The 121,896-nt window shown below is 36.6% G+C and overlaps 2 long non-coding RNA genes across 4 annotated transcripts; one reads left to right on the forward strand and one right to left on the reverse strand.

Moving 5' to 3' along the window:
• Nucleotides 1-24,593: 24,593 nt before the first annotated feature.
• On the reverse strand, nt 24,594-121,479 carry LOC110741605. 3 transcript variants are annotated; one of them, XR_002518082.2, is made up of 6 exons: nt 120,830-121,479; nt 101,723-101,922; nt 41,972-42,065; nt 41,804-41,864; nt 35,620-35,690; nt 24,594-25,421 (listed from the first exon to the last, which is right to left on the reverse strand). It is a non-coding gene; the product is annotated as an uncharacterized LOC110741605 (long non-coding RNA). The 3 variants fall into 3 exon arrangements; XR_004179355.1 differs by lacking the exon at nt 35,620-35,690; XR_004179354.1 differs by lacking the exon at nt 35,620-35,690 and having other exon boundaries at nt 41,804-42,065.
• LOC108582711 lies at nt 94,841-97,185 on the forward strand. The gene is made up of 3 exons (XR_001896532.3): nt 94,841-94,904; nt 95,621-95,699; nt 97,148-97,185. It is a non-coding gene; the product is annotated as an uncharacterized LOC108582711 (long non-coding RNA).
• Nucleotides 121,480-121,896: the final 417 nt, after the last annotated feature.

A 121,896-nucleotide genomic window follows, 5' to 3' on the forward strand; every position in this document is an offset into this window, starting at 1 on the left:
TTTGGTATCCTTAATAAAACTATTTCCTACATTTTCTTTCTGATCTTCTTTCATCTTTTTATCACCACTATAAGCATATTTTCAATCTGTGTCTCATACTGAGCTGCAGAGTTTCGTTGAAAGAACCTGGAGTAGGAATCTGAAGTTCCAGGTCCTAGTCTGACTCCACATTTTCAACAATATTTATAAAGCAACAACAATAGTATAATCCTACACTTTAGTAAGTACTTTATATACATGTTTTTCAATCTTCATAGCAATCATATAGAAAAGTACCATTCTTCCCATTTTTGAGGTGACAAATCTAAAGTACAGAGAGATTAGATAATTTGTTCAATGTCACAGAGCTAGCAACTTTAAAACAGGGACTCAAACACAAGTGTGCATAATTCCAAAGAATATCACCTAAATTGCCTCATTTGTTATGTGACCTTGTGATTTCCTTTTTCTTGTTTGGAAAACTGGCAACCACCAGAGGAGCCTCCTGCCTACTTCCTGCAGTTGGTAAGATTTAGTGTTTGACATATGCTAGAAGTTAGAATACCCACTCTGTTATCCCTTAAATGCCTTACATATGCACAATTTGAAAATCTTTATTCTGATGATAATCTTGTCCAGAAGGCATCTTTTATTTTTGGCCACTTATAAATCCTAAATCCAGGACCTGAGTCTAAAATAAACTTTATTCCTTATATTCAGCCTTTTGGTTCATATTAAATGAAGACCGTGTTTTTCTGCTTTCCAAGTTTCATATGCTGCATCTCTAGTGGCTATATGGTAAAGTATCAAAATGTATTTCTACTTTAAGTTGTACTGGCTCCAATTTTGTGAAATTTTATGTTGAATTCTTCGAGGGCTCATTTCCTTTCTTACTTCTTAGGTATGAAGCTTTAGCCTTGGCTCTGGCTAGACGGCCCTCCCTCTCTCTGTCCTGGGCCTAGGTCCCATCTACAGAAGGCTTATTGTTCTCATTTTCCTTTGCTCTTCCCTCCATTCAGTTCTATGATGCTTTTCCTCCTCTTGGCTTTTCATCCTGGGACTCAGACAAAGCTCCCTCTCATGAAGTGCTCTCTATCTTCATGAGCCATCTTCTTCCTGCTGCTCTCTTGGTACAACCTCTTATTTACCCTCAGCTATTGTATCTGTTTTCCTTTGTTTTCCCACTGCAACCAGAATTCTATATTCTTTATTTTTCTCCCGCACTTCAAAAAGCCTCCTCTTTCTGCGTTCTCTCCCCTCCCGGCCTCAGCCCCAGGAGCCTCCCTGCATTCAGGTGGGCTGATCAGGCTTGCTCCAGTGCTTTCTAGCAGACCCTTTCATTCCAGGGCCTAGGAGGGCACAGCTGCTTCTGAATCCCTTTTATTATAACAAGCTATGGGGAAATTTGTCCTTTTTCACCATAGAGGTTACAAACAGTATCACTCTGAATGAGGGCCTCTACTATGTCCTTACTCTCCAAACCCAAATCACGTCTCCACAGCACAGCAAGTAAAATGATAATAGCCTCACTCACATCTACAGGAGATTTTTGGCTCTTCTATTTTCTTCCCAGAAAAGTTACTTGTGATTAGTTATTCAGTGTTTGCCTTAATTCCTCTCCCTTCGCTAGTGCTTCTTTTTCCTTCTTTCTTAAGACCTCTCCCCACTTGATGTTTTTCTCTCCCTGGTCCCCAACAAACCCAGTACCTTAGTTCATGAAAATTTCTCTACATTCTCAGACTTGTACTCTTACTGCAGAATTTCCCTCTACATTCCTGGGTTACAGATGATAATAGCTGTGTATAAGTTGGATTTAATCAATCTTGGGGGCTTTTGAAATCTAAAAGAGGAACCAGTTGGCCAAATTGTCTCTACAATCCAGAATAAGAACTGAACAGTTATCTTGCCATGCTTTTGGGGCTGGTGTATACTCATGGGGACTCCTGTCTGCCAAGCAGTGGAGCTGCACTGTCTACAACCTCTTCTTTTCATCTGGCATCTTCCCACATCTCTCAGGACTTGGCTAGTACAAAAAATAAGGAAGATTTGAACCAAGAATTGTGACTCATCAAGTAAGAGGTTCTAGTGTAGTTCTAGTGCAGGACAAGGGCAGGGGAGGAGAAGAGGAGGACAGATAGCAGCACAGAAGTTGAAAGACAGAGTTTTGTTTTTTTCAGTTAAAAGGGCTCTTTTTTGTTCCTGAGAAACAACATTTCTGATGAGCTCAGTTTAGAGTAAAAATTCATAGGTTTTATATTTCACCCCAAAATGTTTCTTGACAGTATGGTGGCTTGCAAAGATGCAAATGTGACCCCAAAATACAACATTATTCTGTAATAATATAGACTAATATTTTAAAGAGACTGTATTAGAAGACAGAAATTCAACAAGAAGAGTATTCTTATTTATAATTTAATAATACTTTCTTTTGTTTTTGTTGGTGCTGTTATTATTGTTTTTGATGGAGTCTTGCTCTGTCACCCAGGCTGGAGTGCAGTGGTGTAATCTCGGCTCACTGCAACCCCTGCTTCCTGGGTTCAAGCGATTCTCCTGCCTCAGCCTCCCGAGTATCTGGGATTACAGGCACCCACCACCATGCCCAGCTAATTTTTGTTATTTTTAGTAGAGCTGAGGTTTCGTCACATTAGCCAGGCTGGTCTCGAACTCCTGATCTCGGGTGATCCACCCACTTTGGCCTCTCAAAATGTTGAGATTATAGGCATGAGCCACTGCACTATGCCCGGCCTAATAATACTTTCTTTGAGCATGGCAACAACTATTAAAACTTATAGAAAATACCAGCACAGGAATTTGAAAATACTAAAATTGGTAAAATTAAAACATTAAAATGTAAACTATTTTTTCTAACTTGTACTATAATTTTGATAACTATTTTTGCTTGTATTTCTGTGATATTTTTTAAAATAAAAACTATTAAATCTTTAAGATACAATTCTGGCAGATTATCATTTTGGAACAGTTTTGAGCACAAGACTGCTTCTCAATACATGTCAAGTTAAAGTTAATAAAAGCTTACAAATAATCATAATTTAATATGCAATGTGTCATTGGAGTTATCTGAAAGCAGTTAATTGGTTTAACAAATGGATGCTACGTATAGTCAGTCTCATTCTGAAACTCCTGTTGAAAGAAATGTTCTGAAAATATATTGATTAGATACTTTATTTGATATACCAAACGTTTCAGTTCTTTAAGCTTTCCTTTAGTAAAGTAACTGAAATATTTTGGTTGTATTTCATGGCTGGAAGTAGGGATTAACTGATGGCAGTAACCAATTGTGCAGGAATCATGTCATTCAAACAGCTGGTATCAAAGAATTTCTATAAGCATGGGCACCTCATGTCTCCCTAACATCCCCTCTCCCTCTCTGCAAACCCCTTCTTTTTATAAGAAATTTATGTGGTTGAGGGAAGTCCTTACAGATCCACCTTCAGGTATGAAGAAATGTAACCAAGACAGCCAACCAGTGCCTTCAATCCTTGGCCACAGATACTGGTATAAGATAGTCATGTGGCCTAATCCTCTCCCATCAGAGTGAATCTTGAGATTTTTTGAACAGTGTATGTTGAGTGGACATAATTCCTAAAATCACTGCAAGCACTTTGCTACTGTGAGGCAAGAGCTCCTGAGAATAAAGCACAGAAAAGAGAGTAAAATCTAGAGATCCTCAGAGAAACAGGCCAAAGCCACTTTGAGCCTTGCCCTACCGCTAGATTTCCATTTATTTGAACTGCAATGCCCCTTTTTAAAAAACATTGGCTTGAGTTTGGTTTGTCTTATTTACAGCTTAAATGTTTCTTTGAGACATCTCTGATGTCCTTAGAATTCATCTAGGGAGACCATAAGGACTACATGGTGCCCACTCTCAGGAAGTATGCATCATCATCATTATTATTATTATTATTATTAGTTGAGACAGCCTTGCTCTGTTGCCCAGGCTGGAGTGCAGTGGCGTGATCTTAGGTTCCTGTAACCTCCACCTCCAGGGTTCAAGCAATTCTCCTGCCTCAGCCTCCCAAGTAACTGGAATTACAGGTGTATGCCATCACGCCTGGCTAATTTTTGTTTTTCAGTAGAGACAGGGTTTCACCATGTTGGACAGGCTGGTCTCAAACTCTTGGCCTCAAGTGATCTGCCCACCTTGGCCTCCCAAAGTGCTGGGATTACAGGTGTGAGCCACCACACTGAGACGCATTATTCTTAAAGTGTTATGATTTGCAAAATGGTAGTTTATAGCATTGAGGCAGGATAGAATTGAGAGCTGAATTATTTAATACTGAAGAAGACACAAAGATGTTTAATGGAAAAGAGAGAACAAATAGAGCTGTCTCACTATGAACAGACATGGTATCTTGGACAGAGTATCTCTGGGCCTTAAGAGACGGGTGGAATCTGGATGCAAGGTAGACCACATTGAATGGAACAGGATGAATGCACAAGGCCAGGGATGGCCATGGAGTACCTATGGGTCAGTGCAGCTATGGCTAAAGCACAGAGATTTGTGCTTGGATAGAGTGGGAAATAAAGTCAGCTGGGCTAGATTGCAGAAGGTCTTGAAGGATAGCCAAGGAGACACAAATTTTATTACAGAGCATGAGGAGCCACTACATACCTATTTTAAACATAGAACATTTACTATATCTAATTTTAAAAGATTTACACACCCACTGAAGAAACCTCAGAATAAAATAACATATAAAAGGAAAATAAAATTACTTCCAATATCACCACTTAAATATGATTGCTGTTTTCATATGAACACAATTCATCAGCTTTTTTTATGAGTACTTGTATTTAACAAAATTGATATCATATTTTCTACAGTTTTATATCCTGTTTTCTTATTTAGCACATCAACACATTGTTAATCACTATGAGTATTTCACTATATGACTACTGGATCAATTATTTTGTAATTTCCTATTGTTAGATAAGTAGAACTGTAACTTTTAGTAGGAAAATATTATACATTTTAAACAACATTTAATAAAGTTTATCTTCAGAAGCCTGAATTCTAAATAAAGGGTGTTCAAAAAATCTTGCATCCAGCTAAATATTTATCTCTATAATCTCAGTTTGAAACATTATAAATCAAAACAAGGCTGAGTATTGAGCAATAAAAAGACATTAAGAAATTTTGAACAATAGTACATTGCATTAATAGGTTATTAGTTATGACAGACAAAAATAAGTTAAAGATGACTAAAACTTGGAGTCTGATTAAAAAAGAAAAAAATTATCATAGAAAGGGGGGTCTAAAAATAGAGCTTTTGAGGAATAGAAACATTTTCTTTTAATCATGCTGAAATGAAATCACCTGAAAATGATAAAGTAGAAATAATACAATAAGCAATGAAGAAATGTAGCCTGAAAATTAGCTGGTGATTAAGACTGAAAATAATATGAGTAGTTATTATTATATAGCTCCTAGTATGTGACAATGAATAATTAAGTATTTGGTATAACTTAAGAGGAAAAAAGGCTATAGTACACCCCACCACACGGAACAAAGGCCAAGAAATGGGACACCTCCAAGTCTGATGGCAGGAGAAAATGGACAGTCACTTTAGGACTTCTAGATGGATTGGTACTAATCATTTTGTATGTATGTGTCATTTAAGTTTCAAAAACTAAGCAGTTTGTCCAAAGGTAAAGCAATGTGATATTATAGAAGTTGGAGGAAACAATGCCAGGCATGAAAGCAACAGACATCACTACAAAAGACAATCATTCCAGTACCAACAACAGCTAAACTTTATTGAGTGCTTACTCAACGCCAGGCAGCATACCAGTCGATTTACATCCTCACAACAGATTTCTAATGTGAATACTCATAATCGGTTTCCTATGGCTGCCGTAACAAATTGCCATCGACTGGGTTTATTTTCTCACAGTTCTGGAGACCAGTAGTCAGAAATCAGGATTCCAGCAGGGCTGGAGGCTCTACGGCAGAACCCTCCTTGGCTTTTCCAGCTTCTGGCAACTGTTGGGATTCCATGGTTTCCTGGGTTTGTGGCCACGTGACTCCTACCTCTGCCTTTTGTCCTCACATCAACTCCCCCTCTCCTGTCTGCATCTTTTTCTCTTCTGCTTCTTATAAAGATATTTATCATTGAATTTAGTATCCACCTAGAGAATCTGGGAGGATTTTATCTCAAGATCCTCAATTTAATTACATTACAAACACCCTGTAGCCAAATAAGATCACATTCATAGGTTCCAGAAATGAGGACAAGTGAATACTCTCGGAGGTTACCATTTGGCTCACTATAGTACTATAGTCATCTACATCATACAGAAAATAAATGGAAGCCTGGAGAGTCTTAGCAACTTACCTATGGTCACACAACTATAAAGTGAGGGTAGAGCCATAGTGAAGGCTAGGATGTCTAACTCTACTGTCCATGGTCTAAAACACTACATTGTGGTATGATACACAGAGCACAGAAAGTGCAATATTGAAGAATAATAATCAGAATCACAGATCTAAAAGAAAGTGATTTAATAATGTGGAGAAAATGTCCCTTGACCAGAGCTAGCTAAGAGTTTCACCAGTTTTTAAGTGAGGGGATATTATTTGTCAACATAAGGATCACATTGCATGCATTTATTATTTTTTGTATATGTTAGTTGTTTGGTAAACTGCATAAATTTAATTTCACAATGTGGGATTCTAATCTTTTTTTGATGGTTATAAAAAAGATTTTTCACTTGTTATATAATTATATCCTCATTTTTTCTTTTATTTTCAGTTGACATCTAATAATTGTGCATATTTATGGGATACAGAGTGGTATTTCAATATGTGTATGCAATGTGCAAACATCAGAGTAATTAGCATATCAATCACTTCAAACATGTATCATTTCTTTGTGTTGTAAACATTCAAAATCCTCTCTTCTAGCCTTTTGAAAATATACATTAAATCATCACTGATCATATTCATTCACCCGACAATGCTGTAGAATACTGGAACTCATTCCTCCTATCTAACTATAATTTTGTATCTGTTAATCAACTTTTCCTTATCCTCCCCTTTTTCTCTCCTTCACATCCACTAATACCCACAATTCTACTATCTGTTTCCATGAGCTCAATTTGTTTTTAGTCCCTACATGTGAGTGAGAATATATAGTGTTTATCTGTCTGTGTCTGACATATTTTGCTTAACATAATGTCCTCCAGATGTATTCACGTTGCCGTGAATGACAAGATTTCATTCTTTTATGGTTGAATAATATTCCATTGTGTATATGTATCACATTTTATTTATTCATTCATCTGTTGATGGACTTTTGGGTTGATTTCATATCTTAGCTATTATGAATAGTGCTGTAATAAACACAGGGATACAGGTATACCTTTAATATACCGACTTCCTTTCCTTTGGAAACATATCCAGTGGTGGAATTGCTGGATTACATGGTAGTTCTATTTCTAGTTTGAGAAACCCACACACCACTTTCTGTAAATGCTCTACTAGTCTACATTCTCACCAACAGTGCATAAATGTTCTCTTTTCTCTGCATCCTTGCCGGCATTTGTTATTTTGTTATTTTTATAATAGCCATCCTAACTGGGTGAGATAGTATCTCACTGTGGTTTTGATTTGCATTCTCTGATGATTAGTGATGCTGAGCATTTTTCCATATATTTGTTGGCCATTTGTATGGCTTCTTTTGAGAAATGTCTATTCAGATGCTCTGTCCACATTTTAATCATTTGGTTATTTGGTTTTCTGCTGTTGAGTTGTTTGAGTTCCTTGTATATTCTAGATATTAGTACCTTGATGGATGGATAGTTTGCAAATATTTTTCCCATTAAACAGGTTGTCTCTTCACTCTGTTGATTGTTTCCTTTGCTGTGCAGAAGATTTTTAGTTTAGTATAGTCTCTTTTGTCTATTTTTGTTGCATATGTTTTGGAAGTCTTAGCTGTAGAATCTTTGTCTAGACTAATATCATGGAGTGTTTTTCAGTATTTTTTCCAGTAGTTTTATCATTTCAGGACTTACATTTATGTCATTAATCGATTTTGAGTCGATTTTTGTAGCCGATGAAAGATAGGGATCTAGTTTCATTGTTGTGAATACCGATATCCAATCTTCCCAGCCCCATTTGATTGTCTTTACATTCATCACTCCATTAAAAGATCAGTCTCTCAAATACATGGGCCTCATCATGTATTTTACAACTCATGTATAATTTTAGTCAAGAATCTAGTCCACAGAATAGGAAAATCTGCAAAGGAATACTTTTTAAAGAATGGTGCCTTGACAACATGAATCCATGTCTAAATAAATCAAGTGTGATATCTGTACATTTGCTGGAGTTTTGCTGGTGCCTTGTTACATTACGCAGTATTACATCACAAGGTGTGTGTGTGTGTGTGTGTGTGTGTTCTGTCCGCCAATTAGGTAGTAAGTTGAAAGCCAACTTTGATATCCAGCATGTATCACAGTGCCTTGTCTATAAAATGGGGCAAATAAACATTTTCTGGGAGACTGATTTCTTGGCCTATTAGACATGTGCTTAATATGGGGCACGTGGGTTGTAAATGAAATAAGAGGTAGGATCTCTGTCTACCCACAGCTTGTAGTGTAATTGACCTCTCCTTTTATTTTTACTTTTTTTGTCCTTTTCAAAATCCATATTCTTTCAAGTGCGATGTTCCAGGAGCTGAACTGCCCACAGACAAACTGCAATAAACTTTTCCATGTCCTAATTTAATTTTTAAAGAAATTTTGTAGTGTGTCTTATAATTAAATTTCATACCATTACTAGAAAGGATGGTGTCATGAATCCCATTCAATTTTACAGTTATAATGATCTAATTTATAGTTGATTAATCTTGTAAGATTAACCTGTATTAATATCTTTTCACTTTGTAGGTAAAATTCACCTTACATTTCCTAAATCATGAGTTTTCTCTTATCTTCTTGGTCAAACTATTAGGTAGTAGACTTTAGCTTTTTATGTTTCAGTACCAGTTCAGTAAATCCTAGTTACACAAAGTCAAGCAACTTCCTTTTACACAAGATGGCAGTCACATTATTTAGTTAGTATTACAGTTGCTTTTGCTTTATGAGTTTTACTGTCCTTCATTTTACAATAGTAAAGATAATTTATGTCATATGGATTTCCTTAGGAAATGCTAACATTGGCCGTGATTACATGACCCAAACATCATTACTGCAAAATTCTAGTAAATATGATATTGAAATATTAATGATCATTAGTATAACACTTAAAGGACATTGTCACATGCAGAATTCTATGTCAACTTGTTAGTTTATATTTGGGGAAATTCTATTCTTCCTTGCAAATGGTGTCCAAGATTCACTTATAAAAATCTATCCTGACTTTTTCTCATGGTAAATGTACTACCATCTGTGGCTCTATTTTTATATCACTACATGTTGATTTATCTCCTATTTTCCTCCATTATTAAATCATACAGGCTATTCCTTTTCAGAATCAACATGCCAGGGAGATCTTTTTTGATCACACCATCTAATGTATCTCCTATCCCTAACCACCATCTTTTTAAACATTATTTCATTATTTAAAATTATCTCAGTCACATCTCTGCTTACTTACGCTGTCTGATTTCATCTCCACTATTACTGCTATTCTCAAAGTATAAAACAGTGCCAGGCACATAGTAGCTTCTCAACAAACACTTATTGGATAAATTAATGGATGATTGAATCTAAGCTTTCATGTGAAATGAAAGACTTATGTTGAATTCAGGTTAATATGGAAAAGATATATAAGGGTCAGGGAGGGCTTTAAGGAAATCTCAAATTACACTATAGGTTTGATTTTTGTTTCTGGAAGAATTTTTTCTATTATGTCAAATCTTTCACTAGAAATATTTAGATCCCTTTAATATTTCAAAAGCTAGTAATGTCAATTTTAATATTCAAAGAAAATAATTTTCCAATAAGAATACATAGAAGTGACATAGTTAGTTGTAAGAGGCATCACATTATGACTTCAAATCCTAGTGAGAATTTTGATGCTTATGGATAGTCAAAATCAAGTTAGAAATAAATGTATCATCTAACCTGACACAAACTGCTGGAATCAAATAAAGGCCCTTCTCATCCACTTACAGCTCCTTAGCCAATCTATTTGTTGTTATCTGACAGTTGGAAATGAACAATAGCTCTACCCATATTGTTGTTATTGCTGTAACTACTAAAAAGATTTAGCCTGTGTTTACCCATGTGCTTTATTCACTCTATAAGTACTGGAACCATGCCCATCTTCTTTACAGTTTTATTCTCTGCAGCTGCCACAATCTCTAATACATAAAAGTTTCTCTTTCTATTGCACAAAGGAATGGCCAAGAAACAATTACCCATTATCTGCTTTGTACAGGGCCCATGTTTTACTCTAGGAAAGCAAGGTATATACAAAACAGAGCTCAGTGTCTAGGGTGGATCCAGCAGTAAAAGCAATCACTGAGTAGTACATAGAGAAAGTATAGCCATGGAGATACTCCCAGTGTGACAGAACAGATGAGGAGCATTTAAACTAGCCTGGTCAGGAGGTAGGTGGGAGACAAATGTCTATGTCCACTATTTAAAAATACATGCTAGTAGACTTTAGATGTCACTTACACTTACCGAAAATGCGGCTAAGATGTAGCTACACTAACTGGCAGGAAAAAATAAATGCAGCTTTCTTATCCTTTAAAATCCCATGAATACATCTTTCTTACCCATTAAAATCCCCTGAGTAAGACAGTATATTTATTTATCTGTAATATAAGTAATGTTTTGTGGAAGGATGATGGACACAGAATGTCTATCATTTTTCATCTTCCCTTTTCATTTATCCTTTTAATAAATATTTTTGAGCTGATATTCCAGGTAAGTATGTGAAGAACTGAGCCAGGTGCTGCTCAGGGCACTGGTGATAACTTCATCCCTGATCTCCTGAAGCTTATGTTCTAGTTGAGGGAGGCTGAACAAATATATGCAATTTCAGCTAGTGATAAGAACTATGAAGTCTAGGAAATAGAAAAAGTGTAGGTAAGAGGTTAGGAGGAGCTACTTTAGCTAGAGCAATCAGGAAAGAAGCCTCCAAAGAGGAGAGTCTGGATCTACAGCCTGAGTGGTGGAATGATTCGGCAGGTGAAAACCTGGGTAACAGGAAGTGCAAAGATCCTGAGTCAGGAACAAGAGTGCTATGATTAAGTGATAGAAATAGAATGGGTATGGCTGTAACAGAGAGAGACAGGGACAAGGGTGGGCAGGTAGGAGGTGGGAGAGAGAATAGTGAAAAAGTGGGCAAAGACTAGATCTATTTTTTAATCCCAAATTCAGCAATGTGTTACAACCATCTTATATGTCAGCATCCTGATCCTGAGCATCTGGTCTAGTATTTAATAAATATTTGATGAATGATGTCTAGATAAATAAATAAATGAATAGATGAGTGAGTAAGCAGGTGAATGGGTGAATAAATGAAAGATATATACTGAGTAGCCATGCACTTGCTTCATTCCACAGCTGAAACTTAAGTTATCTGGCCATATGCTCAGCCAGCTTCCTTAGGGTACGCACTTACTACCTATCCAAAAATTGTTTCTGTCACTAAGGAGGACGGAAACCAGGTGAAACATGGCAAGGCACTTAGACAAACAAGCATCTCTTTACCTTGCCCCTACCAAAGTGCTCACTGTGTTTGCTTTTCAACACCACGGTTTTATGTCACAAAAGGAAGGAATGTGAACATTATGTAAAAATATAAATTTGCAATAATTTAATCCCTTCTATTTGTATAATTATTTATAATTTACTAAGTATTTTACATGTATGTCTTTAGATGACACAGATAACCCCGATATATCGTAATTTTTATGCTATCTTACAGGTGGAGAAATATTTCCTTCCAGAGATCCCATGCAAAGCAGCTTAACTACATCCCAGTTCTCTGGAATCCACTTTTGGTATTCTTCCTAGTACAAGGCATTCCCTGGGACAAGTGCCACTTTGCTTAGGGAGGTACTTACGAGCACCTTCCATCAGAGGGAATAATTGCTTCACTACAAGAGCTACTCTTTCTACAAGAGTCCAGGTTAATCAAACTAGTGGCAATAAAACTCAACATTCCTACCTTGGAATAGTTTTTCTTGCTTTTAACCTCCCTCCTTCAGAGAAGAGATGATTATTGGCTAATATACTTTGTATGCAACCATTTCAGCAGGTTACTTTTCTTAAATGCAATGAATGCAGTGAAAGGAAAAGAAAATTGTGGCTGCTGGGAACACACTGAGACTATTGTCTTAATTTGTATGTATGTTTACAAAAAGTATTGAACTGTACTACGAAAAAACCTACACATGATGGTGAGTTAAGATGTTGGAAAAGCTTCAGAGACCAAAAAAGAAAAGCTAAAGATATTTAATTTGGTCATATAAACATGACTGTGTCATTCATACCAGGCACTTGCCCATAGGCTTTATAGAAGCAAGCATGAGTATTATTGAAAGCATTCATAGATCTCCAGTAAACTTTATTTGGTTTTAACTCTAAACCCTAAGTATGTTTTTTTCATAGTTGATTCTTCTTCTAATTACATTCATTAACCACAATTTATGGATTTATTTTGGCTAATATTTACTTAGCTCTTGTCATATGACAGGCACTGTGTAACCACTTTACTTGATATCTAATTTAATCTTCACCACAATCTTTGAAGCAGAAATCATTGATATTTTTATTTTGTACATTAGGGAATCAAGGCACAAAAGGATAATCAACTCACCTAGGTTACACTACATGAAACAGGGATAGCGAGGACCAGAACTCAAGCAATTGCCATATCACAACTTTAAATCTTTCATGATCACTCTAACTTCAGCCCTAAATGTCCAGAGATAAGAACAGTTAGCAAGTGAACTTACAGATGATACTTACAAAATGATTATTTTTGGGGTCATGGTCCTTCCATACAGGTTAGCTGTGCAGGATTGCAGGATTCAATTTCATCCATCATGTGCAAAACAACGTCATTTTTCTATAATCCAATTTAAATCTTTTTTGAGCCACCTGTCTTCCTAGCAGGATCTCAATCTCAGTCAATATAGGTGCTCCCTTTTTTCTGAGGTTTTGGCTAAATCCCAGAGGTTGTCAAGGCAATGTGGGTGGGAGGCTGGGAGGGAATGTTCTTCAAAAAATGACCATATTTCCATCTGTTCCTCAGCAGCCCACAGGGCTTCTGTTGAGTCATCCTTTGTTTATGACCCCCAAGATGGCTTCAGATCTTATCTCTCAGCTGCTCACTTCTACATGAAAGCATAGGTACTGTCTGCTCCCCTACAACCTGATGAGCCATGGTAAATAACACAGTACTATCCCAGTCCATTTTTCACATCCCTGTCAGTTTGCTGATCCTTACCGCTCTGGATATAGGGAAATTGATGAGGTGAGTCCCCCCATGAGGGAACTCTAAGAAGTGACACATGTCCCTCCAAGTCACTTGTAGGGTAGAGTCTTACTGTACAACCAGAGTTCCACCTAGGAATTGAGGCACCTAACTCTTCTGCAATTAGACTCCTCCAGATGCATTCAGGGATTATTTTGCGTTAATCCAGGAAATCAGTCAGGTTCTGGGTGAAGCAAAGGTATGCTTCCTTTCTCAGGAACCCACAAATATCAGTGTTTCTCCTCTTGTTTGTTTCTCCTTTTTCTTCCCCTAAGGCACCTTGTCTAATCTTAGTGAGTGCATTCTATTTATATAATGTATTCTCCAAAGCATGTTGTATGGTCTGGGGCCACAAGTCCTATCTGTTTCTATCTGTGGTCTTGTCTTTTTAAACTCAAAAGCCAGGTAAAATTTACAGTGTTAAGTTCTTTTGGTTGCATTATTTTTTCCTTGAGATGATGAATGCCTAGCTATTGTTTCAGCAAAGGCCAAAAGGTAAATGAAAATATTGGAGAAAAAATATTCAAAATATTATACTACCACCTAGAGAGAAGCAGTTGGCCACCGCTCAAAGGGGACTGTTAATGAGTACATCTATCTGAAAGGATATATTAATATTTTCCAATACTTGTTCTTTGAAGAGACAGTAAAATTTGTATTATTCTAGATATAAATATAAATGAATAAGGGAAATGGTAATATCAATCTCTAAAGCAATTTATTAAAATGTGACCTCATAATGGAACCATTTATATTCCTCTGGGTATATACCGAGTAACAGGATTTCTAGGTTGAATGGTATTCCTGTCTTCAGGTCTTTGAAGAATTGCCAAACTGTCTTCCACAATGGTGGAAGTGTCCAAATGTTCCTTTTTTTTTGAGACAGAATTTTCCTCTTGTTGCCCAGGCTAGAGTGCAATGGCGCGATCTCGGCTCATTGCAACCTCCACCTCCTGGGTTCAAGCAATTCTCCTGCCTCAGCCTCCTCAGGAGCTGGGATTACAGGCATGTGCCACCACACCCAGCTAATTCTGTATCTTTAGTAGAGATGGGGTTTCTCCATGTTTGTCAAACTGGTCTTGAACTCCCAGCCTCAGGTGATCCACCCGCTTCAGCCTCGCAAAGTGCTGGGATTACAGGCGTAAGCCCCTGCACCCAGCTGTAAATGTTCCTTTTTATCCACAGCCTCCCCAGTGTCTGTTATGAGTTGACTTTTTAATAATAGTCATTCCAATTGGTGTGAGATGGTATCTCATTGTGGTTTTCATTTGCATTTCTCTAATGATCAATGATGTTAAACTTTTTTACATATGATTGTTGGCCACATGTATGTCTTCTTTCAATAAAGACATATGCACACATGTGTTCACTGCAGCACTGTTCACAATAGAAACGGACATGAAGTCAACCTAAATGCCCATCAATGATAAATTAAATAAAATGTGGTACATATACACCATGGAATACTATGCAGTCATAAAAAAAGAATAAGATCATATCTTTTGCAGGGACATGAATGGAGCTGGAGGCCATTATTCTTAGCAAACCAATGCAGCAACAGAAAACCGAATACTGCATGTTCTCACTTATAAGTGGGAGCTAAATAATGAGAACACATAGGCACATAGAGGGGAACAACACACACTGGAGCCTATCAGAGAGTAGAGGGTGGGAGAAGGAAAAGAATCAAGAAAAATAACTAATGGGAACTGGGCTTAACACCTGAGTGATTAAATAATCTGTACAGCAACCCCACATGACACAAGTTTACCTATGTAACAAACCTGTACATGTACCCCCGAACTTAAAATAAAAGTTATCAAAAAAATGACCTAATGATGTCTTATTTTCAAAATGCCCACTCTCTGTTCTACATTCAACCCACAAGGTATTTTAGAGACTAGACTATTGTCCTCTTACATAGAGTTAATAATTCACTAAAATTACCTTGAATCTATTTACTTGGCTTGAGTTCTTTTTTAAAATGTAATTTTGTAAAAAATTTCTGTGCACACATAATAGGCATATATATTTATGGGATAACTGACATATTTTGATACAGGCATACAATGCATAATAATCACATCAGGGTAAATGGAGTATCCATTACCTCAAGCATTTGTCCTTTCTCTGTGTTACAAATGCTCCAATTATGCTCTTTATTTTAAAATGTACATTAATTTACTGTTGACTGTAGTCACCCTGTTGTGTTATCAAATACTAGACCTTATTCATCCTATTGAACTATATTTTTGTACCTGTTAATCACCCCCACTTCCCACCACCAACCACTACCCTTCCCAGCCTCTCATCACCTTCTTTCTACTCTCTATATGCATAAGTTCAATTATTTTAAAATTTTACTCCCACAAATGACTGAGAACATGCAATATTTGTCTTTCTGTGCCAGGCTTATTTCACTTAACATAATGTCCTCCAGTTCCAACCATGTTGTTGCAAATGACAGGATCTCATTCTTTTCATGGCTGAATAGTACTCCATTGTGTATATGTACCACATTTTCTTTATCCACTCATCTGTTGATGCTTCCAAATCTTGGCTAGTGCGAATGGTGCTGCAATAAACATGGGAGTGCAGCTATCTCTTCCACATACTGATTTATTTCTTTTGCATAAATATCCAGTAGTGGAATTGCTAGAATATATAATAGTTCTATCTTTAGATTTTTGAAGAAACTCCATCCAGTTCTCCATAGTGGTTGTACTAATTTACATTCCACCAACAGCGTATGAGGGTTCCCTTTTCTCCACGTCAGCACCATTATTCATTATTGCTTATCATTTTGATAAAAGCCATTTTTACTGGGATAAGATAATATCTCATTCTAGTTTTGATTTGCATTTCTCTGATGATCAGTAATGTTGAGCTCTTTTCCATATGCCTGTTTTCCATTTGAATGTTTTCTTTTGAGATGTGTTTATTATGATCTTTTGCCCATTATTTAATATGATTATTTGATTTTTTTTTACTATAGAGTTGTTTGAGCTCCTTGTATATTCCAGGTAAGGATCCCTTGTCAGGATGGAGGAATATTTGCCAAGCAAATGGAAAGCAAAAAGAAAAAAGAATAAAAAGCAGGAATTGCAATCCTAATCTCTGATAAAACAAACTTTAAACCAACAAAGATCAAAAGAGACAAAGAAGGGCATTACATAATGGTAAAGGGATCAATTCAACAAGAAGAGCTAACTATCCTAAATATATATGCGCCCAACACAGGAGCACCCAGATTTATAAAGCAAGTTCTTAGAGACCTACAAAGAGACTGCGACTTCCACACAATAATAGTGGGAGACTTTTACACCCCACTGTCAATATTAGACAGATCAATGAGACAGAAAATTAACAAGGATATTCAGGATGTGAACTCAGTTCTGGACCAAGTGGACCTAACAGACATCTACAGAACTCTCCACCCCAAATCAACAGAATATACATTCTTCTCAGCACCACGTCGCACTTATTCTAAAATTGACCACATAATTGGAAGTAAAACACTCCTCAGAAAATGCAAAAAAAAAAAAAAAAGAACACGGAAATCATAACAGTCTCTCAGACCACAGTGGAAACAAACTATAACTCAGGATTAAGAAACTCACTCAAAACTGCACAACTACACGGAAACTGAACAACCTACTCCTGAATGACTACTGGGTAAATAATGAAATGAAGGAAGAAATAAAGATGTTCTTTGAAACCAATGAGAACAAAGACAACATACCAGAATCTCTGGGACACATTTAAAGCAGTGTGTGGAGGGACATTTATAGCACTAAATGCCCACAAGAGAAAGCAGAAAAGATCTAAAATTGACACCGCAACATCACAATTAAAAACTGACAATTAAAACTGACAACATCACAATTAAAAACATCACAATTAAAAAACTGAGAAGCAACAGCAAACAAATTCAAAAGCTAACAGAAGACAAGAAATAAGATCAGAGCAGAACTAGAGGAGACAGAGACATGAAAAACCCTTCAAAAATCAATGAATTCAGGAGCTGTTTTTTTGAAAAGATCAACAAAATAGACCTCTAGCCAGACTAATAAAGAAGAAAAGAGAGAAGAATCAAATAGATGCAACGAAAAATGAAATGGGGATATCACCACCTATCCCTCAGAAATACAAACTACCATCAGAGAATACTATAAACACGTTTACGCATATAAACTAGAAAATCTAGAATAAATTGATAAATTCCTGTACATATACACCCTTCCAAGACTAACTCAGAAAGAAGTCAAATCCCTGAATAAAACAATAACAAGTTCTGAAATTGAGGCAGCAATTAACAGCTTACCAACCAAAAAAATCCAGGTCCAGATGGATTCACAGCCGAATTCTACCAGAGGTATAAAGAGAAGCTGGTACCATTCCTTCTGAAACTATTCCAATCAATAGAAAAAGAAGGAATCCTCCCTAACTCATTTTGTGAGGCCAGCATCATCCTAATACCAAACCCTGTCAGAGACACAACAAAAAAGAAAATTTCAGGCCAATATCCCTGATGAACATCGATGTGAAAATCCTTAATAAAATACTGGCAAACCGAATTCCAGCAGCACATCAAAAAGCTTATTCACCATGATCAAGTCGGCTTCATCCCTGGGATGCAAGGCTGGTTCAACATCTGCAAAACAATAAACGTAATCCATCACATAAACAGAACCAATGACAAAAACCACATTATTATCTCAATAGAGGCAGAAAAAGTCTTTGACAAAATCCAGCACCCCATCATGCTAAAAACTCTCAATAAACTAGGTATCGGTGGAATGTATCTCAAAATAATAAGAGCTATTTATGACAAACCCACAGCCAATATCATACTGAATTGGCAAAAACTGGAAGCATTCCCTTTAGAAACCGGCACAAGACAAGGATGGCCTCTATCACCACTACTATTCAATATTGTATTGGAAGTTCTGTCCAGGGCAATCAGGCAAGAGGAAGAAATAAAGGGTATTCAAATAGGAAGAGAGGAAGTCAAATTGTCTCTGTTTGTGATGACATGATTTTATCTTTAGAAAACCCCACCATCTCAGCCCAAAATCTCCTTAAGCTGATAACCAACTTCAGCAAAGTCTCAGGATACAGAATCAATGTGCAAAAATCACAAGCATTCCTATACACTAATAACAAACAGAGAGACAAATCATGAGTGAACTCCCATTCACAATCGCTACTAAGAGAATAAAATATCTAGGAATACAACTTACAAGGGATGTGAAGGAGCTCTTCAAGGAGAACTACAACCACTGTTCAAGGAAATAAGAGAGGACACAAACAAATGGAAAAACAGTCCATGTTCATGGATACAAAGAACCAATATTGTGAAAATGGACATACTGCTGAAAGTAATTTATAGATTCAATGCTATCCCCATCAAGCTACCATTGACTTTCTTCACAGAATTGGAAAAAACTACTTTAAACTTCATGTGGAACCAAAAAAGAGCCCAAATAGCCAAGACAATCCTAAGCAAAAAGAACAGAGCTAGAGGCATCACACTACCTGGCTTCAAACTATACTACACGGCTACAGTAACCAAAACAGCATGGTACTGGTACCAAAACAGAGATATAGACCAATGGAACAGAACAGAGGCCTCAGAAATAACATCACACACCTACAACCATCTGATCTTTGACAAACCTGACAAAAACAAGCAATGGGGAAAATATTCCCTATTTAATAAATAGTGTTAGGAAAACTGGCTAGCCATATGCAGAAAACTGAAACTGGACCCCTTCCTTACACCTTATACAAAAATTCAACTCAAGATGGATTAAAGACTTAAACGTAAGACCTAAAATCATAAAAATCCTAGAAGACAAACCTAGGCAGTACCATTCAGAACATAGGCATGAGCGAAGACTTCATGTCTAAAACAACAAAAGCAACAGCAACAAAAGCCAAAATTAACAAAATGGAATCTAATTACACTAAAGAGCTTCTGCACAGCAAAAGAAACTATTATCAGAGTGAACAGACAACCGATAGAATGGGAGAAAATCTTTGCAATCTATCCATTTGACAAAGGGCTAATATCCAGAATCTACAAAGAACCTAAGCAAATTTACAAGAGAAAAACAAACAACCCCATCAAAAAGTGGGCAAAGAATATGAACAGACACTTCTCAAAAGAAGACATTTATGGAGCCAACAGACACATGAAAAAATGCTCATCATCACTTGTCATTAGAGAAATGCAAATCAAAACCACAATGATATACCATTTCAAGCCAGTTAGAATGGTGACCATTAAAAAGTCAGGAAACAACAGATGCTGGAGAGCATGTGGAGAAATAGAAACACTTTTACACTGTTGGTGGGAGTGTAAATTAGTTCAACCATTGTGGAAGGCAGTGTGGCAATTCCTCAAGGATCTAGAGCTAGAAATACCATTAGATCCAGCAATCCCATTACTGGGTATAATACCCAAAGGATTATAAATCATTCTACTATAAAGACACATGCACACTGCACACATATGTTTATTGAGGCACTATTCACAATAGCAGAGACTTGAAACCAACCCAAATGTCCATCAATGATGGACTGGATTAAGAAAATGTGGCACATGTACACCATGGAATACTATGCAGTCATAAAAAAGGATGAGTTCATGTCCTTTACAGGGACATGGATGAGGCTGGAAACCATCATTCTCAGGAAACTATCACAACAACAGAAAACCAAACACCGCACTACCTCACTCATAAATGAGAGTTGAACAACGAGAACACATAGACACAGGGAGGGGAATATCACACACCAGGGCTTATCAGGGGGTGGGGGGCTAGGGGAGGAATAGCATTAGGAGAAATACCTAATGTAGGTGATGGGTTGATGGGTGCAGCAAACCACCATGGCACGTGTATTCCTATGTAACAAAACTGCACGTTCTGCACATGTACCCCAGAACTTAAAGAATAATAATAATAATAATAAAATAATCCCTTGTCAGATGGATAGATTGTAAATATTTTCTCCTGGTCAGATGCAGTGGCTCACGCCTGTAATCCCAGCACTTTGGGAGGCCGAGGCGGGTGCATCATGAAGTCAGGAGATGGAGACCATCCTGGCTAACACGGTGAAACTCCGTCTCTACTAAAAATACAAAAAATTAGCCAGGCGTGGTGGCAGGGACCTGTAGTCCCAGCTACTCAGGAGGCTGAGGCAGGAGAATGGCATGAACCCAGGAGGCAGAGCTTGCAGTGAGCCAAGATCGCGTCACTGCACTCCAGCCTGGGCTATACAGCGAGACTGCCTCAAAAAAAAAAAAAAAAAAAAAAAAAAAAAATTCTCCCATTCTGTGGGTTGTCTCTTCACTTAGTTGATTGCTTCCTTCACAGTGTAAAAGCTTTTTTACTTGATGTGATCCCATTTGTGAATTCTGGCTTTGATAACCTATGCTTGTGGAGTATTACTCAAGAAACCTTTGCTCAGACCAGTATCCTGGAGAGATTCCTCAATGTTTTCTAAAATTGAAATATTGTGGAGGTCTTAGATTTAGTCTTAAAGTCTTTATTTCATTTTGATTTTTTTTTTTTGACACTCCATTGTATATTATTTGTTTCTTTTATCTTGCTACTGTTGGGATACTTTCTTTATCCTTGACCTGTGGGAGTTTGATTATTAACTGTCTTGAGGTACAGTCTTATTTAGGTTAAATCTGTTTGATGTTCTATAAACCTTGTACTTGAATATTGATATCTTTCTGTAGGTTTGGGAAGTTCTCTGTTGTTATCCTTTTGAATAAACTTTCTACCCCGATCCCTCTCTCCACTTCCTCTTCATGGCCAATAACTCTTAGATTTGTCCTTTTGAGGCTATTTTCTACATCTTGTAGGCAGCCTTCATTCTTTTTTGTTCCTTTTTCTTTTTGTCACTTCTGACTGTGCATTTTCATATAGCCTGTCTTCAAGCTAATTCTTTCTTTTTCTTGGCCAATTCTGCTGTTAAGCAATTTTGATGCATTATTCAGTACGTCAGTTGCATTTTTCGACTCCAGAATTTCTGCCTGATTCTTTTTAATTAGTTCAATTTCTTTGTTAAATTTCTCTAGTAAGATTCCGAATTCTTTGTCTGTTATCTTAAGTTTCATTGAATTTCCTCAACACAACTATTTTGAATTCTTTGTCTGAAAGCTCACATATTCTTGTCTCTCCAGGATTGGTCAATGGTGCCTTATTTAGTTCATTTGGTGAGGTCATGTTTTCCTGGATAGTCTGGATATTTGTGGATGTTTGTCAATGTCTGGGCATTGAAGGGTTAGGTATTTATTTTTGTCTTTGCAATCTGGGCTAGTTTGTACCCATCCTTTTTGGGAAGGCTGTCTAGGTATTAGAAGGGACTCAGGTGTTGTGATCTAAGTTTTTGGTCTCTGCAGCCATATCTGCATTGGGGGGCATCCCAAACCCAGTAACACTGTGGCTCTTGAAGACTTGTTGAAGTACCGTCTTGGCTGTCTTCACTAAGATCTGGGAGGATTACTTGGAGTACCAGGCAGAGACTCTTGTTCTGTTCCCTTACTTTCTCCCAGCAAATATCAGTTCCCTCTGTGTGCTGAGCTGTCTGGAGCTGGGGGATGGATCACCAAGCACCCCTGTGGCCATTGCCACTGAAACTGCACTGGTCAGATCAGAAGTCAGCAAAATACTGGGTCTCATCCAAGGCCCACAGCAACTACTGACTGGCTACTGCGCTCACATTTGCTTAAAGCCCTAGGGCTCTACAATCAGCAGGCAGTGAAGCCAGACAGGCTTGTCTTCTTCCCTTCAGGGTGACAAGTTCCTCCTGGCTCCAGACAGGTCCATAGATGCTGTACAGCAGCCAGGGTCTGGAGTCAGAAACTTTAGAAATCTACCTATTCTATTCTACTGAGGATGAGTTGGTACCGAAACCACAGGAAAAAGTCGGTTGCAATCTTCTTCCCTTTTCACAAGCAGAGCTGTCTCTCTCTGTGGCCACCCCTGCCCCAAGCCCATGGTGAGTACTGCCTGGAAACTATCGATGTTCATTCAAAGTCCAAGGGTTCTTCAATCAGCTTGTGGTGAATGCTGCCAGACACGGGACTCGCTCTTCCGGGCAGTAGTTCTCCTCTGGCCCAGGACAGGTCCAGAAATGCCATCCAAGAGCCAAGGCCTAGAATCCGGGACCCAAAGAGCCTGCCGTGTACTCTACCCCACAGTAGCCAAGCTAGTACCTAAGTTGATTTTTGGATCTTATGAAGGTGCTTTTTTGTGTGGATAGTTGTTCTGATTGGTAGTCCTGTGGGGAAGACAATTGGTGTAGGCTTCTAGTCAGCCATCTTGAACTGCCTCCTCCTGTTTATGTCATTTAATTCAGCTGTTTTAAAAACAGAGTGAGTGGCTCTTTCTGTAGCTGCTTCCAGGTGGGCTAAAAATGATCTAATTTTATTTTTTTAATTGACAAGTAATAATTGTAGATAGTCCTCAGATATTTTGTGATGTTTTGAACTACATGATGCATAATAATCAGATTAAGGTAATTAACACATTTCAGCTCTTATTTTACCCATGATAAATTCTTCATTTACAAGGATGAATATTCCACTCATTCTCTTATCAGAGAGTTAGCCTACAACATAAGGTTATTTTTGTTTTTGGAAGAAATAATGACCACCATCATAATTGACAAACCATATTCTTATTTTCTCCTCTCACCAATAATTGAGTTTCAGTAATAAATAATAGATGCGATTTATATAACTAATTTGTCCAGAGCATCAACAAAATATCTTAGAGATCAGGCACATTTATAAAAAGGAACTAGCACTTACTTAGAACTTTTTCTCTATCTGTCACCAGTCTAAGAACTTTACATAATGCACTTTCCAATTTCATTTTGAAACTAGCCTGTCAGGTAGATATTATTATTCCCATTTTACAAAAAATAAAACTGGAATGTTCTCACAGTAAGAAAAAAAAATATCATTCAAACTCATGTCTTTCTAACACCAAAGCTTATATTCATTCCTCTTCACTGGAAGGCTAAACATGTGTAGAAGAAACAATGAGAAGATGACTCTGAATGATATTTGTACGATGAAGAAAAGAAGTGCTTCCACAATAAGTAAAAATACTGGATATTATGACAGAATGTGAGAAAATAAAGTATAAAATTGATGTCAGAGAGTACCGGAGATCGTCAAAATGATAGCAATTTTCATTATAGTGTAACACATGGAAGATGAAGAGAACCTGAGGCAAGGCAGTGCGAATGTAGGGAACAGAGAGAAGGAGAAAGAGTCGTGAGATGTGCATGGCATAGATCGATGTAGAGACAACTGCATTAAAAAATGCCACATGTGGAGCAACCAATAAGCATTGGTTAACTGGCTTTCCAACTCAGAGTGCAATAGTTTTTAACTGAAATTATCAGTTGGATCCTGATATTGAGATCAGGGCACTTTCTACAAGGTGTACTAGGCATTAGTTTTTGTTGTTCGCTAAATTTGGAAATTTTAAAGCAGTTTTGTATAGAGCAACTTAATTCCACAACAGAATGCTTATTAACAGTAATTCACACAACAGAATGTTTATTAACAGTAAGCCTAAATATATGTCCATGTGCTATCAGTTCATATGCAGCAGTCAGTTTGGGCTTCTATGACAAATTATCATAGACTGGGTGGCTTAAACAGCAAACATTTATTTCTCACAGTTTTAGAGGCTAGAAAGTCTAAGATCAAGGTACCTGCAAGCCAAGTGTATGGTGAGGGCTCTCTTCCTGGCTCACAAATGGCCACCTTCTTGTTGTATTCTCACATGGCAGAGAGAGACAGAGAGATCTATGTCTCTTCCTTTTTTTTTCCTTTTTTTTTTTTTTGTTGTTGCATCTAATTTTCTTTTTATCATTTTTTAATTGACAAATGATAATTGTATATGGGAGACAATGTTATCTTTTGATCCATGCATACACTGTAGAAAGATTAAATCAAGCCAGTTTATCCCTTACATTGTGGTGAGAATGTTTAAAATCTATTTTTAATCAATTTTAAAATATATAATACCTTATTAATTATAATCACTATGTTGTACAGTAGATCACAAAAATGTATTCCTTCATTCTAACTGAAGTGAAACTTTGTAGTTTGCAACCAATATGTCTTTTTTTTCCATCCCACTCTTCTCTGCCCTCCCCACTTTATTAGCCTATAGCAACCAACTTTCTACTCTGTTTCTGAGATTGATTTTTTTAGATTCCACATATAAGTGAGATCATGCAGTATTTGTCTTTTTGTGCCTGGACTATTTCATTTAGCATAATGTCCTTGAGAGCATTAACCTCATCATGACAGTCCCACCCTAATGGCCTAATCCAACTCTAAGCCCTCACCTCCAAACACCATCACATCGGTAGATAGGATTTCAACATGCGAACTCTGGGGAGATACAAACATTAAGTCCAACACATTAAGATAACACATGCCAATCAAATAATAGTTGTATTTTAACTGTCTAGGCATAAACTGTATTGTAGTACTATTCTTAGATGTCAGTTCTTACTCAATGACATAAAAACCTTAGCCAGATATATTTTGGTCTTGGTTGTCTAGCTCCTCTTTTGTTGCTTATGTGTTTGTGTGTGTGCACATATGTGTGTATCCACACATGAGTTCTGCTATGTATTTTATGCTAGACGACTTCCTGTGGTGGTTGATCTCACCTGGGTATCTATGCCTACCTGAACTGAATGTGTTAACTACAGAGTGCTGTCAATTCTTCAGTCTGCAATTATCAACATTCTTCAAGTATGGTATTTCCATAGCTTTAGTAACATAGATCTGTGCAAATATGGTACCTGAGAAAATGGAACATCCTTCCAAACATGTGCTGGGAATCACTTCATCACACATGACTATTTTGAGCAGGATTTTATATGCTGTCATGAATTTTGATAGGAGAAAAACCTCTGTTCTCTTAAATCTCTATTAAAAAAAGAGGGAGGCAAGAAGAAAAAGAAGCAAACCTGCGATTAACTACTTTTTTATACAATCAAATGTTTCCTACACTTACAGCAGCTATAGTTAAAGAAGTCCATGTACCAATTAATTTGAATTTCCTGTTTAATCATTGCATGCCAATTTATTTATAGACAATACAAGCACACACAAAATTAAGTTCCTTGAACATGGTTAGACCTAAACCAATGTTAATTTTTATTTCCTTTCAAAGATATTATCTGTTTTTAGATTGGATTTTCATTTGATAACAAAGAGAATAATTTTTTAAAATAGAGAAAGTTGGCTGTTTTTGATGGCCTACAGAAAAACGAAAATATAATTAAGGGAGAACAGATACATAGGCATGAAACTTGCTTGGGTACTTTTGCTGATACTTGCACAAATTACATATTTACCTATGTTATGCCACTTCTAGAAGATACTTGTTTAATATATAACATTATCTTTTACTGTCTTCACCTTAATTTAATTTCAAAAAAATCTTTTTATAAATGGCTAGTATGTTTTGTCAATTCATGCATTCAACAAATGACCATCCACAAATACTGCATGCAAGGCTTTGCTATCCTCTAGATGATGCAGAGGTGGATGATTTCTGGAATCTACCCACAGAGGCCAGAATTACAAAAAGGTAATAAAGTTTAAACATGTTCAATACCAAGGATGGTTTTTGGTAATACCCTGCAAAAGTTTAGACAAGACAGAAGGCTGATATTTTCAGGAAAACAAAAAATAAAAATAAAATACAATTTAAAATAATTCATGCTTTTGTTCCAGAAACATACAAAAATGATTTCTTTATCAGCTCACTCTGACTTGCAAATTTTTTCTGTCTGATTTTTTGTGCTTGCAGCTCACTTGGCGTCAGCTCCCTTTTTCTGCCAGCACAGCCAAGGTATTCTATGCGTTCACTGTAAATGGAAGTTTATGCTGTGCTGGTGGGCTGAGTACTCCAGGAAGGAGGGCCTCCATGACGTGGTCAGGCCTAGCTTTGTGGCACAAAACACCACAGCTAAGTCAAATGAAAGCATTCAGTGGATGATAAAAAATAAACTCAGTCAAACAAATATGTTCTCCTAACTGCTGTAGCAAATGTTTTCTTTCTCCTGGCTGCCAGCTCTTTTCATGATTCCCAAAGGCTTTTTTCCTTTGTTTAGGTTTCATGTGGGGTAAATTAATTCATGATTTGTTGTTAAAAAAAACAGTAACAACAAAGTAAAACGTACACACACACACACACACACACCTCTTTCCCCAGTCTTCCTCAAAATACCCACAGGAACCCACCCAATAGAATGGCCTGAAACAAAATACTTTTGTTCAAAGCCAGCAAGTCTGGCAAAGCTGCAAGCTCTGCCCATAGCTACCTGTATCATGGATAGCTGCAGAGAAATATGCAAACTGGCAAACTGGGTACCTTTTACTGTTTTACAACAATATGTTTTATTGTTCTCTCACTAAGTTATTTGCCAAGGGCAAGGAGTACTGAAGTATCTAGCAATAGCCCAGGCACAGCTGTCAGCATGAGCCTTACCACTTCTGGCATTGCTTTTTTAGCCAAGAGGCACTGCAATTGCTTACCAATAAGTTGTGATGAGTTGATAATGCAAGTAGACTAGATCATAAATATTTTAGCATTTAAGCATGCTTTTTCATCTATGGTGACTTAATGCTACAATGGCAAAGGACTTTCCCCTAGGAAAGGCAATTAGGGATAGGTGGAAACACATATTAGAACATTTATGATAATGAGAAAACTACTTTTAATTGAGTACATTAAGGCTGATCTACAATGATTAAAGCAAAACTCTATTCAAAATGAAGCTTTATTATCACATTTGAAAACCTCTACTATGAAACAATTTTTAACTGCAAAATATTTACAAAATACAACTTTGCATCTCTAGTAATATCAAAACCAAAGTGAATTATCTGAAATGAAGAAGAAAAGGCAGGAAAAAGAAAAAAAAAATTGATTGCATATGACTAGCAGCAATTGATATAAAGCTACTCAATATGTTAATGGATCTCTGTACTGAATTTTCAGTCTTTAGGAATTTTCATTTAGTGTTTCATACTTCTGAATATTGTATTTAGGGATATTTCATTAAGGTTGGATTGTTTCCAACAGTTGTAATTATTATTCCATTCTCTAGATAACTCCGACATCATGGGTGATGAAGCTCTGTATGAAACTTGACATAAGGCTTTCCCTGCTTGCCTCTCTTGCAGGCAGTGTGAGTGACCCTCTCTCCCTATACATGCGTTTAATTCTTCCTCCCCTTACACTCACTTCCTAACCCTACTCCTCTTCTTACTGTTTTAGATCTAAGCTCTCAAAAACCCCTAAGGAAAAAAAAAAGGCAAAGGCACATGTGGCTTTTGCCGTGCATTGGAGGGTATGAGACAGGGTTTGAATGCTAATTCAGATACCCACTCTAAAATGAGGCTAATGATACTGCACAGTGTGGTTGGGAGATAAAATAACACGTGCAAGTGCTTTTAAAATTTTAATGTGCAGAGAAAAGAAAACATTATTCTATTTCAATTCTGAAGAAAAATATGTAAATATGTCACATTTTGTCCCTTGATCAGCAATGGTTCCAAATCAAGAGTGTCTCGACTATGCCTGTTTTCTTCATAACTTTTACATAAAGTTCTGCAAATATTGCTACCATTTCATAAGGAAGTGGAGGGCAATCAAGGCAGAAACTGTTTGGTAAACAGAGGTTTGTTTACTTGAGGTGGAAACAATTCTCTCATTTATGAGTTGTTTATTCTCTTCAGTGAACATTTTCCTCTTTGTATCTTGGTTCTAAACCGTCTCTGAGAACATTATTTCAAAAGCACATGGAATAAAATCACATCGATCCTCAGGTCTCTGTTTTACTTCATCATGTTTGGGTGGGAGGTGATTTAATTTATCTATGGTTGTGATTTTCATCATCTATCTTGTGAGATACTGTTTGGTTTTACTTGTGGATTAATTTCATCCTTAATACTCTTAAAAATAAAAGGGACATATGTTTTTGGTTATGTTTTGGGGGTTCTTTTCAAGCTATACTTTAATCAATGACTTCTCACACCAGTAAATGTGATAAAACTTCAATACCCAATCAACTTTAATAATCCAAACAAGAAAATGCTAGCCTGGATCAGCCAGGTGACTCATTTAAACATAGAATTCAAGATAATGTGTTAAAGCCAATGCCTGATTTAAGATATCTCCACAGTCGCTTTGATAATTCTGTTTTGAAGCACTAGATGGCACTATGAATTCACTTAATTTGGAACCAAACTAGCCCATCCATAATTTCAAAGAGAAAAAAAGATGAGAATTTTCCTTAACTGATTTGATAGTCTGACACATATTCTTAAGGAAATGAATTTATATGATGTAACAGTTATTTCATTAAGTTTCAGTGAAAAAAAGCATTCTCTTTTGGCAAGGAAAATGTGACTGTTTCTACAAACACAAACCAGTCAAATCAGCACTCAAAGTCTAGTCAGAGAAAAAAAGAAAGTCAGACATGCTTGTTGGCCAACTTGACTGCTTTTTGACTGACTTAAATATTTTCTTGACTACTTGACAGTCAAAACAGTCAAGCCAGTTTGTGTGTGTCAATACAGACTGTACTTTATATGTTACAAAGTGAATGTCTATGTTTGTTAGATTTCTTTTCTGCCGTCTTTGTAGTCTGGCTGGTTAGCTCAGCTGGTTAGGGCAGTCTACTAATGAGGCCAAGGTCACCCTGGTTTCCATTCCTGCCTTGGGGGATATGTTCTCCTCACAGAGGGAGAGGCTGTTCTTTGGCTAGGAACTGCATTCTTCACTCTGGCCAGCCATCTCACAAATACCTGATCTTAAAAGATTACTGCATATGGGCGTCTACATGATCAGAATAAACATATCATTATAAGAAGACAAAAACAACTCAAATTGTATATTCTATTAACAGCAGAATCACGATGTCATTTTTCTAAAGAAAGGACTCAAGAGAGTCCTTCTAAAATCAGCTTTGTTAACTAGCAAAATTCTATTTCTTGTCCCTCCATTCAAATTTTGTATATTGTCAAGAACTTGCTTAGGCAGAGAGCTAGCTACTGAAGAATAGAGAAAGGAATAGCTGTTATCACAATGACTTCACAATATAGTGAGAAAGATAAACAAGCAAACAAATATTAGATAATGTGATAAATACTACTATAAAGGTATATACATAAATTTCCAAGGAAGTGAAAATAAAGTCTAATTTCCAGGCAGTTATACGAGCTAGATCTCAAAGAATTGACATGAATTCAACTACAGTATATGGTAAATGGCATTTCAGGTGAAGAAATAGTGTGTGAAGACAGAGAAATGTCTGAGTGGCATGTCTCCAAACAGAGAAGTGTTTCCTGTGCCTAGAATTTTGGGTATGTGGTGAGAAGTGGCAAGAGCTGACCTGGTAAGGTAAGAGATCTAAATAAAATCAAGGGAGTTTTCCATAACCAAAAAACTTTGTGAAATCCAAAGTCTAAAATAAATATCCAGGAGTCCCTACTAATAAAAACAATTGAATAAATAAGAAAATGGGGGGAGATTAGACACATCTTTTGTCCAAAGAATCCCAAATTATGCAGAAAAGTCACCCCCACCCAAGAAGGTGAAACCTAACTCCTCACTCCATGTAAGTTGTACAGTGACTTCCTTCTAAACAGCACAACTCAGAAAAAGTGGGGAGGAATAACTTTACCATAGACAATCTTGACAAACACACCTCAGCCAGGTGATCACTGTTAACATTAATAGTGATACGTCATTATGATGGTATTTTATGGCTATGGTCTTCCTCCCCAAAGCTCATAACCCCAACCTAACCATGATATCCGGCAAATCCCAACTGAGGTACATTGTATAAGATACCAGTATTCCTTAGCTAGGCATGATGGCACATGTTTTTGGTCCTAGCTACTCAGGAGGGTGAGGCAGGAAGATTGCTTAAGCTCAGGAGTTTGAGGCCAGTCTAAGGCAATCATCAAGACCCCATTGCTATATTGAAAAAAAAAAAAAAAAAAAAGCAGATTTAAATATACTTATTTTTTTAAATGCAAGTACATCTCAAAATTTTTGTAGTCATCAAAAATTGTCAGTCAAGTGGAAGCTAAGAAAACGTGAGAGTTAACTTATATATGACAATCTGGATAGGATCCTAGAACAGAAAAAGAGCATTAAGTTAAAAACCAAGGAAATCTGAATAAAACAAGGACTTGACTTAATCATGTAGCAACATTCATTCATTAATTGTGACAAATGTACCATACCAATATATGATGTTGATAATAGAAGACACAGAGTATGAGATATATGAGACCTTTCTGTACCGTCTTTACATTTTTTCTGTAAATATAAAGCTGTTCTAAAAAAAAAATCTGAGTCAAAAATTGTCATTTTGAATAAAATTAACATATTATTTTTCAAAAAATATTTGTGAAAGTGGTAACATTCACTACCTCTACCTACCATCTAAAAGGAAAGAGAGAAGGAAGAATGGAAGGGAAAATTGAAGAAAAGAAGGAAGGCAAATTGCTGGCTATAAAAATGTCTAAACATGTGAGTGCACATAACACATTTATATAGCATAATTGAAGTTTTTATAGAATAACTGAAGGAAAATAGCTATTGTCAAACTCATAATCAACAGACAAATGTGAGGAATAGACATGTAATATAACTGCAGAATGTGAATTGTGTATCTCATATTTTTGCACTAGAGGGGTGACTGAAAGGACATCAGTAGAATTTATGTTAGGCATTTAAGTCCTCCAAAGTCTTATTAAAATATAAACAATCTCTCATTCATTGCTGGTAGGAATGCAAAATGGTACAGCATTTTGGAAGAGTTTGCTGGTTTCCTACAAAACTAAACATAATATTAACATGTGATCCAGCAATTGTGCTCCCTGATATATACCCAAAGGAGTTGAAAACTTATGTCTACACAAAAACTTGCACAAAGATGTTTAAAGAAGCTTCACTCATAATTCCTAAAACTTGGCAGCAACCAAGATGTCCTTCAGCAGGTGATTGGATAAGTAAACTGTGGTACATCCAGATAATGGAATATTACTCTGCACTAAAAAGAAGTGAGCTATCGGTGGGGCACGGTGGCTCAAGCCTGTAATCCCAGCACTTTGGGAGGCCGAGACGGGCAGATCACGAGGTCAGGAGATCGAGACCATCCTGGCTAACACGGTGAAACCCCGTCTCTACTAAAAAATACAAAAAAGAAAACCTAGCCGGGCGAGGTGGTGGGCAACTGTAGTCCCAGCTACTTGGGAGGCTGAGGGAGGAGAATGGCGTGAACCCGGGAGGCGGAGCTTGCAGTGAGCTGAGATCCGGCCACTGCACTCCAGCCTGGGCCACAGAGCGAGAGTCCGTCTCAAAAAAAAAAAGAAGAAGTGAGCTATCAAGCCATAAAAAGACATAGAAGAAACTGAAATATATTACTAAGTGATAGAAGCCTATCTGAAAAGGCTACGTATCATTCCTACTATATGACATTCTGTAGAAAAACAAACTATGGATGACAAACAGATCAGTAGTTGTCAGGGGTTGGGGTAGGGAGGGAATGAATAGGCAGAGCACAGAGGATTTTAGGGCAGTGAAACTACTGTGTGTGATACTACAACAGTGGATACCTGTCATTATGTATTTGTCCAAACTCATAGAATAGTCAACACCAAGATAAACTTATGCAAATTATGGACTTTTCATGATAAACGTGTGTCAATGTAGTTCATAAATTATAACAAATGTGTCACTCTGATGGGAGATGATGGCGAAGGCTATGCTTGTGTGTGGGTAACAGGTACGTGGGAAATCTCTGCACATGCCTCTCAATTTTGCTATGAACCGAAAACTGCACCAGAGACAGGGAAGAAACATAATGAAAAGGAGAATTGTGAAGCTTCCAAGAGTGATTCCTCTTTCTTCATGAGCCAACATAGTCTATTATACTTAATGAATATGAACAAGACAAACTCAGTTCACATATTTCCAGATGACTAAATGAAGGGTCAGAACCACTGCTTCCACAGTTGTGGCAGTGGCAGAGGAACGGTGGCCTCAGGGGCTGTGTTGCAAAATGTATTCTCTGTACATTGTGTTCTATGCGAATGGTGTCCCTTGGAGTTGTACCATCTGATAGAATTGCAGAGGTCATACCAAATCCAGATCTTTTGAATTCTAATTCTGTTCACTTGTTCCTTATTCGGGACAATTGGATAAGAACTAAAAATATGTGGGAGTGTTCTGACACCCAGGCATTCAGTGACATTTTTTATTATTGCCAAAAAGCAATTTTTTTTTCTAGATTCTTTTTTGCTCATTCTGCAGCTTACACTGGAAATAAGAATACCATCAGTGCACCACCCAAAGGCAAAACCATGATACATTTCTGAGTCAGCAACTGGGGGGAAATGCATTCATTTCTAGCAATACCTACTGAGCAATGCTCAGTGCGAGTTCCTTTATACTAAGAAAAATGTTGAACTACCATTTATTATTGCTTTCAGTACATTTATGTTATTCAATTTGTCTATCTACTTGGTATTTATTTATCTCTTTATCTGCTGGAAAGTTTCTTTCATCTTAGATATCATATCAAAAATTTTGATTAGCCTTTGAGTCAGTAGTTTTCAATTATTTTGGCAATGAGCAGTAAGACATATTTTACATAGTGATCCAGTAGATAGATTCAAAGAAGCATAGCACACATTTAACTAAAATAAATATTTCACAGGACATGTAAATACAAATGCTGCCTTTTCCTTTATGCAATTACTCATACTGTCTTTTATTCTATTCTCATTATTAAGTGCTGACTTAGACCTACAATTATCATATCATGACTTAGTTTAAAGAATATCACCTTGAATATTAATTCACAAAATATATCCCCTCAGGCCACCACCAAAAAATGCTATATTTTTTTTAAAAAAATCTTTATATATTAGGTTTTATACTAACAATACTAAACAATGCTAGGTATATATTCAGGTTTGCAAAGCATTTTATTGAATAAAATAAATGTATGAACTTTCTAAGTCAAATGATTGAACACTTTGATAGCCAACTAAATAATTTTAACATGCCTTAGATACAAAGTTTGTATTATCTAAAAATGACATTAAATATGCCATTAGTAAAATTTTAGAAATCTAAACAAGTTTTTGTTTGTTTGTTTTTTGAGATGGAATCTCGCTAGGTTGCTCAGGCCGGAGTGCAGTGGCACAATCTCTGCTAACTGCAACCTCTGCCTCCTAGGTTCAAGCGACTGCCCTGCCTCAGTCTCCCAAGTAGCTGGGATTAAGACGCCCACCACCAGGCCTGGCAAGTTTTTTTTTTTGTTTTTTTGGTTTTTTTTTTGAGATGGAGTCTCACTCTGTCACCCAGGCTGGAGTGCAGTGGCAGGATCTTGGCTCACTGCAACCTATGCCCCCCAAATTCAAGCGATTCTCCTGCCTCGGCCTCCCGAGTAATTGGGATTACAGGTGCCTGCCACTGCACCCTACTAATTTTATTTTATTTTTTATTTTTAGTACAGATGGGGTTTCACTATCTTGGCCAAGCTTGTCTTGAACTCCTGATCTTGTGATCCACCTGCCTCAGCCTCCCAGGGTACTGGGATTACAGGCATGAGCCACTGCATCCGGCTAGTTTTTTGTATATTTTTAGTAGAGACGGGGTTTCACCGTGTTAGCCAGGATGGTCTCGATCTCCTGACCTCGTGATCCGCCCGTCTCGGCCTCCCAAAGTGCTGGGATTACAGGCTTGAGCCACCGCGCCCGGCCGTGAATGACATGTTTATAAAACTACAAATATTCTGCTATGGCTAGAATTTGAGCCACCTGGTTCAACACACACACTCACCTGTCTGTCTGTCTACCTATTTATCATCAATCTTTCTATTTTATGTATCCCAAATTTTCCTTTCTAGCCATATATAGAGAGGTAAGACTTTCATACCCTCTTTCATTTATCAAATACTGTATTAAAGGAATAAATGTCGAAGAGATATTCTCATTTCTAATTGTGACTGATGAAAACACTTTCAACTGAATTGTACTTTTTACTTATCAGCCCAAGCCTTATAATTAGAGACCCTCTATTCAAGATGCTTTTTAATAATGATCTACTCATCTCTTCATTTATGTTTAAAGTGTTTTTAGAGAATCCACTACTATGAATATCTCCTCTAATATGCATGTTGAAATTTAATCCCTAATGTGGCAGTACTGAAAGGTGGTACCTTCAAGAGATAACTAGATCATGAAGCCTCTGCTCTTATTAATGAATTAATCCATTTGTGGATTAATAGAACAATAAACTTTTATGGGAGTAGGACTAGTGGCTTTATAAGAAGAGGAAGAGAGACCTGAGCTAGCACACCCTGAGCTAGCACACTCAGTCCTCTCACCATGTGATGCCCTGAGCCACCTCAGGACTCTCTAGAATCTCCACCAGCAAGAAGGCCCTCCCCAGATGTGAGCCCCTAGCCTTGAACTTCTAGCTTCCATAGCTCATAACTATAAGAAATAAATTCCTTTTAAAAATAAATTATCCAGTTTCAAGTATTCTAAGCAATAGAAATAGACTAAGACATCTAGTATGCATTAGCAAGCTATTTTAAAATTTAGAGACTCGCTTTACATTAATTGTTTTTAACAAATGTGTGAGATTCTTATGGATATGTCACAACTCTACTGATAATAAGATGTAGTTATCCAAATGGAACAATAAGTAGTCTTTACACTTCCTACCAAAGGTTTCTCATAAAAACAAAAGTAACACTGTAAATGACACTCAATTTTGATGGCCCAAATCCTTTTCTTATGTTTCTATTCTTTAAGCATATTATATTACCTTGTTTCCTAAGTATCTATTAATACACTTACATAGAATTTCAGTTTTAATTTGAAATGCAGTTCTTTTCTGATTGCATAAATATCTTACGCATCTTATCCTGTGTGTTCTCCTTGTCTATCTAATTTTGAACAAGTGTGCCACATGCTAGTTTTAGCCACACACTATATCTGAAACTTTACAAATATATTTTAATTAACTTCAACTCTTAAGCCTACAGAAAGACATCAAATCATAAATTTACAAAATACTTACCTGAACCCCTCCTCTGTGAAGGCACTTGCAAGGTGCTGCAGGAAATACAATTTGAAGGCAACGCCTAACAGCTAGAGCAATTTGCAATCCAAAGTCAGCACCAATTATGAAAAATTAAATAAAAATGCAGAAGTTAAATAACAATCAAGAAAATTATTCAAGAGTTGTCACAAAGCAAAATATGATTACTTTCTAAGTATGCTGCATACCTTAGATGTATTAAAAATTTCAGACAAAAAGAATTCCAAATGGAATCACAAAGACTTTAAAAGACATCTTCATTTTCAGAAGATGAAGCCAATGGTACTCACCAACATCAATTAAACATTTTTTTCCTATTTTACAGAAGATATTTTATTTATTTACTTTCTCTCTGCTGTTTGTTCCCATTGCCATATCTACGCAAAAATGTTCCTTTGAAACATAAATCTCCATCGAGTGTCTCAAATTTTGCTGACCACACAACTGATTCTACCATTTTGGCTGAGTTAACAGTTCCCTGTCAATTAAATGACTGAATTACTTCCTTGTGTCACTACATAGATTTATACCAGGTGAGATTCTCGGAATTTCTTCAGAGAAGACCACCTATTGGCCATGACACAAGCACACACTCAACTCTGCTGGCTCCATGACACAAATACTGTCAGGGTTAGGAGACTAAACTGAGTTCTGGGTTTCCAATTTGCATACTGCCAGTGTTGGATGTTTCCTCCAACCTCACTCCCTCCCAGTGTGAACCCAATCAAAACATTTCCACTTCTAGATTAATTCTGTACAAGGGAAAAGATAGTAGTAACATGGCAATTTGAAGAATGAAGAATCTTTAAAAATTCTGAATTTTAAGTTCAAATGTTATCATTTTTAACAGATACGTTCAATCTAGAAATAAAACGTATTTTTCCTTTGAAAACCATTGTTACTTATTATATGCAATACAATGATTAACATTTGGGAATGTATTTTCATATATTTCTACATATTTATGAATAAGTGAATAAATATGTGTGTATATATTTTTCCCCACATAAGTGAGTAAAAGTGATCATAATCCAGAATTAAATATAGCCTTAAAAATATTGCGTTGGATGCTGGCATGAAAAATCATAGGTAATATTTTGAAATTGGGGAGCTGTTTCAAATTTCTAAGTAGCGGAGGTTAATGGACATTATTCAATGAGATAAAGATGCCAGAGGAATTCTTATAGGCAAGAATTTTATTAGCTAAACAGATTTTTCCTTCTCACACCATATAACGTAATGCATTTAGCTAGGCCAAGTTTGCAACATAATATAATTATGGACAATTTTCCTACAGACCCACATGGAAGGTTTTTTAAAAAGTAATCAACCAGGATGGAAGATTCTGAGGATGTACATTTATAAATTTAGTGGCTGCTCTGTGGAAAGCTGAAGTAAACACCAGACCACTTGTCTCCTATCCCTGCTTTTAGCTGGAATGCAGTTTTCCATGAATAGCGTAGGCTCTACCTCAGCTTCTTAGTGCTTGATTTGTAAAATGAGTGACTGCCACATGGAACAGTGTCATTTTTACGGAGGCAGCCTAGCCTTACAAGGATAGATCTCCTAGTTGTTCAAGACAACTGTGATTTGGTTTTTGTTTTATTGACTCTAATGAGAAACTACAAGAAAAAAATCAGACTTCGGGGCATCAATTTTTTAATCTACATTCAATGGAAATAATCTCTGCTGTTCCCTCTGGCAGTGCCTCCCAAATGGCACTGAATTTTTACTATGTTATCAGCTAATGGGATAATAATATGCCTTATTTCTAATGCAGTTCTCTCTAGTTTTTTTTTATTATTATTTCTTTTTCTTTTGTTAGATATTTTTAAAATTATTTTTGAGGTTTATTTTTGTCTTATTTTTGCTTTTGTTGTATTTGAAAATCTACCAGAGACCATGTACAAATTTAAAGGAAATCTATTATTCTCTAGGGCACACCGTTGACTTCAGTAGAGAGAGAGCGTGGAAGGGGTAGAAGAGTGTATCCACCTCAATACACCAGGACAACATATTTTCCCCAGAACATCAACAGAATGAGAATATATGCAGATCCAAAATCCTATAAGGAATGTTCCAATTCATTGTTCTGAAACTGTCAAATACTAAATGATCTTAAAATAAATGTGTCATGGATAGAGACTAAAATTTTACATTCTAAGTGTTATAAAGTAATGAAATATTTTTATAATTAAATATGTTCTGCTTTCAATTTCATAAGATTCTTCTTTGGTGAAGCTCAATAACTGTCATACTTGTTATCTCAACTCCATAGCATTCCTTTGCATTTGATCCTAAAATTTCTCAAATGATTTTTAAATGAAAAAGTGCTAGAATCCAGTCCACAAATAAATGTGAATTTGTAAGAAATGCTTGAGAGAGACAACGATATGATATATTAATACCATTTAACTGCATTTTAAACAATTTGTTGTTGATGGACTTTCCTCATAGAACTTCAAACTGTCAAAAAAATCTTTTTCATCTAATAGTTTTCAGAATAATTTATAAGTGCCAAAACATTCTATAAAGTGAAGATTCCTCTTGCTGTCTTTCTCCAACTGTTTTTTTTTCCTAAACCTTTTAATCCTGCAAATAAATTTTATCTTAAACATTGACTTAACTACATTATTTCAACTTCCAGAGATAAGATTTCATTTCCAAGTTCTCCAAATATGGATTTAACTCCTGGTCATTTATATGTTGGTTCAAGTAGAGGACAAGATGAAGCCAGTTGCATTTTTTTTCCTTTTAGATGCTTGCAACTACTTAATGACATCACTTAGCTGTCTGAGGCTCTAGAAGGTGCTCTGCTGCTAAAAGGAGTATTATAAAGCATGTCTGAATATCTCCATGGGAACAGAAAAGCAATGTATGTGGAAGGATATTCAGCAATGTGTTTTTGGAAGACCAAGTGCATTTTGCTGAAAACCTCCATAACAAGAACAGAGACTTGGAAGAAGAGATTCAAAGAGGACAAATATATATTAAATAGATTCAACTGCTTATTTGGAAAAGATCTTTACAAGATACTGATTTACTTTGTCTTAAAATATGTATTACATCGATTCAACTTCTTATCATAAATGGAATATGTTTTTTTTTTTCTGTCAATGAATAGATCCATGCTTCATATTAAGGGAATGAACTTTGGAGTCAGACAAACCTGGGTTTATATCCTTGTACTATCAATTATTAATTCTGTTATTTGGGGCACTGTGCTTAAACACTCTAAATCTCAGTTTCCTTTTAAATCAATAATAGTAACTACTTCATAGAGTTACATTAAGGATTCAACAAGATAATCCATAGAAAGTAATTAGCACATTTTTGAACCATGATAAGTACTTAATAAATGATAGCTACTAGAGGAGACCTTAGCAATCCCTTTTGAAAGAGTTCTTTCACACAATAACTCCATTTGGAGCCTTTTGATTAACATATAACAATGCTCGGCTTATGTTCCCGCAGTTTATTGTTAAATGATCACCACATTTCTTTTTTTTTTTTTTTTTTTTTTTTGAGAGGGAGTCTCGCACTGTCGCCCAGGCTGGAGTGCAGTGGCCGGATCTCAGCTCACTGCAAGCTCCGCCTCCCGGGTTTTGCGGCATTCTCCTGCCTCAGCCTCCCTATAGCTGGGACTACAGGCGCCCGCTACCTCGCCCGGCTATTTTTTTGTATTTTTTAGTAGAGACGGGGTTTCACTGTGTTAGCCAGGATGGTCTCGATCTCCTGACCTCGTGATCCGCCCGTCTCGGCCTCCCAAAGTGCTGGGATTACAGGCTTGAGCCACCGCGCCCGGCCCCACATTTCTTATTCACTATGATTTTCTGGTCAATATCTGTGGATTCCAATTATCAGTTACAACTAACCCATAAGTTCCCAGAGTTACTGAAAATGTTTTATTTGTAAGCAAAATGTTTACAGAGGGCCTTTTGGTTTTGTGTTACCAGCTTTAGCACTTAATACTTTGCAAGCAACACGTGTAAAGGCTGTGAGCAACCAACTAAAAAATCACACAAGTTGCTATTGGATCATCCCAGTGCATGTAACCAGCTCCTATCATATTTGTCTCTTATATATTTACAAAGCTGTTTCTTCCCCAGAGTAGCTCCTAGGTATGCCTGGATTAATCACTAAAGGAGTCATTAGGTAGCATCTGCCATAAAATGCTCCCTAGATAATCAAATAGAAAAACTATAAAATGCCATAGAGCAGACACTGGGCTTTCAAAACCCTAAGATTCAAGGCTTCAACTCTCAAGAAACTTCTAATGTCTTTGACATGAAGCAACCTGTGATTTTTCTACAGCACAGATTTGCTCACTCTGATACTCTTTGAGTATGACATGTACGAATGAGTGGCTTAACTAGCCAGTGAGCCTCACAGTAACATTGGTATCATTTAGTGTTCTTTCTCCATCTTCATGTATATATTGTTTTTATGTAGACTTCCATACACTGACAATTGTGTAATATACAATGTATAACTCACCTGTAAGTATAGCTGAGACATTTCTTGCTCACCTAAATAGAAATGCACCTCTCATATGTAACAAAGTATAGCTCAAGCTAGGACTACTTACACAAGTAAGTAGGACTGAATGTAACATGTTTTGGGTTTTTTTTTTAAAAAAAACTTCTTAGACAAAATTTTGAAAATCAGTTTGTCCAGTTATTATGCTGTGTTAATGAAATACTCTGATATAATATATATGAGTCTGAGTTACCTTGTGGCTCTATTCTGCAATGTCAGGGGAAGCGCTGATCCTTTTCTATCATGATGCTTTGCTAGTCCTAGGCAGTTGACTTCATTTGAACGGTCCAGTAGACCCCCATCCCCACCAGCAGGGAGGGGGTAAGGAAGAGGAAGACAACATGCCCCATCTCCTCAGACCTAGAAATTGCACACATTGTATCTCTTTACATCTCACTGGCCTGAACTTAGTTACATGCTCACTCAGTCCATAGGGGAGGCTGGCAACGTCATCTTTTACTATTACAGTGAAAGACGTTAAGACGTCAAGGGACAACCACAGTGTCTGCCATTTAGCATGGCTGTAATTTTAAATGTGAAGAGAGAAATGTCACTCAAAATAAATGCATTTTAAAGGTATTTTGGTAAGTATTCACTTTCTCTTAGTGTGAAACATAATGAAAATGGAATACATAAAGATAATAAGTGGTTATACTAAATATTCTTGATTTCAAAAACCAGAAATATTGTTGTATTTCTCTCAATGGCACTGGACTAATGTTTTGGTGTTACTTGTGCTTCTCAGCCCGCCCCCCCCCCCCCATTCATATGAGTATCCCTTACTTTATTGGGTCCTAATTTATTTTATAACAGTGAAGATCAGAGAAACAGTCCAATATGAAAGGATAATAGACAAATTCAACCTGTAAATAAATAACAGAAATGATGGAATGATCCACTGGGTACACATCTTGAATACAGAACAATCTGTTGCTCATACATAGCTCAGTGCTTTGTACACACTCAACCCTGGAGAAATGACATGAACTCTATGGGTGCATATGACCTAGATGTGGGTCTCAACATGTGAGTCATAAAAATAGAGACACGTGCCAATGTAATATCTATTCATGCACCTGTCTACTATTTAACTTTCTTCCTGCATCCCCATGCTTCACCCCAAATAAGTATCTAAAAAATACTTGAAGAGGTTTGAAAACAGGCTAAAGAAATAATATATATAAGAATAATTGTCAAGCAAAATATCAAAAAAGAAAAATGAATACAGTAGAAAGTAAACACTTAAGTTTTCAAAGCAAGAAAAAAGGAAATTACAATCAGATAAGAGAGATGAATGTGAGCAATGGTTATACAATTCTCTGACAAAACACTAAAAGTAAAACTTCCTATGCTGAAGAGGACGTTCTTAATAAGTAAGCTCAGCAAAATGTATTTCCCTAATTTTAGGACAAACTTAAAATTCTGATATATTGGTTGTTATTCAAAATTATATGTGTTGCTGCTCATGTTCAGTAAAGAAGTTAAAAAAAATTATACCCGCTGTGCCTAATAAAAATAATAAAAACCGCTATTAGAAGACAAGAAATCCTTTATGCACACACACACACTCACATTGTAAATAGGATGTCGCAAATCAGAGTATCTTTATAATAACTGTCTTTACCTCTTTAATCCTGTGGTCAGTTTCTTCTTACTGAAAGTCAAGTTTCATTTTTATTTTTACTCTAGGATGAAAGAAAAAGAGTTAAGGGTGTGGAAAAGGGTTGGTCTCCTTGAAGCATTCCATTCTCATGAACAATGCAGATTTGACAAGATGTGACTTCTTACTTACGTGGTGGAAAAAGGTGTGGTAAACAGTCCACCTGACATGCTGCTATTTCTTGCTTTTCTTTTATTTTCTTTTTACTGTAGCCTTTCCAAATGTCCTTGAGAAGAAATTTCACAACCATTTAGTTTTTTGTTCTCTGAATATATGCTGCTGCTTCTTCTATGGTACAGTGATATACTTAACCATTAGCTATAATAACTGCTTTTTGTTTAAAATTGTATTCTTACTTTATAGTAGGTTATATCATTTTTTAAACTGTCTCAGTGAAGTATTTATTGAGTAGCCACAAATAAAACAATTTAATCTTTATCCTTCTTTCATTATAAAACTGTTTTAAGAGTTTTCTATGCAAAAAAGCACTGTCTTAACATGTCCCTCAAATTGTTCCTTCCTCAGTTATCATTGGGAAAATAGCACTGTCTCATTGGACCCTTCTCAGGACAAAAACACCACAGACAATCTTAAGTCCTCTCTTTCTCTTACATTCACCTCCCATCATCCAAAAACCATGCTGGTATAGCCCCTGATATGTATCCCAAAGCTGATGATTTCTCACCCTCTGCACTGCTGAAACCGTGCTCTCTTATCTGAAACTCCTGGGCCCTCCCAGCAGGCCCCTTCCACTCTCGCTCTCTATAATTTATTATGCTCTCAATAATCTTTCTAAAGCATAAATGGAATCATAGCACATCTGTGCTAAAAATCCTGCAGTTCTTTCCTACTACAATTGGAATAAAATGCTAATTTTTTTTTTTTTTAACTTTCTTTACAAGATTCTGCAAAAACTGATTGACCCCTGTCTTTCCAACCTCATCTTTTGAATCACTCCCTCTCCTCATTCAGTTTGTTCTGGTATTCAGACAAAGCTTATTTCTTTCATGGGGACTTTGCACCTTTATTTCCTCTGCCTGACATTTTCCTCCCAAGATGGTGGCGTGGCTGGCCTCATTTCCTCCTTTGGGTCTCAGCTCTAAGGTCACCCCATCTCTGAGAAGTCGTGCCTGACTACCTCAGCCAAAATACAATGGACAAGAGTTGGAATAATCACACTCTAAAGATAAGGTTGCAGCCAGGCGCAGTGGCTCACTCCTGTAATCCCAGCACTTTGGGTGGCTGAGGCGGGTGGATCACGAGGTCAGGAGATTGAGACCATCCTGGTTAACACGGTGAAACCCCGTCTCTACTAAAAATACAAAAAATTAGCCGGGCGTGGTGGCGGGCGCCGTAGTCCCAGCTACTCGGGAGGCTGAGGCAGGAGAATGGCGTGCACCCGGGAGGCGGAGCTTGCAGTGAGCCCAGATCGCTCCACTGCACTCCAGCCTGGGACGTCTCAAAAGATTAAAAAAAAAAGAAGAAGAAGAAGAAGAAAGATAAAGTTGCCCACTACATAATACAAATTATCATAGCTCTATGAGAACTGTAAAGAAAATTGATTTTCAGTTGTGTGGATTGCATGTTGAAGAGACTAGGCGATTATAGTTGGAAGTCATATTGAAGCACAGTATTGTGAAAGAGCACGGATTTGGAGAAAAATTATTTGGGTTTAAATCCTAGTTCTTTCATTTACTACTTTTATTACCTTGAAAAAATTACTTAACACATTCTGAAACTTGGTTTCCTATCTATAAAATATATACATAGTATCAAAAGTATGGGTTTGCTGCAAGAAACACATAAAATAATATGTGTACCTAGAATACAGTAGTTACCTAATGTAACTAGTTTTTTGGTTTCGTCTGTTTCTTTTATTCTCATATTAGGTTTTTAATGACTGTTGGTTAAGTATGTTGTCTTTACTTCTCTAAAGGAAGAAGTCACTAGTCTACAACACATGTCTACGTTAGGATAACAGTGAGTTCCAGTTATTCCAGTAATACACATGTGTCACAGTCACCACATTCAATTTAACTTCTAGACTGATTCACACCAACATGAACAAGAAGGAAGAAATGAAGGAAGGATGGTAGGAAGGAAGGAGGGAGGGAAGGAGGAAGAGGAGGAAGAGAAGGAAGAGAAGGGAGGAAGGAAAGGAAGGAAAGGAAAGGAAAGGAAGGAGGGAGGGAGGAAGTAGGGAGGGAAGGAAGGAAAGGGGCACAGAATTATCTTATTGGGTGGTCCAGCCTTTTAAATATCTGAAAGTAATTTTTAAAATTCAACTTACATAAGAATGTGTCTGCTCATAAATAGATGTGAGGCATTAATTAGACACTCTTTGAGGTGCTACAAATACTATATTATAACAAAGGCTAAGATAAAAATCTCTGACCTTATGGATTTTGCGCCACATCACCTTAGAATCAAATGACATTTTGTCCTCCTACTCTTTACCCCACATGATAAACATGGGGTCAGAGGTCTTGGATTCTGTTCTGACCTCTACCTATCATTTATTATGTGGTTTGGGGCTAGTGACAGCTTCTCTGTTAATTTCCAAGGCATTGTACATGGTTATTGCTGTTAAATTAAACTAAATTTGGCCTGAGGATGCCTCCATACTTACAGGCCCAATATAATGAACTACAACCAAGTAACTTAGTTAAAGCCTAATTTAGGAGTACACTTTTGTAACAAATAACTGAGTCTCAGCCCAATCCCATCAGCCAATCTTCAGTCAATCACAGGCTGTCAAGTGATCAGGCCATATTCAAACAAGGCAAATATCGAGCTGTTTCTATATCTCACTCTCATTTTCTGTCCATAAACGTTGCCTGCCCACAATGCTGATTAGAGCTCCCTGAACTCTTCTGGCTCTAAGAGCTTCCCAATTAGCAAATCATTTCTTGCTCAAACAAACTGTTAAATTTGTCTAATTTCTTTTAACACGTCTAAGGTCCCTATAGTTATAGAATACTATGATTCCATGATTATATGAAACACCCTACTGTCTTATTATAAGTATATCATCATTTTACAATTATTTATTTCCCATATTCATATTTAGAACTAAGTTGAAAAATGAAATCTTTTTTGGAAGACAATTATTTAAGTTTTCTTTCTTTTACTATAAGTGATGGTCTGAGATTTTCTCCACTAGATGTTATATTCTCCTTTAAATTTCTAAATGCCAATGTATATGTTTGAGGGGCATTGCAATATCCAGAACTTTCTCGCTTGCCCTCCAAAAAATAACCAAGAAACATTCCCATGTGGTCAGTTTTATGTGGCCAAATACCATCGTTATTTAAATAAAGACTGACTTCTTTTCCCAAAATATGCATCTATTATCATCATTATGATTATCCGCACTGATGTCCCAATACGTCCATTTGTTTGAATTTATTCATTTTTATACAGTTCAAATGCTGTAGTCACCATAGAGATCATTGTCAAGCAGGTGCTATGGCTCATTCTCTTATGGCTAAATAAAACATTTTTTAAATATCCACATGGTATCCAGGTTACATCTTGATAATCACTTTAAAACTGAGCAAAAAATAAATAAAATGGCAGATGGAATGTTGTTTTTCTTTTTTCTCCTCGTCTTCCTTTATTCCCTCACATTGTCAGGATGGCTCCATCCATTCAGATGGCAGGACTGTTCTGAATGAAGGCGGACCTGCACCTTCGGCAGTCATCTCTCCAGTTCAATTATGGTGCTTTAGCAGGGCTAATTAGCATTCCTCAGAGCTGGAGTTCTTTGAGTGACAGGTAACCATGGAGAGTCACACTCCTGTAGGTGATCAGCAAGAATCTATCTTTTCTTTTTAATTAAAAATTAGAAAAGCCTTAAAGAAAAAGCATAGCATTTACTAATGTATGCTGTTAGCCCAAGATTGCCATGCTGGAAACAATAACAATAGTGTCAGAAGAAAACTAATGCCATTTCAAAAGGAATAGAGAAAACTATCATGGTAGTCAGATACAAGAAATATATTTATCATCCTCCCTGATAACAGATGCCCAAAAGGAAAACACAAAATAGCCAAAGATCATCTGTTCCTGAGAATTTATTTAGATAAGAATTTTCTTTCCTTCAAAATTTGAGAAATGCCATTGTATTTATTAATGATAGTTTTGTTCTTTCCTATTATTTAGAAAGTATTAGAACTAGAAGTTTAGAATTGTATACGCAGTTATTACTGAATAAAACATATTCAGTAAATGTCAATTGCTGATAAGAGATATAATAACAAAATTTAAAAATATTAATAACCTATTTGATTGTAGGAAGGATTAGAAAAATTCCATAATGTACCAATATTAAACCTGATCTTAAGAATTGATGTCAGCAGACAATATGTATCTGTCCAACAAAGTGGGTTTTCTAAGTAAGGCAGAGAAGTGAATTAAATATCGTCATCTTAGCTTGGTAGCTCAGTTTCAGGGAAAAAAATAGACAGAAATTTTATAACACTTTAAGAACATATCAGGACACTTTTTCTATTCAAAAACAAACAAGTAAATAATCTGAATAATCAGAGTCCATTTTAACTTTCCCAAAACTGAAAGAATACTGTTCTATTTTCTTTTGGTTCTGTTCATCTTATAAAAAATGTAATTTAACATGCCTCTCCCTTCCTGTTTTTACCCAAAAGTAGGATTATTATAAAAACACTCCATGCTGTTATTTCTGGCCGGCATAAAGCCAGGAAGCTCTTACAGTGTTATGGGAATGCCTAATCTCATGAGCTTGCTAGCCTTATTTTTTAAACTATGAGGGTGGGGAAGGATGCAAACCACGTCACAGCAAATTCTTCAACTGTTAGTTCAGAATAATTTATATTGCGAAGAATTCACTAATAGCACAAAATGATAAAATCTGTTGTATTATTCTGTAGGTAAAATGAATAAACAAATTTTAATTCCAAAAGACTGTCCCCCACAATTTGGGTCACTGTCCATAAAGTCATTTGTTTAATTATGTTTATTTGAATTTGCTTTCTTAATAAGTATAATTCCTCAACTTTTCAATTTTCTACAAGAATTTTATAGAAAATAGATTTCCCTCTCAATGTTTATAAACTTAGCTTCAATAAATTTAACTTGCTAATTACTATTCACTTTAATTTGAAAATACAAAAGATGATTATATCCCAGGAATCTCAAAACTTTATTTTTTCCTGAAATTCTTCCATGGCCAAAAGAATTCAGATATAAGAATAAGAATGTCTCTTGTTTAATAATATGAAAAAGTTACTTTCTGATGCATTTTATTTTGTAGCATACTATTTTTGAATCATAATGGAAAGAGGTAGCTGTTAGTTCTATATGTTACTTCCTTTGATAGTTACTACTTCCATACATAATGTATATCAATTTTCTTATTAATAATGAAACCAAATTAGTGGAAATGCTGAAGTGAATGGAAAATGCTATGCAATTTAAAACAAACTCATTAAGAATCAATGCCCCATTTTGTTTTAAAAATAATTGACAATTTCCAAATATTTTTAAAACAGCAAATTGAATTATTGAATATTTAGAACTGTTTTTATTCATTTTAATACTAATTATTTATAGGCTAATCATTTTTAGCTTTCTCTCTACATTTTTCTGCAGATGCTATAAGGAAAATGTTTCAAGTTGAACTGCTTTATAATAGATTATACTTAATTAGTAAAAAGAAGACGGGAATGGTCGAGTGCTCTGAACTGTTGACATGGCTGATCTCTAATCACTTTAGGCTTTACTTCATGACTCCCTCTTCCCTACTATGACAGACAGAAGAAATATGCTTGTAACAATGGTTACTAACATTTTTTCAGAAAATGTTGATAACCCAAAACTAGCTGGTGTCCTATCATAGAATATTTTGTCTTGTTTTCCTCCTGGATGTAGTCCTTCAGATTTTCCACAGTGATTCCCTAGAACCACAAAAGGTCAAAAGCATGAAACCTCCTATTGATGTAGTTTAATATTCACATTTTACAGGTGAAGAAACTGGGGCACAGAGAGGTTAATGACACTCAGGTAATTAGTTTCAGGGCTAGAACTGGAACCAAAACTCAAGATTCAGAGTTCCTTCATCAACAACTTCTCCAAGGATAATTCCATTCCTCTATGCCCACTCACTAGATTCCACATCAACTTGTCATGAGTTGACTCAGAGAATTGACTCACAGAGTCAACAATAGCACAAAAGCCATGCCTTGCAACATCCTGCCATACAACACCCTTTTGCCAGATCTAAGAAGTTTCTTACTTCAGTGTCATTAACCTATGAAGACATCGATTCCCTAACTTGAGCTGACAGGGTGTCATTGTTCTTTACCTTTGTGACTCACATTACTTTTCTCAATTGCTTTTATTAATATTCTGCATTTGCCATATTTTATCGTAAAACATTAGTCTTCTGGGTGGAGGGGGCTGGAAAGAAAGCACTTTCTTGACTCCCTAAAATACTACAATTTTAGATATTTCAACATGATTAAAAAGCAAATTGAAAAATTTAAGTGGTAAAATTAAAACATTAAACAAATAAGATGTTTCCTAAGAAAAATAGATATTTTTTATTATAAAGACAGTACAAAACAATAGCGTATTTGAAAACTAGTAAATATTCTTCAATGCATGTTTTTTGACCTGTTAGTTGGAAAAGTAATATGCCGGATTATTTTTCTGTAGTTAAGACAGGTAGGAAAACCCATGACACGAAAATAAAGATCATATATTTCTGTCCTCTGTGTAAAATAGTATATTATGGTTTTTTTCTATTAAACTCCTTTTTTCTTCCATTCTTAGTGACTGTAATAATTTTTTGTATATATCTATTAAGTTATATATGCTAAACTAAGGGATGCATGCTAAACGGTGTCTATGCATATCAATGTACATTTAGAGACTTGTACACACACGTACAACTAAATCACCATTAAATAAATTCGTCATTTTGGTTCTATTTGGCTGCCACACTCAAATACCTTTCGAAAGGATAGAGCCATGAGCAGAGAAAACAAAAAGACAGAAGGTCTAAAAATAATTATCATTTGAGAAAAAAAAAATGTAGCTGTACACATTTGCATTTTTAAGAGGAGACTCACAGAGCAACATAACGTTATTTTAAAATAATAATTGTTACTGCTATTAAATTAATGCATGAATGAGTATATTTTAAATCCAGTATGAGTCTTAACTTCTAGAAATACCTCTCTTATCCCCATGCTTTCTCCTTAGTCCCACTTCACAAAAGTTACCATTTTTAAACAGTTTTAGTGCACCCTTCCAGGACATTTTATGATGGCACATTAAAAACATCTGAAGTGTTTTCTTATTTTTAAAAAATGCCTCTTCTAAATGGCTGCAGGAAGAAAAGCAGGAAAAATAGGATTCATAGACAGCAAACAAATACACCTTGTACCCCTATATAAGAAAGGAAGGTCCTCCCTGTGGAGGGTAGTACATTTCCATCAAATGAGTTATTAGGTTTATCAACCGGTGGTAGAAAAGGAGAAAGTCTTGTATCAAAGGATGCAAACATTGAATGAAAGCTTTTATGTCCTCTCCAACCTCAGGAACCTAAAGAAATTAAAATATTCAGATTATATATATTTTAAATAATGTTTGAAAGCAAATTCTTTGTTTCCATAATTTTTATTGGGATTCAGTCAGAAGTTTCTTCTGACTTAATTAAATCTGTAAAGAATATCACCAGATTTTCTTAACCATAAATAAAGAGGCCGGGCGCAGTGGCTTACACCTGTAATCCCAGAACTTTGGGAGGCCGAGGGGGACGAATCACGAGGTCAGGAGATCGAGACCATCCTGGCTAACACAGTGAAACCCCGTCTCTACTAAAAATACAAAAAGAAATTAGCCGCATGGTGGCAGGCCTGGGTGGGTCCCAGCTACTTTGGGAGGCTGAGGTGAGAATGGCCTGAACTCCGGGAGGCGGAGCTTGCAGTGAGCCGAGATGGCGCCACTGCACTCCAGCCTGGGCGACAGCGAGACACTGTCTCTAAATGAATATATATATATATATATATATATATATATATATATATATATATATATCTAAAGGAAGAAGGGAGGAAACAAAAAAAGGAACAGTTAAAGGGAACACAGAAAGGGAAGAAGAGGAAAACAATTGAAATGTCAAAAAAACAAACAAACAAAAAAACCTTTTGCTTTTCAAAATTTCCAACAGAACTCATGTAAGTAATATTTAACTGTCATTGACTCAGGTCAGAGTAGGAAGAGGAGGAGAGGAAAATGTGCGAAATCAGAGGAGTAGAAGAATAAAATAAGAAAAGGACGGAAAATTAGAAAGCAGAAAGGGAATGAAGACCAAGGAAAGGAGGAGGAAGCTTTTGCGGTTGAGAAAACTGTCATAGCAACTGACATCATATCAGGCAGTAGGACCAGAGACATTTCTTAAAGATAATATAGAACTTTGATAATGTGTCCCCAACAGTTGTCCAAAAATATTTATTTTCAAAAATCAATGTAAATGTTTTTAAAGTAATAGTAAATACTTTGCTCTCTTTCATATTTTAATCCTTGGAATTTATAAAATTGTTTTGTGGATGAAAGTATATGAACAGGTTGAATGTTTATCTTCTGATAATTTTTTTCAACTGTTCAGCGAATATGGTTATGATTATATAGCCCTGCTGAAAATTAAAGTGTCTAAATTACCATACATGGTTAAAAATGGACCAGACTTTTAACATATGCAATGCTTTTTACCAGAAGTTGCATAACGTCAGCGTCTATGAAACTACTGAGTTCAACTTCTTAATCTCCGTGCTGCTGAACAGCCCACTAAATCTCTCTGTTAAACTCACACATGCCCCCTGTGTCTGCTGTGTCCTAGCATATCCAAGAATGGATTTTCCATTGAATGTTACTGCCAAAGCACTTTTTCTTCTGGCACTAGCAGAGAAATTGAAATATACCTTATAGGCTTAAAAGATAAATATATTATGGGTTAAGAGATAAAATCCATTATGAACTTCAGCAACCCAAGAAAATGTGGGCAATGTGTAATAAAATTTGAGATGTATAGACACTTGACTTGATCAAATTTTACTAATTCATTCAGAAACAACCATATTGGAGTCATCAAGCTTTTCAAAGGTGAGGTAACAGTTACTGAAAGCCATTAGCTCTATTATATACTTTTTCCCACCCCATTTGACCAAATAAATTCTTACCCAAGTGAGACCTTTCTTTAGAGCAAACTCTGAAGGGTTTGCAATTCAAAACATGATTTACAAAGGTCCATTGTTTTGTTCTGGCCACTGCTCAAAAGTAACTTCAAAATTGCCTTACTAATTGATCTATTTCACATCATTCTGAAAAACCTGAACTGACTCTTTCAGGTTGGTGATCTCCCTGAAAAATCTGCTTGTAAAGCATATCTGTCTATACCCTCTCATGATGATGCAGCGTCCCCTGCCTCCCTCAACTACAGCTAAGTACAAAGCACTGTGCTAAATGCTACTAAAAGAAGAATTAATAAAATGTATAGATCATCTGTGTTATCTAGAACCTTAAAATTTAGTAATTGGATTTAAATATATACATACGTATGTACAGGCCCACACAAACATATATTATACATTATGGATGTTTATGTACCTATATTGTGTGTTATGGATGTGCATGTATGTATACATATACATATTTATACTTTAAGAAAGAAAACAAAAAATGCCATGAGAAAGATAGAAAAAAGAAAGTGTTTAGAAGCACAGCTGAGAAGGAACATGTTTTCCCTGTGAGGCAAGATGAAGATGTAGTCAAAATTAGCAAAACCTTTATGGAGAAGGTGACATTTGTCTTTAGAACTGGGTATGGACCTGATAGGCAGAAATGGGGAGGAAAGCTTTCTAGGTAGAGGGCACAGAAAAACAAAAATCCAGTATTATTGGAGAAACAGTAAGTTGAGGAGCATGCTGTGCCTGAGGGAACATAATGGGGAACAGAAAGAATTCACTTTGAGCTCAGGGTTTAGACTTTATTTTGTCCAAAGAAAAAAGCACCGTTAACTGCCTTTAGAAGAAGACTGACAGGATACGATCATATCATTCAGAGTTTTATAGTCAACATACCTTTCTCATTATTCATCTCTCTAAGAAAATAAAATGGGTTAAAACATGGCCTACCAGTCTGTGTTGCTACAAAGCAATACATGAGGCTGGGTTACTTATAAAGAAAAGAGGTTTATTTGTCTCACAGTTCTGCAGGTTGTTCAAGAAGTATGGCACCAGCATCTGCATCAGGTAAGGACCTCGGGCTGCTTTCACTCTTGGCAGAGGGTGAAGAGGAGCCGGTGTGTGCAGATCACATAGTGAGAAAGGAAGCAAGAGAGAGGGAATGGAGGTACCAGACCCTTTAACAACCAGCTCTGTCAGTAACTCAGAGTGAAAACTCACTCACCACACTTCCTTCATGGAGGGTATTAATCTATTCATGAGAGATCCACCACCATGACCCAAATATTTCCCACTGGGCCCAACACTGGAATCACATTTTATTAATAACATGAAGTTTGGGAGAACAAACATCCAAACTATAGCAAAGGCTTTCTCTGAGTCCTGGCTCTGCCTGCCTCATTTTAACTTCAGCACTATCTTCAATTGCTCTCCCAGTGTTGCCTAGTCTACTCTCCAGCACTAGAGCCTTTCCATTCTAAGGGTTCTCAAGGAATCTCAAGCTATTCAGTGACTCAATTCCTCTATCTTGGACATTTCTTCTTTCTGGCACACCTCTGCCCTCCCCCTTCTTCCCTACCTTCTTGTCCAGCTAGCTTGCCCCAATTTATTCTTCAAGCACCTCCTTGACTAGATCCTCTCCCTTTCTTATTCTACATTTTGATCATACCTTGAATGTAACCCTATTGTAACAATCAAACTCTTATAAGAGTATATTATTTCAACAAATATGTTTTAATTATATCCAGTGCCCCAATTACATTGGAGATTCTTTTTAAAATTGTAAATGTTAGAATTTAATTTTTGATATAAACTTTTTTGATACAAACTTTAATTTTGATAATATGCTTTGCAAGCAGAGCAGATTGAACCTCTTTGTAAAATATCTAGGCATACCTGAAAAGAAATAAGAAATATTATTTATCTCATTAAAATATTAGCTATACCTAAGAGATTTACGACATAAATTACTGTTCAATATAAAGCCTGTGAATGCAGTCATTATGAATTGCAAAAGTACAGTTTATGCAGAATAACTAAAATTGTTCTTTTGCATGAAGGGAGGAATATGACACATTCAAAGTTTTCTTTTTTTCTTTTTTTTTTAATCTTAGTTTGTTATTTCTGCATCTCTTTGTAACCATAATCCACAGGTTTATATAAATGGAAAAGGGCCAAATAGAGCAAATCTTAATTGTTTTCAGAGAAGACATGAGATTCAAGTTAAGTGATTCAAAACTATTACTGACTTCAAATCCAAGCCTATTTTCAGTAGTCATTAAAATAAGCACTATCTTATGTTCACAAGAACTAAAAGACATCAAGGCAGGCTAATGAATATCAGAGTGTGAGTTTAATAAAAACCAGGTGGCAGCTCAAAAATCTATTTAAAATTCCCTACCTCTCCTTCCTATTTCCTTTTTTATTAGGTGTTTGTGGAGAAATACTGTCTACACAAAATTCTGAAGGATTTGAAAGTGGGGGGAAAAACACTCTATGATTAGGTGTTCAAAGTTTCTCAGAAAACATTATGTTTTATCCTTGACCAAATCAACCAACACCACTATTTCCCTTAGCCAATAAAAACTCTAACCAAGTTGAATAGTTTTTTGTCTCTTTTTCTCTTATCTTTCTACTTGATTGGAAATTGAACTTTTGTAAACCAAATTGATGAGTATTTGGTTGGAGCATTTATGCTAAGCAATTGTGAAGTTTCCACAACTACTTAGAGAGTGAGATCAATGAGTCAAGTATTTTGGACATATATAAGAGTGCACAGCTATAAAACTAACAATTCTATTGTTGCCTACAGATGAGTTCCATAATATGCAACATTGCACACGGCCTGTCTAACCTCTCCTTTTAAATATTTACATCCAGATTTGGAATCGGGTAATTTCTATCCGCCATTCTTCGTCTGTTTGATTCAGGGAGGATTTGAACCCAGTCCTCTGGCTCCAGAAATTGACCCATAACCCAGGCCTAGTTAATGAGAACATTTTATGTCCTGGCCATAGAGGCTGGCTCCTGGATAAGCATGTGGCTGCACTCCTATGAGTCAGAAATAAAATAATCTTAACATTCTGTTAACTATTTGGAAAAGCACTGGAAATTTCCAATCGGATCGCCAACCTTAAGATAGTATAAGCCTAGAATTTTTAAACTTCTTGCAACTACCACACAGAGGGAACCATGAAGGAAGCCAAAGAGAAGATATATAAGAGAGAGGGGCAGTGCTTAAAGGGGGTAGAAAGAGAAATAAAAATAGTTGATTGTGTAGTTTTAGGTCCAGGGCTGAGACATATCTGAATCTATCTTTGTATTCCTCAGTTGAAGGAGTTGATAAATTACCATTTCTGCTAACAAGTATCTGAATTTGTTTTTACTATTGTTTGCAACTGAATAAGCTCTTTCAAAACAAGTACCAAACAGAAACTGAAGAAAAAAAATCCTGATAATTAAGTCAATGGACAGTATCAATTTATTCTGACAGATGCTTGTATCTTCTAGATCTAACCATTTGGATAATTTGGCAGGTTGATGAGAATATTAGTCAGTAATAATGTATAAGCCACATACAGTTTTGGGGTATTATTTGAGTTTCTCTTTAAAAATGTGCAAAACTTCTCTACACTTATATTTATTTAATTATATCAGTTTTGAGCTAGAAAGCTCTTAAAAATATAGACTCATTCAAAGGAAAGCAGACAAGCATTGACGCAACTATTTGGCAGTCAAGGTGAAGGCATACCATATTTACATTTTGTTTGTGAGAAACCAAATTATAGCATTTTCTCTACATTTATATTATGTTAATTTAATCTTTATCTGAATGTTCTACTATGCATATTAAAATGTAACACAGATAAGGTAAAATTAAAAGGGGTTAGTGGGAAAAAGGAACAGAAAATTAAGAAATGGAAATACAATAACAATGAATCAATTTTCACTCTCAGACTTTTCTTCTACCAACAATCTTAAATGTTTTTATCCTGTTCTTTGACAGGTACTTACATAATTTTTTTGTTGCAGATTTTAAAGTTAATGTGAAAGTGCTGGAATTTTAACATTTTAAGATCTGTGCTTTTTTTCACTATGGAAACAATGACATTTCCCTAGTTACACATTATTTTATTTCTTGGCAGTTTTCAGCATAAGAAATATAATTTTCAAACAAGAAACTATAGTGTTATATGACACCAGTTTCCTTTTGAACAGGAAATCTTTAAACAGACCAAAAAACCTATGCCTATATATATATACAATTGTGTGTGTATATATATATATAATTGTAATTATATTTCTATTATACAATCAGTGGTTTGTATTATACAATCAGTGGCCATTGTCATAAGTGAATTAAATTGAGAAGAGTAAAACATGCAGAACATAAGAATGGGTTCATAAAGAAATGTTTTTGTATCTTTCCTCAGGCATTTTTGGCTACCTTCTATCCAATGTGGAAATCTTGGAAGTAAGAAAAAAAAACTGTAATTAAAAGAAAAAAATAGAGACTTTGTTCTGCTAAAAAAAAAAAAAAAAGCATCAATTTCAAATTTACTTGGGCAAAGGACATACCGTGGGAGAAACTGTGAGAAATAGGAATAGTGCACATAAATATCAAAGATCATAAAAATAGACACATAGACATGAAGCAGAATAGAGAATCAGAAAATAAGCCAATGCATTTAGGCCAACTGATCTTCAACAAAGCCAGCAAGAATGTTCATTGGGGAAAAAAACCCATCTTCAATAAATGGTTCTAGGAAAATTGGATAGCAATATGCAAAAGAATGAAACAGGTCCCCTATCCCTTACCATATAAAAAAATCAACCCAAAACGGATTGAAGACTTAAACATAAGAGCCAAAACTATTACAATGCTAGAAGAAACCCTAGGGGAGCTCTCCAGGACTATGGTCTAGGCAAAAAATTTATGACTAAGACCTCAAAAGCACAGGCAACTAAAACAAAAATGGACAAATGAGATTACATTAAACGAGACAGCTCTGTATGGCAAAGGAAACAACACAGTGAGAAGACAATCTATTGAATAGAAGAAAATGTCTGCAAACTATTCATCTATCAAGGGACTATCGAGAATATACAAGGAATTCACACTACTCAATAGGAAAAAAAAAGTAAAATCTCATTAAAAAGTGGGCAAAAGATATGAGTAAACATTTCTCAAAAAAAGACATACAAATGGCCAACATGTATATGAAAAAATGCTCAACAACACTAATCATTAGAGAAATGCAAATCAAATCTACAATGAGATATCATCTTACTCCAGTTAGAATGGCTGTTATTGAAAAGACAATACACACACACACACATTTTGGCAAGGATGCAGAGGAAAGGGAACTATTATACAAAGTTGATGAAAATGTAAACTAGTACAGCCACTATGAAAAACAGTATGGAGAATTCTCAAAAAAAGCTAAAATTACTATTTTATTCAACAATCCCCTACTGGGTATCTACTCGAAGGAGAAAACCTCAATATACTAAAGGGACACCTGTACTCACATGTCTATTGCAACACTATTCACAATAGCAAAGATGTGGAATCATTTTAAGTGTTCATCAACAGATTAATAGATAAAGAAAATGTATTACATATGCACAATAGAATACATTAAAGAGAACAAAATCTTGTCATTTTCAACAACATGGATAGATCAGGAGGTCATTGTCTTAAGTGAATTAAGCCAGGCACAGAAAGACAAATATAGTATGTTCTCACTTAGGTGGGAGCTAAAAAATTTGATCACATGGCAGTAGAGGGTGGAAAGATAGATAACAGAGACTGGGAAGGATAAGAGGGGGGAAGAAGGAGATGAAGCCAAGTAAGTTAAAGTACAGTAAGACAGAAGGTATATATTCAATGTTTGATAGCAGAGTAGGGTGACTATACTTAATAAAAATGTATTGTACTCTGGTGGTGAACACCCTAAATACCCTGACTTGATCAGTATGCATTATAGACATATAATAAAATGTTTTCATGTACCCTATACATTTGTACAAATAAAAAATACCTTTTAAAAACAGAGAATTTTTGAGTTTGGCCATGGCTTGATATCCAGGGACACCATCCAAAAAAAAAAAAAACTCATAGATTTTGCCTATCTTTGTAAAGTGTTTTGTGAGTCAGCTAGAATAGAAGATGTTGGTCAAAAAAATGGGATGCTTGAAAAGACAAAGAGGAATATTAGATAATGATAAAAGGATTAGTCCAACAGAAAAATATTGCTATCCTAAATATATATGCACCTAACACTGGAGCTGCCAAATTTATAAAACAATTACTACTAGACATAAGAAATGAGATAGACAGCAACATAATGATAGTGGGGGACTTCAATACTCCACTGACAGCACTAGACAGGTCATCAAGACAGAAAGTCAGCAAAGAAACAATGGACTTAAACTATACCCTAGAACAAATTGACATAATAGATATTTACAGAACATTCTACCCAACAGCTGCAGAATATACATTCTTTTTTTTTTTTTTTTGGTCACCCAGGCTGGAATGCAGTGTTGTGATCTCAGCTCACTGCAACCTCCGCCTCCCAGGTTCAAGTGGTCCTCCCACCTCAGTCTCCCTGGTAGCTAGGATTACAGGTGTGCGTCACCAAGCTCGGCTAATTCTTTTTTGTATTTTTAGTAGAAACAAGGTTTCACTATGTTGGCCAGCCTGGTCTCGAACTCCTGAGCTCAAGTTATCTGCCCTCTTTGGCCTCCCAAAGTGGTGGGATTACGGGCGTGAGCCACTGCTCCTGGCCAGAAAATACGTTCTTTTCATCAGCACATGGAACATTCTCCAAGATAGCCCATACGATAGGTCACAAAGAAAGTCTCAATACATTTAAGAAAATTGAAATTATACCAAGTATCTTCTTAGACCCCAGTGGGATACAACTGGAAATTAACTACAAAAGGAATGCTCAAAACCATACATATACATGGAAGTTAGATGATCTGCTCTTGAATGATCTTTGGGTCAACAATGACACCAAGAAGGAAATTCAAAAATTCTTTGAGCTAAACAATAAGAGTTTACCAAAACCTCTGGGATACAGTAAAAGCAGTGCTAAGAGGAAAGTTAATTGCATTAAATGCCTACATCAAAAAATTTGAAAGAGTGCAAATAGAAAATCTAAAGTCACACCTCAAGGAAGTAGAGAAAGAACAAAGCAAACCCAAATCCAGAAGAAGAAAAGAAATAACAAAGATCAGAGCAGAACCTAATGAAATTGAAACAAACAAATTCAAGATAAATGAAACAAAAAGTAGGTTCTTTGAAAAGATAAATAAAATTGATAGACCATTAATGAGATTAACCAAGAAGACAGAAGATCTAAATAAGCTCTATTAGAAATAAAATGGGAAATATTACAACCGATACCACAGAAATACAAAAGACTATTCTTTTATGTGCGGAAACTAGAAATTTAGAGAAGTTGGATAAATTCCTGGAAATACACAACCTTCCTAGATTAAATCAGGAAGAAATAGAAACCCTGAACATACCAATAACAAGAAGCAAGATCGAAATAGTAAAACAAACAAACAACAACAACAAAAAAAAACCCAGGACCAGGACCAGGTGGATTCACAGCTGAATTCCATCAGATATTCAAAGAAGAATTGTTACCAATCTTACTGAAACTATTTCAAAAGAAAAAGAGCAAGTCCTCCCTAAATTGTCCTATGAAATCAGTACCACTCTAATATCAAAACCAGGAAAGGACATGACAATAAAACTATAGACCAATATCCCTGATGAACCAATGCAAAAATCCTCAGCAAAATACTAGCTAACAAAATCCAACAGCATATCAAAAAGAAAATTGACAATGATCAAGTGGGTTTTATACCAGGGATGTGGGAATGGTTTAACATACACAAGTCATTAAATGTGATAGATCACATAAACAGAATTAAAAACAAAAATCATATTATTATCTCAGTAGATACAGAATATGCATTTGACAAAATCCAGCATTCCTTTATCATTAAAACTCTCAGCAAAACTGGCATAGAAGGGACATACCTCAAGGTAATAAAAGACATCTATGACAAACCCACAACTAACATTATACTGAACAAGGAAAAGTTGAAAGCATTCCACTTGAGAACTGGAAAAGACAGACAAGAATGCCCACTTTCATCACTTCTATTGAACATTGTACTGGAAATCCCAGCCAGAGTAATCAGACAACAGAAAGAAATAAAGGGCATGCAAATCAGTAAACAGGAAGTTAAATTGTTGTTGTTCACTGATGATATGACCATATACCTAGAAAACCCTAAAGACCCATCCAAAAAGCTCCTAGATCTGATAAATTAATTCAGTAAGGTTTCAGGATACAAAATCAATGTACACAAATCAGTAACACTGCTATACACCAACAACGACCAAGCAGGGAAACAAATCCAGAACTTAGTCCCTTTTACAATAGTTGCAGAAAAATAAAATACTAAGCAATATACCTAACCAAGGAAGTGAAAGATCTCTACAAGGAAAACTACAAAACATTACTAAAACAAATTATCACTGACACAAACAAATGGAAACATATCTCATGTTCATCTATGGGTGGAATCAATATTGCAAAAATGATCATACTGCCAAAAGCAATCTACAAATTCAATGCAATTCCCATCAAAGTAGCATCATCATTCTTCACAGAACTAGCAAAAATAATTCTAAAATTCATATGGAACCAAAAACGAGCCCACATAGCCAAAGTAAGACTAAGCAAGAAGAACAAATTTGAAGGCATCATGTTACCCAACTTCAAACTATACTACAAGGGTACAGTTACCAAAATAGCATGGTAATGGCGTAAAAAGAGGCATGTAGACCAATGGAACAGAATAGAGAACCCCGAAATAAAGCCAAATACTTACAGTCAACTGATCTTAGACAAAGCAAGCGAAAACATAAAGTGGTGAAAGGACACCCTAGTCAACAAATGGTACTCAGATAATTGGAAAGACACATGTAGAAGAATAAAGCTGGATCCTCATCTCTCAGCACATACAAAAATTAACTCAAGATGGACCAAAGACTTAAATCTAACACTGGAAAGCCTAAAACTTCTAGAAGATAATATTGGGAAAATCCTTCTAGACATCGGTTTAGGCAACAAGTTCATGACCAAGAACCCAAAAGTAAATGTAAGAACAACAACAAAAATAAATAAGATCTAATTAAATTTAAAAGCTTCTGCAAAATGAAAGAAATTATCAGAAGAGTAAACAGAAAACCCACAGAATGGGAGAAAATATTCATGAGATGTGCATTTGACAAAGAACTAATACCGGGAATCTACAAGGAACTCAAACAAGTCAGCAAGAAAAAAACAAATAATGGAATCAAAAGTGGACTAAGGAGATGAATAGACAAGTCTTAAAAGAAGATATACAAACGGCCAACAAACATATGGGGAAAAAAAGCTCCACATCACTAATAATCAAGGAAATGCAAATCAAATACTACAATGAAATGCCACCTTACTCCTGCAAGAATAGCCATAATTTAAAAATCAAAAAATTATAGATGTTGACTTGGATGTGGTGAAAAGGGAATGCTTTTACAAAACTGCTAGTGGGAATGTAAACTCGTACAACCACTATGGAAAATAGTATGGAGATTCTTCAAGGAACTAAAAGTAGAACTACCATTTGATCTAACAATCCCACCATTGGGTATATACCCAGAGTAAAAGAAGTCATTGTGTGAAAAAAAACACTTACACATGCATGTTTTTAGCAGCACAATTCTCAATTGCAAAAATATGAAGCCAGCCTAAATGCCCATCAACCAATGAGTGGATAAATAAAATGTGGTATATATACAACAGGAATACTACCGAGCCATAAAAAGGAACAAAATAATGGTTTTCACAGCAACTTGGATGGAGTTGGAGACCATTATTCTAAGTGAAGTAAGTCAGGAATGGAAAACCAAATATTGTATGTTCTCACTTATAAGGGGAAGCTAAGCTATGAGGAAGCAAAAGCATAAGAATGATACAAAGGACTCTGGGGCTTCGGGGGGAAGAATGGGAGGGGGTGACGGATAAAAAACTACATATTGGACACAGTGTACTCTGCTCAGGTGATAAGTGTGCCAAAATCTTAGAAATTACCACTAAAGAACTTATCTATGTAACCGAAAACAATTTTTCCTCCAAAACTATTGAAATAAAAAAATTAAATTAAAAAAAAGAATGTGATGCTTGAAATCAAAAGTTTTGGAGGGGGAGCAGTTACTACTAATGACAAGGCCCATAGTTTGGTCATGGAAGCTAGAAACCAAAGTGAGAGTGAGAAAAAGAATTTGGAAGGTGATGTAAAAGAATGGAAAAATCAGTTGACTAGATCATTTATGTAGAGGTTGAAATTCCTGAAAATGCAAGCAGCAGAACTAAAAAATAAGATATTGAATGAGAAACAAAGTCTTCATGATTGTTGGTAGACGAAAGTCATAATAATAAATGGTAAAGAATACCATCAGCTTTGAAAAAGTTGGGGTTTGGAAAAGGAAGGAAAGATAGTCATGAAACAGCAATTGGAAATGAAAGTCCATATTTATCCCACCTCCTGACCTTGAAATAATGAGATATGAAAGGAAATGTAGTCTCTCTTTGACAGATTTTCCAGGGAAAAGGATGGGGGAGGTGGGGGGCGCTGCCAAATTGTACAGTAATTTAGTGAAGGGACTATTCAGAGAAGAGACTGATGGTTTACAGGGGGGCTACTAATCAAGGGGTTAGAGTTCCAGAGGGTTTGGGGAGGAAGGAGGACAAGTGGGGATTTGGTTAGATTAGAGGGTAGTCTGAACCCAAAGTAAACATTAAAAAAAAAAAAAACTACTCAGATCTCACAGCTCCCACCCCGCACATACGCACACTTACCACTGTTACTCGGTTACCTCAAAGCTGAATGACAAAGTTTTATTCTCAGCTGGGTCCGTGATTTGTGGTGTCCTCCCTGGCTCATCTTTAAAATGAAAACAACATCTGTGATGTAAAATAAAAATGTAGGGGCTAATTTTCTTTAGCATATTTGAAATTAGTTACAGAAGGGAGGCCTTAGGAGGAAGGTAGTATTATTCTTGAAGTATAATTATTTTATTATAATGAATCTTCTAGAAAAGATTTGTATGAGACGAAACTTAGGAAAATTTTAACCAGCTTTTAGAGCTTTTTTTATTTCACTGCGCTTCATTTTTCTTGAGTACTTGACCAAAAAACTGAGGAGCTTTTTCTGTTACTAGTTATTTTACACTCTTCAGATATAATACAAAATAATAAACAGAAATGAAAGGTTTGAAGTCAGTGGGCTTTTCTCAAAAGAAGGCAAGATTTTTGTCTTCCCAATGCTTAGGCTGTTTTGTCCTTTTGCTGCAAATCTAAGAATCTCACTAAATGAAGTCCATTTTAAATGAAAATGTTTTAATATTATTATGTATGGTCTAGGGTTAATTTTTATTTATGGTGATGTCTACCTTTGCCATAACTAAAATTTCCCTAATCTGATGAGTTACTGATCTCAAGGCACTCTACACCAATAACCTCATTTGAATCATAAAGCAATGCCCCAGTTTGGCATTGATTTGGTATAAGTTCCCTTTTATAGATGAGAAAGCTGACTTTTTAATGGTTAAAAGATTTAACCATTTCAAAAAGTTAAAACTAGAACTCAGATCATCTGATTTCAAACCTGGGACTCTATACAAAATCACATGACTTTCTCATTATAATGTCTAAGTCTTCACTGTTCACTGTTCTTTTAATTCAGTAAATATGATATTCAATACTCGTATGTATTCATCATATCTTTTATTCTAAAAAAAACCTAAAGCTCAGATGAATACTATATTAGTTTCCTGGGATTGCGGTAACAAATTACCACAAACCTGGTGGCTTAAAATCACATAAATGTATTATTTTACCGTTCCAGATGCCAGAAGTTCAAAATCAAGGTGTCAGTAGTCTATGCTCCCTGTGAAGGCTCTAGGGGAAAATCCTTCTTTGCTTATTTCAACTTCTGGTGGCTGACTGCATCTTTGTGTCTGCATACTCCAATCTACTCCCTACTTCACATGGCCTTCTTTTCTGTGTGTCACATCTCTTTCTCTTTTCTTATAAGGACATGTCATTGGATTTAGGATCTACCCTAATCCAGAATGATCTCCTCATTCCAGATCCCTAATATAACTACATCTGCAAAGATCCCTTTTCTAAATAAAGTCGCATTCAGTTTCCAGGACATGGATTTATCTTTTGGGGGCACCATTATTAACCCACTATGGATGCTCATTCCTAAAAAATACCAAATCAAGACAGAAAGTATGGTGTCCCTATATAATAATACCTGACATTTGTAGTTGGAAAATGTTAAATAAGTAACATTTTATAGCTCCCATTTTGAAAGTCAGTTGGAATCTGAATAAGCAGAAGATACAAACCATTCATATGTGTTATACTAAAACCTTTTAAATACCTTTAAAAGTTAGCAAGTATTCAAAGTTTGCCAGTTAGAATTGTAATAGTGATTTTTTTTTAACAGAAATAAAGTGTTGATAGTAGTAGGGCTCAGGAACTATTACCTAAATTGATGCTCCCATTCATTAGGTCACAGTCAGGATATTTGGTAGATGTGACCTCTGTTCACTGCTAACCAATTCTCCTTTCCTTCTGGACAGATAAGAATATATATCCCTTCCTCCTGGAAGTTAAGCATGGCAAAACTGACAGGTATCACTCCCAGGAAAAATCATTTCAATTGTTGGTACTCCACTCTGTACCCCACTTCTTCTATGCCATGAGTATTGGAAAATTGCATTGCTAGGGAAGGACAATACTGAGCTATCACATAGAAGACAGCTCAGTTGCCTGGAGAGTTCTCTAGGCTCACAGTAGACTTCGTATGAGAGAGAAATCTTCATACCGTAAGCTATTGAATTATGAGTTCTTGGCTTTTGCAGCCTAACCTAATCCATGCTGACTAAAACAGTTGTTTATGCTAGGATTGGATGCTGCTATGCAAAAAAAAAAAAAAAATTCTAAAACATGTGGCATACACTTAGCGGTTGACCCTACAGGGCATGGGGATTGTGAATGGCCACCCCCCATGGAGGCTATAAAATGGCAATTAGTCATTTGCAGTGGCAAAGCATTTGGTAATATTATTACCAATGAAAAGGTATAAGACAGATCTTATGCAAAATAAACTTTTGCACTAAGAGAAAAACTAAAAAACAAAATCGGAGTGTCTGGGGATTGATGTTGTCTGCAATTGGCAAGGTATCGTAAAATAGAAAAAGAGACAGTCTTAGAAAATAACAGATGAGTTTGCAATCAGGAATAAAAAGAAATAGAGGTGTATAAAAATTTGAGGACTAGTGGGATTAGAAAAAGAAACTACTCAGCTAAAAAAGAATAAAAGATAAAACTGAGAATAACTTTTGAGAAACAAAAGAAGTCTAAGCCTCAAGGCAAGGATCTAACCAAGGGTATTGATACCACACCAAGTTAAAACTTGGGAATGGATTAACATGTCTCAGAATAAAGATGTAATTTAAAGTAGGGGTCCCATCCAGCCTTTCAACTGGACAAAAATAGTAAAGGAGAAGAGACTAGGTATATGACTCTGCCACTGAACTTCAATAGATTTACTGGACAAGCAACTGCAAACACAAAAAGAGAGGGAGAGAGAGCATGCAAGCAAATAGTCTAGGAATTAAACATTGAGAAAAACTTGTGGGCATGGAATTGGTACATGGAGCTGTGCAGAATCAAATAGCTAAGAAGCCTATAAAACCTTTGAAAGAAATTCACTGCCAAAGAAAAGCCCTTGACTGGACTCAAAGAGACTGTGGCTATTTGAGACATAAAATCACCTTGGTACTTAACACTTCTCAGGCAGGCAATGAACTAAGAAAAACTGCTTATCCCTCAAGAGAGACTTTTCCCCAGTGCCTATTACAGATGTGACAAAGTAGTATAAAGGATGAATTGATCCTTCTACAGTGTAGAACCAGGAGTTACCAAGAACAATAGACTGGGATTCTCTCCTCCCAGGAAACAGAAATGAGGCTAAATTAAGGAATATTTCCCATCCCCAGTATAGACATTCTTCACAATGATTGTCCAGCAGCTTGACTAAATCACCACACTTGAGTGACTGTGAGTTTCTGAATTGTCCTTATTCCTTTATACTCTATTGATTATGAAGGGAGAAAATAACTTTTGTCTCCATATCAAAAGGTGTCCCATTCTTTTTTTTTTTTTTTTTTTTTTTGAGATGGAGTCTCGCTCTGTCACCCAGGTTGGAGTGCAGTGGCCGGATCTCAGCTCACTGCAAGCTCCGTCTCCCGGGTTTACGCCATTCTCCTGCCTCAGCCTCCCGAGTAGCTGGGACTACAGGCACCCGCCACCTCGCCCGGCTAGATTTTTTGTATTTTTTTAGTAGAGACGGGGTTTCACCGTGTTAGCCAGGATGGTCTCGATCTCCTGACCTCGTGATTCACCCGTCTCGGCCTCCCAAAGTGCTGGGATTACGGGCTTGAGCCACCGCGCCCGGCCAGGTGTCCCACTCTTACCTGACTTCCAGGTACTACGCAGACATCTTGGACTTCATGCTGCATGAAGTGCTTGGATAAGACTTTCAGAGAGTTACTTTTATGGAGGGATTGAGTGTAGGATTGGGAAACAAAAGAGTAAAGAATATTTGGTTATCAGAAGAGTAGTCTATGGCCGACTTTACAACTGTTTGTCAGTACCAATTCCTTCTCCTTTCAGGTATACAAGATGATCTTATTCACTTCCAGAAGTAAGATATGACCTTGCGACTTGCTTTGGCTAATTAAATTTAGGCAGAACGATGTGTTTCACTCCTGAATAGAAACATTTAGTTGTAGGCAGTTGATTTTCTAATGTCCTTTGCCTGCCCTGACAATTTTAGAGGCACATAATGGTAGAGATGCCATGCTACGCAATCAAATGGCAGAACTCTGCTCCGTAGAGTCTCCTAGACCCATGGAAGAGTGAAATAAGTGAGACGTCTTTTCTGTCTTAAGCCATTGAAATATCTTTCTTTGTTATTGTAGCATAATTTAGCCAATCTCAATTAAACCAAGATAAATACCAAAATCTGAATAAATGTGTTTCCCAGTTTTCTAGCTTCTTGTTGTTATTGAACTCATTTTCTAAAGAACTGTTATACTTTTAAATAAATTATCTAGTAGGTAATGTAATACATTATAGTTTTAACCTGATAGTATGTAATATGGTACATTATTTTATATCTGGTTAATATTTTCTTAAAAATAAAAGTAATTTCAACCACACTAAGAGCAAATTGTTTGATTAAAAAATGAACAACTACATTCTAAATCATTTTGCTAAGTAGTGTGCTCCCTTATTTAAAAAAAAAAATTGTAGCTACTTGGGAGGCTGAGGCAGGAGGATCACTTGAGTCCAGGAATTTGAAGTTGCAGTGAGTGATGACCCTGCCACTGCACTCCAGACTGGTCTACACAGGGAGATCCTGTCCCCCAAAAAATAAATAAACAAATAGGGAAGAATAATATTTTCTTTTTTTTTTTTGAGACAGAGTCTCGCTCTGTCGCCCAGGCTGCAGTGCAGTGGCCGGATCTCAGCTCACTGCTCCGCCTCCCGGGTTCACGCCATTCTCCTGCCTCAGCCTCCCGAATAGCTGGGACTACAGGTGCCCGCCACCACGCCCAGCTAATTTTTTGTATTTTTTAGTAGAGACGGGGTTTCACCGTGTTAGCCAGGATGGTCTTGATCTTGTGACCTCGTGATCCGCCCGTCTCGGCCTCCCAAAGTGCTGGGATTACAGGCTTGAGCCACCGCGCCCGGCCAATAATAATATTTTCAAGTGATTTAAAAAAAAAAAAAATGCTTGAAACTTAAGCGTCATTAGCATATTGGCATTTCCTTTTAGCATAAACCCATCTATCTAAACCCCAGGCATTTTACTTGATCTGGAAAGTGAGAAAGTTCTGTAGACCAAGAAAATTACTTAGCTATGAAATATGTGATAAATGCTTCGACAGTTCTGTATTTGCCCCCTAGCTATAAAATATATTTCTTCTCCTCCCCAACTCTGCTGTCACTTTGAAAACCACCCAATAAATTGGTATTACCTATCATAGTTACTTGTAGGCAAGCGAGAGAGAGAGAGAGAGACATAATTTCTTGAATTTAGATCAGAGTCCCTTTGCCTGGAACCAATTAATTCTTTACAGCCACATTAACCCTCTCCAAGGCCAAATAGGAAACGCAAAATATCTTCTCACTGGTGTAAGTATTTGAAACAAACCTCCTGCAAAGTCATTGTTGTCAGAATGTCCTACTGTCAGAAAGGGTAGATTCTGCAGTATCTTGCCAACAAAGAAAATTCTCCATAATATTGCTTACTACAGAAAGCTTATCTGCCACTGTTTAGCTGAAGCCAAGAACTTTGTCAATTACTCTTTAGCTTATCCATGAGTCTGTGGGCATAATCAATAGTACACATTCTCGTTATAGTTATATTTTTAGGCAAATTACCTATGGGACTTACCAGTAGCTACCTACTAGTACAGGTTTCCAACATTCCCCAGTGGTAAACCAAGAGAGCTCCCAGAAGAAGGGTATTTACACCTTTAAGGACAGACTTATCTTGAAGGCTCACATATGGATCACAAATTGCCAGGCATACATGTGTACACTGGGTCTACTGTGGGCCATACAGAATCACATCCCAGTCCTTTGATTATGTACTGTCTTGTCCCTGTCTGGATGACTTTTCAGAAGCTGACAGAGCTTTTACAATTTAATTGGTGTTGACACCTTTTGAAGCCATGCCTTGAGGCACTAAGGGTCATTGTCTGCTTTCTCTGTTTCTCTCCAATGCCTCCACTTGGCTACCTCGCAGCCTGTGGTGCCTGGCTGGCCCCTGCACTTTTTATTCATGTTCATACTTGTTCTGGGTCCTGTTACAAGAGCCCTTGTTAAATGCCCAGCAGGCAGCAGTGAATGGAGATTTTGACTATGTGGGATTTGAGGCCTCTGGCAATAATGGAGAATAAACTATAAATATAAATGTATCCCTGTTGTAGACTGTGTTGTTATCACCAAAGATTTATTCCAGAGGACCTCAGACCTAAGTTACTTTCTGTGCATGCTCGAGGCTGTAGGCCTTACAATTAGGTTTCTGCTTTCCATTCTTGGGATTCTCTAACTATGACTTTTCCTCTATCATTATTTCCAATTTGCTATCTTCTTCCTTCTTTTAGAAACAATCTCTCATAGCAGTTGTAGGAATATTGTTATGATTCTGACTTCCCTCCAACTTTGTTATCTCAAAGTTTAAGAACAAAACAAAGGGTGAATTCTACATTGTTTTTTCAGGTTCAGTTCTGCAAAAAAGTGTTTTCCCCCCAAGAGTCATGTTTAACAGGCAACTTAGTGACAGGCTGAGTAACTATCATCTTTTATAGAGGTTTGCTCAATTTGCTATGTGGAAAAAAAAAAAAAATCAAAATTTCCAGTGTTATCAACTACCTATAAAATTGCAGATGATCAAAAAATTACTTATTTACAAGCTCTATTAAAAACATTCCATGAAAGTATTAAGATCTCTAGAAAGGCTTTTATTTCTCCTTACTTGATTGTCAAATTTGTATGGTCTATAGTAAACATAATAAACCAGATGTTTATATTTTTTAAAAGTAGATAAAGAAGGTATATCAACTTGTATAATGATTGTGGGTTTACAAGATAAAATATATTAGAGAGCAAAGTGTATTCTGAAAATATTAGCATGGATGATTTTATAAAATAACATAAATTAAATAAGGCACTAACTTAAATGTTCATATTTTTACATAATCCAAATCTACTGACTTTTCAGGTCATTAGAAGAATCAAGTCTTAAACAAAAATATTAATGTTTTTAGTAATAGTTTTCCAGTGAACTTTATAACTAATTTCCTCCAAATATAAACATATTATGAGAAAATTCACAACAGACATGATTTCTGTTTGATTATATTGCCAACACAAAATTAGGTTGAGATTCTTTGTTTTGACAAGAAATAATTAACTTCCCACAAAACTAAAGAGACAGCAAAATAAAAATAAAACCAAACCATGAGAAAGGACAACTTACCTGGACAAAGAGACATTTGAAGGACAAGTTCGTCTTTCCGCATGTGAAAACTCTTACAAATGAAAGACAACCTGCTTTTCTTCCAATACACCAAGGCCAGGGAAAGATGAAACTACTTCTAGTTATACTTAGTAACAAAAGCAACATTAAAAACCATTATGAATTTACTAATAGTGAGGAATAAATGGTAATAGAGTTCATGAGGCTGAAAGCAGAGACGTAACTCTAGTATTTAACTTTCTGCAATATGTCAGCTATGGAGGAGACAGAGAAGAATTGTTGTTAGTCTGTGTCAAGGGTAAGGTTTCTCATTGCCATTTTTGTTAAGTTTTGTGATGTGAGGAAATTACTCAACTTCTCTGCAGTTCAGTCTGTTCATCTGGGAAACAGAAGTTGACTTGCCTAGGTTGTTGTAATATGTCAGTAGATAATAGATATGCCAGAACCTATGATACAGCAATGAAACTAATGGCTTGTTACGATTTCATTGGATTTTTGTTCTTTTGGTTTTATTTTTGTGATGTTTGTCTGTTTGCTGCTGTTTTGAGATGTGACACAATAATTTTGTTTTTGTACCACTGAAGAGTTTTGGGATTAAAACTCTAAAACATTTCTATAGCTGGTATGTCCTTCTGAAAGATCTGAAGAAAATCACTGGGACACCCATCAGAAAAACCATAATTCTGGGTTGGACTTTACCAGTATATATTATGGGGGAAGTAATTTTAGGCATTACTTCAGAGATATAACTATAAACCCTTGTTATGAAAAAGCCTACATGAAAAGGAAAGGAATCTCCAGAGAAGAAAAAAAGTTTTAAAATGCCAGGTGTGCCATTATGAATAATGAAATACTTATAGCTTGATATTGAAAGAAATATACCATATCTGGAAAAACAGAATTACATTTAAATAAATCAAACCAACAGGACTCTCTGATGTAGTCTCAACTCCAGGATAAATACCAATGTGGTGCCATTTATGTATCCATTCATCATATTCCTTTCACTGCGTAATTCCAGGTCCTGTAGCTGGGGATGTTTAAAGGAATAAAATATATTTTATGTCCTTAAGCTTATGCCCTAGTAAGGACCTCCCTCCTATTCACCTCAACTGAATCCCATATAGGAATCTATCAAAATAACTATAGCACTTCATTGACTTTATTTGCTTATCAATACGCCTCCTCATTAGATTGTGACATCCATGAAGAGCAGAGGATGTGTTTTATCCATTTCACCTCTCAAGCATTTTCACAGATCCTAGTACATAGCGAGAATTCAATAAATGCATATGAAATGAATATTAATAAATTAATTGGTGAATGATAAATTAATGGAGAATTAAAGATGACACCACAGTTACTACTTTGAAGCACTCACAGAATGAGACTACATCATCATTTTTCAGATGTAATTCCCTGATAACACCAAAATGACCTTCCCTGGTTACATACCACAACGTAAATACTTTATTTATTTGTTTATTTTTACATATACTAGTTTGTTCCTTGTCTATAGGTTACATACCACCAGGAGCCTTGTCACTCCTGTTCTCCACCCTATCTCCAGTACCTTGCCAAGTGCCAATCATGTAGAAAGAATAAAGCAATGTGTTTTAAATCAGTTAATGGACTGTTACAGAAAACAAAAATTTAAGAGCACACTTCAGAAGAAGAATAAGAAGGAACTGGATTGTGATTGTGTATAATTTGAGATAAAAGCATCAAAACTAAATGAAGATACCCTGCAAGTTGCTGTGAGATTTGTTCTCAAACCAAAAAGAGGTCAGGGTTGGAGTCTTGGGTGTATAGAACTGGGTGTCATCTCTTCAGTTAGGCTCGGGGCCTAACACAGAGTAGACATTAAATAAGTGTTTGTTGAAAAGTTGCTGAAGGCAGAAATTCTTGAGAGAAAGAGATCAAGAGAGCACAAGAAGGAAATGATTTACCCCACACTGTCACATTTTCTCTTATTACTGCAAAAAACAAAAGTCCAGATTAACAAGAACACAGAAAAAACCAAATATAGAGGAAAGTTGAAAGTTTGCCTTCCATAATAATTGAATTAAGCTACATTCGTACATACAGTATATGTAACCAATTTTTAGTTGTTTAAAAATATGGTCAAGCTACTAGTTACATTTTAAGTAATCACTGATTATAAGAAAAGTCTTGGTTAAATTTATTAAAACCACCATTTAGTTGTGATTGTTTAACCCTGTATTAATATAGAGACCATCAGAACTCAAAGCATCGGAGCTGGCTTATGTTATTCTTTCAGAGAAAGACCTTCACTCTTCTCTGATGCCTTTACAAATGGTTAAAATGAGAAATGTCTTTCCATTTTACTTTTGTAATATTACACTTGAAGATTCCCCAATCATAGAAAAAGAAGGAAAGTAAGATATTGCCTTATCTAATGTCTTTATTTGACAGAAGAGGCATTTAAGCCAGGAGGAAAATAATCATTTTTACTATTTTTTCAGTGTACTTTCTTTCTGTTGTTGAAAAATGAAAATCAAATGGTTCAATAGATTTTCCCTTTTGCTTTAGTTGCTAAAAAAACCTTAGAGCAAAGTCCACATACGGTTCTTAAAAACCTCTGGGCATAGTACTTTCCTGATGAACTCTCTCCTATTTTTTTTTTTTTTTTTTGGTAAAAATTTGTATCCCAAGTTGTTATTTAATCAATAAGCCACTTCAATCTATTTCAAAAGAAGACCCGCTACTTAAAGAGAATTTTAAAGTAGCAATTACTTGTAAAATAACTGCAGTTAGCTCTTGATTTTTAGAACATGTTTTTCTTTTTCTTTAGGAATAGACCCAGCAAGATATTAAACATCACAATGTCTTTTAGTGATTGATATAAATAATAAGCATAATTTTTATTTTATTTTATTTTATTTTGTTTGAGACAGAGTCTCTCTCTGTCACCCAGGCTGGAGTGCAGTGGCGTGATCTCGGCTCACTGCAAGCTCCGTCTCCCGGGATCACGACTTTCTCCTGCCTCAGCCTCCCAAGTAGCTGGGACTATCAGGTGCCTTTCACCACGCCTGACTAATTTTTTTTTTTTTCTGTATTTTTAGTAGAGACAGGTTTTTCACTGTGTTAGCCAGGATGGTCTCGATCTCCTGACCTAGTGATCCACCCGTCTCGGCCTCCCAAAGTGCTGGGATTACAGGCGTGAGCCACCGCGCCCGGCCAAGCATAAAAATTTTACTCAGGAATAAGTTACTATAATGTGTTCATCTACTGGAGGCCATGCTCTGAAAAAAAAAAAAAAAAAAAAAAAAACTCTCCAAAGTAACCAAGAACTATTCCAAAACGTACGTGTGTGTGTGTGTGTGTGTGTGTGTGTGTGTTTAGAAAAAGAGCAACAATGACCATACTACCAAAGTCAGAACATCAGCTGGGGAACATCCAAGTTATTCTTAGTGTCATAAATGAACAGAGTTTGGCCTCAAAGTAACTGTAAGTAGTGTATGGTTGTCCATTAGAAGAGGAGACACAGGAACATTCTTTCCTGAAAAATCGGCATCATTCAATGTACCTCAAACATCCTGGAAATCTATCAACAACATAGATGAAGGTGCAATGTCCATCTCTGTCTTTTACAACCCTTTTGCCAAACTTCTCTGACCCAGTTTCCTTAACTATACAATGGAAATAATAATAGTAGCTACTTCATAGAATTTCACGAAGCATTAATAAATGACAGTCTCAATACGGTAGTTACTAATTATCATTATTATTCTTTATTAAGCATCAATTATGTGTGAGGTACTGAAGTAACTGAAGTTTGATAGCCAGAATAGTATAAGTCATGGTCTTTGACTTAAAAAAAAAAAAAAAGAACACCCCAAAATTCCCATTTGGTATATACAGGAAGATGAGACTTCTGATTCTAAAAAAATAATAAATTTAATGTAATGTCACTCATCTTATGAAAACAGAGCTTTAGAAATACAGATTTAGGCAAGATGGCCGAATAGGAACAGCTCCAGTCTCCAACTCCCAGCGCGAGCGACACAGAAGACCGGTGATTTCTGCATTTTCAACTGAGGTACTGGGTTCATCTCACTGGGGAGTGCCGGACGGTGCTGGTCAGCTGCTGCAGCCCGACCAGCGAGAGCTGAAGCAGGGCGAGGCATCGCCTCACCTGGGAAGCGCAAGGGGGAAGGGAATCCCTTTTCCTAGCCAGGGGAACTGAGACACACAACACTTGGAAAATCGGGTAACTCCCACCCCAATATTGCGCTTTAAGCAAACAGGCACACCAGGAGATCATATCCCACACCTGGCCGGGAGGGTCCCACACCCACGGAGCCTCCCTCATTGCTAGCACAGCAGTCTGTGATCTACCCGCAAGGCAGCAGCGAGGCTGGGGGAGGGGCGCCCGCCATTGCTGAGGCTTAAGTAGGTAAACAAAGCTGCTGGGAAGCTCCAACTGGGTGGAGCTCACAGCAGCTCAAGGAAACCTGCCTGTCTCTGTAGACTCCACCTCTGGGGACAGGGCACAGCTACACAACAACAACAACAACAACAACAACAACAACAAAAAAGCAGCAGAAACCTCTGCAGATGCAAACGACTCTGTCTGACAGCTTTGAAGAGAGCAGTGGATCTCCCAACACGGAGGTTGAGATCTGAGAAGGGACAGACTGCCTGCTCAAGTGGGTCACTGACCCCTGAGTAGCCTAACTGGGAGACATCCCCCACTAGGGGCAGTCTGACACCCCACACCTCACAGGGTGGAGTACACCCCTGAGAGGAAGCTTCCAAAGCAAGAATCAGACAGGTACACTCGCTGTTCAGAAATATTCTATCTTCTGCAGCCTCTGCTGCTGATACCCAGGCAAACAGGGTCTGGAGTGGACCTCAAGCAATCTCCAACAGACCTACAGCTGAGGGTCCTGACTGCTAGAAGGAAAACTATCAAACAGGAAGGACACCTACACCAAAACCCCATCAGTACATCACCATCATCAAAGACCAGAGGCAGATAAAACCACAAAGATGGGGAAAAAGCAGGGCAGAAAAGCTGGAAATTCAAAAAAAAAGAGCACATCTCCCCCAGCAAAGGAGCGCAGCTCATCGCCAGCAACGGATCAAAGCTGGACGGAGAATGACTTTGACGAGATGAGAGAAGAAGGCTTCAGTCCATCAAATTTCTCAGAGCTAAAGGAGGAATTACGTACCCAGCGCAAAGAAACTAAAAATCTTGAAAAAAAAGTGGAAGAATTGACGGCTAGAGTAATTAATGCAGAGAAGGTCATAAACGAAATGAAAGAGATGAAAACCATGACACGAGAAATACGTGACAAATGCACAAGCTTCAGTAACCGACTCGATCAACTGGAAGAAAGAGTATCAGCGATTGAGGATCAAATGAATGAAATGAAGCGAGAAGAGAAACCAAAAGAAAAAAGAAGAAAAAGAAATGAACAAAGCCTGCCAGAAGTATGGGATTATGTAAAAAGACCAAATCTACGTCTGATTGGGGTGCCTGAAAGTGAGGGGGAAAATGGAACCAAGTTGGAAAACACTCTTCAGGATATCATCCAGGAGAACTTCCCCAACCTAGTAGGGCAGGCCAACATTCAAATCCAGGAAATACAGAGAACGCCACAAAGATACTCCTCGAGAAGAGCAACTCCAAGACACATAATTGCCAGATTCACCAAAGTTGAAATGAAGGAAAAAATCTTAAGGGCAGCCAGAGAGAAAGGTCGGGTTACCCACAAAGGGAAGCCCATCAGACTCACAGCAGATCTCTCGGCAGAAACTCTACAAGCCAGAAGAGAGTGGGGGCCAATATTCAACATTCTTAAAGAAAAGAATTTTAAACCCAGAATTTCATATCCAGCCAAACTAAGTTTCATAAGTGAAGGAGAAATAAAATCCTTTACAGATAAGCAAATGCTTAGAGATTTTGTCACCACCAGGCCTGCCTTACAAGAGACCCTGAAGGAAGCACTAAACATGGAAAGGAACAACCGGTACCAGCCATTGCAAAAACATGCCAAAATGTAAAGACCATCAAGGCTAGGAAGAAACTGCATCAACTAACGAGCAAAATAACCAGTTAATATCATAATGGCAGGATCAAGTTCACACATAACAATCTTAACCTTAAATGTAAATGGACTAAATTCTCCAATGAAAAGACACAGACTGGCAAACTGGATAAAGAGTCAAGACCCATCAGTCTGCTGTATTCAGGAGACCCATCTCACACGCAGAGACATACATAGGCTCAAAATAAAGGGATGGAGGAAGATTTACCAAGCAAATGGAGAACAAAAAAAAGCAGGGGTTGCAATCCTAGTCTCTGATAAAACAGACTTTAAACCATCAAAGATCAAAAGAGACAAAGAAGGCCATTACATAATGGTCAAGGGATCAATTCAACAGGAAGAGCTAACTATCCTAAATATATATGCACCCAATACAGGAGCACCCAGATTCATAAAGCAAGTCCTTAGAGACTTACAAAGAGACTTAGACTCCCATACAATAATAATGGGAGACTTCAACACTCCACTGTCAACATTAGACAGATCAACGAGACAGAAAGTTAACAAGGATATCCAGGAATTGAACTCATCTCTGCAGCAAGCAGACCTAATAGACATCTATAGAACTCTCCACCCCAAATCAACAGAATATACATTCTTCTCAGCACCACATCGTACTTACTCCAAAATTGACCATATAATTGGAAGTAAAGCACTCCTCAGCAAATGTACAAGAACAGAAATTATAACAAACTGTCTCTCAGACCACAGTGCAATCAAACTAGAACTCAGGACTAAGAAACTCAATCAAAACCGCTCAACTACATGGAAACTGAACAACCTGCTCCTGAATGACTACTGGGTACATAACGAAATGAAGGCAGAAATAAAGATGTTCTTTGAAACCAATGAGAACAAAGATACAACATACCAGAATCTCTGGGACACATTTAAAGCAGTGTGTAGAGGGAAATTTATAGCACTAAATGCCCACAAGAGAAAGCAGGAAAGATCAAAAATTGACACTCTAACATCGCAATTAAAAGAACTAGAGAAGCAAGAGCAAACACATTCCAAAGCTAGCAGAAGGCAAGAAATAACTAAGATCAGAGCAGAACTGAAGGAGATAGAGACACAAAAAACCCTCCAAAAAATCAATGAATCCAGGAGTTGGTTTTTTGAAAAGATCAACAAAATTGACAGACCACTAGCAAGACTAATAAAGAAGAAAAGAGAGAAGAATCAAATCGACGCAATTAAAAATGATAAAGGGGATATCACCACCGACCCCACAGAAATACAAACTACCATCAGAGAATACTATAAACACCTCTACGCAAATAAACTGGAAAACCTAGAAGAAATGGATAATTTCCTGGACACTTACACTCTTCCAAGACTAAACCAGGAAGAAGTTGAATCCCTGAATAGACCAATAGTAGGCTCTGAAATTGAGGCAATAATTAATAGCCTACCAACCAAAAAAAGTCCAGGACCAGATGGATTCACAGCTGAATTCTACCAGAGGTATAAGGAGGAGTTGGTACCATTCCTTCTGAAACTATTCCAATCAATAGAAAAAGAGGGAATCCTCCCTAACTCATTTTATGAGGCCAACATCATCCTGATACCAAAGCCTGGCAGAGACACAACAATAAAAGAGAATTTTAGACCAATATCCCTGATGAACATCGATGCAAAAATCCTCAATAAAATACTGGCAAACCGGATTCAACAACACATCAAAAAGCTTATCCACCATGATCAAGTGGGCTTCATCCCTGGGATGCAAGGCTGGTTCAACATTCGCAAATCAATAAACATAATCCAACATATAAACAAAGCCAAAGACAAGAATCACATGATTATCTCAATAGATGCAGAAAAGGCTTTTGACAAAATTCAACAGCCCTTCATGCTAAAAACGCTCAATAAATTCGGTATTGATGGAACGTACCTCAAAATAATAAGAGCTATTTATGACAAACCCACAGCCAATATCATACTGAATGGGCAATAACTGGAAAAATTCCCTTTGAAAACTGGCACAAGACAGGGATGCCCTCTCTCACCACTCCTATTCAACATAGTGTTGGAAGTTCTGGCTAGGGCAATTAGGCAAGAGAAAGAAATCAGGGGTATTCAGTTAGGAAAAGAAGAAGTCAAATTGTCCCTGTTTGCAGATGACATGATTGTATATTTAGAAAACCCCATTGTCTCAGCCCAAAATCTCCTTAAGCTGATAAGCAACTTCAGCAAAGTCTCAGGATACAAAATTAATGTGCAAAAATCACAAGCATTCTTATACACCAATAACAGACAAACACAGAGCCAAATCATGAATGAACTTCCATTCACAATTGCTTCAAAGAGAATCAAATACCTAGGAATCCAACTTACAAGGGATGTAAAGGACCTCTTCAAGGAGAACTACAAACCACTGCTCAGTGAAATAAAAGAGGACACAAATAAATGGAAGAACATACCATGCTCATGGATAGGAAGAATCAATATCGTGAAAATGGCCATACTGCCCAAGGTAATTTATAGATTCAATGCCATCCCCATCAAGCTACCAATGAGTTTCTTCACAGAATTGGAAAAAACTGCTTTAAAGTTCATATGGAACCAAAAAAGAGCCCGCATCTCCAAGACAATCCTAAGTCAAAAGAACAAAGCTGGAGGCATCACGCTACCTGACTTCAAACTATACTACAAGGCTACAGTAACCAAAACAGCATGGTACTGGTACCAAAACAGAGATATAGACCAATGGAACAGAACAGAGTCCTCAGAAATAATACCACACATCTACAGCCATCTGATCTTTGACAAACCTGAGAAAAACAAGAAATGGGGAAAGGATTTCCTATTTAATAAATGGTGCTGGGAAAATTGGCTAGCCATAAGTAGAAAGCTGAAACTGGATCCTTTCCTTACTCCTTATACGAAAATTAATTCAAGATGGATTAGAGACTTAAATGTTAGACCTAATACCATAAAAATCCTAGAGGAAAACCTAGGTAGTACCATTCAGGACATAGGCATGGGCAAAGACTTCATGTCTAAAACAACAAAAGCAACGGCAGCAAAAGCTAAAATTGACAAATGGGATCTAATTAAACTAAAGAGCTTCTGCACAGCAAAAGAAACTACCATCACAGTGAACAGGCAACCTACAGAATGGGAGAAAATTTTTGCAATCTACTCATCTGACAAAGGGCTAATATCCAGAACCTACAAAGAACTCCAACAAATTTACAAGAAAAAAACAAACAACCCCATCAAAAAGTGGGCAAAGGATATGAACAGACATTTCTCAAAAGAAGACATTCATACAGCCAACAGACATATGAAAAAATGCTCATCATCACTGACCATCAGAGAAATGCAAATCAAAACCACAATGAGATACCATCTCACACCAGTTAGAATGGCGATCATTAAAAAGTCAGGAAACAACAGGTGCTGGAGAGGATGTGGAGAAATAGGAACACTTTTACACTGTTGGTGGGATTGTAAACTAGTTCAACCATTATGGAAAACAGTATGGCGATTCCTCAAGGATCTAGAACTAGATGTACCATATGACCCAGCCATCCCATTACTGGGTATATACCCAAAGGATTATAAATTATGCTGCTCTAAAGACACATGCACACGTATGTTTATTGCAGCACTATTCACAATAGCAAAGACTTGGAACCAACCCAAATGTCCATCAGTGACAGACTGGATTAAGAAAATGTGGCACATATACACCATGGAATACTATGCAGCCATAAAAAAGGATGAGTTTGCGTCCTTTGTAGGGACATGGATGCAGCTGGAAACCATCATTCTTAGCAAACTATCACAAGAACAGAAAACCAAATACCGCATGTTCTCACTCATAGGTGGGAACTGAACAATGAGATCACTTGGACTCAGGAAGGGGAACATCACACACCGGGGCCTATCATGGGGAGGGGGGAGGGGGGAGGGATTGCATTGGGAGTTATACCTGATGTAAATGACAAGTTGATGGGTGCAGCAGACCAACATGGCACAAGTATACATATGTAACAAACCTGCACGTTATGCACATGTACCCTACAACTTAAAGTATAATAATAATAAATAAATTTAAAAAAAAAAAAAAAAAGAAATACAGATTTAGAGAAGTTAATGCCTCACACTGGGCTACAGTAGTACAGTGGTCTTCTAAGGAAAGTGGAACTTAATCTGAATATTATCAATAATATCCAGCTATTGTTTCATGAATATTCATTATTTGCTGGCTGTCATTTTTTATGAATTTTCAAGAAGGTACTTTATTCAAACTAAAGTTCTATTAGTACTATGATAAATAAATCTTTTTTTTCTAGTAGACATAGGATAAAAGGTATTTTATTCTTCTACACACATTTAAATTTTTAAAGTTTCATGATTGAAAACATGATACTACTCTAAATTTCCAACTTTTAATCTAATGATATGCTTGTTTAAATAGCCAAAATTTCTGAGGGTAAATTATATTTTGTCATTAAAAAGATCACATTGTGTAATTATCATGCTTTCCATGATGATGTTCAGACAATTTATGGCACCAGAGCAGGATGGGGTACTTAACATATCTACAAGAATATCTCCAGACAAGAAGGCGTCCACAGTGTGTTGCTAAAATTTTAGTCACAATTCATTCATACAACAAATGGCTGTTGAATAACTAATGTTCTAGGACACAAGTATAAATAAAAGTAAATCTGATCTCATGGGGTTACATTTCAATAAGAAATAACATCAAGGAAACGTGTGTGTGTGTGTGTGTGTGTGTGTGTGTGTGTAATGTCAGTTGGAGATAACTCCTAGAAAGAAGAAGAAAGCAGGGAAATGAAGCAGAGAACCATAGGTGAGGGGGGAACAGGTGCTAATTTAGATGGGATGTTCAGAGAAGACCGCTACAATGAGGTGATCATTGAAGAGAGAACTGGAGGAAGAGAGAAATAAACCATGTGAATACTGGGGGCAGAGGAGTCCTAGGCAGAACAAGAACGAAGGCCCTGAGGTGGGAGAGCTTTGTATGTATAAGGACTAGGAGGCCAGTGGAGCAGAAGCAGAGTGGCCAGTTGGAGATAGAGTAGAGGACCAGATCCAACAGGGTTCTATAAACCATAGAAAGAACATGGGATTTTTCTCTGAACAAGATGGGAGCCATTGAGGGTCTTAGAGACGAAGAATGACAGTATCTGACTTCTATTTTAGAAGGAGTAATGCTTGCTGCTGTGAAGAGAACAGACTACATGTCAGCAAGAGTAGAAGCCATGAGATCAGCTAAGAGGTTATTGCAATGCTGTTGCAGTCATTCGGTGAGTAACAATGGTGGCTTGCACTGGGGTGGTGGCAGGGGAGGTAGTAAGAAGTGATTGGATTTGAGTTGTGTATTAAAACAGAGGATTTGCCAATGCATTAGATGTGGAAAATGGAGCAGCCTTTTACTGAAACAGGAAAGACTGGGAGAGAAGCAAACTTTGTGGGGAATCAATACTTCAGTTTTGACATGGTAATTTTGAGGTAACTCAGACGTGCAAGTGAAGAGAAGTCATTTAAATATATGAGTCTGGGATTCAAGACAGAGGTTTGGGTTAATCCGTATATTTGGGAGTCATCAGTATACGTGTGTCATTTAAGGCACTCAGGACTAAAGATGATCATCTAGGGAGAGAATGTGGATAGAGAAGAGATGAGATCCAAGGACTGAGTTCTGAGGTTCTCTGTCATTAAGAAGCCAGGAAGATGAGGAGGAATAAGGATAGTAAACCAAGAACAGCCAGTGTGGGTGCAAAATAACTTTTATGTGCTCAGCTTTGCAAGGTGTTGTTGATTGGCTGAATAAGATAGGGACTAAGCAATAACTTTTGGATTTGCAATGTAATGGGTGGCATTGGCTAGAGTAATTTCGGTATTAATAGCCATAATAATGACAACCAATGCTGTGCCAAGTTATTTGCCTGTTTTTCTCTCAGCTGTATTCTTATTACTTGTGTGCTCTGCTCAGCTTTGTATGGGCTAGGATTTCCCAAATTACATTTCCCACATTCTTTTGCCAGCTGACTCTCTGCTAGGTTCTGCCAATAGGACAGCACTGGTGGGAGATGAGGAGGCTGGACTGGAGATAAGAACCCTGCTTTTGATTCAGACAGTTGTTACAGTTGCTGACAGTTGCTGGAGGTGCTCTAGTGGCACTGAGGGTAGGATGAAAAGGTAAAACCTTGTTAGGGTTTTCAGACGTCATGGAGGCTGCTCGTCTACTGAGGAAGCAGAACTGACAGTAACAGCCCCTCCAGCAGCAAAGAAATAGGTATAAACACCTGGGCTCCAGCTCTGGGGAGTTGCCAACTTCTAGTCTCTTTCTTTCTTCTTATTAAAAACTTCAGGCCCCTCCTTCCCCTTTTTGTTCTTTCAGCCCTTCTAGCCACCTTCATTAACCAATTCCCTAAATAAAATTCCCTCTGCTTGACATACTTGAGTAGTTTCTGATTTTCTGTCTGGATCTTGACATCTTTTTTCAGTCCTTCCAATAAAACAGTGTGCTAGGTGCTTTCCAAAACATTTCATTAAATTCTCACAACAACCCTGGGAAGTGGGGACAGTAATTTATTCCTATATTGTAGTTGAAAAAACTGAATCTTAGAGAGGTGAATTAATATACCCTAAGTCACTGTCAAGTGAAGGGGTCAGAACTTCTACCACAGTTTGCCTGATTTCAGAGCCTTTGTTCTAATCAACATTCAATATTTTGCCTAAAGGGAATTTCAGTTGATTTACTCCTTTGAGTGGATTGAAACTTTCAGTAACTTAGAAGAAAAGGGTTATAAAAGCACTAAATCATTAACATTGATCAATTGTGAATTATATAATTCTACCTGCCCTCCAGTTCAATAAGCTTCTCTATAATCTCTGTTAGTCTTTTTTTTAAATATTGAATACTTACAAAATTAGGGAATTAATTGTCTCATCTTTAAGTTCATTTTACTCTGTAGCAGTTTAAATGATTAGAAAATTCATTATGTAAACATCACCTTTGGTATAACATTTTATTCATTGATCCTATTTGAACTGCTTGATTATACCAGACTGACATTTCTATGTCTATTTGCCCTGCTGAGAAAATTTTAAAAACAGACTTTTAGGTCAGAATGGCACCTTGTACCTTGTGATTTTTAAACTCTCACCATAAGTGACTAAACCAAAGATTATTGCCTCAGGCAAATAGCAGCTACAAAATGGGGTGGCCAGAAAACTAGATAATTAGATAGGAGAACTCCATCCAACCAAGATAATTGAATGGAGTTATTATGTTTGCTGAATATTAACTGAACCAATTAAAAAAACTTTTCCTTCCCCAAATTTAAATATGTGATAGAAACATACAGACAATATGGTGGATACAAGCCTATAGATACGTGATAGAAAGCAGTAGGTAGAATATAACAGAGGATAAATTAAGAATAAGCAAAATTTGTGAGGTAGTGGATGCAATGACTAAACAATGATAGGAGAGGAAAGATTCAGCGGGTGGATAGCAATCATAGAGGAAGAGATTAAGATTTGTTAAATCATAATAATAATTAGGATCAATCAATCCATCAATTGATTCTAGGGGTAGCCAGATTAGGTTATGACATTATTGTATATCCAGAGCAAATTTTCACTGGTGATTGTAACCAAAATGCAATTCTATTATCCATGAAGCTTAAACTCTGTGGTTATTAAGACTTCTTCCTAGTCTCCTGTATTTTCTCATGAGTCATTTCCATTACTTGAGTGTATCTCTGTTCATTGAAATTTGAAGAACCTAAAAAACTGAATTTCAAATAAAGGCAAAATTGTCTTACATGAAATCCCTATAAACAATTGAATACAGCTAGCATGTCCTTTCTAATTCTTCTCTTTTCCACATTAAACATCGATATGCCCCTAATTTGTTCCTTGTAAAATCAAATTTCCACACTTCACCATTTGGTTGAACTCTAATTTATAAATGTCATTCTTGAACTATGAAACACGGTGGGAATATTTTTAAAAATAATTATTGAGTACTTCCTTCTTATAACTCTTTTTCTTTAGTTTCTGAAATAGCTTCCTTCAAGATGATTTTCATGCTACATTGGATCAGGGTTGTTTACGTAATAAACAGCATATGGCCAAAGTAAGGATCGATCATAAGACTCCTGGTTCAGCTTTGGGCTTGGACTCTCTTGCTCGCTCTCTCTCTCTCTCTCTCTCTCTCTCGTTCTCTCTCTTTCTTTCTTATTGCTCACTCTTGAAGAATCCAACTGCTAGATTGTGAGGATCTTTCAATAGCCCATGGAAAGGTGCACCGTGCGGTAAGGAACATAGGCAACCAGGCAACAGTCAGTGAGGAACTAAGGTTTGCTCCTGCAGATGATTTCAGCCCTGGCCAACATCTTGACTGCTACCTTATGAGAAACTGGACCGGAACCACCCAGTAAAGCAGCACCTGGATTCCTGACTCTCAGAAACACTGTTAAGTAAGGTTTGTTTTAAACTACTGAAGTTTGAGATGATTTTATGCATCAATAGATAACTAATACAGCTTCCATGACATATCATTTTTACGTTCTCCACTTAGTTCACTAAATTCCATCTGAACTCTTCCTCTAGCTATTATTTAAATATTGACATTCAATAGAAATAATGTTTCTTGCAAATAAATAAAAATATATTCTGTGTTCATGAATTGGAAGAATTAGTACTGTTAACATTTCCATATCACTCAAAGTAATTTACAGATTCAACCCAATCACTATCAAAATACCAAAGACATTATTCGCAAAAATAGAAAAAAAAAAACCCTAAAATTCATATAGAGACACAAAGACCCCAAGTAGCCAAAGCAATCTTGAACAAAAAGAACAAAACTGGAGGCATGGCACTACCTGACTTCCAAATATACACCACAAAGTTACAGTAACAAAAACAGCATGCTGTTAGCATAAAAACAGACATATAGGCCAGTGGAACAGAGTAGAGAGCCCATAAATCAATCCATGTACTTACAGCTACCTGATTTTCAACAAAGTTGTCAAAAACACACAATAGAGAAGAGACAGGCTCTTCAAGAAATAGTGTTGGGAAAACTGATTATCTACATGCAGAAGAAAGAAATTAGACCTTTATCTCACACCGTGTATAAAAAATCAAAGTACATTAAAGACTTAAATGTAAGACCTGAAAGTATAAAATTACTAGAAGAAAACATAGGGGATGGCTCTATGACATTGGTCTGGGCAATGATTTTTCAGCTATGACCCCAAAAGCATAGAAAACAAAAGCAAAAGTAGATTAATGGTATGTATCAAGCTAATTGGTTCTGTATGGCAAATGAAACAAACAACGGAATGAAGAGACAACACGCAGAATGGGAGAAAATAGTTTCAAATTACATATCTAATAAGAGTTTAATATCTAAAATTTGTAAGGAACTCAAACAGCTAAAGAACAAGGAAACAACCTGATTTTAAAATGGGCAAAGGACCTGAATAGATATTTCTCAAAAGAACACATACAAATGTCAAGCATGTATATGAAAAAAGGTTCAACATCACTAATTATCAGGGAAATGCAAACTAAAATCACAATGAGTTATCATCTCACACCTGTTAGAATGGCTAAAATAAAAAAGACAAAATATAAGTATTGACAAGGATGTGTAGGAAAGGGAATGCTTGCACACCGTTGGTTAAAATCTAAATTAATATAACCATTATGAAAAATAGTATGGAGGTTCCTCAAAACTTTAAACATAGAAATACCTTATAATCTGGTAATACTGCTACTGGTTATGCAGTTGAGCTAGCAGCAGCATGGGCTTGAACCACATAGGTCCACTTATCCATGGATTTTCTTCCACCTCTGCCACTCCTGAGATGGCAAGACCAACCCCTCTTCATCCTCCTCCTCACCTACTCAATGTGAAGATGATGAGGATGAAGAACTTCATAATGATCTACTTCCACTTAATGATAATAAATATATTTTATCTTCCATATAATTCTCTTAATCACATTTTCTTTTCTCTAGCTTACTTCATTATAAAAACAAGTATACAAGACATATAGCATACAAAGTATATGTAATCAACCATTGATATTATCTGAAAGGCTTCCAATCAGTAGTTAAATGTTGGGGAAGTTAAAATTTAGACACAATTTTTTTACTGCATGGGGAGTTGGCACACCTAACCATTGTGTTTGTTGTTCAAGGACCAAAGGAAATGAAATCAGTACGTAAGAGATTATCTATAGTCCCATGTTTATTGCAGCACTGTTCACAGTAGTCAAGATATAGAATCAACCTGTCTATTAACAGATGAATGAATAAAGAAAATGTGGTATAAATACACAATCAAATACTATTCAGTCATTAAAAAGAAGGAAATTGTCACTTGCAATAACACAGATAACCTAGAAGATATTATGGTAAATGAAATAACCTAGGCATAGAAAGAAATATCACATGATTTCAATCATATGTGAAAGCTGAAAAAGTTTATCTCATCAAACTAGGGAGTAAAATGGTGGTTACCATGGGCTGGGGCAGTGGTGGGGAGCGGGGAGGTTGGGGAAATGTTGATCAAAGGTAACAAAAGCTCAGTTAGCCAGGAGGAATAAGTTCAAGAGATCTATTGTACAACATGGTGACTACAGTCAATAAAAATATATTATGTTCTTGAAAAATGCTGACAGTGAGTTTTAAATGTGCTCACTACAAAAATGACAACTTTGTGAAGTCATGCATATGTTGGTTGGCTTAGTCTGACCATTTTAGAACATTGTCTTTTGCATAGCAAATACATACAATTTTATATGCCAATTTATAAAATTAAAGAGAAAAAAAAGGAAAAGAAGAGGAAGGATTAAATATTGTCTCAGACTTCATTATATTGTTTTACTACTTCTGAAAGCCATTATTTATATCTAAGAACTTTGAGTCACTAACTCACTGGATTTCCAAACTCATGTCTCTGGTGTCTACCTATTTTCTGCCAACTGCCAACTGACTATCTTCTCTTGGATGTCCCAAAGGCACATAACACACAATAAACCCCAAAACTAACTTAATTATTCTCTTCATACCATTTTTTCCCTTAAATTGGATTTTAGCATCACAATTTATGCAGCAGCGCAATGTGGACAATTTTCTCTTGCTCACCATCCACATTCAATTGCTTTCAAAGTCACATAATTTTCATCTCTATCATTTCTCTCAATTCTATCTCTTCCTTTCCATCCTTACTACCTTTGTTCAGAGCTTCTCTCTTGCACTTCTCTATTTTTTTCTTCACCCTACAGTTTGAATGATCTTTACAAACACAAATTAGAGAGAAATCACTTGCAGAATAAACAATTTGTCTTTCAGTGAAAAACTATGAATTTACTGGAAAACATCCCCCTCCAGATTATCTGATTCTTGTCTTTCACTATCTTTGAGTTACTTTAAATGCTCTAAGTTGTAGGTAACAGACAAAATGTGATTTCTGGCCTGCCTAGTAGAGGGTCAAATAATTTCCCTTCCCCAGCTGTTGAGAAGCCAGTTTTGTCTCCACTGCACATTCATATCAACATTGCTTGACTCCATATAAATTTGTACTTCCTGACTTCTTTTATGATCAGTTTTAACATCTGCCTAGGTCCCTCATGGGTTACATAAACCCTTAACATGTGTTCATTTTTATATCTGTGTAAGAGTCATGATTTTACCCTTTTCTGAAAATTATCTTTTAACTTCTCTGCTGAAAATCATTTGAGGTCTCCCTAGTGTATATGGGATCAAGTCCAAACTCTTTACCATGACAACCATGGTCACTGACAAGCTGCTTTTCATCCAAACCCCAGTTTTCTCTGCTGCTCTCCTGCTACATACAGCCTATGCTCCAGCTAAACTACCTGCTGGCCTTGAGCATATTATGCTATTTCAATGCTATGACTTTTCCATAATCTTCCTCTGCTTCTGGGTCTAGTAAATGCTATTGCAATGTCAAGCCTTCCCCATTAGAGATTAATAGGTAAGGGCTTCCTCTTCCATGCCGTTTGCATTCATTCTTCTTTTTCACATAATATGGCATTGCTGTTTACAAATCTCTCTGTCCCGATAAAATGCTTATACCCAGAAGGATCATGCTGGGTTTACCACTATAACCTTAGTGTCTATCACAGTTTCAGTCTATCAAAGACTATTTATTGAACACCTGCAATATGCTAAGCCTGCACAATATATGATTATGCTACAATATATGGGACAGAGCCCTTGTCCTTAAAGGACTCACAGTTTATTGGAAGAAAGGATCCAAATCTCAGATGTTTTTGTTAAATGATTATCAATGAATGACTATCAAACACAAAAATGTGTCATATATTGTTTTTTCTTCCATTTACACCTCCTAGTATTGCCACCTTAGCTTTCTATCCTGTACCAAGTAGCCATTTTAAATTATTTCCTCTGCCAAAAGATATCCTTCTGGACTGAAGTAAAACATATGGCTCCAAGAGAGTTATGACCAAGTTGGATTTAACTGCACATACCTTTTAGCCCACAGTAGATTGAGATGACTTGTTTCAAGGTTGAAGGGGCCTGAACTAGCTTAGCTTCTCCCTTTCCTCACAACCAGTTCCAGAGAACTATAAGTTCTTAGGACCCACAATTTGTTCAAAAAATTCATGAACTTAATTAATTATTAGATGAGTAAGGATGAATGAATTAACATGGGTCAGACTCAGTGTTGGGTCCTGGGCTGTTATTTTACATACTCTATTATACATCGTCAGCCCAACCCAAGATAAATAAATTAGTCTCCATAAAGCCACCACACATTATTGACTTTCTGAGTTACAGTCAAATGAAACACAAGGATTTTAGTTCAGTTCTCCCCTCCCCAATCCCAACAAATTAATTAGTATTGAATCAGGCCACCTTCATTCTACAGCAGTATATCTTACATAACTTTTCATTTGACTGGTTAAATTTCACCTTATATCTTTCATTTAAACTTAGGCATCTTTGGGTTTTGTTTGTTCGTTTTTATATGCTCATTCTGTTATTTAATATATCATGAGAAGTTGAGCTCGAGAATCAAAACCAGACTTCAACATCGCAGTAAAAGTCTCAATTTTTACCCTGCCCTCTCTGAGGCACCCCTAATGCTCTTCTCTATCAAGAGAGCACTCTCTTTTCCTGAGGTAAGAGTAAACTCAGGTTTGTGTTACACAAATTATTTGGTAATATTTTGTGGAGTCAGCATTTGACACCTCAGTCAAGCATATAGTCTCCAGAGGCACATGTGAACTAAGGGGAGAGGAAATGATCAGTTGAGCTGCACTATCTCTAATTGTCCAGAAAGACAGAAATGCTGCTGCCAAGTCTCCCTGTCCTCTACAAACCATCAGTGCTTACTCCTGGGTGTTCATCTTCTTCACATTTGATCATTTCTAAAGGATGCTCTAGTAGTTAAAAGCATCTACAAAAAGAATGGAATATCTAACTCTTAGGACCGAATGTGAATGAAATAAGTTAATAGATGCCAAGTGCTGAGAACAATGCCAGCACATAACACTCCTTAATATTTTATACAAAATATTCTATCTCCATTCCAATCATTAATAAAAATATTAACCCAAACTAAATGAGTACAGAGTTTCAGTAATTAGGAAAGACCCAATTTGGTATAAATCTTGTATTCAACAAGCTTTCCAGTACTGTGTTGTGAATTGAAATGACTACACTATCATCAATATCACTGTATTTCCCCATTTCACCTCCCAAAACATTATGAGAAACATAATGTTTAAAGTATTTTTCTATTAAATGTAATAATCCTATTGGAAAACAAAGGAAGGGAAACATAGTTTGTGTGGCAGAATTTGTTCATATTGAATGGTTTTTACATTAGCCTTCACACTGGAAAAATTCCAAGAAGACAGTGTGTACTGTTTGTCAAGGGGAAAATGTAGGAGGCAGGTGAAAGACTGGAACAGGAAGTCAGGGACACTTGGGCACAAGGATGGCAAAGAGTCTGTATCTGGTATTGGGCTTTGGGTGAATCTTTGAGTAAATGTTAAGAGTCACAAAGTCAAACTTTACCTATTTAGCTTCTTTGCCAACACTGGAGACAGCAGTTAGTATGTTATTTTTCCTTTGTCAAAGTGAGGAGTTGGGAGAGACACTAGATCAGCATTCCTCATAGCTCTCATGTTTCTAAATTCGTCTGAAGGCCCAAAGGCAAGAGATCACCAGCGTGACCTACGGATTTATGAGACTCAGCACCTTGTGGCTGGGATTTTAGAATGGACTTGCTTTCTTGCTTTACTCCTGGCTCTAAGTGACTTTCACACAGTCAATCTCTGAAGTTTGCTCCCTTCAGGCTTAGTTTCCTAAAAGGATGCTGAAAACAAAAATGTAGAGGGAAAAAAATGCAAAAAGTCCCAGGAAGTTCACAGTGCCTGCAGGAGACGGGTGAGTTCCACATGCAAACCTGCAGTCCTTGTTGTGTATCTCAACCAACTGTGGTGACATTTCTAGTGGGATGTCACTACAGTGATGACCTGCTTATTTCCATTTCATTCCGGCCTCAGCTGGAGCATAATCCAAGGTTTAGTGCTGTTTCTAGGCCTTAAGAAAAAGAAACTATTTTCTTTGTACAGAAAAACTCTCTCCAGAGTAGCTGAAAGAATATTATGTTGTCTTTTCATAACGCTTTTTAAACACACTCTAAATATAAGCACAACACATTCAACCCGTGGGAATCCTGCAACCCCCAAGTAGGGAAATATTTTTAAAGAATATTATGGATGTAAGAAATAGTTGTTTTTACCCAATTCTATGGCCCTTCAAAATTAGGGAAATGAGTCCTTTAGTGTGGAAACTATCCATAGCCTCAAATTTAAAACACAATATGAGGTTATGGGATTTATTTTTTATTCACCCAAGGCAGAATGAAATTCTCCTGTTTGAAACATGAAGAAAACTTGTTTTTCCTCTGTTTCTTGAGGTTGCTTAATGAACAGAATAACTTTTCTCCCTTGTGAACTGCTTCCTGCTACAACAGTGGGAAGTGTAAGATAAAAAAGAAGAGCAAGAAGAGAAAATGAAATAGAGAAAAAAGAAAGGTATCCAAAATACAACTACTGTATGATAAAAGACTTTGAGTATAGCAATGATATCATATTCAAATCACAATGCAAAACAAATAAAGTTACCTGTTTATGTCACTGTAGGTTGAGGATGGTGAGAATTCTCTTAAGAGTGCTGCAGAGCAGAGCCAACATTTCTTATTGCAATTTAGGAAATGAATACAATATAGCTTTCTCTTGTCTGTCTTAACTTTTAAAAAATCCTAATAAAAGAATAACTGAATCTGAGTAATAAGAACATCAGGAAAAAATTATATAGAATATTGGATTTATACAAACAGAACCTCCAACCTGACATTTCTTAAGACAAGGAAAATATCCTTTAAACGTTTAAATTGCTTCTAATTGTCAATTACAAAATGTTTGAAAAGAAATAAAATGTATTTATTTTAAAATACATATTTTATTTATAATATAAATATTTATTTATTTAAAAATATATATTTTAAAATTTTGTATAACTATATGGGGTACAAGTATATTTTGTTATATGTCTGCATAGTGGTAAAGTCTGGGCTTTTAGTGTATCCATCACCCATGTCATGCATATTGTACTTACTAAGTAATTTTTCATCATACAACCCCCCCTCCACCCTCCACCCTTTGAGAATCTTCTATGTCTATGATTCCACACTCTATGTCTACGTGTACACATTATTTAGCTCCCTCTTACAAGTGAGAACATGTGGAATTTTCAAATATACTTATTCTAACAAAGAAAGAAGAATGAATTAAACTCTAGTATTCAGTGTCAAATTCTAAGTGTATTTGATATTAACATTTTAACTTTTGAAATGGAAATTGCTTGTTTAGGCTTATTTGCCTTTGAAACTAAATACGCATTGCCATCTTATTTAGACCATGGATTATTTTGTTAAATCTATATATACAGAGGAAAAGTACATTTGAGCCTGCTGTATGTGACACCTTGCAGATCTTATATTAATGAAATCTGTTTTGATAAGCTGCTACTCTTATCTTATATGTGACCGTATGGAGCTAGCAAAATGAATACTGAATAAAAGAATGTACTAATACAGGTGCACACAGAGGGAGAGAATGAACATTTTTTAAGGCTTATTTTTCTCAACTGCTTTCCAGAAACTTTTGCTGTTTCAAATTAAATTCACATTTTTACTAGCAATATAAGAGTGCCATCTTGCAACATACTCACCAGCATTGAGTATTATTTTGAATTAATCTTTACCAGTTTAAAGTTCCACAAATAATGCCATTGTTATCTGAGTCTATAGTTGTTAAATATAGATATATAGATATTTAACACCATTTTTGCTTATTTTTAGACTTTTATTATGGCAAATTTAAAACATACAGAAAAATAGAAAGCACAACATACTGAACTTCCATATACCCATTATCAACCATTATCAGGATTTTACAACTGTTAACATTCACTCACATTTTCTTTATCTTTCTTTTTATATGTAACAGTCTTTTTTCTACAATGTCATTTTATGCCTCCCAAATTATAGTTATTTCTTAATGTAAACTAATGCACATATTCAATTCCCATTTGTATCAGAATGCAAAATATAAACATCACTTTTGCTTGATGTGCCTTTTAAATCTCAATTCTGTAAGAAATAAGTAATTGAGAATTCTGTAAGAATTCCTTCCTTTTTAATTAATGCTTATGTGTTGAAGAAGTGGCTCATTTGTCCTGTAATAATTCCCACATTGTGTTTTCATGGTATTGTTTAATATCGTTCATTAGTCTCTACATTTCCTGCCAACTATTCATCATATCTAGAAACTTCATCAGATTCACACAAATTTTTCTGAAAAAATAAAAGACTTCAAAGATTGCACTTGTGTAGCATGTATTATATCACATTAAGAGGTTTCTGTTATGTGAATGCTCTATTTTTTATTTTTATTTTAGTTTAGTTTTAGGTTTTTTTATTCTAGTGTTTTATTTTAGTAGAACTACAATTCTTCTATAAATAAGAACTTGCCTTCATTAACTATTGCCTTCCCTGAAAAACACTCTATATGAAAGGCAGTAAAATGCTTGAAACTTTTCCTTTATTTATCATTTTCACCATATAAGCTGGTGTCCCAGCGAGCAATTGACCAACTAGATTTTGTTTTGTATTTTGAAAATTCTTATACATTTATGGACTTTAATATATTTAATTTGATCAATCATTTTTAGGTATTTTCCTTCTTGATAGTGAAATTACCCTATCACGGGCCAATAAGAATTCCTTCGAGATGCCTCATGTGTGGTTTTTTATTCATATTATCTCAACAATATTTAATAGCTTCTTTGCTATCAAGCAAACTTATTTACACACTTCCTGTTCATGGCGAGGAATCAGTCATTTCTTCAACAATCTAGTGTGAAATTACACTAAGGGACTATAATCTCTGCATTATGGGTATTTATTGTTACAGGTTTGTTACTAATTCTAGGCCTTTTCAATGGAAAGAAATAAGAAATACGTATTTTTGATAGAAGCAAAAATAAATCTTGAATTTATTTTAATTTTTCCAATTCACATTAAAGAATTATAGAGATTTTATTTTTCACTTTAAACAACAGAAATTTAATTCCTCACAGTTCTGAAGGCTGGAAGTCCAAGGTCAAGGTGCTGGCAGGGTTGATTTCTTCTGAAGCCTTACCCCTTGGCTTTTAGATAAAAGTTTCCTCTCTGTTTTTACATCATCTTTTCTCTGTACCTATCTATGTATCTATGTCCAAATTTTCTCTTCCTATAACAAAACCATTCACACCGGATTTGGGACCACTGTGGTGACTTCATTTTGACTTAATTACCTCTTTAAAAAATGCTTTTTTCAAATACAGTCACATTCTGAGGTAGTAGGGAGTGGGGACTTCAGCGTGAATTTTTGGAGGACACAATTCAACCCATAACAAGGGTGCTATTTGTTTTTAGTTTTTAAAATAATTGTGATCCTTCCATGAATATAACTTTTGTTCCCGTATTTTACCTGATAACATTATAACATAAACATTTTCCCATTTATTCTTTAGCCTTTGTAAAAATTTAACAGCTGCAAAATACCTTGTCAAATGATTATATTGCCAAATGTTAATCAGTCTTGTTTTGAACATTTAGGTGTTCCCTCTGAAGACCAAATATAAAATATTTAACCAGCCAGGCACGGTGGCTCACGCCTGTAGTCCCAGCACTTTGGGAGGCTGAGGTGGGTGGATCACGGGATCAGGAGATCCAGACCATCCTGGCTAACACCGTGAAACCCCATCTCTACTAAAAATACAAAAAATTGGCCGGGCGTGGTGGCAGGCGCCTGTAGTCCCAGCTACTGGGGAGGCTGAGGCAGGAGAATGGCATGAACATGGGAGGCTGAGCTAGCAATGAAACGAGATCGCACCACTGCACTCTAGCCTGGGCAACAGAGCAAGACTCCATCTCAAAAAAATACATATATATAACACCAAAGACCAGATTTTATTTAACTAAAAGAATAAAGATAAAATAAAGCATTTAACCAAAATATCCCTCAAAATATTTTTGGTTAAATACTTTATTTTATATTGGTCTTTTTTCTATTACTCTTACTCTGAAAACTATGATTTTTAAAAACAGAATTTTTTTTTTGTTTTATTATATATTGTTCTAAAAGAATAATATCAACATTACTGATTACAGGACCTCTGATTACAATTGACATTTTTCTTGTTTTCTTGGTTTTAGGTTTATACAATCAAACTACTATGTTTTAAAATAAATGGAGATCATTTTTCCGTGTAGCTGTTATGTCAACTTGAGATACAGTTGTGTCCAGAATTTATTCCTGCTTGTGGGTTCTTGGTCTCACTGACTTCAAGAATGAAGCTGTGGACCCTGGCAGTGAGTGTTACAGCTCTTAAAGATGGTGTGTCCGAATTTGTTCCTTCAGCTGTTTAGATGTGTCCAGAGTTTCTTCCCTCCCGTGGGTTCATGGTCTCACTGACTTCAGGAATGAAGCTACAAATGCAGACCGTGGCAGTGAGTGTTACAGCTCATAAAGGTAGCGGGAACCCAAAGAAGGAGCAGCAGCAAGATTTACTGTGAAAAGGAAATGAACAAAGCTTCCACATCCTGGAATGGGACTGGAGCGGTTGCTGCTGCTAGCTGGGGTGGCCAGCTTTAATTCCCTTATTTGGCTCCACCCACGTCCTGCTGATTGGTCCATTTTACAGAGTGCTGACTGGTCCATTTTACAGAGTGCTGATTGGTCCATTTTACAGTGTGCCAATTGGTCCATTTTACAGAGTGCTGATTGTTGCATTTACAATCCTTTAGCTAGACACAGAGTGCTGATTGGTGCATTTTTACAGAGTGGTGATTTGTGTGTTTACAATCCTTTAGCTAGAAAGAAAAGTTCTCCAAGTCCCCACTCAACCCAGGAAGTCCAACTGGCTTCACCTCTTACAGTTAGGTTAATTTGTTTCCATTCATTTTTTATTTGAGATATATTATTTGGTTTTGATTTAATTTGATTTGATTTTAACTCTGTAAAACGTTAAATGGTTCCACTTTCAAAGCTATAAAACAAAGTACAGAGAGCTCTAGCTTCCCACTTTCTCTCTCTCCATTTGTAGATAACCAGTTTTATTAATGTCTGGTTTATCATTTAGTTGTTCTTTTTGAAATAAACAAATAGAGATAAGTATTCATATTTGCCCCCTTTTATTACATAAAACATAACATTCTATATAGACTTCTGTTTCTTATAAATCTATGTTTATAGTTGTTTTGAGTCCGAATTCAAGCAGTCTATGCATTGCATATGGTGATATGGAATTAAGTACTTTTAAGGATGCAGTTTGCTGTTTTTTCGTGTCTATAGTAGTTATCTTTCCAACAAGATTCTAAACACCTTCAGTGAAAAAATTATGTCTATACTTTTACCATACTTTCCACACGACCAGGTTCAGTGCTGAATCCACAGTATTTAAATTAATCATATTGCTGTATTAATTACGAAAACATTTTAATATACTGTGATAATATAGAACTTACCAACCCCTTTTTATAACTCTACCCTTCCCTAAACAGACTTGTATCACAGTTTCTGTAACATTAAATTTCATTTGCTAATCTACCTCTTTCTGCCTTCTACAAAGGTTTAACTTTAAACCCTTTAAAGTTACAGGCTAAGCACCATTGACTATTCATCTTTGGTCCCTCAGTGTCCACTAGGGTGCCTGACATGTAGCAGACATTTAGTAAGTATCAGTTAAATTAAACTGAATCTACTGTAAGCAAGTACCATTACCATTAAGAGTTGTAACCTACTATGGGCTTAAGTTTGTATTTTAGGTTCTTATATGTTTCATGTTTATTTCTCAGTTCCCCATATTATATATCTGTACAATGTGGAAGGGAAATATGCTTTTCTCAAGTGGAAATGAAAATCAAAACCAAAATGAAATCCTAGAAAATGATTTGGAAAAAAGAGTGTCTGAATTCTCTAAAAGGGGTTTGCAATAAGATTATTGACTCTTCTTTGCCATCTGAAATTCTCCTCACTATGAAATTATTTGTTCCTTCAGAATACATCTCAAGCTCTACCTACATTCAACCCAATATTTTGTTACACATTATCTGACAAAGTTCCTTAACTGTTTCAAATTCCTTGTTACTAGCTCCTGGAGCTGGCACTTAGAATGAATCTAGTAAGTGTTTGCTAAATTGAATTGCTGTGCTTTGAAAATTATGGTATACTTTTAGATTGTGTAAATCATATTAGATTTCATAAAAATTAGCTTGAGGTAAATTGTAAGAATTCATAGTATACAAAGGGATTTTTAAATTGAGAACATTTGGTGAAAAAAATATGTGTAAGACACAACAAGATAACATCAATAGAAGTTTGAGGTTAAGGAAAGGATAATATTAAGATATGTTGCATACACAAAACAGTTGTGTAAGATTCACTACATTTCCAAAAGATGGGTTGTAATTTGGCTCAAGTTGTCAACAGCAACAAATAATTACATGATTCAATATGCATTTTAAAAAATTGAACCATTTGCTCAAGAACATACCTACTTTTAGAAAGGAGACAGAAAATTTTCTTTTATGGCTCTTCATAAAGGAGGCACTATGTGAGATAGTAGAAAATGGCTTCAATAACCTTACAAAAAATACAATTATGGACCTACTAGAATGGCTAAAATTTAAAAGACTGACACTCCCAAGTATCCCTAAAGATGTGGAGCAACTAGAACTCTCACAAACTGCTGATGAGAATGTAAAATGATGCATCCACTTCAGAAAAAGAGTTCAGCAGTTTCATATAAAGTTAAACATGCACTTACCATGTAATTCAGTAATTTCCCTTCTAAGTACCTACCCTCAAAATTGGAAATATATAGCTACACAAAGATTTCTATGCAAATGTTCTAATCAGTGTCATTTATAATTGTCAAAAGCTATGAACAACCCAATTCTCCATCAATTAGTGAATTGATAAACTAATTGTGACCTATCCATACAATGGAATACTACTCAGCAATGAAAAGGATCAACTATTGGTACATGTAATAATATTAATGAATCTAAAAAAATATGTTCTACATAAAAAAAACTAGCCAGACACCAAAAAAATGCATAGTGTATGATTCCATTTATACAATATTACAAAAAAGGTAAAACTCACCCATATTATCAGAAAGAAGACCAGGACTGAGAACAGAAGAAAATGACTGCAAAGGGACATTTGGGGGTAATGTAAATGTTTTATATTTTGACTACATTGGTAGTTACAAAAGTTTATATATTTGTCAAAACTCCTCAAACTGTATAGTTAGAATGAGTGCATTTTATTATATGTAAATTATATACCAACAAAGTTAGTTTGAAAAAAACAATAATTATCTTCATCGTGTTATTTATAATATCTCAAATTATAGGTTAAAGTAAAACATCAAAGCATGTTTTAATTTTATAAGGATACATCCAAGATAGTTGAAGAATGAAGGTTTCTAATCTGGCTAAATAGATGGGATAACTTTATTTGGGGATATTTAATGAATTTTTTATAGGTAATTCCCTTAAATGTTATTCTATACAACTGAGCTTTTTGAGCTTTTTACTAAAAGCTGTGTGTCAGAGAATTCAAAGTTAAACTCTCTGATAAGGGCATGGAGTACACATATCTTAGGTTGTTGATTAAGTGCAAACCCATATTCTTTAGTATTTAGCAGAGGTGAAGATAAAAATATCATTTATGAGAAAGTATTAATAAAATGTACTGATTTCTTAACCTAATCATATACTGCTATTTTAAGTGTATTTTATAGTCTCCTGGATCTTCTTTATGAAAAGAGAGGTAAAAGAAACACTTACTGAACATTCATTATGTCAGACACTTGGTTAAACACTGTAATGTTGTGTATTCTCACAAGAACCCCATGTGTTACGTAATGCCATCCTCATTGTACATAAATACAGCAGGACTACACTAACCTTCAATTTTGAAATGTGTAATAGTTCATTTTTAGCATAATGCATAAAGTCCATTCCTATATAATCAACTTTAATAAGATTGTTGAATAAGAGATCTAAAGGTAACCAAAAAACTCAGTACAAGAACTCATTAATGCATTGAACACATATTCATATTATGCACCTACTAGAGTGGCAGGATAATGCTGTGGTTAACAGTGTCAATTCACATCCAAATCCTGGCTCCACTACTAACTGGTTGTATGGTCTTGGGCAAATCATTTAACCTTCCCATGCCTCAGTTTTCTTACCTATAAAATGGGGATGATTTAATTAGAAAGATACCCAGCACAGAAGGCTTTTGTGAGAAATGAGTGAGTTAAAAATGGAGTCCTTTTCTTGTAAAGGTGATGGATAACAAGAAAGGAACCCTTCTATCCATGTGCCTATACATCAGCTATAGCTTTCCCACTTCTTAACTGAACTCAACGTAGAAGATAATAGCATTTTATTACAAATAAATGAAGAACACTTGATTACCTGAACAGATTATAGATGTAGGGACAGGGAAAAGCCATATGCAAATGTAATTATTCAAATGGTCTGGTCCTAGAACTCTGTAAATTTCCCTTTCACTAAGTCGCTAGCATTTGTGTATACTGAATACGATTATCTCCCAAAGTCTAACACAAAATCACAGTGTTGTTCTCCCAAGTCTCCAATCCATGGTCCTAAGCATATAAAGATGACAATCCTACTAATAATCCTACTGGCAATACTATCAATTGTTACTAATATGGCTAAAAATCTAAAGCAAGTCTATAAGTCATCTATTTAACAGACCCCCCACCCCCCCACACACACCCAGGAAAACTGCCTTTAAGATTATACCAAGAGCACTATTCACAATAGCAAAGACTTGGAATCAACCCAAATGTCCATCAGTGACAGACTGGATTAAGAAAATGTGGCACATATACACCATGGAATACTATGCAGCCATAAAAAAGGATGAGTTCATGTCCTTTGTAGGGACATGGATGCAGCTGGAAACAATCATTCTCAGTAAACTATCGCAAGAACAGAAAACCAAACACGTTCTCACTCCTAGGTGGGAATTGAACAATGAGATCACTTGGACACAGGAAGGGGATCATCACACATTGGGGCCTATCATGGGGTGGAGGGTAGGGGGGAGGGATAGCATTAGGAGATATACCTGATGTAAATGACGAGTTAATGGGTGCAGCACACCAATATGGCACATGTACACATATGTAACAAACCTGCACGTTGCGCACATGTACCCTAGAACTTAAAGTGTAATAAAAATAAATAAATAAATAAAAATAAAAATAAAGATTATGCCAAGAGCTACTTTTTAAAATCTTGGTGTTAATTATGACAACTAAGAACTCGCCCAAATTAAAGCTGAGTAATCAACAAAGTTTTCTATTTTGACATCATCCTCTTCCGATGACTTTTCTTTCTACTATGGCATCATTCCCCATTCATTTCAGTGTCATTTTTTGGCCCCATCCATGTGCTGAATCTGCTGAGCTGTCTCCTGGCTTCAAGCACATCTTGTTTTTCTCTCCCAATATCAAAACTTATAAACTGCAATTTATATTCTACTACAATCCGGAAACGAATTTTCTGACATGTAGAAAGAAGTTTTACCAATTATTTTATTCATTGACTGATAATATTTAATTTGCTAACCCTTAGGAGTAGTTGCAATTATACAGGCAACTCTGGATGCTGAAAATGCAATGTCTTAGGCAAATAGTTATTATCAAAGTTTAGTGAGAACTTATCTTGTGCTGACGGCTAAAAGATATGCATGCACTTTCTCTATTGCTGATTTAGAAAAAAGGATTTGCTTGTATGACTGAGTTTGAGGACAAAGCGTACTCAGCTTGGGACTAAAATGTTCTGGCATCAGAGCAACCTGGCATGATATCACTTATGGGAAGTCTACTCAAACTCTTCGGGTCTCTATGCCATCTTTTCAAGAAGGGGTTCCATGACCACCCTGCTTAAAAATGATAACCCTCAAAAACCTAGTCTCCTTTCTTGCTTTATTTTTCTCCATAGCTTCCTAATATTAGTTCCAAAAGTGTGAAGGATTTGAGATGTTACCATATGCACAGTTACATAGAACCTATATATGACACCCATAGTAGCACATAACTGTGTGTGTATGCAATATACATACAATTTTATAAACACACATACACTAACAGAATAATGAAACTCTGGCTTAGAGACAGACTTTCAGTTACCCACTGTATTTGTTGCCTGTGGCTGCTGTAACAATTTGCCATAAACTTGTCAGTGTAACACAACAGAATTTTATTCTCTCATATTTTTAAAAGAAATTAGTCCAAAATCAAAGTGTTGGCAGGAGCACACTCTCTGGAGAGCTGTAGGGAGATTCTGTTCATTGCTTCTTTCAACTTCTGGTGGCTCCAAGTGTTCCTTATCTCATGGCTGCCCTGCTGTAATCGGCTTCCGTGGCCACATTGTCTCCTCCTCTTCTCCTGTGTCTGTCTCTAAACTCCACCTGCCTCTCTCTTGTAAGGATACATGTGATTGCATTTGGGACTCATTCACAAAGTCAAGGACTAAACTCCTGCTATCAACATGCTTGTTTATTGTCCAATGGCAGGGAGCATCATTCATACATATTTGAGGAGTGTGGTTTGCCCTGGAGTGATGTGATTATTTGGCCTGTGATTAATCACATCTTTTTTTTCATATAAGGTAGCATTCACTTTTTTGCCATATAAGGCAATAATCATAGGTCATAGGAATAAAATACTATTTTTAGGGGCCGCCATTCAGCCCAATATACATAAAGATATTGTTTTTGTGCCCCATGGGGTGACATGATGAGAATCTGTCATCTCCTCGTGTATAGAGAGGTCATGAAAACAGGAGCTAATATAAGACGCTGGGCATGTTTGTCTCTGGAGAAACAGTAATCTTTGCTCTGGAGTGTAAAAAAGTCTTCTCTGGAGAGCAGAAGGGATGGTCTCTAGGTGTTTATTACCCTGGAGTATAAACAAATGGCTCAGGGTTGGTTTCGTTGTCCATACAATGTAAATAATGGCTCCAGGAAAGAGAAAAGAAACAGTTCTATCTTTCCAGAGGTCTCTCTTTTTTTTTTTTTTTTTTTTTTTTTTTGAGATGGAGTCTTGCTCTGTTGCCCAGGCTGGAGTGCAGTGGCACAATCTTGGCTCAGTGCAACTCTGCCTCCCAGGTTCAAGCAATTCCTCTGCCTCAGCATCCCGAGTAGTGGGGATTACAGGCACACGCCACCTGGCCCAGCTAATTTTTGTATTTTTAATAGAGACAAGGTTTCACCATGTTGGCCAGGCTGGTCTCGAACTCCTGACCTCAAGTGATCCACCTGCCTCTACCTCCCAAAGTGCTGGGATTACAGGCATGAACCACCACGCCTGGCTCAGAGGTCTCTATGTATAGGGTTGATATTCCATCATCCTTTAACCAGGTTGCCACTAACTTTTGCTCAGAAAGCCCTCACCATACAGAAACATGAAAATATTTATAGAGTGCTATTTCCTGGTACATAACATTTAAAGTATTATATATGTTTCACTTCTCTTGTTTATGGTCTAACTAGAATGTAAGTTATATAAAGGCAAGGGTTTTTGTCTTTTTTTTTTTTTTTCACTGCTGTGTCCCCAGATTCTAGAACTTTGCTTGGCACATAGGAGATGCTCATACTAATTTGTTGAATAACTTAAGAATTTCTTGCAAAGGGGCTGCTTACCAATGTCTGGGACTTGAGCCTGGGACTGAGTCACATGTCAGCAGGTCCAGTGGGGTCTCCACCTGTCCACATTGAGCCTACGGGGACCAACCTAATCATCACCATGAAGTGTATTCGTGTAAAGATGCAACATAAAGAGGGTAGTGTTCACCATAGCCGTCATATTAGAAAATCTTTTCTTCTAGCCTTCCTCTCTGAACCTGAAAATTGAAGAATGATTATTATACTTCTTAAAGTCACTAACAACCTTTTAGGGTTATGTCTACTTAACCAGAAATAAAGAAGAGAGTTGAGACTATCAAAATAAATCAGGTTCGTTAAACCCTTATTTTGTCACAATTTAGGATTATTTTTAATCTCTACAATTCATATCTATTCTTTAATACTGATTATTACATTTTTCAGATCATTGTTACCTGCCCAATTATGTCTTAGAAAGGTATGATCTCAAGAAATAAGCTGAAAAATGTTTCAAAATAAATTGGATTAGGGAACAAATGTGAGCCAGAGAGCAAGTCCAGGTTCATGACAGCCACAGGGGACACTTGCGGTATGTCTTATTTCTCTGCAGGCTTCATTAATGACCACATACATCTCTTCTATGTAATCCCACTCCAAGGCATGATTTTAAGGTTCTGAAACCTCTATAGGAAGGTTCTGATGGCCGTTCTTGGTAGCCACATCTAGGTCACTTACCTAATTTATTAAGTACTTCTATACAACCATGCTCTCCTTATCACTAACCATGGCAATGGTTTTATATTTATTTGTGTATTCCTAAATGTGTGTCCCCAATTGAAATGGAAGCCCCAAGAGGGCAAGGATTGTCTATTTTGCTCACTATTATAGAACAAATACCTACTGTGTGGCTGGCAAATAAAAGATATTCATAAAATATATGTTGGAAGAAGGGAAGGAAAGAATGGAGGAAGGAGGAAAGGAAGGAGGGAGGGAAGCAGGGAGAGGAGGAGGAAGGGAAGGAGGGAGGGGGGAAGAGGGAGGGAAAGGAAGAGGGAGGGAGGGAAGGAGAGAGGGAAGGAGGAAGAGAAGGAGGGCGAGAAGGAGGGAAAGAAGGAGGAAGGAAGGGAGGGAAGGAAGGGAGGGAAGGAGGGAGGGAAATAAGGGAGGAAGGGTGGGAGGATTTTTTATGTCCCTGTTGTCTTCTTGTCAGAGACAACTATAGCTAATTTTCTTAACGTTTCAGAGATGATCTTCTCCATGCGATTCTTTCCCTGGGTAACAGCCTCATCAATATGGTAGAATTTAGGTTAGAAAGTTAAATGTCTGCCTAAAATGTTAACAGGCTCTCATAATCCTTCTCCCAATCCTATTGCATTGAACATCCTTTAATTCCAGGTACCCCAGTCTACACAGCAAAAAAGAAAAAGACCATCTGCTCTATAAATTAAAAGTTCACATCTTTTAACACTCATGATTGACATAAATGCTGCTGTGAATAGACTGAGGAATGTGGAAGTATGGTTGGATTTCTTTTGCTACTCCGCAGCCAGGTCTTTCTTGTATTGCTATATTGTTCTTCCAGAAATGTTCTTTGACTAATAGTACCCAAGTGATACTGGGGAGGCAATGGTAGCCAGGGCTGGGGAGGCAGTAGCCTGCCTCTCTCACTGGGTGATAGATCTGTGAAGCCTGAATGAGAGGGACCCAGGGTGGTAACTGCAGCCATCTTTCTCTTTTATGATTTCTCTTTCTTTTCATTAGGTTTGACATTTTTGAGATTGAGCTTTGTAACTAACTATTAGCCCAAGGCAAGGACTGGGGAAATGAGAATTTGCTGAAAAAGTGACCCCCATCCCCAAACACAAAGTGTGAACAACTGTACTTATGGCCTGCCATGAAAGGGACTGAAGCTGGGATTTATGTTCAGAAATTGCAGTTGATTTGATAAAGTGAAATGAAACCAGTACCCTCTGCACCTGCAGGCAGGCCCAGGGACTTTCACAAAGAAATATTTCTATTATTTTTATCTTTTTGTGTTATGGTATTTGAAATGAAAGTCTGTGTCTACTCAATGCCCACAAAAGAATATCTTCTGCCATCAATGATGAGCTTGGAAAGTTGGATCATAATAAACAAGACAAGGAGAGGAAACACAGCAAACTGAAGATGCTTTGTGATGAGGTGGGGCCATGGAGCACACATTGTGCTCAGGGCACTTTTCAGCCCTTTATCAAAGGTAGGCATGTACCAAAACAGCTTTCTTTTGGGGACACATGTCAAGAAAGTGACCCATTCGCCACTTGAGAGTTTGTTTGTCCAGTTGGAATCCTCATATATTGCTATTATGCTTTGAGAATTTTAGGGAATAAAATGACACTGCTGCAGAATTTTAGCTTCAACTCAAAGGTTTCTCTCTCCAAATGATAGTGACTGTTAGATACAGGGCTAACTCCAACATATGAAAAGCACCACCTCCTCTCAAGAACAGCCCTGGTAAGAACTATTACTAAGACATTTTTAGCTATTACTTTCAGAGTGGGAACATTTTCTTCTACTTACTTTGTAAAAGAATAGAATTTCTCCAAACAACACATTGTTTCCTCCTGCCCAGAAAGAGACCAAAGAGACTGCTGCCAACCCAGCAAATCTCGGGGAAATAGCTCAAAACAAGGATTCCCAGCAACAAGGGCTCAGGGTCCCTGGATTCCCAGCGACAAGGACTCAGGGTCCCTGAAGGAACAAGAATGCAGTTTTTCCTATTAAAATAAATTAATTAGTCTCATAAATGAAGGAAGGGGACAGAATGAGAAAGAGAATTATCCCCCTTAAGTGTGTCTATTCAGACCCTGCGGGGACAGGGAGTCTATGGAATTCTTAAGGGAATAAAAACACATGTGCACCAACAATGTGTTGTGTGGTTTCCTTTTTTCTCCGAAGGACCAGAAGCCTCCAGAATTCCATACACAACATTAACCTATGGGGAAGCTATTTGAATAAATCATTTATTTCTCCACCGTAGCGTATCACTGTTTTTTTTTTAAAAAAGCACTAACATATCCTTGTCAAGAATATACCCACATACTTTAAATAGCCCCTTCTCTCTCTACAGTACATAATTTTGTGTGGTGTATTTTTTTGGGGGGGGGCGGTATAAAAAATGACAAGCAGGAACAAAACTCTCAGACCAGATCTTGAACATTGCTAAGGACAAGTGAGTATTGAGACTAAGATTTGAGTATACTTAATATTAGTTCAATGTGTTAACATCTTGGAAGTTTGGGGTACTAGAAGAATAAATAAGGTGGTTGAAATGCTTGCTCTCAGTTTCTCATCAGTAACCAATGAGATCCTTTTTCAATGAAAAAAATATTAAAGACTTCCAGTAATCAATGACCAATAGTAATATTTACTGAATACCTACAATATGCAAACTTCTAATTAGGCTTTAAAAAGTACAGAAAGAGGCCGGGCGCGGTGGCTCACGCCTGTAATCCCAGCACTCTGGGAGGCCGAGGCGAGCGGATCATGAGGTCAGGAGATCGAGACCATCCTGGCTAACACGGTGAAACCCCATCTCTACTAAAAATACAAAAAATTAGTCAGGCGTGGTGGCGGGCGCCTGTAGTCCCAGCTACTCGGGAGACTGAGACAAGAGAATGGCATGAACCCGGGAGGCGGAGGTTGCAGTGAGCCGAGATTGAGCCACTGCACCACAGCCTGGGTGACAGAGCCAGACTCCGTCTCAAAAAAAAAAAAAAAAAAAAAAAAAGTACAGAAAGAGGTAAACAAATAGGCCTTCTCTTTAACAAGTATATAACCTAGTTAGTGGTTTAAAACTTGAACACATTAGAAAGGCAACTAACCTTTGTGGAACGTAATGTCGGACAAGGCATGCTAACAGTGAGTGTGATGCATTTCAAGTGCATTTCAAGAGAGCAAGATTTGCCTCCCCTGGACTGATCAAGGGAATGTTTTATGTAGGAAAAAGAAATCAAGTTAGGTTTTAAAGACAGAGCAGGCACAAGTTAGGCATCGCTTCAGTTATCTCTTTTCTTTTAAAAACTACCCAATAATTTAGCAAATTAAAATAATAATTATTGTCAAAATAACAACCCATAAATCTGTGGGTTGAGCAAGCTCATTTAGTAAGTTCTTCTACTCCACATAGTGTTAGCTGGAGTCACTGAGTTGCATTCCACTGGTCAATGGACTGGGTTGGAAAGTCCAAGAATTCTTCCTTCACATGGATGATGCCTCAGTGCTTCCTCATGTGGCCTCTCCATGGGGCTTGCATGCACTCCCTCACAGTACAGTGGTCTCAGAGAAAGACTTTACAGTACTTACACGAATGGCTTCTAAAAGTAAGGAGGGGAAAAGTGCCAGTCTACTTTTAAGGCTAGTCCCAGAAATGGCACAGCTTTACTTTTGCCACATTCTGTGGTCAAAACAAGCCACAAAGCTATACTGGATTTAAGGTGAGAGGAAGTAGATTCTACTTATTCATTCAGTGAAATTAACAAAAGGAAATACATTGATAGTGGCCATTTTTTTTCTGAAAATACCATGAGCAAAGAGAAAAAGAGGAGATAGACTATGCGATCCTCTCATATATTGACCTCTGAACATAAAACCAATTTTCATTTCTAAGAGGTTTCCTATGTGCCAAGCCGCATGCTAACCATAGGAAAAAAAAAGAAATCTATTGCTTAGCACGAGCATTCAAAGAGCTTTCACTCATTTTGTTATTGTTGTGGCCCTGGAGTGTTTTTCACATTGGTTCTTATTTCCAAATGAAATACAATATGTAAATAACCAGAAAATAAGCCTTTGCTACTCAAGTAGCTTCAAGAATAGAATGTAAACCCATGTCTGACACATGAAGGTTATAGACAAGTAGAAAAACAACGGCATTTAGAATGCCATACAGAAGACTATAGATAGACTCAGTTTTAAAATTTCTATTGTTTTTTATTATATTTTAAGTTCTGGTATACACCTGCAGAACGTGCAATCTTGTTACATAGGTATACACATGCCATGGTGGTTTGCCGCACCCATCAACCCATTATCTACATTAGGTATTTCTCCTAATGCTATCCCTCCCCTGACCCCAACCCCATGACCATCCCCGGTGTGAGGACTTTAATTTGAAGTTCAGTTGCTTTCCTTGGGAGCTGTTTACCAAAATTTCAGTAACATTTAAATCTGGGAGTATGTGTCTACCAACTATCAGGAACACACTTCTATGATGGCAACCCTAGATTACCAACTAAATGGGCAAAAGTATGTCCCATATATTCTGCCCCGCACCTCACCAATTCTCTCTTAAACTGTCATAATTAAAAAAGATGCAGTTGGGTTTTAAGGATAAACAAAAAATACTACTATTTGCCTCCTCTTGAATTCTAATCAGCTCAATGGTAGACAAAAAGTAATAAAGAAATAAAAATATAAGCTTTATTATACATAGAGATGAATACAATGCATAGCTCAGTTTGTAGCAATCGTGGGCTTCCCAATATAGAATTAACCTGCCCAGTTTCAGGCCTCCCATGGGTGCATGGCCTGCAAAACTTTCTGCATGGAGACCAGACCAGATAGCAGCTTTCTGAGAAGGACAGGACCCTGGAAGGAGAGAAGAAGGCAGGACTGAGTAATATATACCTTCCTCCTCCCAAGTATTATATCAGTAAATTTACTCTTTCTCCTCCAAGGAGAAGTGAATGGGAAGGTAGATCAAGAAACCATGAATATTTGGAGAAACTCCCTTCTACCAGAAATCTGATTAATGAGATTAATATATACAGACACAGACACAAACACACACACACACACACACACACACATATATATATATGTATGTGTGGCTGACATACATGCATACATACAGCCAGAATTGAATAGATGCTAACTGAGACAACTATTTCCCATTATTTACTTTCTTCCATCACTTTTCTAAGTCAAGAAAAATCTACAGAAGTTTTAAAATTGAGAGATAGAGCCAAACAAGCACACATAATGTGAAAATTAAAAGAAAAAACTATAAATTAAGAACATCTTCACAGTGTTCAGCACACTTAACACAAAAAGCCACAGGAAAATGCTAATAACTGCACCTACACCTCATTGGAGTTTGCGGCATTGAGAGGAAGTTGCCTGCACTTTTCAAAAAGTAGGACTGGTTTGAAAAACAACAACAACAAAATAGCTTTTCCCTCACATCCTGTGATAGCAAAGATGGCTTCAAAAACTAACAAGATATTCCAAAATTTTTAACCTTTGTGAAGATTACAATTAATGTTCTTCAAAATCTGATTGTTGTGATTATTGATTTTTAGAAACCAATTTACCAGATCCTTTAAAAAAAAAAAAATCATGATTATTCAGCCCGCTGGGTGCCACAAAGTAGAGTCTGCAGAATTGAGGACCTCCATCAGTTGAGCCCATTGACACAATCCCAAATTTACACCTATTCTGTTGTGGGATTTGAGCTGGTGGTTTTTCTTCTTTTCTTCTCAGGCTTACTGCTTATGTTTCTGCTCTCAGAGTTAACCTGTTCATGCCCAAGAATATACCATGTTGTGGTCTGCTCCTGCATTTTACAGTCTGACAGATATTCATCTCCAGCTCACAGCTTGCAGGTGGGAGCCTCAGCTGAGGAGACTTGGTGTCAGGAAATCAGCAGCTGCTCGTATATCACACTGGTCATTAGTGGAGGATCATTCTGGACCTTTGCCCACAGCTCCTTGCTATGGCAGGAGAAGGGCTATAAAACCCTAGGCCCTGTCAGCCGTTGTCACTTAGGTGAGAATTTATCAGGTCTCCAAGTGCCCTCTGACTGGATTATTATGAATAATGAATGAAGCTTTATGCTACACCGAAGCATTAATAAGATGGGAATGACTGGGAGAAATTCTGTGTACCACAATCGCAGTCGCTCTCTGGGTTAGCAAATCCGCAGCTGGTGGGCCTGCCCGATTGAGCCTCTGCTGAATCTGTGATTGAAGTGAGGTTCTCCTTTAATTATAGAGCCAAGCTTTACAGTCTGAGTTTTAGCCTGTGGGTGGTAATAAAGAACCAGGAATGAAGCCGTGTATGTCTACAGCAGGAAAAGTGGACGGAACAGATTTTAGATTCCCTTTATTTAAAAAAAAAAAAAATGTTTCATGTCAATCATCTATTTTACTGTCACCCTAAAACAAGAGTCTAGTGTCAAAACATTAGCCAGTAAGAAATTTCTAGTATATAAATACAAGTGTCTTTTATGACTAAGATATCTGGGGTTTGAAGGGATGAATTCTACCACTTTTCTCAGTGTGGCTGCTCTTGTGTGAGCCTCAGAATTTATGTGAGCTGAAACGAAGGAAGGTGGCTTAAAGACAACAGAGGAGCAAAGGGTATTCCTGATCTGACAGAGGGAACAATGGGACTCAGACACACCCTAACCTAGTGGAAATCATTTTCTAAAACTGTGAGTTAACCCAGTCCTTCTAGCAGAGCCAGCTTCAGAGTTGATGCTCTGGTTCCAGGTTATCTTAGCAACCATTTCAGGACATTCTGGTTACTAGCTTCCAGGATGCCCAAGTTGTATTGAAAAAGGAAGGTCATCTGACTTGACTGTCTCTGGAAAACATTGTTTAATTGAATGAAGTAGAAAAGGAAGCTATGCTCCTTTCATTTTGTATTTGAATCTCTTCCCAGGTTTCAAGGGCCAAAGACTAGATAATGGGTTTGTTTGTTTGTGTTCTACCGTAGACTCACTTCTTAGCTCCCATCCCATTCTTCACATATTTTCTGAGTCTCTAAATTGTTTCAGGACTAGGGAAAATTTAAAAGAAAATAAAAGACATTGCCTCTACCTAATGAGCAGATACCAATAAACAGGAAAAGTACTTATTTTGTAATTCACCACTGCAAACCCAGACACTGTCTGAGAAATGCTTTGAAACAGCTCATCTTCCAGTTGATTAAAAATAAGAGCTTCAAAGCCATGAGTCTGTCTACTTCAGGTTCTTCAGGTATTGGGTGACCTGGAACATCTACTGAACTTCTCTCTTAGTTGTCCCACCTTTAAAATGAGGGAGGTGAAAATGATTTCCATCCATGTTAGAAATTCTAACACCCATAATAGATGTTAAAAGAATTTATGTACCCTACTCCTGTTGTGACCGTGAGAAGAAAAAAGTCAGAGCCTAAAATATGTTCAAAAAGCGGATTCTGAGGGAATCTTTTCCTGCTCTTGGTACCAAGAAAGAAATCTATTCTCTGGTCTTTCAAGTATATGGAAATTATCAAGTACTGTTTAATCACTTAACATCAGTTGCCTTGGCAACTTGTACTTGCCTCTATGGTTTTTTTCCCATTATCTTTCCATCTACATGGAGTTCTTTCTTCTCTATTTTATTCTTAGACATGTGTTGTAGTCTAGAATTAAGGAGTGTTTAGAACTTGAAAGGAATTTCAAGTTGGTCAAGATTTTTTCAGTGTTTTATTTTTAATTTTATGGGTACATAGTAGGTATATATACATGTATGAGATATATGTGATATTTTGTCTCAGGAATACAATGTGTAATAATCACATCCAGCATAATTGGGGGAATCCATCCCCTCAAGCATTTATAATTTCTTTGCATTAGGACTTTTTCAATTCCACTCTTTTAGTTATTTTAAAATATACCATAAATTACTGTTGGTTGTAGTCCCTCTGTTGTGCTGTCAAATACTAGATATTTTTTCTATATTTTTGTACCCATTAAAGTTGGTCAGGTTTAATTTTCTCAAGTTCCCCTCCTCTAAAAAGCCTGCCTGACATTCCAATAAACCCCAAGTGGTCGGTCTTTCTCTCTCTTTCTCCATTGATTATATTGCCTGTTCTACTTTTTGGTAGTGAAATAATGGTTTGGATAATTCAACATTCATATATAAGATTTATCTTTCTAATATTCTCCAAAATAGACATTGTTTCTTATATATATTGAAATTCTTCATATACTCTAGCCAGTGTCTTTCTCATCATATTTACTGAATAATAATTTATTAAGCATCTACTGGGTGTCAGACCATGTGTTGGTTTCTATGGACACAAAGATAATGGACACATGTTAATTATTCTCAAGAACTTCACAATCCTGTAGATACTTAATATTTGAGCAGTTCATTCATTTTGGTTTAGGTAACATCCTTGGTGGAAAGATGAAGTCATATGAACTGGATGCAAGAAGAATTAGTTAAGAAGCTAACAAGTTAAATCGCCATATTCAAAGGGCACTAAACAATCAATGTGCTGATGCCAGTCTTAAGATAGGTTTCCAGGGCCACAAGATTGATTCTTTACCTTTCAACATCCTTGGCCTGTTCTATATCATCTTCAACGATTTGGAAGAAGATCTGTAGAGCATGCCTATCCAGTTTGTGGCATACAGAAATAGTTCCTTGAATTATTAAATTAGGGTTCAAAAAGAACTTCTTAGGTTGAAATGATGAACCGCATCTAGGATAGTGAAATTTTACAGGATGAAATACAGATGCCTGGGTTTGAATGTCCCCAACCAATTTTATGAGGGTAGACTAGGAAAATGTGTTATACTGAGTATATTTAATGTGAGTGTGTGTGTGTGTGTGTGTGTATCTTAGCCCAGTATCCAGAATAGATGTGCTGCAATAAAGAATAAAGTGTTGAACCAAGTTGCAGATGTCACACTTTTTAAGGAGATATGGTCTCATAAGATTACATGTAGGAAACAGAAACCAGATACACAAAAGGACTCCAAATTATGTCATTAAGAGGAGGGATGGGAGAAACTGAGGTCATTTTGCCTGAGGAAGAAAGGAAGCAAGGAACACAGCCATTGTCTTCAGTTATTTGGAGGGCTGTGGAAAAGGGATAAAAGTTGCTCTGTATAAGTCAAAAAAGATGTTGGGAAATTCAAGAAGACACATTTCAGCTCACTACAAGAATGACCTTTTCCAGTTGCTGTCTCAATAGACAGTCTTGGGACATGGTATGTGTGGAAGAAGGAATTGAGGGAAACCTCCAATTTGCCATCCTTTCTCCTCTCTGCCATCCTCTTTACTACTACACAAGGTAACCACTCTACTTCTGTTTCAAGAGTGATGTAGAGATTTCCTTTATGAGTATGGGTTTTGTGTAACAATTATATATTAAGAAGTTATTTGTATTGTTCAGAATACATGAGAGCACACACATAAAAATTTCACCTCTATAAACCCCCATTGGAAGATGCCATTAGAATGGCCATTAGCTGAATATATTATGAAAGTGAAGTTGGAGTTAAGGCCTGAGAGAGTGTTCTGTAATTCTCCGCAGAGAAGTAGACAACTAGGAAGGGAGGGCAGTGGCCTCACACAGCAAGGCCCCCATGCAAGAAGACCTTGTGGCTGCCCGACTCCTATACAAGGGAATTTTTTCTTCACCAACACACTGAACTGATCACACAATCGAAGTCTAAAGGAATACAAAAGAGGAGCAGCAACAACAAAGGGTGCTTAGAGAACTTTAAGCTTCAGCCTTCACTTTGCTGAGTTAACCTCAGAATAAAAAATGAGCTGCTACCAAGGAGAAGTTTAGAGACCCTGACTGACGGATTGAGATTTCTGTTAGAACTGCAATTCAGTGAGTTCCCAGACATCGGAGGTGTGCAAAGCATGAGAAGGGTTACATGGGGAGCTTGCAGAGGGGATGGGACTCCAACATCAGACGGGGACTGACCTTTAAGCCTCTTTCCAGTTCTGAAATTCTAGGCATTTGAATGCCTTCTGCTGTAGTGTATATTCTTCTTACCTAGATCTACATGGATGTCTCAGTATGTCTGAGTAGGAATTTTTAAATGCTTTGCCAAGAAAGAAAGGTCCTCTCACTCACTCACAAGAGCCTCAACATATGCCTGAATCACACCTAAGTGGGCAGCATTTTATGATAATTGTGAGGAGTGCGAAGAACAGTGCAGATAAGCATCACGCTTATGTGCCCACAGGTGTGTGCATTCATGCAAGTGTGTGCCCATGCACTCAGCAACACATGCTCTGCTAAAACATGTCATCGGCTAGATGGTGTTCTCCCACCAAGCCGAGCCAACACAACTTTGTTATGGAACACGTTGGCACTGGCAGGGTTTCATCCCACCACTAAGCCATAATCTGTTTGGCAGGCATGAGGGGTGTCACAAAACCTCAAGGTTAATTGGGAGCAAGGCAGTAAACACCAGCTTCTCCCAGGGCATTCTTCATTCTTAGAAGCTGTCTAAAGACAAAATCTACTTCAATGTTGGTAGACCAAATTGTTTCTTGAACTATCAAAAGCGAAGAAAAGCAACGACAATTTTACCAAGATTCTGAGAAAAGTACACAAAGTCTTGCATTTAAAAATATTGAAGAGAACACCAGGAGTTGGAGGCAAATCCCCTATTTTTCTAAGAAATATTCACAAACAGGAGGGAAACTTGTCGTCGGGGAGCCACACACAGGCGTTTCAGACCACCCTGAAATCGTTTCACATTCTGAAATTTATAGGGTCTCCCTGCTCCCAAGGCTTGTTATACCCTTAATATTCAAACACACACAACTTTTATGGGTACAGGATTGACATCTTCAGCTAAACAGGAGACAGTCCACATGCCTAGGGTCAAGAAATAAAGAATAACAGTTGCATCCTTAAGATCTCTTCCATTCAAACTACAATTTTACCTCAATATAAAAACATTCAGATGGAAAAAAAGGAAGAGGTAGATAAGGGATAGAAAGCATAGGTGGCATCAGAAATGCATTAAACACAAGGGACAATTTGTGGCAAAACAAATCTGAAGGAGAATGGTAACTAAGGAACTAGTAAATGTTAAACAGAATGAAAATTAACTCAGGACCAAGGGGGAAATGCTTGAACAGGAAAAAATGAACAATATAGATGGAAATGGGGAAATTTAAAACAGTAGAGTCTCAAAAAGATAAAGGATAGATAATACATGAAAGGAAAGAAGTTGAAAAGAAATAGGGAAGAACAAAATTATTTTTAAAGTAAAAAGAAATGTAGAATCTATTACAATCAATGGTGCTGTCTTTGCCCCTAAGAGCTCAAACAAAGGAAGAAGAGATGCCCATAATTATTATTTATTCATGCCCCTTGCTTCAGTGGGGTTCTCCTGGCAAAATTCCAGCAGCTTTGCCATTTTAAAGAATAGGGACTTTAGAATGTAGCTGCTCTGAGGATTTGGTCCTATAATCTCCTTTAATGTTTCTTTTGCATCAAAAGGTCACTCTCAATTCAGACATTTATGAAATTGAAATTAGTCCGAGGTCCCTTGGAGATCTGAAGCCCTGGCAGACAGGGGATGCCCATGGTGGAGATCACACCTTGGATGTAAAGAAACCCTTCAAAGTGCCATTTTGTTATCTTCAAGGGTTTAATAATCACTCATCCACACCAGGCCTACCTCTTCCATCAGACTGTGTATATCCTGCCACAAACCAAATTTTCAGTAGTAAACCATAATGACTGATTTAAATAAAACAGCACTCCACTAGACATGGTCATGGAGGAGGGAGGAGGAAGTGTCAGGCTCTACACTAGGAAATTAAGGGACATTATTCGTAATTTCACAGTAACCTGTGATGTCTCTGCCCCACAACTCTCTGCTCCATGACAATTCCCATTTGTCCCATTTATTGAGCCTCCACCAGGTCCCAGGTCTTTTATATATATAATCTTGGATAATTATTCCAATGCTGTGAGATGGAATTAACGTATCCACCTTATGTCTGAGGAAACTGAATCGTGGGAGTTTTGATTTGACCAAGGACATACAACTAGGAAGCGTCAGGGATGGGCTCTAAACTGGGTCTGATTGACAGCCAGATCATTAAATTATTTTAACCATATTTTCAATCTTCTCTAGGCTAAATTAGAGTAGGTTATTTCTACCAGTTCCAGGTATTTCACTCTTACTCCTACTGTCCTATGTCAAGCACAGGGCTAGAGCCAGAAAGGTGAATAAGAAAGTTTCAGCCTTTTAAGAAGCATAAATTACCATGTAGTGAAGAAGGCAGACACACGGGCAGAATGAAGGGTCACAGCCTACTAGGGCTCCTGAAAAGACTTTCTGATCCCCCTGAAACTAATTCCCACTGGCCCACTTAAAGTTAATAAAAATTATGCTTGCTTGTTTTAATTTTAAAAAATTATTTTCCAGGGAAATATTAAGGCTAAGCCAATCTGCCCAGAACTAGCCCCACCCCAGATAACTAAGTTGAATCTGTAAACTCTTTTCCCAGGACCACTGGCCACTTTTCATGGGGTCCACTACACTGATGAAGCTGAAAATTTGCCAGTCTATCTTTCAGTGATGAGCACCATAGAAGCGTGGTTACCTCTCAGAAATGGAGGCAACAGCAAGGCCATTGGATGCAGTCTTTATTTGTCCAGGTGGCCATAATTACAACACTGCAAATCAGCCTTGCTGCTGTTTCATTCCCATTCCAGTCACTCTGTGGTCCCCCACAGCATGTCCCCGGCCAGGGCCAACCTTACACAGGGGTGAAGCAGGTGGCCTCCACATGAGGTAAAACAAGTGCTGCCAGCAAGATCCCTTACTCCAAAAATACCTCTCTCACTGACTTATTTCAGTGTCTAAAATGCTATCATTTTAGAGGGACAAGGGAGGAATCTTTTATTGATCTTTATTACAAAAATAATAAATACACACTGAAAAAAACGATTAAAAAATACAGAAATCTATGGACTAAAGGATGAAAGTTCCCTTCATCATCCTTTCACCCTCAACCCTTAGGCATTTTCAGAGATAATTACTATTAACGAATTAGAGTATATTCTCTAAAGTATTTTTCTATGAATTGAAATAGGTAGGCAAATTTGTTTTAATGTGTGCAGTCCCCTATTGATGGGCATTTCATTTGTTTGTGATTTTTTACTCTTACAAAAAAAGTTGCAATTGATATTCCAGCACACATATCTTTGGGCACACGTAGAAACATTTCTGAAAGACACTTTCTTAAAAATGGAATTGCTGGGTAGAAGGGTATGTGCATTTTAGATGTTCATAGAGACTTACAGAAATTCTACAAAGCAAGAGTAGAAAGCAGAGTACTGAGTTATAGTGAGTACACTGGACATTGACCATAACATGAAGCCTACATCACTTCAGCCTCAGTGCTGAATGAAAAATATCTTAGCACACATACGTAGATGTGTATCATTCATTCAAACATCACTGGTTATATGTCTCCTGGAAACAAATAACAGTTGATAATTACTGCTTTAAGTCATTATTGACCATGTGAGAGTAGGTCTTTGACATAGTGCATCATAGGAAGTAAGAAGTAATGGAGGAGAATGTGGGGCCATTGAGGTGGGCGACCACAGAGGTCTGGGTACTGCAAAGCAGGTCCTGGAGGTGGGCACTGAGAGAGGAGAGAGAGATGTTGACAAGCAAATGTGAAGGTGATGGAGACAACCGCAAACCATTTACAGGATCTAGAGCTAACTGTTCAAAGCTTCCTCTCTGACAGAGACATCCTCACAAGGTAGTGAGTTGGGAGAAGGAGAATTATACTGGAGAGGCTGAAATTCCATTGCCATGGGAGGATAAGGTAAAAGTTTTGAAACAGTTGCCTCACACTTATGAAAATACTTAGTAAAGTTCTTGACCTCAATGTTTCCTTCCTTCCCTCTCCTCCAAGCTTTCTGAAAGAGCTGCTGTAAGAAATACAAGAAATGCACACTCAAAGTCACCATCATTCCTTGTCTCTCTGGCTTGATAACCACTATCAAGCTTTTTGGCTTCATCTCCAGCCACTCTCCCCATGCTAGTATTTTCTATACATCAATTTCAATTTTTATTTCCATTTCTGGACCTTGACACATACTGTTTCCTCTATCAGGAATACTCTTCTGTCAATCTTTTATTCACCTTCTCTGGGCCAACTCCTAGCTTCCCTCAGGTCTAAACTTCAACACTAGTCTTCTAGGATGCTCTTCCGACCCCATTTCTACATTTCCCCCTGGATAGCCAGTTACTCCCATTAAATGTTTTTAGAGCATTCTGCCCCGTCTACCCCAATGGTGATCACATAACTTTGTATAACTGCTTATTTAATGCATGTGTCTAGATGAAAGAACCATGAGAGAGGAAATAAGTCTACCTTGGGCACCAATGTATCTGCAGCATGGTATAGTACCTAGCACACGATAGGTACACTGTAAATACTGTAGAACGAATGATCAAATGTATAGATGGATACACGGACAGCTTAAAAGCAGCCATCAAGAGAGATGAGAAGTTAGCCCAAAGGATTTTAATAATCCAAAACCAGGAAAATCAATTTCTGAGTAATTAGGAGTTTGCTATAGTCTCAAACTATTTTGGTAAATATTTATGTATAAGAACATTCAGAACTCACCATGACAGAAGTGAATCACTGGAAATAGCAAAGCGCTGCTTGTAGAGCCACATAAAATATTTTTAAACTAAGGATACTATAATTCACACATATATTGATCAAAAGGTATAAATACATTTAAATATAAACATATTTAGTAAAATATATTAAAGCTATGGTGAAAGCAGCTTTGTCCTTCAATAGAATTTATAACTAAAACTGAAGAAATAGTTTTGTGACAATAAAGCATTCAAATATTTTTGGATCTTGAATGTATTAAAGCAACAGAATTATTTCAAACAGATTAAATCATAGCTTTCTATTTGCAAGAGAATTAGCCTTAATATTCCTGAAATGACACAGTCTTAATTTGATACTTCTTATCTCAGTTAAGAATTATCTTCATTTTCAACTCTTGAAGCTTACTCAACAAAAAAACATTTTATCTAAGGTGCCCAACAGATTAATTGTAAATAAAATATTGCCTCTCTAATAAATATGTAATTAGCACCACCAACCTTGTTAAACATGTATACTATATTATTTATCTTAAAAGTTGGAATTATTCCAAAACTCTCCATGTAATTACATAATTAGGTGGTTTCTTTAAATGAGGATCATGTACTCAAACAGAAAATGTCTGTTTTGTCATGCCAATATATAACCAAACCGTAGACATTCCAATAAAATTCCGGCCAAAACTCATATTAAATGTACTGAATATGTACTGAAAACACACACGAGATGCCATTTAGCTTTAGGCTAATGGGAATCTGGTAAACATTACATCAACTATCTTTACTAGCAAAAAGACTCACCTAATATTGGATAAATCAAAAGCATTATGCAGTTGGTGATGAAGTAAAAATAAATCTATTCTCAAAAGCATAAAAATATCAGATCGATCTAGAATGCTTATATTTATTTTAGAGTTTGGTCTAGCCTTTGAAAGTATATTCTAATAACACGGAGGCAGTCAGAGCACTCTATTTCAAGCTGAAATTAATTTTCAAGCATCAATGATTAGATTATTCATAATATTTTTATAAAAGTAGAGTTTATCATACCCAGGCAAATATTTCTTTGTAGATGAATTTTCACTTATCTTACCAAAGATGGTCCCATCAAAACAAATTCACCCTTTGAGTTAGTATTATAGATGGATATCAATTTGGTTTATTTGCCAAGGACTAAATATAAAAGCAATTCAGAGTCTTTACCATTATCTTTTTAAAAACCAGGTCAAAACATTATTTTTGTGAGCCACAAGAATGACTGAGTCTTACAAGATTTAAAATCTATTAGGGAATGTACTACTGAGAAATCCATTTGTTTTCATAAAGAATAAAAACAAAGCACTAGGCTAACAATAGGTATCTTTTAATCTAAATGACAGTCCATATGCTGTTGTCTTCTCTGGTTTAAATATGTTCCATGTTCTTTTCACCCTAAACTCATTTGGCTTGAATGGTTGATCAAAGAAAGTTATGCATGAGAGACCATTCTGTTCAGGAATGAGGGTCTGTCATGCCCTGAAACATCCTTGTGATTTATAATATATGAACTCTGTGTGAAAAGAGGTAAATAAACTAAAGCAATTTGAAAATAGAAAACATGCTGTGTATACAATTTATTGGTCACACAGCCATGGATATTATATTCTACTTCCATTTTGATATCTAAAAATATTTGGATGACATGGGAAGAAAACTGCTAAATATACATAACAGTAGACACACACACACACACACACACCCCAAATACAATATAATCACTCTGGAGAAATAATTTTTCTGCTTATGTATCTTTTAAAACTGAATTTGATACTTTCAAGTTCTCATTGGTGTAATTAAGTAAGCTTGTTCTTTGTTGATACTTTTCCTTTTTAACCTTGATTGCTGCAAGCGATTTGCAGTTCAGCAAGAACTTGAAGCCAAAATATTCTCTCTGATAAAGCAGGAAATGATTTAAACCATACCAATAATAAGTAGAGAGAAAGAGAAAAAAAAGAAGAAGACAGCAGTTTAGTTTAGGCTACTCTTCTACATCAGATTAAAATAATAGGCCACTTCTTTCTTTTGAAGGAAAAAAGATGAAGTGCTAAGCAGAGGGCAATAGAAATTACTGGGATAACTTTGCAGGTCCTCCTAAGTTAGGGCTGCATACCTACTTAAAGGTTGTTTCCTGAAAATTTCTAAATGAGAACTCAGATGTCATAGTCATAAGTAAATGTCAAATTTTATTTCAAGCCAAATAGAAATAAATTATTTTTGGACTGCTTGTAATTTGGGATAACTCTGCACACTCTCCCTTTGCATTACTATGGAAGATCGTGTCATTTTGGATAGTAAAATGAAAATTCATTATGAATGCCTATAATAAACTTAAAGCATTGCAAGTTTTGCACATATTAGAAAATCAGGAAATTGTCTCCAAAATTTAAATGTTCAATCATTCTCATGAGTTGATTCACAGTTTTCCAAAGTATATTTATTTTAAAATGAAACAGGCTGAAAAAATAACTTTACAAAGTTGGATAAAGAGAAAATGAAAGTAGAAAAATAAAATGAAACCAGTATCAGGAGTAATGCATGCTGTGAATCACGGAAGGTCTTATATAGTTTTGAGAACCACACTGTGAATTTGACTCTGAGATTCCTAGCATCCAAAGCAAAGCTGCATCAGCTGAAATTTACCCAGCTATTCAGGAGGATATATTTTCCAAATTCCAAAAAAATGTTCCTTCCCTGGATCCTCATAAAGGGACATTATGGGACACAGTAAAATCATAATGTCACAAAAGTCCCATTATGTCAACATTTTCAACAAGAGCCAAATGTTACAATGCCAAAGTGCAAGTTTACATCATCCTAGTAGTAACTTTGTTATTAATTGGATTGACTTAAAAATTAATTGTCAACGATCAAAAATTAATAGATTGCAAATCTTTTAGGCAATGCTCATAATCTCACAAACAAATGTCTTAAAAACAGGAAAGAGACAGCTCAAAGTTACATTCCCTAGGTGAAATCTGAAGTATAGGCATTTTCTGTGCCAATTAAAAGAAAATCTATGTGTTTTGACAATTATCCAAAGAGTAGATACAATTTCTATCATTCTCAGAAGAAAAAAAAAATGAAGGCTCTTGTCCCAGATGTATGGAATAAATGGCCACACAACTTCAACAAGTGGCATCTGGCCCTATTGGATCAATTCTTAAAGATTTGCATTATGTATTCTGATACTGCAACCTAATATACCTACCAAGAAAAGGAAACCAGGTCAGATAATTTATATCTGCAGATGTGCAAAAAAAAAAAAAAAAAAAAAAAAAATTTTTTTTTTTTTTTTTTCTTAAAATAAAAAAAAAAAAAAAAAAAAAAGGCATGATTTTTTTTTAATGGCCTTTCTTACTTCCCAATGTGGGAATTTTTTCTTCCATGTTTCCTAGGCATTCAGGCCTTGCTGATCATAGCATTTATCACACAGTATTACAAATGCCTGTTCACTTCTCTATTTGCACCCCAACCAGGAACTACGTCTGCCTTCTTCACTTTATATCCTCAGTGCTTGCCATAGTGTCTGGCCCACTGTAGGCACTCAGTAAATACCTGTCAAATGAATGAATGAATTCCTCTAGGACTAGAGCAAAATAATGTAATGATGCATAATAGGGGTTAAATGTTTCAAGTTTTCAACAATAGAAATACAGACAAGTTTTAGATACAATGCTTACCAAAAGTCTGGGAGGAGGAAAGCAGAGTTATCACCAGATACTTCCTGTCTTTAATGAGTGTTTTGACTGAAAGTTCGTCACTTCAGTATTGGGCAAAGCTTTCGATTCAGACCTTGGTTTCCAAATCTGGGTCAGTCACTAAGGAGCAAAGAACTTAATCTAAGTTTGCATTTTCCCTTCTGTAAAATGTGAATAATATTAGTAGCTACTTATTGGATTATATTATGAGAAATAAGTGAGATGATGCATACATAATATGTGGCACACAGCACATTCTTAATGAATGTCTATTATTGTTGCCTGGGTTCCATTTCAGCAAGTTTCCACTACTTCTATAGCTTCTCAGTCTGTCCTTTTCTCTCCGGCAGTCTCTGGACCAAGTGTATCATGACAGTAGCCATGAATGCAGAGATGGTCCAAAGAAATAAGTCCATAGTTCTTGGAAGTGGGAGCTTTTATGTTTGAATAAGGAAAAAAAAAACTAAAGAGATAAAAGTGGCTGAGGTTCAGCTCAGAAAGATGGAATAAGAGTAAAAAAAGTTATAGAAATTTTAAAATGATAGCGTCAGAAATTTTCTCTCCACATTAGAGTCTTCCACAGAATAATTTTGTCTCTTGTTCTTTCCCTCCTTTAAGAATACACAGAAAATGAAACTCTGCCTATTTTTCTTAAAAACTGTACACCCACACATAAGTGGTATTTATGTACAAAATTCATTCCACAGATGTATTCACTATCTTTATTTTTTTTAAAGAGTAACTTTTAACTTCCTTAAAAGTTAGAACACAGCATTTTCAGTATTAATAAATTTCTTGCTTGAATAATTTTGCCCATTCAATATTATCAGAAATGTACTTCAGAAAGCAAGACACACCTGAATTATTTGATCCCTGTTCTGCTTATTATCAGTGATAAAATCTGTCTCATACTGCTGCAACAAAGTGTTTCTGAATGAAGCCAAATGTTCCAGAATATATGCTGGATCAAGAGCTTGTGATTAAGTTTACAATGTGGAATCAATATCCTCAGTATATTGAGGAAGGGTACCATGTTAAGTGGTTCTGGG

This window comes from Papio anubis, chromosome 1 (genome assembly GCF_008728515.1).
Source record: "Papio anubis isolate 15944 chromosome 1, Panubis1.0, whole genome shotgun sequence".
Classification (NCBI taxonomy): Eukaryota; Metazoa; Chordata; class Mammalia; order Primates; family Cercopithecidae; genus Papio; species Papio anubis.